A 137,433-nucleotide genomic window follows, 5' to 3' on the forward strand; every position below is an offset into this window, starting at 1 on the left:
TGGTTCACAAAAAACAAACAAACAACGAAATAAAAATCACTTTTTAAGGAATATGAATACAAACTGAGATATCTATTTTTGCAAATGAATCCCTCATCTGAATCACTAAAAACCGGAGATGCAGCAGCTCTTCAGAGATCTCGAACCAGGCTTAGTTAGTAGTGGTTCATTCCCAAACTGCTGGAGGATCAATGACAAACACTGAAGCGGTTCATTAGTCACCCTGAGTTTAGTGTCACTCCAAAGAAACATCTTTAATTACTTCAGCACTGTAAATGTTGTTAAGTCATATCAGACACTTAGCATCAGTTATTTATCACATCACACACACACAGCCATGTGACCATGCAGATGATCACCTTCAAAATGTCATTTCTCCTAACCATCCAGCCGGATCACACACGTCAAACAAGGCTTCAGCTGAACGAGAGGAAAAGAGAAAAATGATCTGAAACATTTAGACATAAATAACAACAGATTAAAGCACAAAAGTATAAAATGTTTATGAAAACAAAACAAAATACTGACATTCATAATGAAGATGATATTTGTATGCTGGCACCATTGTTACAGTTTGATTTTCATCGTGTCATACAGCTGTATAAAATAAATGTTACACAAATCCAGTCAGTGTGTATGAAAGCATTTCTTTGGTATTTAAACACTTGTACTGCACTGTAAACTAGATATTTAACTCATATTACATGCAGCAGATTCAGTAATTCAACATGAAACATTATGCAACTGATAACAAAACACAAACATATTGCATATCCAGCATATCATGCCGTAAACACTTAAAGGCTGAAGTTTTTGCAAATATTTAAAATATTTTATAAAGAAAATCAAAATACTCTAAGGTGCTTAATAAGCATCATTAGACAGATAGTGTCTGAATAGGAAGCGACTGTGTAGCTTCCAGTCTAAGAGGTTTGCAGTTGATCTTCCAACAACATGCTTTCAAATTATGGCAAGAGTGGCAAGCACAGTCAAAAAACATCACAGCATGCTCACCAGCGTCTATTGTCTACAGTAAATCTGAAAAAGAAAAGTATAAATCAATTATTTAAAACACAACTGTCTTGGTAATCTTTTACAGGCAGGCAGGGTATCTCATGTTGCCTTCATGGTTTTTCTGAGAGTCAACAGTAGATGGCAGCAAAGTAGAAGTAAATACTGAGAAAGAAACTGTCCTGACCACAGTATAAAGAGATTCTTTGGTTTTATCGATAGAAAAACCAATACAAACAGTTCTCGAAAGTAAACAGAATGGTCAGAGTAAATAAAGATTATGAGCAAATTGTTGACATGCGTGTAAGACACACAGGCCTGCATATACATATTAAAAAAGACATACGGCAGGAGCACATATGTATAGTCAAAAGAAAACCTGCCTGAAACCTGGTGTTTCGGCGTTAACATGAGATCTTTTTATCTAATGTGACAGTTTATTGCGACGTCCACAAGGCAGTTCTCAAACATAAAGTGCATCAAGTTAGTCAGTCATCACCTGAGTTAAGTTATTTTAACTGCAGGATCCATTTCCCAAGACAGTTGAGTTCTACAGCAATGATTAGTGGACATGTCAGCAGTCTCAAGTCCTTAATGCACAGACTGTGGCCTGTTTTCAAACCTGTTTAACTTATTTTAACCCTACAGTTTACACATCAAACCCACTGCAAACTTATTTGGTGCAGCTTTCATTATTTCATATATTTTTCCCGACACCCCTGTAGTAAATTGCTAAAAGTTGCATGAGCAACCTACAGTGTCTCTTCTTTGGCCGAGTCCAACATCCAACACACTGAGAGCAAATCTACCTACAGTATCATCTTAAAAGGCAAGTAAACATTAAAAGGTGCTTGTGCACGGCTACAAATGATATCAAAGGAATACTTTTGATTATATGACGTGCGTATGACTGAAATACTTACTGATGGTCAGTATATTAGCTACAGTAGATGCTGGTCCACACGCCGCCAGTTTGGAGAAGCACGGAGGCTAAGCAATGTACTACTGTGAACACAGTCAACAGCAAAAGGTAATTTAGCCACTGAAAAAATAAGTGTACACTATATTAAGAATATTTTCACCGCTTTACTTTGCTGTTAGACAGCCTGTACCAGCAGGAAACTGTTGCTATGTAACCCAAATATCACTGTCCCCAAACAAACCAAATTCCATAGGCAAAATCAGTAATTATACCTTGCAGAGCACAGGAGTTCCTGGGCTAACGCTGCCTCCATCTGTTAGTTTATTTATGCTATTGTGTGACTTTGGTGTTTTAAAAGGATTCAGCAAAGTTGCACAATAACACGAACAAACTAAGAGATCGAGGCAGCGGCAGGCCACCAGCTCTTGTGTTCTGTGAGGTGAAATTACTGATTTCACTTACAAAGTTTGGTTGGTTTGGGCAGAGCAATATTGGATTTATATAATGGAGGTTTTCCGTCAGAAAAGGCTGTCTGAAGGTGAAGTAAAGCTGTGAAAATATTCTAAATACAGAGTACACTTAAACTGATATTGATTTTGGCTGATTTTAGGTAGACCATTTTTAAATGGGTAAAATACCTCTACTGTAATACTGTACTGTTAATATACTGACTACAGATAACAACCTCATACAACACCGCTTCAAATAATCTGAACTATCCCTTTAACACGAGAACACTCCAGCTAATGCACTCCTCAGCAACAGATTTAATGACATTTGGAGTCAAATATTAACAGCTGGGGTCTGCTGAGTGTCTATATGAGCCTGTGGCCTATCTGGTCCTGCAGCCACAGCAGTAGCGGCTGTATAGAGCCGGGTCCATCAGGCACAGCCTCTGTGTACATCTGCAGCAGTACCTCTTGTAAAACGAGCAGCAGGGGCACGCTCACGCTCAGTAGCTCATACAGGGACGCATAGTCCTGGGCATTGTCCCTCAAGTGGCCAGCGAGGGCCTGAGCTGTACTACGCACGCGGTTAGACAGATACCAGGGAGCGTTACACACGGCACGAGTCACACTCAGCGGCCAGCTCAGGTGTTTCTTCATGAACGAGCTGAAGGTACCTGCCGAGGTTTCACTCTGCAGGTCTGCTGTGCTGCTGGACTCAGAGTTCTGTCCATCATCAGCACATCGCTCCTGAACTATGGCTCCATAACGATTCTAAGACAGAGGAAGAGACGGACAAAGAGGTTAGATATTTTACTGTAAATATGGCGAGGATAAGATGGAATTTGTTAGAAAGGCAAGGCACTCACTGAGCGAAATGACAAATTCCTCCTGAGGTTTGTCCCATTGTTGCGTTGATCAAAGTGAAGTTTGCAGTACAACTTTCCTGGAAGATTACAGCAAATGTCAGGATAAAGCAGCCAACTGGATGCTCAATATATAGTAAAATGTGGATCCAACACTGTCAACAGCTGACATGTGATGATACGAACCCTCTTCAGAGTCGAAGGCGTGCGCTCCCTGTCGCAGGGCAGAGCTGCAGGTGGAACAGCGAAAGCACTCTCTGTGGAAGTAAAGCCCTTCGGCACAGACTCTCTCCACCATATAAACACGCCTCTCACATGAGTGACACTTGTCACCTGATGGGGGGAAGGCTCTCCGTAATGAGCCGCCCTGGCAAACAGAGTACAGACAAAATGATGATGACGAAAAAACGTGCTCAACAGCAGCACCCTGACTTGTTTGACCTGAATGGAACAGGACGTTAAGTAGTATCATAGATAACAACTGCATGTAATATACTATTTCATGTCAAAATGGCTACGGCATGCAAACTATTTTTACTGTAAGAGAGTCTCTGTGAATATTTAATAAGTTTAATTGACTTTTATCTCTCTACATTTGCTATTTTAAGTTTTAACTCAAGATCGAAAAGCTAGTAAATGGACAATGAGTTAAGATTTTCTTTATCAAATTTTCAGTTGTTATGGTTTGTGTCATTTAGGTGGCTAGAACTGTATTCAGGTATTAGAATTCAACTAAACTAAATTTATTAAACTAAATTTAAAGAATTGGTCAATCATATGCCAAAATGCAGCTCGTATGAATCCACGCTACCAGGATGACCGATGCCAAATTTTTGGAATTGTATCACAGTGTGTGAAAACCCTGAAATATGACTGCTATGTTGTCTGGCTTTGCCTTTCTTATTCTTTATTTTGTGGATTATGATTAGTGCTATATCCTCTCTAGTATGGATATCTCTATTCTATTTCCATTAGTGACATCACCAATTGAATCTCCCACTTTATATGTTAACCTGCCATGTACCAACTCGTTCATAAGCAAGTTAAAAAACAAACATAAAACATATTTTTAAAAAAGATTTTGTTTTTCTAAGGACTGGAAGAATAAACTTTCATGATTAATATTTTCCCATCTTTAAGGATATTATCAAGAATATTATCGAGCAGTTTTTATTTAACAAACATAAATGCACCAACAGCTCTTATGGTTGTGAATTTTGCAACACATTAAAACTCTGTGTTCAGTTAGAGGTGGATATTAAATGCAGGAAGAGTAACAATGTACAAGATCAGAAACACACAGCTGTGTTAATGAATGTTTTCCACTCAGATCAACACTCTTCTTGTCAGCGTTTCATCTTGGGAATATTCTGTGAGACCACTGCAGAGTGGGTGAGCTGTTTGAGACTCTGTGTCTGGGTCATTTTCAGAGAGGGTGACCACTTTCTTTACTTTAAAGCCTACAGACTTCAGACTCCTTTGCAACTGCTCACTAACATGGAGCCAAGAGGAAAACATAGTTAAGGAAAGCAAGTCAGATAATTATATATAATCACAAGGTTATATGGATAAACACACACGGTTCGGTGAGAAAGTTTAGTGTGTCTAAATAGTTTCCCAACTGCTCTTCAGGAATCAGATTTGATCCATGATGTTTGTATACTGTACTGTGTGAGTTTCTCCTTTATATTAAACTGGTGTAGGTCCTGCTATAACATCTGGTTGGTGAGATGGAGCGGGCTGTTTGGGATGGGTGGAGCAGAGAAACCCACAAAGTGCCACCACAAGAACACACACTTCTCCTCTGTGAGGACTGCCGGTAATTAAAAGCACAAGGGGCAAACAGCAGTTAAAAGGAAAGCTCTCATGCAAAGCAGCAGCCATTTTTCACAAATCTGTCTCTTATAATTAAGAAGATACATGACAGCAATGAAAATATTGGGCTGAGATGCTTGTTTTTTAAAGCTGTTTTTTAACATGTTGAGCTTTAACTGCTGGAACAAACATGACGTCATTAACATGAACTCTTTTTGACACTTCATTAGGTACACCGAGATAAAAACACAACAGCCCTACAATAAATCATAACTTCATTAAGTTTATAGTGGTCAGCATTTGTTGATGCTTTTTAGATGTTTCAACTTTAGGTTATGTTTGTGATTTAAATTTCATTTTGTCATACTGACAGGCTTATTTAATATTTAGTCTACCGTAATATGCCTAATGAACTGTAAGGAATCACTGGAAAATAGGAAACATTTACTGCAAAACCATATGTACGGCCCTTTAACTCAATATTAAGGTTAAAACAATCCTATCATCACACAAGAATGTTGGATGATTCTAAAACCCTGGATTACACTGAAAGACTCTGACATTTTGAAAATTCTTTACAGATATTGTATGGTTGGTGAAAGCTTGTGGTTTGCAATTAAACTATGGTTAAGGTTGGGAAAAATTGGAGTTAACAGTAGAAAAAAAAAGGTCTGTGACAGGACATGAACTACTCCCACATGAATGTTGGCCAAGCTACACACTCATCAACCACTGGCTACAGAAAGGACACACTACATCCTGTCTTGGCAATAAACATTAGCACTGGGTGTAAATGTTGACTGCAGAATCATCCAGCATAAAAGTAATGCCTTGAGATACTGAGATACATTAAAAGTAAAGTGACAAACTGTCTTAATCTTAATTTTGAGCCAGTATCTTCTGAAGATGCAGAAACAAGTTATGAACATAAAGTCAGAAATGAGTTAGCATATTTGCACCTCTGGTTATCTTGTCTTGAAGTCAATGGTTTTTTGGTAAGATGTCTGAAACAAGTTTAAGAGATTTTCATGTTTTGTTTTACAAAATAAAATCTGTCAGTAAACAGCACTTGTGAATTTTGAAGCTTTTCCGCATCTTTAAATAGGAGGTTTCTAACAAGCGGCTAATTGAGACTACAGACGTTGTTGGGGACATTAAGTATCATCATGCCGAACACTAGTTACTTACTGGTGGTGACACTGAAATAATGTGACAGCGGTGTAGTTAGCTTATAGTCCAACGTTAGCTTTTTACTTCCTGCGACTGCAGCTTTAAAAATTGTAAATCAAAAAGTGGTGTCATTTCTTAGGATTATCCTGCAGAACAAAGCGTGTAAGCACGCACCTTTTATGGAGCAACATTAGCATTCACTTGTAGTCATGTTTCTGGTCTCCTGGTTAGTATGTCCGATATTCTCTCTTTTAGCTCTGCTTTTGGTCTCATCCAACTCATGAGGGAAATATCTGGCTCTTAAACACTCCACTGTGTTCATCAGTTAGTTGTTAAATGTGTCTGTCTGCGTTTGATGCTGAACAGGTACTGCACAGTTCAGCTGGATGCTAAACGATGACCTGAAACTCACTATAAAGCTCCATAAAGCCTAGGAGTACTGTATTTCTCAGTAGGTCCATCTCAACGAGTGAGCCTTTCACATTGTCTGATTGTTTTTATATTGTCATTTGAAACACTGGTATTATTAAATTATTTTACAGCTGCTTTAAGTCTTACCTTGATAAAAAAGGTCATTGAATTTTTATGACAAAAATTTCAGCATCTATGTATATCTAAGTGTCAAAAAAAAATCCATGTTGTAAAAAATAGTGGATGAGACAGAAAGCTGGCTGCATGAGACAGTTTGTGATCCCAAACATTATGTGTTTCCACATCCACATAAACACACTGTGAGGGGCAGGTGGTGCAAAACACAAGGCCGGGGTGGGGTCACAGATCAAACTTGAGATAGTCACCTTGAATTCAGCTGAGCTGTCTCCTGAGAACAACCCACTAAGGTGAACAGCTTTTTCCTTTATACTCTTTGTCTGAAACTCTCTAGCCTGTTGTGTCTGAGCTTTTTTCTGCAGGATGACACGGAGCACAGGAACAAAGAAAAGCCATCAGTCTCGTCTCCTCAGCACAATGAGACACATTCTCCCACCAACAACATAATTAGGTAGACTAATAACCGTTTAATACGCACTACACAGCTAAATGATGAAAGACCTTTCTGTTCTACTTTCCCAATAAGAGCAGGCTTAGACAGCTAAGTGCGTATTGTCAGGGGGAGAACAATAACATCGCTGTGTGGAATGAAAGCTGCCTTATTACATTAATTTCACACCCCACTTGATGTGGTTACTCATACTGTACTGGAGCAGAAAACTGAGACAGCCACACAGACCTCACAGAGAAATCTGAGACAAGGACATCAGTTCAGCCAAGAAATAACTTTATATATCAGATAGTGAAGTACTTAGTCTTTAAGGCATAAATAAGTCAAAGTCAAATTTCAAAGCACATTAATCAAAAAAATAATCTTGATAATCAATCAGGAATGCTATGCGCAAAGTTTTAGTATCTACAACGCAGATAACACAGGGGTGGACAAAATAATGAAGACTACATGAACTACATAAAGGTCCACCCAGGGAAGAATTCTTGAGAAATAGTTGATTGTTCAGTCTCATTTCCAGTTTGTTAAATACTGACATTCAAGGAATAAGACTCAACAAACAACTATCCTACCACTTTTTCTCTAAGACCACTTGAAATACATTGTGCTTACAGGTTATTATGTAAAACAATGCCAATAATATACTGCCTACCCCACCTTTAAAGGAATAGTTTACTTGTTCACTTTGTTTATCGAGAGTTAGGGGAGTTATAATCAATACCTGTCTCAAGTCTGTATGTTAGCTAAGCATGAAGACTAAAAGCAGGGGGAAACTGCTAGCCTAGTTCTGTCCAGAGAGCTAGATACTTTTTTTTCCCCAGGATGGTGACGGCATAATAAAACCTACTCTGCTCCTAACTGGCTTACGTTGATATTCTAACCCTAACCCTCCTCAAGTCTAAATCTACACAACCCAAACCACCAAAGGCAACAAACACTAGCCAATCAGAGTGAAGTGAGGCAAAATTTTTCCTTACAGTGATAAGACCCTCAGAATTATCGCACCCAGCTGTTTTCAGTCAAAACATAATTGTTACTTGTAACTCTCCCTAAATCTACAATTCACTATTTGTCAATAGATTAAAAAGTGACAGTGTTTTTGGTAAGCTAGAAACCCGAGCTACAGTATCAGTTCCTCCCTGCTTCCAGTCTTTATGCTTAGCTAAGCTAATCACCTCCAGGCACCAGCTCAGTACATAACACACAGATAGGAGAGTGGTATCAATCTTCCAATGTAACTCGCAACAAGAACATTTATTAGCGTAATTCACAAAATATTGAACTACTACTATAATGATAATGATAACACTGTTAGCCTTCACCAAAGGGGGTTTAGAAGAGTTAAAGTGAGTGAAAAAAGATGTCAAATGCATATAATGGTAATTAAAACAACAAGCTTACTTCCGATCTAGAATATTTGAATGTTTCTTTTCCAATTGTGATAACTATTAAAGCAGAGAAAAAAAGAGTATTGCTTTGCACACCAGCTCAACTTTGCAGACATGCAAATATCTGGCATTTTTCAAATCTGGCCGTTCTAAAAAAAAAAAAAAACTGAATATGCCTGGCCTTACATACAGTATATGCCAGTTAGCAGTATTCTATCAGCTATAAAAGAGCTCTGGTAATCAACACTTGGAGAGAGTTGAAAACAACATGAAACAGCTCCAAAAAAGTCAGTTTATTAGTGTTCAAAATGCACTTCCATCTGTCAAAAAACCTGAGAAAAAAAATCTAAAATATTTCCTACTATTCATCCCAATTTTTCTCAGCAAAATACAGTTCTGCCCTAAATGACTTTGAACAACTTTGCAGTGCTGATCAAAATCTGAATAATCTAAATAGCTGCTTTTTTTCAGACGTAAGTCAGTGCCTGCAGCGTGGCCCTGGCTGACTGGCCAATAATCCGCCTGTGTGTTTGTCTCAGCTTGTGCCAGGTCTGAAGGCCTGCCTTTGCCATTTTCGTCAGGCCGGATAATTTAGGGGCTTACTTCACCATCTGACTGCACATTACACAAGCCTAAATGTATGATCAGGGCATAATATATAATCAACATTCACTCCGGGGTTACTTTCTGGGGATCAGAACATGAGACAATCAGAAGGGTTTAAAAAGAGAACAGAGACATAAAGAGGAGAAAGAAGTTACAGGTATGAAGGAGGAGATAGTGATCACCTCAGAGACGTGTTCATCCACCTCCCTGAGGCGCTGGAGCACTCTTGACATGAACTGGATTGCTGAGTGGCAGGACGGAGAAGAAGCAGGGGGGTCTGCAATCTCAGGCTGAGGCTCAGCGTGTGTTTGCTCAACGTGTCTGAGCCTCACTATAGAAAATGGATGCTGGGACTGAGGCTGGAGTTGGGGTTTGGGCAGAATCTTTGGAGGCCGGTGGACTAAGTGTGCTGCCGCTTTTCTGATACTGACTTCAAACTGAAAGGGATCACATACAGCAGTGCACATGTGAGCTGTGGTATCACTTATTTTATCATTCACTTAGAGGCCGTAGATCGTTTAAAGAACCATACAGGTGGTTTTATAAGTTTCAGCCCATTAACTGCGCAAATACATCACAGGGCTGCCAACCATTTTCAAAGCACAGCACAAGTTTTGTGAGCTGTTAGTCATGCCAGAACTATATGAAAATCAGCTTACGACCCATTACAGTGAATACTCTGTCTGCTTTATGTTTTGCCAAAGTTATATAATCATCACATGGTAATGCAGTTGTGAGCAGGAACTGTTTTTAAAACGTTCTTCCTGTACCAGTCTGGCATGTGAGACCTCTGAGTCAACAGCCAACAGCTACATTTAGATGTTAAATTTACATTTTTCTTTTTTTTTTTAACACTATTTGGGTTCTTTTTGTTTGCCCTGTGGGTATGATTTTTCTCATGAATACAATGCTTTAACTGCAGCAACTACAAAGCTCTTTTGTGAGGTTTTGTCTGGTTTATTAAGATTTATAAGTAAACATAATATGTATTAAAGTATATACTGCAGGGGTGTCAAACTCAATTTCTTCCTGGGCCACATCAACATTAATGTTGCCATAAAGTGCGGTTGTAAATGTATGACTACATAAATGTATTTACCTGCTATCATATTAAATGATTGGCTCTGCTTTTTAGTAATAACTTAATAATAATAACTAGCTCTGAAATGCATTGTGGAATATGTAGTTTGTGGATACTTCTGAAAATGCAGCATAGCATTGTATTTAGCAAATTATATTCTTTGCAAGTTCCAATGGACCACAAACAGTTAAGAGACTCTAAAAGCTGTGAATTTGAGTTTGGATTCAGTAACACTTGCATTTAAGTGCAGTTTTTTTTAATTCATGAGGGAATTTTAACAATTATTCAACTGTGGTCAATGAAGCCAATTTACTTTCATGTGATCTTTGTCAAAATTTAATTTGAATGCTTTTGAATTCCACTTCTGTAGAACTTTTAAAATGAAAACTGTATATTGTTTACCAAACATCAAAACAGCATCGACTTAACTCCAATGGCGTAGGTCTGACATGAACTCCACACTGGAGAAAGTTGGAAAACAAATATGCAAAAGACTTGCAGCACAATTTGTATGGTTTACAGGATTAATGTGTGTAACTGTATATCTTTACTTGCATTTGATCTCTTGAGCTTTAAATCTAATTTCATGCTAATTTGATCTGGTTTGTTGTTCTAAATATAATTCCAGTAAGACATGAAGGAATCACATTCAGTCAGTTTGTGGTGTGAAATTGGGGTCTAAATCAGTCAGGACAAAAGAATGTAAAACCACCAGTATGGTCATTTAAACATCCACAATAAACGGAAAACTCCTATTTTAGATAAATGATATAATCTGAACTTTACACATGGGTGGTGTATGTGTTTGAGGTACATACATGTATATATATTTATAGCATGTGCCTTCAAATTTGTATGTTTGAGTATTTTCATGTACTTAACTAAACATATATCTTGGGACAGGACAGAAGTAGCAAACAAAAACTACGTTATGTGAAACTTTACAGACTGTCACTAGATTTAAAAGACTGTCCTGGTGCCTTTAGCCACTGCTTGTGTGTCTTAACTGCCAACTGGCAGCTCCAGACTACCTGTTTCTCAGGAGGAGGTTTCGGTGGGACAGGAGGCCTGCATTTAATGTGCAGCAGACTCTGAGTCAGGTCAAGAGTTTGCAGCGGGGAGGACCTCTCACAGTCTGACTGAGATTTTGCAGAAAGGTTAGGAGGAGTGTTAATAAAAAGGCACAGAAAAAGAAAGAGCTGAAACAGAAAAGGCTGAAAACATTAAATGCTGGAAATAACAGAGGAGAAAAGACTTTGTAGTATTAGCAAAAGAAAAGTTTTGTCTAATTAAAACCACAGACCACTGTCAGAGCTCCATCTCACAACAAGAGAAATTTAAAACATATTTATGATCCATGAAAAAGACGGCAAATAGCCACATCTAACTATATGCAGGCAGGAAAGAGGCATTTGTCAAATAGACAGACAGATACATAGAGTATATTCATACATATAAACATACTTAATTGTAGCCTTAAAGTACTAGAATGAAAGCCATAGCCCTGCTACAATAAAATAAAATCTATGGGCTTATTTTGAACACACTGTTGTGCTTTTACCTGTGGTTTCCGGACAGTGTAGCTAGGTGTGGTTTCAAACTTGGCCAGCAACTGAGTAGAGATTGAGCGCACCTTATTCTCCTTGGGCTCTCGGCTCTCTCGCATCGAGGAGCCATTACTCGACAGATTCGTGGCCTACAAGAGATGGACAACAGACACAATCCTACTTTATTAACATTCAAAAAAAAAGAAGAAAAGTTAAGTTTGAAATTAAAGAGTTTAGCAACACACCTCCTCCAAATAAGTGCAGAATTTCCGCCTCCTTTTGTAAATGGAATCTGTACCATCTAACTTCTTTTCATCCTGGAAGTGCAAAACATGGAATATGACTGAATATCCACAGCTGAACCACAAAGTCTCCTATGCATAATGAATATATTGTGTTTTAACACATATTTAAGAATAACATACTGTACATATATAAAATAAAACCCACATGAACTGAACAAAAAAAAAATAATGGAAGCCACAGACTTTGTCTGTAGTACATGAGATTTAAACATTTCACTGTGGAGTTACCTTTGGAACCCGTTTTCTTGGCAGTGCAAGATTGAGCACATTATTATTACTCCTGACTTCTTTAGATGGATAATCTTCATTGTTTTCATCCACCCCTCTGGAACCTGCAGTAGAACACATGACTGCATTAGAGTTTTCATTGTTTCCACAGTGCACAGCCATAAATCAATGAGAAATGACCATGTATAGTAAATTAGGAAAGTTAGAGTGGTCTGGAAAAAAGAGTTACTGTATTGGTGCAGGAAAATGCTTTCGCTAAAAAAATAAAGCCATTCTCAATCACTCAGCTGCATGTCAGAGGTTGGTTGGTTGGTTGACGTTCGACATGACAACATAGTGTAGGTAAGCATTAAACTGTCCTTCAGTAGAGACAGGCAGCTGTTTTCATGTTGCCAAGAATCTGAGAATGTTGCAGACTACAGCTCTGGTACACATTCTTCTCATGCCACTATACTTGACTCATAGGACCACACATAACTCAATAAATGTATTAACAAGAAACCAAATGACATTCGAAACTTTCTCTGGAATATTTTGTTGTCGTGTTAAGAGGTTGCATAAATATAAATCTGAGGTATCAAATATGTGTTTTAGATGTAGTGTAGTGTGGAGTAATTGTTTTTGCATTGCTTCTGGCACAACTTCACTGACATTATGGCAAAACCTACAAGATTTACTTTCCATCATTGAATCTGCAAATTTACGTAGTTTGGAATCTTACAATAATTCATGCAAATTTAAGAAATGTGCATGAAGGTTTTTAGACATAGCTTTGTTAATTAATGTGAAATGAACAGCTACATTCCACTTGAAAAGATCATGCATACTCTCAGAAATGGATACAACAGCTTTCTGAAGATTTGGCAGCCTCTTTGACTTACATAGACACCTTGCCAATGCCTGTACAGTATTTTATATAAAAATACTACCAGGATTGACACACCAGTAGTAAGCTAGGATTGTTTAAATTGCCTCATTACTTTATGTTGTATTTATATTTTAAAATTAATGTTTCTTTTATTCCTTTTAAATTTTAACTTGACTACTTCCCACTCCTTTTGATTAAGGTCCTCTTGGAAAAGCTGAGTCAAGCAAAACTGAGTCGAACAGAGTCAAGCAGAGTAGAATCGAGACAATATATACAGTAGAATAAAGTAGAATCAAACTGAGGGCTGGGTACCAACAGGGGTCCTTGAGTGAGTTGTAGGAGGTCCCAAGCAAAAGAAGGAATGTAAATTTTTAACTTTAATCACATTTTTTTGAATGTTGGAACATCAATGGAAGCAATATCATTGGTCATTTTGATTGACTGTAATTTATAATGATCCTAGTTTGAAAATTGGTTGACAATGAAGACTTTATTATCTTCAAACCTAAACATAAAAAGGAGGATATTCCTTAAGACAAAATCCTTTCAAATCGGGGGTCTGTGATCTAATGTGCCAATCTACTGTGGGGTTGACAATTGGGGTTGCCCGGAGCAGTCTACCTGAGGGAGGCAGAGGTGTACCACGGAAGAGCTCATAGAACTTGGACAAGTAGGTGATCATCCTGGTCTTATCCAGCTCCTGATCGTCCATCAGCTCCTTCACAGACGCGAATGGCCGGATCCCAAATTCACGCTCACTGATGTCGAAAGCCAGCTGGAGGTTTGCAGCATGGTCCTCTTCATTTAAAGATTCAAAATCTCTGATAGATAAAAGAGAGAAAGCGAAGGATAATAAAAAAAAAGATTCAGGCTACGTATGTCATGGCAAAGCAGCTAGTTACTGCGTCAGCCTATGGTAGGGTTTCAATGTATCCTGACACAGTTTTAGATCATTAACTTCTGTTTGTTTCTATTTACATTACACTCTGAAATACATACATAATGAGATTTCTTTTATTAGACTGTACTGTTTCTAAAATGCATATTTTCATAACAATGTAAACGCCCTGAAAAATGAGACAGGAATGTAACAGAAAGGTTTGTAACAGAGATTCTTAAAAGGATTATTTCCTGACTTTCATGTCTACATGTAGGTGTCAGGTGACTGAGTGTAAGATAATATGCACACTGATACAAAAACAGTTAACATAGGTGCAAAGGAATGACTTTACACAGAAAGTTATCTTACTCAATTATTCTTCTGTAGGAGAAACTGTCAACTAAAATCACAGGGGAAAGTGGTGGCAAATTACTTCTAATGGGTAAAAAAAAAAAACAACCTTGCTCTGACGTCTCCACCCACACTGACGGTTTGCAGACACCACCAGAAATAATGTAAAGAAGAGAGCAGTAACCTAGCAGCAGCACACACAAACTTTGGAGTTATTCTATAAGTACAGAGGCCTAGTCTTTCTTTCTTCTTTTCTCTCTTTTCTACGAACCTGCTCCCCTCGCTGCAGTCTGCTGACATGCATATGGAGGAGGGAAAGGAAAAAATGCCAGTGGTTCCTGGAAACTTACAGGACCACGTGAAATTGTAGTGGCATGTGGCGAGGTATGAAGGCAATAATTAAAGAGTGAGAGGATATAATTAGATTTGTAAATGTACTAATCTACAGTTGCACTGGCTAATCCCATGCTGTGGATGGCAGTCTAATTCTAAAAAGTGGAAACTAAGGTATAGCCTCTGTTTTTAAGGATGATTTTGTCCTATAAGTGGGCACCAAGTCCCACGAGTTGTTTTTTTCCCCAGCTCCAGATACACTGATGGAAAGGGCCATTTTTTCAATTTAATTACTACTCTGTATTTATTTCCGTTGAGTCGATAAACCCACTGACAAAATGTTCTTGGTAAAAATGTGTAAAACGTACTCTGTGCCCTCTGAAAACTCCTCTGTTTGCACCTTATACTACCAATTAGCTTTACGTCTAGAACATCTTTGTATGAAGTCTTCCATACATCTATCAGCACTCTAAAAGGGTCAAGTGTTTTACAAGTTGTGAGGAGGTGGTTGAGAGCACAGCAGAAAATACACATAGATAAAAGAGCTGCTCTCATGCCAAGCATATTTTACACACCCACAAGAAATGGATTTTCTTCACAAGTAGTCGTTAGAAAGAGGGTGTAGAGTTCATTTTTACAAAAATACAGGTTTGTCCTGTGAAAGTAAGTACGCATGAAATACTGAGACAAGATTATGTTAAAGGCATAGTTCAGATTATTTAATGTAGGGTTGTATGAGGCATAGTCAGTGTATTAGGTACAGTAGATGGCAGTTGGCACATCCACAGCAGAGAAGTGTATTAGCACGGAAGCTAAGCAATGTACGACTGTACTGTCTGTGCTGGTACTATTCTCTCCTTCACCTAAGTGGGGGCATGCTGACCACCATGTAGGTAATACACTGATGATAGGTAAGTAACCCATACAAACCTATTTCAAAGAATCTGACCTATCTCTTTAATGACAATGGTTTTAGATGGAGAGATGCAGAGCAGCATGCTGGTACTGCTTTTATCTGATGTGTTTTACGTACATCAGCTGGGGTTTGAACCTGTGGATGAGGGCACACAAGGCAATGCCGCTCTTCCACGAAGACGTCAAGTCTGTGATCATCACATTCCTGTAGCCCTCTGTCTGTTTCTGGCACCAAGTAAGAAGCCTCGTCGGTCTGATCTCTGACTCTACAAAAGAAAGACAGATTTTTTGATAAAACAACGCAATTCTTCAAATGACTAAACATTTATCACTGCCAGGAAGTTTAGCCGGTGGAGGATATGATGTCACACGCATGGACACAACACATGGCATGCCAACAAATAAGGTCACGACAGAAATGCTGGGACTGGGTGCTGAGGTATGTACACATCTTTGTCATCTTTGTCTGGACACGTACTTCCTCAATGCCTTTGGTGAATGACTCAGGTTACTTCAGTCAAACATACAGATCACTTCAGAATGTAAAGCGTCTGTGTTTACTGTCAGTTCCAAGGACATACTGTATATAATCCCTATCTGGACTCTGCAACACTATAATTAATGTTACAAAGGAGGACGAACGTTTAATTTTTGTCTCACATACATCTTATCAGGATACTGTTAAAGTTACGAATTCTTTGAAAAGGAAAGAAAAACTCAAAGTCAAAGTGTTGTCCATAAGAAGATACTTTCAAAGTAACAGGGGAGAGGAAATCCTTATCAATCAATTAGATCACAGCCTTAAATAATCTGAGGAGGAGTCAGCAGCAGGAATGCTTTGAACTACAGATTCACTCATACAAACAACGCACAGGAATCTGCCAGTTCCAGTTAAACTCACCTCGTCTGCTGAGATTGACAGGCCGACGTATGGTAGCAGCACGCTCCAGAGAGCAGGACTTCAGCTCTGCACTGATGTACAAGTGACGCACCTGAAACAGGAAGGAAACAGAAAATGATTACCAAGACGCTCAAGAAGATGTGCATATCTGATAAAAATGGAGCCTGAAGGTAAGAAGCTGACATTGTGAAAGTGAGTTCTCCCTCTTACCTGGTGTGGCCTGACACAAGAGGAGTTGAGGTTGGGGTATCGAGTCCCAGGGTCTATGGTGTACTGTTCAAAGTTCTTGGCAATGTTTTCAGGTGTTGTCTGAGGAAGTAGCCTGTAAATACTCTCCCTATAGAAAAACAAAAAAACATAACGTTAAATACATAATTTGACATTTGACAGACATAATAAAAAACATAATAAACTTGAGTGGGTACCTCTCTGCAAGCACTTCCAGAACTGTCCGACCGTGAGCCCACCTCTTTACCATCCAGGCTGTGTCAAAGGCAGCTAGGAAGCCTCGGGCACAACCCGTCCCCATGGGCCAGAAGGGCTGCACAGAAACAAATAACAAATATATATGTATTATTTTTTGTATTGTTCTGTAGTTTTCTGTATTTCTAAGTTCTTAAGAACTAATTTTTATTTAGGTGGAGGCTTCAAGTAAGCTAACATAATTTTGTGTCAATGTACATGAAGAGACAAAACAACATCAACACTTCATTACTTTAAAGTAACAAAATCACATTGCAAATACTGTGCAGTAAATATTGCTATTTGCTGCTAATATTGGTATAGATTGATTTTGAAACTGCAAAACAAAACATTACAGGTGATCTAAAATGGACATACATTACATAACATACATACAGTAAGACAAGCACTGCATTACAAAAGACTCAGAGGATAAGGCATACATGCAAGATGGGGGAGGATATAGTGGTGTGATTTATGAAGAGAGAGATGGAGAGAGATAGGCAGATTGTGAGTGTAGATTTCCTTTGACTGAAGAAATGCAGGAAAGTACAATTAAAATAAAGATAGATAAATAAAAAGGAAAAAAGGAAAACTGTAAAAATGTGGATAAATAAATGTTGCTTTTAGCAATTATAAAATCAAAACAAAAAATAATGGTATAATTTTCTTGTAGTTATTTTGACAGACTTGTTTTGCTTTAAGTTGAAATATCAAAGTGCTGACAACCAGACTTTATATATTTATAATAATTATCTATGTAACTGCGCAGTTCATATTTCTAAATGAATTGTAAGTCCCTGTGTGACTTAAGACCATCACAATCATCCCAGTGCTGAAAAACTCAACTGTCTCAATAATTGCTGGCAACATGATCATCAAGGATGAGTGTATACACAGAGAGGAGGAGCAGCTCACAGCCCACTGAAGCAGGAACATCAACACTTCTCCTCTCACAGACTCTTCAGCATCTGGCCTGTGCAAACTGAGCCTCCAAGCCATGACTGCCAGATTGTCTAACAGCTTCTTTTCCCAGGGAGCCAGGCTCCTCAACACCCTGCTACCTTCCAGCGCTCACCAGAACCAAAACTCAGTTTAATTTACTTGATACAGTTTGCCCTTCCATACCTCTAAGAGACTGTCGCCAACCAGTGCCACCAGCAGCTGGTGTCCAAATCTCTCCCTGACCAGAGCAGCGTTCTCAGAGGCGTGCATGCTTGTGAAGTCGAACATTGCCACATCTGGCTGCCCGCAGTGGTTCATGGCAAAATCCAGCGTGGGAAGCTGGTAGTTGGTGCCAAAGTCAGCAGCCTCTCGGGCGTAGCACAGAAGAGCTTCCTGGTTGACGTTTTCGCTGCTCAGCAGCATCTGGGTGTCTATGTAATCCTGTTGAACAGAAGCATGACACTCACGAGAAGTTCACATAGAATCAGTCTGAGCTTAGCAGTTCTAAAAAACAAGATACATTTCTTTATGATCTGTTCCCCTAGAGAGTTTCTTTTAGTAATGCTGTACACAGAAGTGAAATAAAAGCTGGACAGTATCTCAAAAAGCGTAAAACAACAATAGCACAGACTGTGAACATCATATGCTGACATGTTTACAACTAGCCTGGTTCTAGACCTCTGAAGTGTTGCCAACATTTCCACAATCTTAGCGATGCAAACAGAATTACTGAGTGAAGCAAAATGGCACTTCACTCTGATTATCAGGCTATTATGTAATCTAACCTAATGCAATTACTGTCTGCCATGCAATAGCAGCATAAAATAGTAACAGAAATTATTCTAATTATTTCAACACCTCTCTGACACAGTTCTAACAAAAACAAGGAAAAGCTCTAAAGAATTTGTATTTGTTGAGGGCATTTGACTACATTAAAATACATTATTCCCTTCATCAACATCAACAGATGATGCTACTGAGGAAATGACATGTATGTCAGTTAGTTTTTACTGTGGAAAAAAAAGTGTCCCTACCATAAAACAACCTGCTTTCGGCCTACTTTTTCACCACTGCCTTCCTCCAAGTTGTAATTAGATCTGCTCCTGCATTATGGATCACAGTGGATCCCTGAATAGTTGACCCACACATGTTCTGCTTACATTAATGACGACTCCCTTGTCCAGCAGGCTCTGTTTCTTGGCAGTCATGACAAAGTAATGCGTGTTGTCCCTGTAGTACACAATGTTCTCCAGGTCAATACCTGCAACAAATGATATGGTTTGAGAATCTATAAATTTAAAAAAGCACCAACGGGGCATCAAATTGTTGCACAGGACATTTGAAGTGATTGACTAAAACCCATCTATGTGTATTAATTACAACCACAGTAAGCACAAAAAAATCCAATATTTCTTTTAGATCATGCCAGCGAACACCACAGTCTGACTGTGCTTCTCTCCCACCTGTCTCCTCTTTGAGGTCGAGAAAGAACTTCTGGTTGAAGATGAACGCCACGCCACTGATCTCCTCTACTTTGGCCTCTGCAGTGGTGTTCCTGTTGATAAAGTTGGCTGTGATGGCGATTGCCAGCTTCCCCCTGAACTCCTTCCTTTTGAAACCTGAGAGAGAAAAAAGACAGATAAAATAACAGAGAAACTGAAGAGATGTTGATCTTTCCAAGAATACCAGGCCTATCGGCTTGTCTGGTAAAACCAAAGGAAACCTAGCACTGAACCATAATTACAAGGCAGTTATTTTCAGTTAAGAGGCAGCTTACCAAGGTGAGCCTTTATATGGCCAAGGGAACAAAAGCCATGGATTGTAAGAAGCACCAGGAATTAAACAGAAGGATCAAAGTTTAAAAGTTCCTTAATTAATCTTCAGAACTGCAAGTGTAGCAGTGAAGGGCCACTTGTAAATCCCTAATACCATACAACAGTGTTTCATTTTATTAACAACAAAGTAAAGATTCTGTTTTATACTTGTGTTCAAGGAATCTGATTTAATTAATCCTATGCTAATACTGAAATGGAAAAATTGTTATTTTCACACCTTTTCATTTCAGATATTTTTAATCACAGGACAGCTACATAGGAAACAATTCAAAGATTCTCTCAATGTTAATTTTCTATATCCCGACCAAAGCTCAAAACTCCAAGCACACATCATCCATTCATCCATTCACACTTTAAAAAAACATCAAGAAGACAACACAATATTAAAACAACTGCACTCGGAGGTAAAGTGGTTTGAGAACATCATCTTGAACTGTGCAGAAGTAGTGGAGAGCATCGATCTTCAGAATGTGTTGTAGATTAGTCCATGTGTTTGGTGCACAAAAACTAAAGGCAGATTTTCCAAACTCAAAATAAACCCACGGGACTTGAAGCATAAGACAGTTGGTAGAAAAAGTCTGGTAGGGGCCTGTGGCCTAGTCCAATATAAATGTTATTTAGGGTGGTGAATATCCAGTTAGTGATTTATCGATGAAACACTGCAAGTGTTTATCACACCTCTGAGCCAGAGGAGATGTACCAACTTTGTTATACAGAATGCAAAAGCGAGTGTCAAAAGGATCTCTAGGGTTTTGGGAGTGGAAGCAACTGCATGACCGTCTCTATACTTTTCCTGTGATTCAAAGAGAAGCTGAGTCTGTTTGAGTCTGAGTTTTTTCTGTGGTTCAGTGATAAGCTTTTCAATATGATGTTTAAATATAAATTATTCACCATGCCAAATACCAGGCTATTTATACTCTGTGGCTCTCAATATTGCTACCATTCAGTGTGGATTGGTGTAGTCTGTTAAAATCAATATCTTCTGCTATAGATAAAAGCATGAAATTTGTTTTACTAGTTTACTAGTACTAGTTTAAGGTTGCATCTTGAAAAGCAGTAAAAGAAAGTTGTAGGTTTTCAACAGCAAGTTGTACAGAGCCAGCAAAACAAAACAGAATAGTGTCAACATTTCACTGGTGGATTTTCAAATTACAAAGTTAATTTATTTGTCACTTGACAACACAGTGCAAATGCATGTTGTAGTACCTTTATGTTACACAATGAAAAAGTATTTTATGGTGGATTGAGGATGATGGGTTGAGGAGTTTTACAGTGTTAGGAAAGAAGCAGCTCTATTGTCTGGTAGTACGGCAGCGGATCCTTCTCTATCTCTTACCAGATGGCAACAGGATGAAGAGGCTGTTAACGGTATGGCATTGTCTTTTGTCTTTTTATCTTTTCAAACCAGCAAGAATCACTAAAAATGTCACTATCTCTACAGATGTAACTACGAGAAAGAAAAGAAAATGGATGTATGAAACAGTGACATTATTTTCTGGGGGGTAAAAGTAAAGCATCTGAACTTGTGTCACCCCTCTTCCACACTGTGACTGTTAAAATTCATGGAGGACCTTTTCCCCTCTACAGATCTCATTGTATTTGACTATGTTTTACCGTAGCTAGGCCACAAAATTAGCTCAAAAGTAGTCTGACTGCAGGGGAAATTTATTTCCCCCAGGCTTGTTCATAATTGAAGAATGAGCTAAACATCTTGTTCTGCTCACAAATTCCCTTTTTAGGAATAAGCATCTGATGTGAATTGGTTGTTAGATGACAGCATTTTTAGGAAAGAGACCGAAACAGTGAGACAGACAGAGAGATGGAGAGAGTCCAACATGCATGCATCAGCTGCCGTACTGAGTTGCGGCTCTGCACTATTTCTGTACGGTGTTTCAGTTTGATCCTTTCCCACTGGGAGAGATCAATGGCTTCATATGAGCCTAAGTTTACAGAAGGTGAGTTTCATTTATAGCATCCCAACAGAAATAATGCAGTACAAGTTATTCAAAGTGAGAGTCCAGAAGCAGTCCTGTTGGATGTCTTGGACTATTCAATAAACAGAGGGTGTGCTGGGTTTTATCAGAGTTAAGTTAACACACTTAAACATGACTTTTTGTTCTCCATGATACTTCAGAGATTTTCACAATAATGCAAAAGTATAAACTTCACAGTAAACTCTGGAAACAAAGTGTTTAGTAAACATGTTACGTATCTGTGACAGACACTCAAAAATGTATTCAGCAGAAAAATACAAGCTGCTGCATGAGCTATTTTCTTACTGCAGAAATGAAGAGATACACGAAGAGATATACATCAAAACAAAAGGAGGCCAGTATATAAATAACATTACAAATACATTCACACTTACTGTACAACTTGAGTGCTGAAATTAAATATTTGCATTTTGCATTTGCCTATGTTTATTAAAAATCACTGGAGAAAACAGAAAATATTAAAGGAGAAATATGTAGGACCCTGGCATTCAAAATGAGTACTGCAGTCCAAATAGTGAGACAAGACAAAAACAGACATTCTGGCCTGTAATAGAAATTTATTACACTTTATGTGTAGTGTTGTAGTTGGAGAAGCCAGTATTTCAACTCAGAATGTTTTCTCTGATGACCTATCCAGGTCATTTTATGATTTAGTACATAAATATATTACATATTTCTCCTTTAACTAATGCAGAATTGTTGAGTATTGTCATGTATTGTTGGAAATTATGCGCATTTTCCCATATGCCAGTGCCAAAGTCGTACAATAATCTGAATCTGAATATTAGCCTATTGTTATCATTTGGGTTATGGATTGTTCCTTCCTTGATCAGAAACAGTAAGTAACTTTATATCGTACTTAGTGGGCAAAGTAAAGTACATCCTTGCCGCATCATCTATGCTATCTATCCTCCCTTCTGTTTGCTGGCTTCTCACCTTCTAGAGTATTCCTGCGTCCGTCAGCCCCGACCACGACATCAAACTCAAAGTTAGCCACAGGGTGATCAGCAGGTCGGATTGCAGCCCTCCACCCAAGCCCTGAGAAATGGAAACAAAGACACAGATAGAGTAAGAGGGGAAACAAAACAGTTCATATAAATTCTGGAAATATTCCCTTTGTGCTGTTTTGTTGCTACAAGCCAGTAAAATAAGGAAAAATGTGGCTTTTCATGTCATGTTTCAAAAAGAATGCTTAATGAGGAGCGAGCAAAAGAAATAAGGTCCATTGAATGTGGCTTGCAAACTTGACTAACAGGCACTGTTTGAAACTTAACATTAACCATTGTAAGTATGCAGTGTGGGTGCTGCAGGAGTGTGAGACCAGCACAGTAACAGCTTGGCAGTCTGTTGTGTAACATCGCCATGTGGAAAATGCATTCCATGATGTCAAGGGCACGGCTAAGTCTGTCACAGCAGAACAGGAGGGATAAGTCTGTGTCTAAATTTAGGCGAGGTTCTTGTTGTTATCAGCGTATTGATATTACAGCTGAAGACGCGACACCTGACAACAGTGCGCAAGTTATTTTCTTCCTGAGAGTTATAGTCCAACGTGGGATGAGAAGGTCATCTACACTGCAGTGTGCATGCTATGAAACATTCATGAGAGACATGCAAGTGAAAAATTCTACATTTCGGAAACTATGTTCATCTACTTGCATTAATGTGATAAGTAGGTGCCATACAGAACAGGCATGTATTCGAGCACTAACAGGGAAGTCAGGCAATATACTTGAACTCTGCTAACCTCATCTAAATATGATGATAAACTAGATCAGTGCCAATGTTTGTCTCCTGTTTATTGGTGGCTGTCAAGGAAATTAAATACTGGAGGATGAGAAGTCACTTGCTGCCTGACCAGCATTGAAGAAGAGTGCCAAACTACAGAGTGGGAGAGTAAATACAGATCTTCAAGGCAGTATCTGTATAATAAACTGGCAGATGTAGTCGAGCTTTACACATTATTAAACTTCTCAGCCTCATCCTACTTCATTTCTCAGTAGAAGTGTTTCCAGCTGCTTCATTCTCCTCTTCTTCCCAAAGCTTGCAGGTCATAAAACAACTGTCAAGTGGGTGAATATAAAAGCACTATTAATCTATTGTTTGACGTGTAACTGAAGGGAATGTGTGGACGGATACCTTCATTTTCCTGATCCTCTGGAGGTTCCAGCAGCTTGACAAACTCCACATTGATGTGAAACTCTACTGCAACAATCAGGGCGACTTTCAGTAGGATCAGCTGCAGCTGCTGAATGCCTATTTAACACAAACACACACACATTAGTGTTAGCGAACAGATGTTAAACACTGCCAAACTTTGTGTTTTGTGTTATGTTGTCTTGACACTGCTGAGAGCGAGGCCTGAATTTCATTACTCTCTCGTACCTTTGTTTTTCCTCTTGTTGTTATATTGGAAAGATTTAAAAGAATCAATGTTCAAGTAATATTTAAAAACAGATTAATTAAATTATATTTAATAAAGGATTATATCATTATTTTTTAATTATGTCCTTTATAGGTTATAAACCTAAGTCATTTTCCGGATATATGTATAAATTTCTTTCTACATCCATTCTTTTTGAAATGGTTTTGGAATCAGTCACTCAGCTCCATTTATAATCCACTGTACAAGACAACTCTACAGAAAAACAGAAGTAGTAAGGTTCACTTATGGGTTAAAGAAAGGAAATACATATTGTTGTACTGTACTGACACATTTTCTCAAAATGTTAAGCTATTTACTGGAAAATTGTAGCATTTAAAGGCATAATATGCAACTTTTTCCCTTTCAATCATCACTTATGGCCCATTAGAAGTGTTGGGTGGTGTCTGTATTTGCAGAGACTCTGCCCACTGCCTGTATTTTCTTATTTTCTCATCATGTTTCTGTGCTCAGGACATTCAGAAATAACCCACAATGTCTGCATATGACAAAATGTTTGTATTTGACTTATCTGAACAATTTGGAAAAATCCTACTGATTATACCTTAAGGAAAAAATGGATAGATGCAAAATTCAAAAGAGACAATACACTGTTAAGCAGCCAAATCCCACAAAACATGAAAAAAACAAAGATAAATGTATGACCAAGACACAATAAAAAGCCATATAATGTGTAATAACAAATGGAATTAAGTAAAAAATAGGATAAGAACTGAGAATAGATCTTATAAATCAAAGGTTTTCAAAATGGGAGACTCCCCTGAGGGGCTCCAAACAGTTTCAGGCAGTGAATGGAAGTAAAAACTATCACATCAGTTATCAAAAGGAGATCACATAGAATAGTCTAAATTTATGTGATTTGCTTTAAGAGATACAGCAGTTTGGGGGAATTTCACTGTTTTCCAAGATTCAGAAACTAATAAATGCCTTAGGACAGATTTTTTTATGTGTTTGGTGTAGTCTGATGTTATGTTAAGCAATACACCAATAATAGGCTATTATGGCTCAAATGCTGAGTGTCTAAGGGATCAAATAACATAATCATAATCCCATAGATATCCAGGAATTGAGCAAAATGCGCAAGTAAATTCATGTAGGTGATGAGGCGCCTTTTTCCAAGCTTTGTCCGAGAGGAGCCCCACAGTCGCAGACTCTGCAAACCCCTGCTATAAATATTTATCTCTACTATATACTTAATATAGACTGTACAATTTAAGCATCCAATAAAACATTGTAGATTTAAGAGGAAGATCTGAGTTCAGACAGACTAATAATATGTGATTCGAGGTCAATGAAAATCAAAAGCTTGCATCATGTTTTGTTACTGTAAAGTCAGATACTCACTGATGTGGTCTATGGCCCCGGCACAGAATTTGCCATAAAACTTTTTGGCCCCAAGGCCCCGCAAGTCATGAATGGTGTATGGCCAAAGGTGCAGCACATTGTTCCTCGAGAAGGAGTCTCTTTTCTCGATGACCACCACTTTGGCACCCAACAAAGCGAGCTCAATGGCTGTCCGCAAGCCACAGGGGCCTCCTCCGATGATGAGACACTAAAATAAGAGAAGATGACAAATCGCTCTCATTATTACCCACGAGGCACAGAGAAATGATATCTATAATCGCAGAAGGCTGAGACTTTTCCCGCAGAGAGGCTGAAATGAATCCTACTTGTTTATTAAAATATAAGGGAGCATTAGCACATCTACATGGATCTTGAAAGAGAGCAGCACTTTACTGCACCACTGTAATATTTAGAGGTTTCTGGAGTGTCCCACTCAAGGACACTTCAGCAGGATAGAGACACTAACTCTGAGGATCATTTTAGTCTTGAGATGCCTTCTCCAGGCACCCTTGTGTGTGTGTGAGGATTGTTAGTAAAACATACGAGTTTTCAAGTGCCTGAAAATGGGTTGTTTTCCATCAATCTAAACCATTATTACAACCTTTACATATCTAAGGTGTTATTCATGCATCAACCTCACCCAAAAAATGCATTAAGTCAGTTCATTGAGGTTACAGCGTCTGTCTGAGAATGTGTGGCTCAAACATGACATCATTCTCTTGAAAGATAGATGAAAGAAGTGACGCATGTGTGCTGGCAAACCGTATCTTCTTTCCTTCTAAACATGTTAAGAGGCACTCTAGAGAATTGCATAGAGAGGAGATGTGACATTGAGTCCAGAACCACCAAACCACTTCTGAGGGATGATCCCGCTGTGCTCAACGAAGTGGACAGTCTCCTGTCTCGATAGCCTCAGCAAATTAGTGCTGAAAATATCCTTTCTTTTACCTCTCCAGGAAAGTCTTCAGTTCATCCGACAACACAAAGAGCTGAATCCACTCTAAACCCCAACTCTAAATCCCACCAGTATGCAGACAGGGGTTTGTCACATATTTGAACAGGAGGACTCACTTCCTGCAGTCCTGTGTGTCCACCAACTCGATGACACAAAGTGAGGATGGGTGGGTATCACCCATCTTTATCAGTTCTGTGTGAGACAATCAGACTGGGTTCTGTTTATAGAGTAACCAGTGCCAGCTGACAAAAAACCCCAAATCATACCCTAAAAGGCTCTCTGCTCCTGCACAAAAAACAAGATGATTGTTGCTTTAGTCATTCCATATTCTCCCTCCGGCTGAACTCTGGGGTGGCTTCACAGGGGGATGTGGGTGATGAGGAACACAATGTGTCATCATGTGTTGCCTGAGGTTATCAGGATGAGGTAATCTCAGGTGTGAAGCACACATGCAGGTGGTTGAACTGCTGCCTGGACAAGTCTGCCTGCTGGCCTAATTTTTTTCTCCTAACAAAGGGTGAACAAGTGTATCGGCTATTTGCACAGCCAGGGACAGAGATGGCAGGACGTTGTTAAATGTGCAGAGGATTAACTCAGTTTGCTCAGATGTACGCTCACCATGTGCAACTTTCTATCTAATCTCATGCAACTGTTTTCATCTGTCTATCAGTCGTTAGCAGTAACAGGCTGTTTGTTCTAGCCTGTTTCCATTCGCTGATATGTTATTCTAGATATGAGGCTTTTCCTGACTGCTTGGTCCACATCTGTTGAGTCAGGACACACACGCTTCCTTTCAGCTTCCCACCTGTGACCTCGCTCTCAGTTCGTCCAGCTCCACCTCTCCCTGGTCACATTTCAGGGTTCAACATTAACCATAGCCCTATTGGCCACAACAAATGACTCTGTGACCGCCAAATATTCCACGTAGGCTGCCGAATGTGGCCACCACATTTTATTCCCATACTGTGAGCCTTCGCCAACACAATGTTACAGTTCCACAAACATTGTGATTCTTCTGTCACTTTAAGTTCAACATGCTACAAAAACAGCAAAAAGTTCTCATCGACAGCTAGCTACCGATATGTCAGGAGTACTTAAATACGGGTTTACTTTGCTCAAACAGCTACTGTGATCCTTACTGAAGAACTAGAAACACAATGGCAGTCTGTGAAAAAACAAAATGGCAATGAAAATTTAGTGAATGAAAGCGAAAAGTGGCTATAATACGACAAATCCAAAGATGTGATGCATTATATGTGCCACCAGTTTTCTCAACTAGCCAAGAAATCTAGTTCGATTTTTACTGGAAAAAATGCTTCCAGGAAACACCACATCACGATTCATGGGGAAAAGTCAAGTGTGACAGTTATGGAAGCCTGTACTAAGCTGCATCAAATTCCCTTTTCTCTATTGCTTTTACATAAGTTTACATTTGGGCCACCAAAAATGTACTTTGGCCACCAAATTTAGGAGTCTGATGGCCCATGGGGCCAGTGCTTAAGAATGTTAGCATCTATTCCTGCATCCTTCACCTGAAATGAACCCTATCTGTCGGAGTATTTGTAAACTCAGCAGACAGTGTGACAGTATCTTTCAATCATATCATCTGTTCAACTAATTGACCAACTGACCTGTTTGGTAAAGTGTTGCAGAGCTTTTCCAGTGAGCCAACATGCACAATAGCAGCACCCTGACTCCGTCTGACTTTAATGAAATACTACTTTAATTAGTATAATTGGTAACACCTATGTTTACCCTACTATTTAGGTTATGGGTTCCAAGTTCGTTTATGTTCTGTAGTTGTTAGAGCATGCGGAGGCTGTTTGGTCTAAACACGGATCCAATGGAGATGAAGTTGTTGTTGATTCACAACTTCATATTATGGATTATAAAAAAAGACCAATTTGCAATTATTTGGTGCACAGTAAAACTTTATGAGGAAGAAACTGACTGTGGTTACATGTCAGTGTCACAGCAGCCAGCTGTGTCAGGCCCATAAAACACAGATGACATCACATCCTTTAAAGATTGCTGCTACAGCGGGAAAATGAAGACGAGGTGCTGAGTGATTTCACATCTGTCACTGTTTAAAGAGCTGAGTCGTCATAAAAACATGACTCGTCACCTTGTGGTTCTCCCATGGAGAGGAGAAATAAGTAATCAAGTAAAAGCAGATTGTGGTTCCTGTCAGTCATTAAAACCGGCTCCATATTGCTCTTAAGCATTTTATTAAATCTCTGGTTTACTACTTTGGTACACAGTTTTATTCTTATTTTACCTTACATTACATTTTATTTACATTTTATTTTAGAACACAAGCCTATGGATTGTCAGAATTACAAAATCTGAGCTAAAACATTTGGCCCAGAAGTTTCACACTTTCATCTTTCCTATTTTGGTGTTGCCTTAAATCAGACAGAAACTGTTAAACTGAGCCAACACTGAAGCATTTAAAAAAACTTTAATAACAACCTGGGTCTGGCTCCAACCTTTGAGGAAGAGCCTATAAAGAGCCGCACACACCCTCGGTATAACTGGGGCCAAATATTCATAGCTGCTGAGTGATGCTGTCTGTTTCTCTGTGCAATAAAAACACTCTTTCAAGCTGAGGACAGCTGATGCCTGGAAGGTGATCACACTCCTCCAGGTTTTCCTACTTTCCCTCATCACCTTTACTGCCAAGCACCCCCCATCTCCTCCACCACAGACCCTAACATGATTCCTTTGTCTCTATTGCAGCCATCTCTTCATATTTCAACTCAATAATGGCTCTCCTATAGCTCTCTTCTTACTCGTGTTTATGGAATTTGTTCTTTGTCTGTAATTTGCTCTCTGAATGTGATTGGCTGTTTTTGTGTTATTTGGCCGCAGGGTGAGTTAGATGAAGCAGTGCATAGCTGTCAGGTTGTTTTTCTTCTGTGTGTTTATGAAATTCTGTGTCATGTTTCATATGATTATGTCCACATCTGTTGCTTGTTGTGTTTAATGTACACTGCTTATGTGTCTTGGCTGCCATTTTATAACATTTTTGTCTCTATGTCTAGATACATTTACACATGATGGACACACTGATGGTTCAGCAGTGCTACATAATGTATTTCTGTACAGCTTTTTCATCTAACACCTGTCTGAGAGACAAAGAGTCAGTGCATAGCATATATATCTCTTTAATTTCCTGTCCTGTGTGTTGGGAGGTGTTGCAGTGAAAGAGTAAGTGTTTCTGGAGTTGATGGGCTGTGTCTTGGCAGGTGGAAGTTATAGTAATAACCAGGACATTGCCTTAGCAATGGTATATCATAGTGTATGTTACCAGTCCAGAGGAGGAACAAAGTACAGACTGTTTCAAAAAAAAGGAAGCACATGATTAAGGCACAAAAACATTTCCTAAATCCTAAAACATTAACTTATGTGTATTTTTAGATATATTACATGTAATGCTATTCATATCCGTAATTTGTTTTCATGGAAAAAAGTACAAATTTGGCTTTCAAAGCTACCCATAAGTAACTAATGAAGTAAATAAGGTCACTGTGAAGAGATGACATGTATTTTGCTGTTTTTTCTTTTTTAAATGGGTTGTGGCTGTGGCTGTTGACTGGGATGGTGGATGATCCTGGAATACACCAACAAATAGGCTTTTTAAAATAAGTATGTTATCACACCAGGGCTCGAAATTAACATTTTACCTCAGTGTCCCATAACTGTCTTTCAGTTATCCCAGATTTAATGACCACTGTTCCACATTGAGCTTCTTTTTACATTTTACATAATAAATTTTGTTTATTAACTCTGTGTCAGTAACCCACATCACTCACTTTGTTCTGCCATGGATGTTTTGATGCTTGTCCCCTGCATTTTTACATTTAGCTGAATACAAGATTGAAATCACCACAGGTGTTTGGAAAAAAACAGTTTTCATTAACCTTTTATCATTGATTGAGTTACTGTGTCTTGTTCAATCAATAAATGCATCACTGCAAACTGCAGTGCAAATGCAACCCTTTTTTTGAATGGTATGCAATGATACCAATCTATGTACATACAGTTTGAATGGATCTCAGAGTCAACAATTTTATTTTAAATACCATGTGTGTAAGCATACATACTGTAGCATGGAGCTTGTGCTGGTGCCAACTCATATTTTTCGACTTTGAACACCTACCAATTAAAATGATATACTGTATATTCCATGATGCATGAATGGAATAATTGAATTTAATGATAGGTTTCTCTTCTGTTCCAGAATCATCCCAGACTGTACCTTTGCGTCCCAGGTGCTTTTTTTTAAGTGTTGTAAAACAAAACAATAACCTAGCTTTGACAAAACAGTGCACATGTAGTCCATTTGTATTGAGATGAATTACCTAACTCATACCTTACTGAAAATGACTGTCATGATAAACTGGAATAAACAATAGCAGTTGGAAAATAGGAAATCCATCTAAAGTTGTGTAGTTTACATTGGAAAAAACGCTGTCATTGACAGAAAAATAACTTCTAGTTCACTGACCCATGATTAGTACATTTTTGTGGCATAAAGTATAGCTGTACAAAACATGTTAATAAATTTACCTTGGTGCCCACACATGCTTGGCCTTTCTTGTACTCCTTATGGGACATCCTCTTGTCTAGCTTACTCCATAGTGCTTTGGCCTTCCAGGTGGTGACCTTCGCCTTCAGACTGCTGTAGAAGGTGCTGCTGTCCGCAGGGTCGAGGTCCAGCTGTCTGCAGAGGACGTTGAAGGCCTGAAGGGTCCCCTTACAGGTCGAGGCCTGGACGAAACTTTCGAACAGCTTCCCCACATTATTGTCCCTCTCCTCCTCTGTCTCTCCCATCTTCCCCCGCTGCAGTAGATGATTTGGTGTACTGAGGCTCCTGCTTACTACAGCACTCTCTGCCAGATGTGGCTACACCCTCAGCTTGGCTCGCACCGTCATGCCCAGTCTGAGGAGGCAAGACACATAAGAGTCTGATGTCATCTCATGGCAGAAAGTCTTTCACAGATGGCTTCAGGCAACTGGTTTTTTGATACTCTATTATTAGCCTGGACATGTTTCGTAATTTCAGTTAATTCAAATGGTTTATAGATCAGAATGTTAAAGTACTTTACATTAAATTGACAACACAACTGTATTTTACCTGCACTATGACTCCAGCTTACATTATCAAGAGTGCACACAGTACTCATCTTCATTAATCACTGAAACACAATTAGCTTACAACCACATTGACAAGATAGCATTCCAAGTAGAGACAAGGCTATGAGATAAATACTAGAGAGTAAAAATAAAATGAGCCAGTCTGTCGTCACACAGCCGTCAAGCATATTTATTGCTTGTGCTTTACTGAAGCATAACCATGTGAGCCTATAAAAGGAGCTGTTTGTGGTTCTACGTTGGAATTATTGGTTCAGCAAACTTTAAAACAACTTCAAGGTTCAGTGATAGTTTTATACAGAACAAAACTGTTCAACTTCAACATGAGGTACCCACCATGAACAAATAATCACAACTATACTGTATTGTTACAAGACATCAGGGCCCATATTACAGAAATTTGCAGATCCTATCTTAACTGTTTGGTAGCCATGGCTGCTCTTATGGCTTTTATAGAATAGATGCTGCATATAGTCAAGTCTGCTATCAGATCACCTCTGACTCATCTGTTTTGACGTTAAGAGCCCATCACTGTTTTTGCTTTGTTGTATGTTTCAGTATTTGTCAATGAGAATAAACAAATAACCCTATTTTGGAAAAAATCTTTAATTCTTACTATTTTATCTTCAGACAAAGAAAGAAAGAAAGTTTCTCTAATACGACCCCAGTTGTATATTTTTTCCTAGAATCATGAATTGTTGGCAATATATTTTTTCTAGCATGAAGTCTTCCATTTTGAAGCACAAACCTTTTTAATAGCTATGAGGGAAAATGGCTCTAATGAATCAACAATACACTTGCTACATTTGCTGCACGATACTAAGATTGTCAAAAGTATCAATACTTCAGTACTTTTCAAGACTGCATGTTTAAAATGTTACGGTATTCATTAATTACAGTATCAGCAATACCAAAGTTCTAAAAAGTTTTCTAAGTACTAATTCAAGACCTCAGTTCATTTCAGTCTTTTCAGTCAGTCGAACTTTGGCGTGCAGCAAAACCAGACAGTGATCACTTTCTTTTTGTAAACCAGCACTGTGCACAGCTTGTGTTTGTGTGTCTAGGACATTTTTTTACTTTTGCTGTGATATCAAAAGCGGTATCGAGTATCCTATTTTTTTTTTACTAGTGTTGTATTGCTGGCAGTTGCACCTTTGGCACTATATAAATACATTTTCTACTATATAAACCATCTTCAACGAGGTAAAAAGTGGTTTCCCTATACTTGCAGCTCAAAAACCACAGTTTGTTTCTGTTAAGCACCTTTCATTCCTGGAGTGCAGAACTGACCATGGATGAGTAGACCGGAAAACTATTTGTCTTGTGGTATTTTGCATTCCAGCGGAAAACCAGACAATGCTTTCAGCAGTAAGAAAAGAGGTCTTTGAAACTAGTTGTAATGCAACCCCACACCAACACTGATTGATTGGCTTGGATTGGGCATGCATACTTAATAGTCCACCCTCTACTCAAGTATGTGCATTCAGTATGCTTACATAGGTGCCTGTGTGTGAAAGGCACTGTTAGTTAAACGCACGCTCCCTGTCAGAATAGAGCTGAACTGACAGAATTAAATACAAAGTAGTTTTCTCTTTCCTCCAATCAACCATCAAGCATTTTGAAATTCATGCCAGAAAATCTGTGCCAAGACTCAACATCAAAGCAAAATGTGGAAATTTTCTGCATTAAGCATGTGAGTGCTCACTTGGGTGGAGACCACAGCTTCTGTGAGTTTTGGGTGAAGTCTGCCTTTGATATTCTAATGTCCCATGGAGCGGGATGGGCAGAGTTACAGAAGAGGTCAGGTTATAGCTGCACAAGACTCAATCACACCCCCACACCAATCCACTATCAGTAGAGTAAGTAAGCCTGTTGTTTCACCTCACTTACAGTTCAGATGTTATTTTAGGTTCTATCTGTAATGTTGACATCTAATCAGCTTTCACTTTCCCACCACATTTTGGCTACTGATTGATTGAGTGAGATCATTTTTTATCCCAGCTACCATGTCCCTGAGACCTGACTGAACTAATGACATCATCTGTGAGCTACAATAACAGACACCCGCCCTGGAGCATCAGGTGGCTATGTGACTGTGCCACGAAACTGTCCATAGCGAGCTTTAGCGAGGGACAATACATCAGTGCATGCAAAAGTTAGACACTGTATCTAGTGACCATTCAGTCTTGGTTCACAACCATGTTTTTTGACTGTGATTTGAATGTGGTGAGATTTTGAATGGTGCTCCTGAAGCACCAGCATTTGCTCTGCTAAAATTAGCATATTAATTTGCACAAGATCCTGTTTGGCTGTGCGTTTGCATCCTGTTTTGATGCTGCTGCTGTTGTTGTTTTACATTTCAGAGAAAGATTTCAGGCAGAGAAAGGAACATCAACCAGCCATTCCAGATACTGTGCAGCTAGGGAAGGGTATCTGTGCTTGATATCTTTTTTTTATTGAGGGCTAGGGTCACTGGATCTGCGAAAAAAAATTGCTAGGATAAACAATTATTTTAAAACATTTCACATGATAATTTTTTAAATAATACAACTTGTCAAAATAAAACTAGTTGCACAAGCAGTGTGGTGAAAAGCTCATGCTATTATTGTGTCTTGTATTAAAATACAAAAAAAAAGACAACAAGACAAAAAATAATGGCTTTCAGACAGGAGCCAGATCCCATCATTCACTGAAATGGCTAGCTCGGCACCCAGCACCCGTGGGCTAAGTCACAGCTAACCAGCTACTGGCAGTTTGTGATTAGTTAACTTACTTTAGCAACAAATAAAGCTATCTTTCCATCAGGAAACTCCACAAACAACCTCGATATGATATGTATTCTCTGTTGATCAGAGGCTGTGTTACCAAGTGACCGGTCATGCTCACTGGGAGATAGCTGAGCCTGGTTTTGTCGCACACTGAAGGCAGCTAACAGCTAACACTTATGGGTAGCTGCTTTAGCAACAAGTACACTATATGTCTATCAGGAAAGCTCTGTAATTAAGCAAACAAGAGTTGAAGCTGAGCAGCCGAAGACTATCAGAGAAGAGACCAATAAATAAACTATGATCCAGTTTCACCCAATTCAGTGAATAAAGTTGTACTTTTGTACTGAGACCCAGCCTTCAGAAACACATATAGCACAATACATGTGTGATCAAAACACTTTAACATCAATTTTCATTTCATGGGAACTTCAAAGGTACCAGCTCTTTGAGCCGATTTGTAATAGGTATCACTATCACTTTATGGGCACTGGTATTGGTATTAATATTGTAATTTTTTAAATGATACCAAGCTCTACTGTGCACTCAGGTGACCCTCAGTCTGCTTTCTACACCTTTGTTGCTTCAAAAGGACCCTGTCTGTCTTGTTGGTAGATTCTGTGGACCCCTGAGGCCACTCATAGCAGACATTCAGCTTCAAACTCAGTGAGCTGACATTCCTTTGCCACGTGGCCAGAAGAGCTCTGAACTGCTCCATCAGCATGAGTCCACGACTCACCTAGCCCTCTAACTGGCTCCACCAGCCAAGTGGTCACAGGACCACCTCCATCATTTTTTAGTGAATTACTGTCTGACTGTGAAGGAGTGACAAGCGATGACTGAGACAGTCATGATATATGATGCAGGTGCTTTAATCTTTCATGCATGGCAGCAGACTGTGATGGGAAAATTGCTTTGTATTCTACCATGTGGTAAGTGGAGTATTTAGGGCCTACATAATGTCTTCTATAAAGCCTCTCTGGAGTTATTTCTTTTGACAATTGAGTTTAAATTAAAATTGTCTGAGGTATAGAGATGTAAATTTTTGCTAAATATGGAAAAACTGGATAGCTACATTACAGAGACAAACTTTAATTTTCATTACTGCTGTTTGTGGCTATCTTTTCACAAGAACAGCTAATAATAATTTGATGTTGACATAATTTTATTCTTAAATTTGGCCAGTTTTCACTAATCTCTCGTGCCTTTGCTGGAAAAGTTCACATATGGACATGTTGACTGTACTTATGCTTTCACATTTCAGTCCAAGTAAAGCAGTAAAAAAGGCAACAATTATTGGAACCATCTGTTGTATGAGTCTGCGAGGGCTAATGAAAAGGTACCACTTACTGTCTTCATGGCCAAGTCAACGCTCAGCACTCAAACTACATTGTCTCAGACAGAGTCCCATGACTTCACCATCTCAGTCTGACAGAATGGAAAGTCACTTTTGGGCAGACTGAACAAACCCACAGAACGGCTGTAAAAATACAACTAATGACAGACGAAGCGGAAAGAATACACACACACACACCATACATCACAGCCGAGCCATATAATGCTAACATACAGTATAAAGCTTAAGAGGATCAGAGTTTAATGGCGAGCACGTTTTAAGTCTCCTCCGGTCTGTTTAGAAAATGATCTTATTGAGTGAAACCGACGGCAGCTAATTGAGAATGTGAGCAGCAAGGATATATTTATTTGTACAGTGAGGAATTTATACAGTGATATCTGTGGTTTGCTATTGCTTACTCAAGCACTTCAATCTCCTGATACTTCATGTATCGTTTTACCATGATTTGTGACATTACTTTACTGTACACTGACACACCGCCTAAAAAGAAAAGTGTCCATAGGATGGATGTGCAATTGAATGTGAATATTAAAGCACTGCTGTGTGTCTGAGAGACATAACAAGCTATGTGTTTCCAGTATGGTAGAGAGGGAATGTTAGGAATGTGAAATATGTACCTGTTACACCTGGATTGAAGAAAGAAAAATCAAAACCTGTATGCTTTTACACACATACATAGCAGCCACATTCCCATTAAACATACACACATTTTCTTAAATGTTTCTTAACACAGTTTCATGTTTATTCAGTAATACTCTACATTTACTGGTTCACTAATCTGGCAATTATCCGTCTATAAAATGTCAAAAATTTGTGAAAATGATCATCCAGTTTCCCAGGGTCCACATTACATCTTTACTTTGGTCCTTTGGTCCTAGTTTTGGACCTTTGAACATCTAAATTAATTTTCAGCCGGGACAAAGCTGTATTTATTATACAGTTCTCATATTGGCAACAAATCTCATACAAAACCAACCATGTGTTACTTTCCAACTTCCCAAGCCTGTCTGTAACACTCTGCCCCAAACCACATCCTTTCTACTGAAGAAAGAAATCTTTAAAAATGGCTCAGGAGCTAAATCATTTCCTAAAACAGCTGGGTACTGTAGTTTTTAGGAAGAGTTACTCAAACAAAAGTAAACAGAGCATTTGTTGGGGACTATTTTTAGCAGCAGAATAATACATATTTGGTGCGTTGTGAGTATTTATAACAGAGGACGGTCACAGTGTATGAGACATTGACTCAAAATAATACACTACAGTGTGGCTGCCTCCTAATAGTTGACCATGCACCTTGCTGTAAAGCCTAGGACAAAAGTATCAAGAGACTGTTGCAACACGGACCTTTTCTGTTGTAACATTGTAGTCTCAGGCACACTGCTGCTAACTGTTAGCTGCTTAGCTCAGTTATCATGCCTCTTAGTTGACTCAACCCAGACTGGGACACAGCCTCTGGGACTGATAAAGGCCAGTTTGAGGACCGGGAATGCAGTACTGAGGTGATTTTAAGCTGTTCCAACTAGGACTCTGACTCTGGGGACAATGAAGACACGCTGGCTTCAGGGACAAGAGAGGCATGACACGGTTGAACTGCGAGTTTGTAGCAAATTAATTTGTTAGTGTGATACTAGATCATCCAATGTGTTTATAAAGCTGCAAGTATTTGTTTTTGTGTAGTTATTTATTCCTGTGTTTTAAACAAGACTTGATTGTTAGACGGTGTGTTGAAATAAGTCTCATTGCTGTTTTTTCCAACACATTTAGAATCAAACTTCTCAAAAATATATATTTAAATAATTCAATTAATATCATAAACATGCAGCAACCACCGCTAGTCGACTAATGGCTTGAACTAATGAGTACTAGTTGACAAGGAAAATCTTAAGTCACCAGGAGCCCAGCTTTGGCCACACAGGCAATACTTTTCATTGGATTAGTTGACGATAAATACCTATAGAGTATTGCCACCCGAAATAATTAATTTAATACATTTAAATGTACAGGTTATGACAATCCAATAGATACTGAAGTAAGAGTCCAACCAGTGACTCAGTATCTTCATTTGTTTCTGCAGAACACATAGCTTCAGGCTATCTGAATACAATAGGAAGCTGACAACACAAGGAAAACATTGGGAGTGCTGGGAAATGCACATACTGTAGTGCAGCCAGCCAGTAACAGTAATTACAGACGGGACTGAAGAAACCCAGGAAGGAACCCTCTGTAGGCCTGATAAGCAGGCAGTGTGCCTCAGAAAACAGTGCACTCATGTGGACTTCAGCCTGTCGACTCTGCCCTTCACCAGGCCCCAGAGCTCCACAGTATTATCTCAGCTCTCTGAAATCTGGCTGCGTGTTCGGACAGCGGTGCCAAAACAAAAGAAGAGCTGTCATGAGCAAGGTAGAGACACTGGCAGTAAGCAATAAATGTCAGTCACATTCAGAGGAGAAAACTGTGGATTTACACAAACAGGAGCAGACTTGTGAAGCTCCTGGGTGCTGTCTGGGGGCCCGTCTGGCCCACGAGGTGTGTTCACCACATGGCTCCTTTAGAGAATGATTTATCTGGACATGCTGAGCACAGAGTCATGCCTGCCCAGCTACTGACACAAACAATTCACTTGAACAATTATTCTGACTCTGACTACATATTCTCATGCGTTGCAATACATTATTCTGCTGGATTTGTTATCATTACAGTGAATAAGTCCAATGCTCAAAAATAAAGAAAAATGTTCTAAACTGACAAAATTGAGTCGCATCACCATCAGACCACAACAGTTAATGAAAATGGATCCTCTTAAACAAAGACAGTTGATTGCTGAGTTTATTCCCAAGTCGTCAAACACTGACGTTGGGAATGACACTCAACAATCAACTATCTTACTGACCTGTGACTGGCCAAAAGCTCCCATCACAGGTAACGCTGGGTATTGAAAACATGTTCTAAATTAAAATGGGTTCAAAAACTACAATGTCAAAGGAATCTTTAAGAAATGTGTATTTATATTTTGCTTATTGGGTCACATTTTACTCGCACTAGTTTGCGCTAGCACTTTAAAATTAAACGGTGTACTACAAAGGATTAATCTGCTAATTATTTTCTCCATTAATCAACTGGTTGTCTGTTTCATTAAAACTCTGACAAAAAAGTGGGAAATGCAATCACAATGATCTACAGTCCAAAGTGACACCTTTACAATGTTTGTTTGTCCAACCAGTAGTACAAACCTCAAAAATATCTAAAATAATTAAAAAAAAAAATCAAGGAGAAGTAGCATATTGGTCCAAATCAAACCAGAATCATTAAAATCCAAATGATACCCAACGCTAATCTCAGGCTAGATTTTCTGTCTGAAAACAGACAGGAGGAGCAGGAATCTAGCTTTCTCTCAGACAACTTGAATGGCATGACGCTCAAAGGTTATTATGGATCTTTTGCCCGGTGACACCAAAAATAAACTGCCAATTCAAGCTTTAAGTGTCAAAAATGAAGTAAATATAAACCACAAGACAAACTGGCTTGCACTGAGGATCAAAGACCAGTCAGTGCCTTTCATTTTATCCACATCACAGCAGGGGAAAGTCAAGGTTTAGGTGGTAGTATTACTGTCGGGCAAATTCTGTAGGCCAACAATCACTAAAGCCAAACTCAAAATAGACAAGTTTCATGTTGCAGAAGAAAACAGCACATGATTTGAAAAGATATCAACAGGTCTAGAACATGTAAACAAGAGGCCCTGCAAACAAGACTACCTCAGAAATGAACAAAAGGTCAACTTAGTAGCAGTTAAGCATCCTGGCTTCACCTGTGTTTAACCGCAGCAGGGCCAGGTAGCAGCACAGACTATGGCCTATCATAAAACAAAATATTAAAAAAGACAGTTAGGACCTACTGCAACACCGGGAGCGGTTTGGTAGTTAAACAGAATCATGGTGATCCACTGAGAAAGACATACGATGCCTTATTTTACATTTCAAAAAGCTCTGGGTGCTAAAACACAGTGCGTGTGCTCCATGAGACGCCCCCCTCCAAACTCTTCCTGTGGTGTGTGTCTGGTTTCCTGTCCAGATCAAAGCTCAGAGGAGCGCTGCCTGCCTCTGTAAAATTCCACCTCTGTGATTCTAAAGCATGACCAAGATATGTTTGAAACCCATTTCACTGCGTTCCTGTCTCCTCCCTGCCAGATGGAAAGTGTTAATGATATCCTGGGGTGACTTTACCACGGCAAAGTCTTTTTGTACCTTCTTCAGTGGGTCCATCTTTAAATGTGCCATGTGATATGTCAACACATATACTGCAATGTAGCAACAGCAGAAATTATGTTGTTTTCTGATGCAGCGGCAAACGTTTTGTTTAATTACAGACTAGCAAGCTACACCTATCACTGAAAGTTCCTCTCCCTTTCTGTGTGCCTGCTGATGCCTGGACACATGTGTCCATTTTTATGCTGTGGAACAAGGAAGGAAACATATTGCAGAGAGGAAGGGGAAAGTTTACGACACCTCCCTAGCAATAATGAGAACAATATTCCATTCACATCCAGTTTATTGGGCTGCATGTAACACATTTACTTTGTTTTCTTCCACAGCACGACGTCCTCACATACCGTTATGATTCTGATTTATTTACTGATTGATTCAGTCATTCACTAGGACATTGATTTATTTGATCTATGTACTTCTCTTAACTACAGTACTTGTTTCTAAAACTTTATAATAAGTATTTAAATAATGTTTCACATGTTTTAGTATTAATTATATCTTTACCTGTATGCAAAAAAAACATAACCTATGACTAATAATAGACAGTAAGACACTGAAGCAATCATTTCAGCTCTGTGTCAATCTGAGCTGTGAAAGGCTGTTGTAACAGCGTTGATGGGTAACGCCAAATGGAGCTCAGACTGCTTTGGTGTATGGCAAGCCTTTTTAACATTTAATCAGAGGGGCAGACAAATAGTGATTTACTTTTCATGACTATCTGTAAAACAATATTAATTTTCACATTTCATACATTTTCATACTCAAAACTAATTTACAGATACCTTTAATTTAATTATTCATATCAGTAATTCCTTTTTCACACGTAAGAATAACAGCTGCAGATATCTACAACTGAATTTCCACATGCAGAAAAAGGGCTGTGCCTAGTGGAAATTACCTATCAACAATTATATTTCCAATTTGTCGGATATAACAAACCATTTTGATTAATTTGGCCTAATTAGCATGTTCATTTTGAATATGTCACCTTTATCATCATATTAATTTCTGATATGTGCACTGCAGATAAGTACATATCTGATATGTGAAAGGCCAGGTTGTTCACATGGCTTTTAGCATCATGATAATGTAGGCCTTCGTTTGGCTGCATGATTGAAGGGACCTATGCAGCTTTCTGTACTGCTATTTTTATCTCCACACACTGTTGTTAAGTTGAACTCCAGTAAAGCTGGTAATTACAAACTAAAAATGAAACACTGGCACAAGAATTCGCAATTGTAAGTGACTGCAGCAGTGTTGACGCCTGTCATGCTCAGAGGGTTTTTTTTTTGCCAACAGTCACAGGACAGTTTGAAAAATGTGGAAGTTCGTATGTAAATGTCAGCTGAACTGGTTCGCTGCAGCAGGTTTGTTTCTCTGGGTTCTCACTGTGTTACAGTGAAGTCAGGGACATTACTTGCATTTGTTCGTTCAGCTCTAATATACAACCTTGTGATTTTGTGATGTTTGTATATTCTCTTAGCTCTAAGGTGACTGTGTTTGTTGAGAGAAGAAAATGATTCACAGTTAAACCTGCGATCACTGAGCATGTTCAAAATATAAGCTTTTCAGTTATTCGGGGAAAAAATAAGACTTGCATTCGCAAGACAACGACTCATCTTATTGATCAATACATGGTTTACCCAGTCTTTCCATATATTTTATATCACAGCACATAAATGACTCAAAAAAGGTTTACTGAGAGTGAAGTTCCAGCAAGAAGAGAATAACATGGTTTTAGTTGAATGTTTATGCATGAAGAGGTTGTGAATCTCCATGAGCATAAATCACACAGACCATCAGCGTCTCAGCCAGAGACCAGATACTATACATATGAATACTGTTTAGATGTTAGCACATTCACTGGCAGAGTCACTCTGTAATAAATTCTGGATCTTACAGTTTGATGGAGAGGGGTACGGCGCTGTGTCTTCAACAGTTGTAAAGTACACAGGAAATGATTGCTCATACAGCAGTGGGAAGGAGAAATACCGTTGTTTGTATGACCCTCCTTAAAAATGTTGCTGAACAAATCATGCATCATCTTGCAAGACAGATGAATCATCCCAGACTGAGGGCTCAGGAGGTATGTTGAAACGTGGAAGAAGAAGAAGAAGAAGAAGAAGAAGAAGAAGGAGCAGATTTGCCCTACTAAAGAAGTTATAAAGCCTCACAAATCAATCATTCAAGTATTTCCTTTATGATAGATATTTTCACCCTCATTGGTCCAAATTTTTAAGCCTAGGTCATCTTTTTGTGTTTCATTGCTGTTTATCAAAGGTTCAGCCGTGTATTTGATCAGTAGCTGCACATTAACCCAACTAAAAAACATTTACAGGCAGTTTCTGTCACTCACTGAAATTCATTCAGTAACCTGACAGTACAGCCTGCCAACACCACACCTTACTTTATTATGCAGTTTGTGTCACTACAACCCCAAAGGCAGGATTGAGGGCTATTTACAGTCTGGAAGCTGTTAAGCAGGTGGAGTCAGTCAGCCTTAAGAAAGGCTGAAAAGAATTAAAAACACTGCACAGAGTTCATTAACTTGTGCTGACAGGACCTCTGTGTGAGGGGTGATTCCAACCTACATTTACCCATTAACTTTCTACTCTTTATACTTGTCTTTGAACTTTTAGAAAATCTCTAAATCTAGGCATGTTTGACAGGCAGGTACACAGACATTCAAGTGGTTTATGGTGTAAATATCAGCAGCAACAAAAATGCAGGTTGCTAAAGTCAAGCGGAGAAAACATTTTTGTTATCAGGGAGCAGAGACAAGCCCAGGTGTCTGACTCCTCTCAGACAAAGTTCGTTCACCGCCTTCACAATAAAACAAGAGATTTAACACGTGTTCACACAGAAACCAGTACACCATGCTTATATCTAACTAATCATGATCTTAATATCAACTTCCTTAGTGATACTAATGTAATAACCAGTGTTGGTTTCTGAGTCAGAGTGAGTTCATTCAGAGATCTGTAGGCTTGATGAAAACCTATTTTTCCATTTCCTGCCCTGTAACTTTTAACATCACCTCGGCTGGTCGTCATACTAGAGTCATTGTTAAACCTGCTACTGGAATACATGAAAACAAAACTTCTGTCAGGTGTCTCAGTCTCACAACCACCCTCTTGTTCAGCAAAGACAAAAAAAACTACAAGGTGTAACTTACTCTTATCACTTCTTGACCCAGTCCAAACACTTCTTCCCTCCAGTGTCTTCGGTCAAACAAGGTCCTGAACTGTTATGTGAGTTGTGTGTCGGTCTTCAGTCAGCCTGACAGGCAGCAGTTACACTCTCTGTCTGTGCAGCTGAGAGTCCAGTGTTTTGGGGGCGGTGCTCTGTAGTCGGACACATCCCTGAACAGCTACTGTGGCTGCTGTTTAATCCAGAGGATCCAGACTTTCTCATGCTAAAGTCAGAGTACACTACTTAAACCGACCACCCACCGTCCGGTTAGTTGCCCCACACGAAGAAGTTACAAATTAGCCTCGCGATAAACTAACTTTTATGACGCTGGATTAAATCTGGGTGGATTAGAAATCTAAAAAACTTTACAGAAATAAAAGCTAAGTAATTAAATGCTTAAACCGTGAGGCGTGGGCATGAGGTTGAACTAAAATTTTGTGAATACATGGATTGCTATAAAATCCGCCAATAATTAAGCAAATACAAAGAGCTAGACTTCGTTCCAATACGATACACTGGCTTTTCAGGTGCAACTAATTCCTTTCGCATGAGACCACCTGGTACCACACGGCCCCAGACCCCAGCTAATCAAGTCATTATACAGTTTACAAAGGGTCAGCAGAAAGGGTAGTCTACCCTGCACAGCACATGGACAAAAGCATTGAACAAACACCGCAAACGTGGGCGCGCACAGCAGAGTCTGCGGTCCGGAAAGAAGCGTTTACCATGAAAGCTAATGGCGCCATCTTGTGGCTATACTCCGGTACTACATGTATATGGTGTCTCGTTTAAAGGATCGGTTCACCCAAATTATGAAAAATAATTTCTCACTTACCTAAAGTAGCCACAGTGTTCGAAAGTAATTAAGAACATTTACTAAAGTGCTGTACTTAAGTACAATTTTGACATACTTATTAGTTTCATGCTACTTAATACTTCTACTCCACTACATTTCAGAGGTAAATATTGTACTTTTTACTCCACTACTTATTTTTACACTTGTGTACTGTTACTATTTACATAGCAAAACATATGATATGCTTATTTCATGTGATGCAGCACTTTATTACTCATCTACACAATAGTATACAAAGCATCTAAATTAAACTTCAACATTAAAATGCTCTTACATGTATTTGTCTGTGATAAAAAACAAAATAATTTAATATTCTATAATAATATAACACTAAGGAAGGTGGCATTCTGTATAGTGACTACTTTTATTTTGATACTTTGTGAATACATATTGCTTTTAATACTTATATACGTTTACCTAACTACACTTTAATATACGATTTTTTATGCGGACTAATTATTGGCCTGAGTTGTTTCAGTGAAAACGTTTGACTATAACGTTATATTACCGAGATATTCTCAATATTTAGCTTAGGCAGTTAGTCACAGTACAGATATGTGACTATAAAACAGATTTTGAACTCTGTCTAAGACTTATAAAGTTAGTGTAACTGATAATGTAGCGTTAGCCTAATTTGTAAATTTGTCTTGACAATTAGGTTGCTTTATGTTAGCTAACATTAGCTACATCAGGACATTTTTAAGTTCAATATTGCAGTCTCACCTTGGACCCTTAACTACTAACGTTACATAAAGAATTGCAGGGTTTGTTCTGTCTCGCCATCATTTTCAAGTTTGACTTTTAATGCCAGTTAGTTCGTAATTAGTCAATCGCCTGTTAAGCGTCATCAATTAGAGGTAGCGTTAACAGAGAGCTCGCGAAGCCAAAGTACTGTTGTTATAGTTACGGACAGTTTACATTACGAAATAATTTATCTAGAGGGGAACCCCAGACCGCGAAAGATCTCGCGAGAATAAGTATTTTAACCTAGGCTATTATCTTTCCCTGCTCTTAACCAGGTGTTTTTACAAATCTACCTAAAACTTAACCACAATGTTGTCACATTATACAACATTATTAGTTTATACAACTTGCACAATTTAGAGTCAACTCGTAGAAATCTCGCGAGAGGTTCGCAAATCTTACGTTCCCTTCTAGTCATGACCGTTCAACGTAGTCGGAAAGGCATAATGATGGAGTTAATTTAATATCTACCAGCCATTTAGCATACAGAGAGTTGTGTTTTATGTTATCTTCTATATCTATGCATGTTGTTCATGCTGAAAACAGCTAATACGTTTTTTTCCAGCTTGTTTTGTTTTTGTTTTTTTTTTGTTTTTTTACCTGTCTGGATGTTACAGTATGAGGTGATGACCCCTCACAGTGACGGAGACGTATCAGCTGTGGTGACGCTGTTTGTTTCTCAGCAGCATCCGCGCCACACCCTCCTCAGAGTGCAGCAGCAGCAGCAGCAGGACCAGCAGGACCATGATGCGAGTCGCTCTGCTAGTTTTGGCTCTCACAGCAGTCTGCCATGGCATCCTCCCTGAGATAGTGGACTCAGGCATCACTCACATCCTGGAGGATAATTCCGACCAGAGGCAAACGGAACTGGACCGTATGTTTGTGGAAGTGGAGCAACTGCCAGAGGATCCGCAGCAAAAGCCTGAGGATGCGTTTCACCAAGTAGGCAGCCAGTTGCACCTCTCACTCAGTCTCCATCCAGCTTTTGACATGACAGAGCATTATTTCACTACTCACTGCTGATTAAGGCATAAATTATTGTGAGAGTCTTTTAAAACACTTGCATCTAAGGACAGAAGTATATAAAGCTTAGAGGCAGTGGCGGCAGTGGAAAGAGCTAGAATATGGGAGTGATTTATTAATGCATCTGTAATCTGTCTCTGATAATCTCTCCTGTCCTTTTAGAAGAACAACGACAGCATCAGTCCTCATCCCAGTAGCCTTCCTCCAAGCCATCATAATGAAACAGATTCTGATAAAGTGATTGACAGTGAATCTGTCCACACTTCAGCAGACCAGGTAGCCTTATAAACAGTACATGAAACTGACATAGTGCCATAGTGCTCGTTTCCCTTTGCTAATGAACTTACCTGATGTCCCACCTTCACACAGGAGACAAACAACATCACCACAGCAGTCGATTTCAGTGACCTGGGGAATAATATTGATCAGGTAAGTTTATTCTGTTTACCTATACTCTTAAATAATAGACATAAATCAAAAAGTGTTTGTGAAATGTACAGTGTACATTCATGTCTTCACTCTGCTCTAATCACTTTTAAATTTGTCTTGTATACAGTGTATACACTGAAGTTGAAAAATGCTGATCTGCAGCTCAAGTGCATTTATCAAAACGATTACTGTGCAAAATTGTTTATAAATAAGTGATGGCGCTTATGCTGCATGTCACAGGAATTCACTTTCAGGATTAAAGCTTCTAACAGAGGGGTTCTTATGCAACAATACAGATTTACAAACATGGTTATTCCTAATAATAAATACATTTCAACTTTCTTATAATGTGATTTATTTGATTCAGAAAGTTAGAACGTTGAGCAGTCGAGGTTGGAAGCCAAAATGCTTAGGAAGATACCTCCTCTTTATGAATAAAACTGTCAGGCTTCAAAGTGTCAAGACTAAGCAGTGATACAGAATTTAATTTTTTGTTTAATTTACATAGGAGTGTATGTTTACAAGTTATGATGCATTACAATGAGATCCAAGCACTGTTTTAAATATTTGCTAATTAGAGACCTTTTCATCAGTAGGGCTGCGTTTGTTGATTATTTCTCGATAAGTTGTTTGGTCTTTAAAATGTTAGAAAATGGTAACAAATGGCGAGTCAAAGAAATCAAAGATGATGTCATAGAGGAGTGAAAAAAGGGTAATATTCATATTCCAGATGCTGGAATCAGAGAATATTGATTTTTCAAATTTTTTTCTTTAAAAAATTGCTCAAACCAATTAATTGATTTAATTTAATAATTGATTAATCGTTGCAGCTCTGCCTTAAAGTGTCTTTTTTATAATATGAGTGGATGTCTGAGGAAGACTTAAAGAAATCTGAAAGCACTAGGTAAGTCATGAGTTAGGCGTACATATTTATACATAATCACAAAGACAGATATGTTCACATTTAAAACTGATTCAAAATCTTGAGAACTCTTGTCATCTTGCTACTTCACTTTCTATACTGGCAGAAGGGAGTCCATCGAATGATGTGCTGTTTGACACTTTGTAGAGAGGCAGGAGAGGTAAATACTGTAGCTGTTTACTTAGTAACTCTGGGACAAGAGTCTGTCCTAGTTACAAGAGATAAAAATAAAACTAGAGGAGGTGCCTCTTTCTTTATAAATATATTGCAGATTTTCTCCCTGCCTAATTAGCTGCAAAAAAGCATATGAAAGCTAAAGGTTCATTTAAGTTTAAGTTTATTTAGTTCTTCGTTTTGCACACTGTGACCTGAATGCGTATTAAATCCGGAGTTTCTCTACTTTTGGGTTTGAATCCCATGTAGGGTCACTTGGTATGCAGATGGGTGGCCAGAGATCTCTAAGACTGATATAATGATCTATTCATCTTTTACAGAATACAATTCTGTATATTTAAGTAGAGCCTAAGGAGGTAACTCATGTTCTTGAAAATGTAAATAATACCATTCTTACTTCACATGATAACTGGACAGCTCTGTGATTGCTGGTTTGGACCAAACCATGGAGTTATAAAAGATTAAGAGACCATGATGTAAGGCTTCCTCTCTCTTATCTTTAGGGGTGTATGACTGATGAGGACTGTGGGAAGGGAAGGTATTGCCTTTATGACATGCACAACTCCAAGTGTCTGCCTTGCAAAGCAATTGATGTGGTGAGTGAACCTTGGTTACTTTTATATGAGCACCTGCACTTTTCAGTTTTCTCTAAAATGCACTATTTCCCAGGCTCTGTCACTTTCAAACGCGTGCACACACTGTCACTTCCGGGCAGCTGGGGTTTTACTTGGACTGCATTGCAGCATGTCCACAAGTGTAATTGGAGTGTGATGTTTGATCCCTCTGTCCTATGAGCTTCACATGAAAGGACAGCATGTGTCAAGGTTAAATAAGAGCTCATCTTATCCCTCAGCTCTGTAGAACAAAAAGAATATTAGTGAGACATATTTATAGTAATATTAATGAGAGCCTTCTCTGTAGAGACTCACCGGTTGGTTTTATTTAAGACTCAGTTATTTCTGCTGATTCTGTAGTGTCATCATTGGTTGGTGTAGCAGGGTTGAAAGCGAGGCAAAGGGATAAACATACTGGCAGTCTGCCACAGAAAGGCACAGTGTACAGGGATAATAAATACACAGAGGACAGGATCTGTGTCTTGTCAAAAGTGCTGCACTGAAAAACTCTGTGTGGGAATAACCAGCCACATCAACAATTCATAGAGGAAGAGGAACTTGTCTCATTGCTATCAGAGACCAGTTGACCCACTGATCTCATTTATATTTAACCAAATAAAAGCATCATCAGCTGTCATGCTTAGAGAATCATTATTGTCATTAATGCTCCACTGAGTTTCAGCTTTGTTGAAGTGAAGGGTCCATTATATGTTTGAATTTTTGTGACTTTTAAAGGGACACTTCACCCCCAAATCAAATCTTCTCCAATACACCAGACCTAAATGGCTCTCAAAGCACCAAAAAATACATTTGAAAAACTCAACTGCGATGTCTCTTTCCAGAAATCATGACCTGGTTTCTCAAGATACTCCACAGTCCTTGTCGTGAGCACTTTCATCTAGGAGCCATTTTCTTTCCACCTAACTACATCCACCAATCATATAATTGTGCTGTCTAGCTCAGCAGTGCAGTACAGTTGAGCAGAGGATGATGCCATTAATGTTTACATCTCAGACTTCAATGGTGGAATAAAGTGTTCAAGCTCTGCCACGACCCCCAACCCTCTATAAAAGCAGACACTTATCAATATTATTATTGTTATTGTCATATTATTATAAATTTAACAGATCTCTCCTAAAACACTAGTTTAAATTGCATTATTATAAATATTATGTCTATGCCACCCTCAGATTCCATACATTACTTGTTTGCTTTGTTTGTTTTAGCTTGTAAGGTTTTTGTTTTTTCTCTTTTTCTCTGTTTGTTTGTCATTGTGTATTTTGTCTGTTTCACCATTGTAAATAAAAAAAGTAAAAGTAAAATAAAATATTATAATGCAAGGTCTGTCTTACTTCCTTTACATTTAAGAGAAGACAGACATCTCTATAAGAAAAAATATAAAGAATATAATAAGATGTATCTTTGATTTTGGAGTGAACTGTCCTTTAGAGTCATCGACGTTGTAAAAAAGAATTTGCATTGGATGAAAGATGTTTGTGTAAATATTTTTAATTGGAGGTTAGGAAAATAAAGCCACTTTTCTGTTCTTTCAGCCGTGTACTAAGGATGTGGAGTGCTGTGGTGAACAGCTGTGTGTGTGGGGTCAGTGCAGTCAGAATGCAACCAAAGGAGAAGCTGGCAGCACTTGTCAGTACCAGACTGACTGCAGCCCAGACCTCTGCTGTGCTTTCCATAAAGGTACGGTACATTCACGGCGCAGTATATGCTGCTCAGTGATTGTCTGCGAGTACGTATGAATGTATCTGTGTGTTTTCTTTGTGTTCAGCCCTGCTGTTCCCTGTCTGCTCGGCCAAGCCCATCGAGCGCGAGCGCTGCTTTGGTGCCTCCAACCATCTAGTAGAGTTGTTGTCCTGGGACATCCAGGACGACGGACCCAGGAAGCACTGCCCCTGTGCAGGAGATCTCCACTGTCAGCACCTGGGGTGAGTGCACTACATTTAATGACACAGAATGTCTTCAAAACCAAACCAGTGTGTAACATTTACAGGGATTTATTGGCAGATATTGTGGATAATCACCTGAAAGTAAGAATCGATGTGTTGAGCCAGAAGGAGCTGGTTATATCCACAGAGGGCACAGGCCGTCTTCCACAGCGTCTGCCATGTTGCACCACCATGTTTCTACAGTAGTCCAGAACAGACAAATTTACAGCAGTTGACAGCTTTCAGCAGTTAAAAATAGCATTGAAATCAGAAATGCTGGATTAATCAAACTAACATTTGCATTATTTATTGACTTCATTATAGTATAATTATTCATGTATTATATTTTTTTTAATTTTACAAAAAAAAAAAGTATCCCAAGGGGTACTAGTACCCTCCTTTGAGAAACACTGTTCAACACATTTGGAAGAAAAGGTGAGGGTGATGGCATTCAGCTGGCTGCAATCTAAAACCTCACCGATGCCACTAAATCCCACACACTGGTCCTTTATATCTTGTATTTCTTGTTGACTGAATGATTCTGTCCAAATAAATGTAAGACATTAAAGCTTTATTTGCATGTTTTTGACAGGCGGGGGTCCATGTGCCTTAAAGGAGAGGACTCAAGTGAAGAGGACCTGACAGACACTCTATATTCAGAGATAGACTATATCATCTAGACTGACTCACATTGCCTTGTAAACACACAAACCAGAGTCTCCTCTGACTCCACAGCTTCGTTGCAAAGAGTTATAGCACTTTCTGTTTGCCAAGCTTAATTTAAAGTGGCAAAAGCATGGAAAATGGATGAAAATATATTTATTTTATAAGCTTTAACTGAGACCTGAGGTTTACGATCCTTTTAGGTTTCTGAAAATGTAGAAATAAGTCACTAACAGACAACAGGAAACACTATATTTGCAAAGTCCTGTGATGTACTAAATGCTGGTTTCTTGACTATTTGCTCTAACTCTAACCCTTATCTAATGCTAAACTTTATCTACACCAACGGTACCACACTGAATACAACTCTAGACACTGATTATCCGTAGACTACACACCTCACGGTTTGAAATTGTGAGACGAAAATAGACAACAGTTAGGTTTGAGCTTCCCAGTTTGCAGTCTCATTGCATTTACTTTGAACAAGAGGAAGAAACCGGATATAATCGTGCTTCATGTACTGCATGACTAATGAAATAGTATCACAGAAACAGGCAATAATTGTATTTGAGCTTCCAAGAATCACTCCTCTCAGCATTACACTAATTCGCCTACAGGACGCCAGCACTACCATGAGATGTTAGCAGAACGTGTGGTTTCTGATAACAAGTCAATAGCCGCGACCAATGACTAAAACAGTTGGTTATACTGTCATCTTGGGAGTTAATGTGCATCCCAATACAAAGTTTAAGTTAAATCCAAAGTTTAAGACTAAATCCAATTCCAGCTGCTTCAATGTCCTTAAGTTGTTATGACAGAGCTTTTTGTTTCCTCTGGACTTTCCCTTCTTGTTGCAGCGAAAATGTTTTTGGCAAACCTTGCTGTATGATCCCGGCAATATCTGCTCAGCTGCCAAGATCCTCACGTTGCTTTGTTCCACAGAGGCACAGTTTGTTTTTGCCAAAGACCGAGACCTCAACACTTTTATGGCTCGGAGATGACATGTTATTACGCTCATGACAAAAGGAAATACTGTCAAACACGCCATGTTGTGGTTTATTCTGTCTATATTGTTTGTATGTATTTTTTCTTTTATATATGCACTTCAAATTGATTGTCAATAACTTCAGCATGTATTGATTAGTCTGAGAGTTGAGTGTTGGCTGTCAGTATAAGGTACACATGAGATGTTGGTAAAAGTTTGTCTCAGGGTCAGTTATAGGACCGTAATTACTGGCTATTGAGACAAATCTAGTTGACATTCTGCTGAGAGTTTAACAGCCAAACGGGGTATCCTGAAATTGTTACTCTTTATACTGTAAGGTTTGGTTCAAGCTTTAATTGTAATAATGCTCTATGTTTTGGTCCACTGAGCTGATGGACGTGCAACACTGGGGAAAAAAAGGATTTCCTAGGTTTAGAAGCATCAATTAGCAAAGTATTAGGTACACCTTCACAACCAAATGTAGTCAGTCAAATAGTCATGTAAAGAATGTGGTCTGAATGGGTTTAGTCTAATTTTATTGCTGAATTTGTACTGGATGGCACCGCTGAATACTTGGAGCTGTTTCTATTATTCTGTCCCAAAATGAACCATTTTAAGCAGCACAAGGATAGGGTTGGTTGCAAAGTTGTGTCTAGAAGGGAATGCCAAACCCATGAAAGATCTCATGAGTGATCATTTTTAACCCCAACCATGATCTTTCCCTAACCTTAACAAAGTGTTTTCTGTTCATAAACCTAAGCAGATTTGAATCACAACTTTGAAAAATAATAATAAGCTGCACAATGAAGAAATGTGTAAGTTTTTGTGACTTTCGGCTTCCCTTCTATGCACAACCTGGTTGAAAACCCACTGGATTGCATTAGACTGTACAGGTGTACCTAATAAACTGGAAACTAAAAATTTAAAGTAAGTAAAAATACCAAATCAGTCCAGTGGCCATTCCCTATGTTTTGCTTGTATTTTTTCCCCCATACCCTACAAATGTCCTCCTTTGATTTTTAAATCATAAAAACATAGCATGTGGACTCCCGTACCAAACATTTTAAGGCCTTGGACACTCACACAGGTGTTGACAATTACCCTGGCTAATAAGTCCTCTGGGCAGGTGAAGCTACAATGGTTACATGATGTCATCAACCAGTATGTACTAATAACAATGATAATGTGCAACTTCTCCCAAAAGACTGACAGCGGAGTGTCAGGGAGATGGCATTTCTAATGGAGGATATTTTAGCATGTCACAGGTGCATTAATGATGAATTCCATTTAGCTGCTTCAGAGTCTTGGCATTGTGCATGCTGCTAACTGAGGAACTTAAATAGGAAAGCGGTGTTGTGCTTTTCCTATGAGTCAAAATAACTGCTATGGAAAAGGCCTATGAAGAAGTTTGAATGTGCCCACGCGTTCCTGAAAAGAGGTCCACTCGGGCAACACGAGTGAAAACACCTGTGCAAATGGAGCATGGTTATTCATTTTTGTGTGTGTGTGTAGTTTATACACCCTCACTGGACCTTGTTTGAATTAAACAAAAACTGTACCAGCATCTATAGCTGTATACCATTTACAGCTGTAATATAACTGTTAATGTTATTGTTAACACTGAATGAAATATTTTCCCATTATTAAATTGACAGACTGCAGCCTTGTCACTAGATTTCAGCTCGCAGCTATAATCATTCGATGTTTTAGTTTCAGCTGTTGTCCGCAGCTGCATCTTGAGCTCATGCTGGACACTTCTGTGGTCCAAAGATTACTTTTAAAGACAAATACACTAGTACCCGACACCTCATGTTACTTCAGGACACTTTTAAAACAGTTATACTGCCTTTATCACTGCATGGTCATGTTAAACCTTAAAACAAAAAATAAATAAATAACGGCCATGTTTTATCAAGCTTTCCACAGAGCTGATTCAACTCTCTGACGAAGGGTTGATACCGAAATGCATCAGAGTTTGTTTTGAGGTCTAACGTGACCATGCTGTGACAATAAAGGCACTTTAACTGTAAAGGAGACTAACTTCTGCATGCGCATGTATCCTTATAAAAGGAGTACCTCAAACAAACTCGAGTCTCACTGGGATTTTAGGTTTTGTTGAGCCAGCTCATGCAAAAAAAAGCCTGGCTAAGTTGAGCTTGCTTTGTAGTACAGCCCACCAGAGGCACTCCTATCCAAATTTTCTGACCTTATGTTGATTGTTTGTGCTCTGTGACTTTCATGTACAACAATATGACCATTTAAACATCCAGGCTGGAAGGTGCAATACTAACATACACTTCCATTGTCAAATATAACCTCTGCACTGTTCTTAAGCACTTAAACCCTGACATGCAGCTTGTACAACTCCTGCCTTTTGAAAAATAAAGTTTTTTTTAACACCAAGCCTCTTAAAGAGTGAATATAATTTCTGAGTTAAATTGAGCTGTTTTAATTTACAGTGACAGAAAACTGCAGTTATGAAAAAAAGCATTTTAATTAATTTCTAAAATCATCTTAAACTATTTTCACACAGGATTTAAATCTCAAAGAAATAAACATCAACAACAACAAAAAAAAGAGATTTTTCTTCAGATATTGGCATTTCTACAGTGAATAGCTGGTGGCAGCATCAGGAGCCCAGAGGGGGGCTGGGGGGATACTGAACTTCAGTCCTCAGACCAGTCGCTGCCCCCCCTCCCCTGCCCCCCCAGAGCAGACAGAGGAGTCCAGCAGGCTCTCTACACCCCTCTGATGCCAGTCTATCAAGCAGCAGCAGGTAGAAGCGCCAAAAAAACAAAAAAAAAAAACAACCTTACACTCTCTGCCAAAAACCCAGAGAGCGCTCCCTCCTCCCAGTACAATACTCCGCACACACACAGAGTCACACACACGCACATACGTGGATGACACTAGAGATGTACACCCAATTCACATGGTGCAAAAAGAAAAAAGACAAAGAAATTCACTTTCTAAATTAAAGGTTAATACAGACAACAGATGTGTGCCTGGCGCCTCACGAGACCTCATCTAATGATTAAGTCTGGAGTGAAATAATAATTTACAACAAACAAAAACAAAACAAGGAGATTCTTAACATAGTCTACTTGGTTTTGTTTTATTGTACTTTTGTATTAAAGGACCCACAGCCTATGTATCACTAGATCTAGTGGAAGTGACGTAGCAGAGGTAAAGCTCCTATAAAGCACGAAGAGCAGCAGTAACGACACATTACTCTGGCATTATAGGAGCGTCAGAGGAGCAGAAACAACCTCCAGTTTACAAATTATTATAGTAATTGTTGCTTTTTTGAATTCATCAAATCTTGTGAATGAATGACGTCTCAACTTGTCAAAGAAGTCACTGAGAGTGAGGTGTGCCTCCCCACAAGAAGCGAGACCGAGGAAGGCTGGACAAGTAGTTCTTGGTTGTGTGTGCTGTTGGTTTTTTTAAAAGGAAGGCGAGCAATGTTAAAGATATAACGATGATTTCTCAAAAGGTGTGAGCATTATGGACTTACAAGATGATCACAGATGAATCAGAATCAACACTGGAAGAGAAACACTCAGTGAAAGAGACTGATGTGAGAGGAGACGGGAGACTTAAATAGACAAGATGGACGCCCTCCAGCCCAGTTTCACAGTCCTATCATCTCTGCATCCATCGCGTTTGATTGATTTGTCTATACAGTATTTGATTCTTTTTTTTCTGTATTGAATAGCTTTCGTACTTCCCTTTAAACTTTACAGTACAATACACTATAGTGCACAATAGGGTTTCTGAGCCAGTCCGGGGGCTCAGGGTGGAGGGTGAGAGCATGTCAGCCTCACCACGCTGCTTGATGTTCAAGTATCTATCGGGCCCGACACTCAGAGTCCCGCAGCCTGGCCGCTCTGCTGCTGCAGCCAGACAATCCAAATAACCTGGAGCGGGGTTCTGTGCCTCAGTCCTGCCCCGGGTCCTTAGCAGGACCTCCGTCCAGGTAGATCTTGAGGGCCTTCTCCTTGCGTGGTGAGTAGCTGACACGGTGTCCGGTCTTGAGCAGACGGCTGCTCTCTTTCTTCATCAGCTCGTTGCGCTCATCCTCTGACAGCTCCATGGGTTCCTCTAAGCTGTGCCTGCACAGACAAAGAAGACAGTAATGTTGATCTCAAGTCACAAATATTTAAAATGTAATACACTAGGAGCTTGTGTCCAAATAGTGTGTCTTTTCTATTGCTCTTTTCTATTGTTCAGCATGCAGCTGCCTGGAGAAGCAGCACAACACCCACAATCTTTTCTCAGAGTACTCATACCTCTTTATGTTGCCACTCTGGGCACTTCTAGGTCAAAATCTCTGAACTTTTCATGCTGGTGTCATGAAACTACATATTCATTACACATAATTTGTCAACTGTGTCTAAGCTAAAAAGGGAGAGAGATGCATGAACACACACACATAGGCAGAAGAGATATTTCTCTACAGATCATCGCACAAGGCAATCCGTTTAAACTTAATTTTTGCAGAAGAAGTACCACCTCGTGTTTCCAAGAACACAAAATAAGCTTCACATTACAAATAATATAAAAATATATATGTGATTATACAACAGCAAAGGAGCAGAATCACTGTTGTGATGCTTTTGTTTTAGGTCACGCCTCTCTTTGATTCTACAATGCCAGCGTGCTCTCTAAATTCACACTGTGGGGCGGCTTTATGCCACCTTTGTGTTTCTTTACACTGAACCAAACAATGCCACTATAGAGACAAGCCTTCCTTACAGCAGTATCGCACGATCTTTGTGTAAAAAGGGATTATGTGTCAGACAGTAACTATCATAAGAGATACAGAAAACCCTTTTTTGTGTGAGCAGATCAACCAGACACCAAATGTTGCTAAGGAGTGTTGTGCTTTTATCACCCTGCGTGTTGTAAGCTTTTTGTTAGCCGTCTAGTAAACCCTCTGTTAACGTGGACGTCAAACCCACGTGCAGCTAGTTTTACTCTCAAGGAACATATGTTTTATCCCAGCACTCTAGCGTCCTGCTGGCAATTAACTGCAGAAAAAAATGTTATGGACATGCAGCCTACGATGCTGTGATACAGTGAGGTGGTCACATCTACTCTACTCTCATCTCCTTCTTTTAACTTATTTAATGAATGAAAATTGGAAAAGCTGCAGTAAAAATATAAAAACTCAATGCCTGTCTTATATACCTGCACATTTGCAGGGTAACCAGGGAATTAGAATCATTCCCAGCACACACACTTAATTACAGTCTCAAGTTTTCAACGTCAACAAAGTGGTGTGCATTTATTATGATAAACGCAAGAAAAAGCAATGCTGCTGCTAAAGTAACTGTGGTTAAGATTCAACATTGCCATTACATCTCTGCATTAACTTAATTTCAAAGAACCTTAACATTTTTTCTTTTGATTTTTAAAAATAAACTATATCATTTGGATGACTAATTGTCCTAACAATTGTGTACACTGAGATCATTTACACAACAACAACATGACTAACAAATTTCTCATACTGGCACATGCTAACCCAAAAAAATTCTACTCAAATAATTAAACTCTAGGAGATATTCACAGTCCGACAAAACTGATGACATATTATAGGCAAAACTGCTTGAACCCAGTCGTGTATGTCTGTCAAATGTTTGGCAAAATTCTGAGAGGACTGGAGGAGAAACATTAGTACTGAATGCGTACTCTAACATTTTGAACTCTTTTACCTGTAAAAGACCACAGCTCCATCATCACAGATGTACAGAGGCCACACGTTAAGAGTCGACACTTTAGGGTTCCAGTCCAAATCCTGATGGATCTCCAACACAGAAATATCACAAGGAAATGTTCCTCTGCCCTGCACAGAACAGACGAAAGGATTCTCAAATGTGGCATCATTTAGAAGTTAGTAGACTAAAGCAAATGAAAAAGATAAATAAGTGTTCTGTGTGAAGTTCTGCATCTCACATACCTTTGCAAACTCCAAGTTCTCAAGAGGAATGTCGCTGATTTCACTGAGCTGCAAACAGAATAATAAAATTAGTCACCAGTCCAATTGGTAACAATTAATAGGGCTTACTTAGACTTAGATTATTTTATGACTCTTTCCAGGTTTAATCTATTTTCTCAACAAAATGTTGATTTATTTTCAAGTAAAATGTAAATATGGTGCTTAGAGTGAAGATAAGACTCTATTACTGCATCAACACTTTTATTATTGAACATAGTTCTATGTTGTTTTTATCTACAGTATTATTTTTCTGTAATGAGTACTGACGGATCAAGAATGGAATTTCCATGATTTATGAAGGGATAAATTGAATGTTTGAGTGTTTTACAAATATAAATGATGTGGCAAACTGAAAGGCTTCAGTAAAAAACATGCAGTAGGACAGACGTACCTTCTCCTTGAGTTCTTCTACACTGCTGCTCTCCAAAATAACTTCCTGGAAGGGCCCCAGCTTCATTGTAGCAGGGCTCCACCTCCGGGTCAGAACAGCCAGCTGCGACATGGACTTCATCTTCTCTGGTTCTGAGAAACAGATTATAACAGACAACAGATTGAGTTGCCCATTGAGTATACTTCATTTCACCTGAAACGTCTTCTGAAAGAAATACTGCCTTGAATTGGGTCTCTGAAAGCAACAGATAATTTCACCTTTTCTTTTTTTTATTATTCACTTTGGAACTCACTTTTATTTATGCCAAAGTGATTTTACTTTTAAGCGTAAACTGCAATTTTAGCAATACAGCTTTTGCATTAATTTAGAAAACTCTTTATTATACAATTCTCATTGTAGCTTATTTGAAAGAGGCCATAAAATGAATGTTACCATTGAGAACTTCCAGAAAAACTTCCCAGTTGGAGGAGATGCTGATGTCTTCTTCATAGACATGGTAGTCTAGGAACACAGTGCCTGGGTTCTTCCATGTCTTTTTCCTGAGACGAACCCTGAAGACACACACAGTTTGGTAAAAACCTAGACTTTTCCATTTTTTAAATTCATAACTATGTACAAAGAATGGATTACCTATTTAAGATTATTGTTGCATGAATTGTTTGAAACACTCTTAACAAAGGTCCAGAGGGAGCTGTGTGCAGCATTTATAAATGTGTTGGAACAAAGTCTCACCTGTCAATGCTGAGGTCAAGCTTGCACTGCTCTTTCAACTGAGGGAGCAGCTCCTCTTTAGACTGTCTGACAGTCATGCCCTTGGCAAACACAGTGTCCACGAGGAACTTGCAGGGCTGAAAGAAAGGGACACATGAATAAATGATTCGTGATTACAATGCTCAGCCACAATCTTGTTGAGCACAGTAACTGAGAAGTCTCTCAGTTCTTACCTCTGCTTCATTCACTAGTAGTTGATACACTTTCACTCTGTATTCACCCTTTTTCAGTGCTCTTCCTAGTCGAATGGTTATCTGTTGAAAGTAATAAAATGAACAAGTTCAAGAACTGGTTCAGTCTGACAGAAATCTAACAAATCAATTGTAAAACAGATGCTGACCTTGTTATCATCAGAGAATGATGAGAGCGTTTCATTAAGCCGAACGCTTTCAAACTCCTGGTTGTTGGCGTACACCCGAAACACCTTGAACTGGGTGGAGGTGACCCCCACATAGGGCTCCAGGTTCTGCTTAAATGCTGCTAATGTTATTCTCTTGTCCACATGAACCACTAAACCTGGAGCAGATCACAAGAAAGAACAATTCAACATTTTTTTCAGATATTTTGTCCTCATCAGGAAGGAAAACAAAAGAAAATTATTTCACTTCAATAATACTGTCAATGCAAATTCAGCAAGGAAATCATTATTGTTCCTGTCTCTGACTTTCAATAAGGGATGCAAGATAATATCAGAACACCACTGGTATAGCCTGGCTATATTTTCAATTCTTTAAAATGAAGTATCAGTCTAAATGCCAGGCCAACAAGATTAATCCTTCAAATGCTTCACATGCAACATACGAGTGTGTCTTTGGTGTGGAGGTTTTCTGATGTGTCTTAAATGGACAGTAAAGTTGCTGTTCGCAGTGATTGCTCAGCATCAGTCATGTGAGGAGCAGACAAACACATTTTTCAACATATCAAATTAGGGTTGTTATGATACCAGTATCAGAAAATGACTCTGATGCAGCCCAAAATGCGGCATCAGGTATCGACAAGTACATGAGTCATACATAATGTATTGGCCCTGAAAACGAGACCCTGCTACTTCCCAACAGCGTCCCCTATGCCAGATTTTATGGTCAGTGGAGGAGTGAAACACCAGATTTACCTCAGCGCCAGATCGTCTTGCAAAGTGCACTTTATTGTAGCAGCTTGTGGTAAGCAGAGGGTGTTTGGAGTCTGTGTCAGGAGGGGGAATAATCTGGTGGACTGTGTATTTTCCAGTCAGACTTTCTCCAGGAAGCCAATGCTGCAAACCTGACTAAGTTACTAACTGACTGACCATCAACAGGCACCATGAGTACCTGGTGTATATCTTGTACATAATTTCCATTACTGAACTGTGAATAGAGAAGCTCTTATTTCAATCTTTGTCAATAATTATTTCCTGAATTGATTTGGTTTTGTGCAGATCCATGGTAAAAGCTGGAGTTAACTTTTTCAGTTGAGGTTCTTTGTGATCGTGAACTGGACTGAACTGTTTTGGGGTTGTATGGAAAACAAAATGGACTCTTTACCAAATGGATTGAACTCTTAGATTTTTTTTTTTTTAAAGACACACTGTTATTGGATCAGGACATAGTATTAGCCAATTCGTAAACTTCAGGTATTGGAATTAGTATGGGAACAGGAAAAACTAATATGGCAAGATCTCTATTACAAATTTAATTGGCCATCTGAAAAAAACATCATCCCTATAATTACAATAAATTTGTCAGCACTAGTTTCCTTACTTTGCCCAGTGAAAGCATTGCATTTTATATCTACATCTGCCAGTGGTTTATCCTAAGAGTAGCCATAATAATATGTTTCACTACAGGAGAGACATGATGCTCCCTGCAACTGGGTGGAAAAAACATGTGTGTATATATATATATATATATATATATATATATATATATATATATATATATATATATATATATATATATATCAGTATATATATCAGTATTTGAATTGGAAACTATTGGTATATTTGAAATTAGCAAAAATCCAATACCATGCATCCCTATTTTAAAAATGTGATGTGAACTAATTTTCCTTACTTAAGTATACTTATTTCTTTGAACTGGAAAATAAATAGAGGGTTCGTACATTTTTGTGTATCCCACGTTGAGTCATCCTGAGAACACGGCTCTGCTTTGAAGTACAGGTACTGAGCCTCTGCCTTGCTCTTCCCGTTGTCGTCATACTCGCTGTCTGTCCCAGAGTCTTCTTCAGCAGTGTCCCACGTCTCTTTTTTGCCTTCATGGGCTTTGGAGCGACGGCTGCTCGTGATGCTGTGTGAGTCCAAGCCGTTGGCCAGCTGTATGGGCCCGCTGTCGGCATTACAAAGTGTGTCACTACTGTGGCTGGAGCTCAGGATGTCGCTGTCCACTGAGCTGGTGCTGCGGTCATTGTTCACCTCAGAGTCTGAGCGCTCCTCACAGGCAAAGTGGTTCTCTGGGTCGGAGGAGGCACCGCTGCTGCCCCCGGCTGCGGCCCTGATCCGGTTCTCCAACTCTCTGTTGTCAGCAGCCACACAGAGTGAAGAGTTTGAGTCGGCTTCCTGGGTCGGAGATTCAATATGTTCAAAGTCGCTGGCATCAGAGCTTTTCTGGCTGTCACTGGTGCTGGAGCCCTGCTGCTGTTGCTGCTGCAGAGACAGATTCTTTAACTTTTCTGTGCTCTCCTCCAGAATCGCCTCTACAGATTTCCTGTTGCCCTTTGACCCCTCAAAGGGCACGTCAGAGTCACCGCCTACTTTTTGGCAAAGAGTTCTGTTGACCAAGGTACCAGGAGACTGCTCAGGCAGTAAGACCAAGAGTCGGATCGTGTTTCCGTGACGATCCAACAGTTTCCACAAGAGTGAGTCAGTGAAAGCAACCTGATGATCTGTTGACTCAGAGCTCTCCACAAAAACCTGATGGAAAAACAAAAAAACCCCAAACAGGTCAAATTCAAACTTAACCGGGGTGTCTACATGTATCAACAAGACAAATGTTACACTTTTTAATGCCCCAGGGTTCTCGCAGATTTCAACTACTTAAATTTAAAAAACTGAATTATGAATATAGTGGTGGTAGTGGTTACTGGTTCTATGTTGGTTTTGGTTTGTAGCTGTTGAAGTGTGATCAAATGTTTCCCTAAAAGGACATTTAAAAGGGTGACTGAATGCAACTTAGAAGTTAATGAAGTAGTAAAAAAATCTAATGAATTTTTAAGACCAGTTTTTTGCCATTTAAGGGGCTGAAATTCAGGTTATTGGATTTTAGACTTTGTAAAGATCTGTAGAATCAATGGCCACCATTTAATTAATTTTTTAAATAAAATTTTGCAATAAAAACCAATCATCAAATATGAAAATATAGGTGTACTATTCAAAGTGCATTCCCATATGGTCAGTTGAATGTTTTAAATTGAATGTTTGATGTATGGAAAAATAATAACTGGTGAAATTAAAGAATATTCATCCAAATAGGTTTATTAGTGTGACAAAATGTCTTATTCCTTCATATTAGTCACTACAAATACTGTCCTACAGCCAAAGTCTGAAATGAAACTATATCAACAACACAGAATGCCAATTTCTATGCCAAAGTCATTTAGACATCTATATTCTTATTTTGGATCTTTGTTTTATCGTTTACACAGGGATTTTAAATAAATAGGTACTTGCCATCATGTCTGACTCATCATGACAGACACTACGATGGTCACCAGCAGACAAAGTTCACAAATGCAAATAGCAAAAATCTTAAAGACTGTAACAGGATAACAGAGGCATTCAAATTCAACTCTTGATTTTGCCAAAGATTAAATGTACAGGCATTTTGTGCCTGGGGTGAATTTTAGGCTGCGCTTACATTATTAAATAAATAAATATTCAATAGTTCCCAAACAAAATGTAATACTACTTAATATCTTAGGGGCTTTTATTAGTGAAAGTGAATTGAAGACTTTTTAAAGACCTGTAGCCAGTGTGTTAATAGTGTGTGAGGTATTCAAATGGATTTTCTGTCAAAGTAAAAAAGTAGGGACCTTGTTGCTCCTGAAGAACCCCTCAGCTTTCAGTGTCTTGTTTGGAACATACAGGAGCCGGAGGTCATTATAGCAGCGCTCCAGGACCACACGCATGGTTTCTGCAGACAGCCCTGTAGCCTGGATGAAACAAATGCACATACGGCCTAAATCTGCGGGACTGATCTCACATTGTCACAGATATTATACACAGTTTCAGTTGAGGAAGTTGAGGATAAAGTGAAGGAACAGAAAAGAGCAGGAAACCTGTGCAATAAGCTGTTTGAATTCAGTGATCGTCTGGTTCAAGTACGCTCGAACACTGATTGGAGAGGCGATGGTCTCGCTCTTCAGATCCACAACATGAACCTTCACCATCACCTCTGCAGAAAATCAGAAACACGCCCACACAGACACAGAACAGTTATTTTGCTTAGTATTGTGACCATCTACACATCTGTATCCACAACTGGTGTACCGTCTGTGTGCTCCTAACCATCAGTTTTTGAAAAGTCATTGCACAGAATTACCTGTGCATCACTATGCAAAACAAGATGATTATCTTCATGACTTTCACACGTCTAACTGAAATGTTTGACTCAAAAGCAGCAGGCTACTGACCTCCAGGTTTGTAAGGCTGAAAGACTTGCTCTGGCCTGCGGGTCTCAAGCAGCAAGTCGAACATATATGAGGACTTGACTCCACCTAGCAGCAGGCCCATCGGTGTGTCCTCCTCACCTTCGTATGAGCGCTCCAGGTACTCGTGGAACTCATCATACTTTACCAAGCGGCAGCAATCCAGAGAGACCACGCCATCCAGCTCCATCAGCTGAGGTAAAAAAGCAAAGAAATGACCACAAATGTAAGTAAAGGTTCAACATTGATGAAGAAGCATCAAGTTTTCAAAGCTCTCTGACTTTTTTGACAATGTTACTTTATTGTGTAGTACGGTGGTTGGACACAATGACTGTCTTTTGAGTCTCGTTTATGGTGCATTTAAAGACCCTCAATTTTTCAAGACTCAAAGGTCAGCTTGCTGCACTGATTAGTTATGTTATTGGACAATCAGATAAAAAACAATCATTAACCCAACAAACCTTGTAGGCCATCTCTGTTGCTTCTCTGAGAGTTTTGTCCTTGTGCACTTCCAGTTTGCTCTCCATCATCATCTTTACAGGATGCATGCAGAAAAGCTTTATCTGAGGGTAAAAAGCAAGCAAAGCAATAATAGTTAAACTGTATTCAAAGAGAGGCAATGCATCAATCAACTGTTCCTCATTCAGAAGCAGAACAAAAGATTCTGGACTGAAACAAAAACTACCTTGCAAGTGTTGCGCTCAATCTCCCTCTGTCGTTTCTCCTGCTCTTCAGACTCTTTCTCCTTCTGAACCAAACTCTTTATGTGCTCTGGGAAGTCTTCTGCAGATAAATACTCTGCAGACAGAACAGACAGGGTACTCAATTACCCAAATTACACCTACAACTGGATACTAATTTTAGGGCAGGTACAGTAAGGGCAACCCTAGTAACAGAACCAGTGAGTAATATAAAACATCTTCCACCATGCCACACTGACAGGATATGATTTCTACTGGTGTGAGACACAGAACAACAGAGGATGACATATTTTGGAGTGACCCATAGCACATTTAAATGAATTGATTTCTTACTTGCATTCCTTGAGGGATCTTTCAATCTATAAATCAGCATATATGCATTTGTAGAGCTGTAGGCAGAAAAAAGATGTACTGTTAATGAAAGTAGTGGAATGTATGGAGATAAAACATTGTTCTGTCAGCCAGGGTGCAAGATTAACTTTTTTTGTCCACCAGCCAAATGGCAATGTTCAATTTTTAGAACTCAATAGACTACCACCATCTTTTGGTTGGTGAGTGAAGAAAATCTACCAGCCACTTGCGTATTTTACTAGTATTTGGCTGGTGCTAAATTTGTGCCATGCTGTCTGCCAAAGAAGAAGCTGCCTATTCTTTCAAAAGGAACATGAAAGCACAATCAACAAAGAACAAACAAGAACCCTCTTTACTTTCCTTTTGAACACAGACAAATAAGCTTTATTTAGTCTTTATTGAATTCCCTAAGCCAATGTACTCCAAGCATGTGATGTGTGTCAACCCAGTTGGAGTGTTAGAGACAGATATGAGAGCCAACTGACCTTGCAAAGGCACTGGAGTAATAGCCTCTGCTCCCTGAGGACCCTCCATACGTCTTCCTGATATCATCTTGGGTGATCTGTCCAATAGGAATGCACAAATGTACTGACAATGATTCAACCGATACTGTTACTGAAAACAATACGTAGACTACTAACAGATGACTAACGCTGATATAGTCTGGTGAGTCATTCTGCCTGATATTCAAGTGCGTTAAGAGGAGGTTACTCAAGGGCCAAGACTGACCTTGCTAACGTGTTGATCATTGAAACTGTACCACTGGCCATCACTGAAAGATTTGATGCAGGCGTAGTAGTGGCCACCCGCAGCGCTTCCAGAATGGACCATGACAGAGAACAGCTCAAAGGTCAGCAAACTCTGAGAACAGACGGATGAAAATATGCCATATTTTCAAAGCTACAAGCATATCAAGTAAGCAACCGTAGAAATGTAAAAAGCATGCACAGAGGGGGGGGGGGGGTAGTTCATCATCATCTTTCAGTTTAATTTAACAAAACCAACAAGAACTGTAAAGTGCTGGATAGGTCATTACCTGAAAGTGCAGTACACAGTGTGAATGACAGACATCTTATGTAACAAGAACAAGGAAGTAAAGCATCGCTTTTCAGCTTTGTCTGCCGGCAGACAGTTGCTCAATAACATTTCCAGCAGCTTCCCCCATCTCTAAAATATTGGCCGACACAGTATGAGGGAAAAACCAACAAACAACAGAGTCACGATGAGCCTCTAGAAGAGTTTCACTGCTGTCTGAAGCATAGCCAGAGCTATCTCCCCAGCTCTGTGCCAGCTTCAGAGAAAGGTCTAGCTGCACACACTACCATACTGGTATATGTGGGAAAAGGCTCTGGCTCATTTGCACGTGTGGACATTAGGGTAGCATGCCATTTTTAATGTATGGGTCGCTAGCTCAGAGGTGGTTGTTGTCATTTCCTGTAGAGACAAGGATTTTGAAAACATTAACATGCAGACCACAGAGGTGTAGGAAAATGCTGCATGCAATAGGTGGCCAGTGGCAGGCTTATACCCAAAGTTCATAACAAATGAGTCCACCTGAAACTCAACTGAAGAAAATGAAAAACTGTCAGTTTTGATTATGGTGGCGCTGTATAACACCGTTCAAAATCTGTTCATTTTGTCAACATCTTGTAAGTCACAACATATGATTTACATTATTTTCATCTGCATCCACTATTTATCTCCACTCATTTATTCAGGGTCTTCCTTGTATTTATCCCATCATTTATTGGTTATATGCAGGGATGTCCTGATACCGGTCTGGGCATATTTTAACAGACTGATATCAGATAGGACAAAGTTGATCAAAATCCAGTGCTTTCTAGAATGAACTCTACTGTGTTTTGTCCAACTCAGCCTCCTTGTGTTGCAGCACGGCTCTCCTAAAAGACAGCCATGCTCTTCACTGTGAGTATTTTGTTCCATAAACAGGTATAAATTAAAGAGTGTGAATATGAACAATTATTTGGTCACTTCGGTGACTGACTCCTGGATTCACTTAACTCCAACCGTGACAAAGCTGTTATCTCTCCTCTTATTAGCATAGAGCAGTGGACAAAACATTCAAGTAGAAGCTTCTCATTTTTAGCTAGCGCTGACAGCCATGGTTAAAATGTCAAATGGTGGCAGCAGGACAGATCAGCTGTTGCTAATTAATGTTAATTCCGTGAGTAACTTGATAATGGGCCAAAATAAAACTTGGCTGTCGTGGGATCTGCAAGCTGCTGTCAGTACTCTGCCAAAGATTGTTTAGTGTTTGTAGAGTGTTTCTGTAGTCCCGACAATCCAACAGAGCGATACATCTCTCAATTGGACCGCCTCACGTCATTTTGAGGAATCTCCTAGTTAAACTTCCATGTATATCATATCAATAATATAAGCTTATCAGCTTTATTTAGGTTGTAATCAGGACGTTCAGTGTTTGGATCAAGTAGCTCATGAAAAAATATTCAGAGGGTTATGACTGTTATTTCAATGTGTCAGATACATATGTAATCAACATACAGGTAAATATAAGCATGGTACTTGGTAACTGCAAATACCCAGTATCAAAGAGCTCAGTTTGGGAGTAGGGCCAAAAAAAAAAACTTGGTCAGGCCATTTAACCGTCTAACAGACAACTACCACGGAGATTAACAGCAATCAACAGCATCTATTAAGTGGGTGGTCAAGATGATTACCTTTGGCTTCAACACCCTCTCTGTGCTGCCGGTGCTGTCCAAGCAGATGCCCTCATCCACACAGTCATCGGTGGAAAAATCGTTGCTCATCTGGTCGCTGTGGCAACTGCCTTCATTCTCTGCTCCACTGTCGGTGCAGCTCTCTGTCTGCGGCGACTTCTAAAGAGGAAACCAATCATAGAGGTGTTTTTAGAAAGAAAAAAAAAAGGGATAGACCATGGTCAACCATAATCTTTAGAATAAAGATATATTACGAGTTGCTCATAACTGCAAGTAGCTTTTGGGGAAGAAATGTGTCACATCACCTATTTTCACAAATACTATTTTTACTTGATAACACATCAATGACAAAAAACAAAAGCCACCAGTATCACATCAGCTGTTGCCTTTCTGACATGAAAGATGTTTGACAGGTTATCAATAAGGTACCCTGAATGTTATTTACTTCTTGAGAGAACACAGAAGGAGATTCAGCATTTCAGATCATCAAAACACCCAATGGATGGCAAATGATTATGACTGTAAATGTTTTCTGAGCATCCTGTTCAAATGTTACAAGATGAAAAAAAAAATCACATGAAAGTGTACGATAACACATTTTTTTCTCTTCCAAACCATAGATTACAGTCATATCAAGTTACTGATTGATGGTTAATACAAAAGAGAAGAAAAATCACGGCTCTGAAGACTGATTTAACCTAAGTCTGATGGAAGCAGGTACTCACTTCATCTTCCACATCAATGAATGGACTCATGTCGAGCTCCTCTGGGAAGGTCATGCGGTCATTCAGCTTGATGCGATGCATAGTGGTGTAGTCAAAATCAAACCGCTTCAGCTGGAGTGTCAGCAGGTAGGGAAAGTGCAGAAATCTCAGACCCTGTGTAGAGAAGCATTTATCAAAGAATCAGGCTGAATAACAGCAGAACTTTGTCTTCACTGAACATGTCTCCCATGTCACATTTTCAGTGCTCTCACCTTCCGGGCATCACATTTCTTTTTGCAGCGTTCACAGAAGTACTGGTTGGGCCCATCCAGAGTTTCTGGTTGGATAAATGCCTGCAGAGCCTCTTCCTGTGGCAGAAGAAAAGTCATTTCAGTTTCATTTAGATGCAGGTTTAAATACTAAATGTTCATAAACTGTATTAAAATGAGAAGCTATGTAAAGTAAGAATATTTTAAGTGTTAGTAGAGTCTTTGCTGCCAAAATGTTAAATGTTTTAAAAGATGATGTGCGGAAAGAAACACACCACACTGCCATAGGCCTGGCTGGCTCCAAAGGGTCTGATCACAAGAGGGATGTCCAGGTACGTGTCAATCCTCCAGCTTTCATAGCCACACTCCAGACAACGGACGTAATCCTTCAGCTTCCCCTGGTATAGCTGGTTGATTAGATCAGCCTGGGGATATGGAGGCATGACAGTCAGGCCCTCTGAGCCAATGTTTCACTTGTGACAATACAGCATTTGTTTGGGCAACAATATTTTCTCTCCCTGATACATTCTTTTACGAGACTTTCCATTTAGCACTTTTCCATGTTTCTTACGCCCTGACTTCCAGTGGTTATTTCTGAATTTCTCGTAAAAACCAAAGGCACCAATGTGCAATTTTTGCTATGAGACACCACCTGCCATCTAAAAAATACATATATAAATTAAAAACTCTTAAAAGAAACTCTTCACTTCTTTCCACTAGTGGGGCAAAACATTTAAAGTTTGAAGCTTGTCTCAAGACAGAAAATGCCATGTTGTTACAAAAATAAAAAAGGATTATCCATTATCGCGTAGCCATTTTAGGACTTAGACAAACACAATACAAAGCAGACCTATGAAAGATGAACTGCAGAATAAGTGTGACAACACAGAGCTGAACCTGGTGAACTGAGTCTATTGTATTGTATACGAACTGCAGCTAACATGCTAAAATGCCTGTCTGACCTGTTGATTCAGATTCTCTTTCTAAGAACTATAACTGACAGCACACACATTTTTGTAACTTTTCTTTAATGGAAACTTAAATTGTATGATCATAATAAAATACTGACTATTCTTTTTTTTCTTTTTTTTTTTAAGTGCCCCACCTTACTGCAAGGCCTTTTCCTCTTCTCTCTCCCTTTCCACCTTGTCCTGCCTTTCTTGTTCCCGCTTGTCTCCTCCCATCTTCTCTCACATTTTCTTGCCATCTCTATGTATGTCCTCTCCTCTATTTCTTCTTTCCCTTACTCACATTTTTATCTTGTTCTATTGTTTTTTTCTCGATCCACACCGCTCCTCTAAATTCCAACAGCATCCTAGCATGTGCTTGTGTGACTGTGACCGGCATTTTTGAATGTGACACTGTAAGGAAACTGAATTTTTGCAGTTTGCATAATCTATTTTGTGTTTGAAGATCCACTCATTACTACAAATGCATGTCCTGCAAGAGATTCAATAAAAACAAAAGGGTTAGTTGTCATATTGACGAGACAAATGTGACACAGAGAGAATTGTCTGTTTGTATAGTTACAAAAACTATCTGCCAGCTACTTTTCATGAGAACAATGTTTTCTGGGTACAACACAAAGAGACTGTCCAAAAATGCATGTTAGTAAAATAATAAGCTAACAACAACATGTTACACCAACATGCTGTGTTAGCAATTAAAAGGATCTAGACTGATTTTCCTACATATGGCCATTTCACTACACTAGTAACAGATGGTGCTACTCAGACTGTGAACAGTGAATAATGTCATCTGAGGCTCAACAGACCAAAACAAAATAAGTAACTTCACAAATTCTTGACCGACAGCAAACCAATGTGGCTAAAAAATGTTTGCATATTCTATTTATTTATTTAGTTATATATTGATTTATTTTAAATTACTTTATATTTAGAGTTGTTATCCTGCCTCTGGTGTCTCCTCTCATATGATAGTGTTTCCTCAGTTCCCATTTTTAATGAGTGCTGATCTAATTTTAGTCTTTACCATTACAAAGTCTTTACTGTGTGTGTGTGTGTGTGTGTGTGTGTGTGTGTGTGTGTGTGTGTGTGTGTGTGTGTGTGTTGCCATTCTGTTTATATGAAAAGTGCTATATCGATTAAGTCCGATTGAATGATTGATTGAGTTGAGAGCTAAATCTTCATGTGTCATCTGGACTTAGATTAAAACAAAAGGTGATTTCATTTAGTCAACACTTCAGCTATTTTTAACTTTAAATTCTCACTTTAACTGTAAATTTCCCAAAAAGTAAACTAGAAAAAAATATAACCCATCTCAGTAGTATGTCGCCTATGTTATTTTTAACAGTGCTCAATCACATGCAATCATTTTGTGCTACCCAGGCGCTCATGTGTACAGACCACATGGCTGTACATACGCACACTGGATTAAGTGTTTGCAGTTTAGAACTCACTCCCGAGATAAGAAACAGCTAACCCTGGGGCTTACAGGCCCATTTCACTTTTCCCACAGTAGCCCTTTTGTTTTCATTGTGGGAGGGTAGGGGTGGCTCAGACTGGCTGCAGTATTTATGTTTGTTGTCAGAAGACTAGAAAAACTTCTTGCTTTCTCCTACCTGCTCTGTCTGCTTCCACTTCTGCTCCAGGGCATCAAACATGACCCTGCACAGCTCCTGGACGTCATGCTGCTGCCAAGCTAAAAACAAAAAACACAAAAAGTGTAATTAAGTGCACAGATGCAAGAGGCACATGGTGTCTTCTTTTCGCAAATACGCAGACAAGCCATGTGAGTTGAACCCAGGAGAGTACAAATGCTCACCCTCACTACTGTCCCAGCCAAAGCTCCGCGTCACATCAGTGGTCTCAATTGCCCGTTTCTTACTGGTCTGCAGCAGAACGAACAGCCTCTGCAGCTGGTAGGGGATACTGGTGACTGGATCTTCTTCAGACTCCTCAAACTCCCAACTGAATTTGGACAGAAGTTAGAAAAGAATTTTAAAAGTTGTACTTCACAAGTAAAACTCCACAGACTTCAACAAGCGTGATCCCTTACTTGTAGAGCGCGTTTCTGAACTCCGGGGTCATGAACAGTGTCTGTAGAAGACTGTTCAAATAGCAGGTCATAGCTTGGTTGACCAAGCCCACGTAACCTACAGCGATAGGAAGTTAAGAGGTCAGTTGAGGTTGTATAAAAGGAGTGATGTCACATATTAAACAGGAGCCAAAAGCTCACCTGTCTCAGATTTGTTGAGAATGGAGGAGTAGGAGTAAGACAGACTGCTGTAGTCGCCGCTGCAGCCTGCTGTGCCGTCTCTCGGTAGAGGCCCAATAAACCGCTCCTGGGAACTGTCATCCATTCCACTGCTATCTGCTGTTCCTGACTCATCCTGCTCACATAAAAACACAAAGAGGAATCACTGAATAAGTACCTTTAGTTTACAGCCAAAAACAATCTCACTTTGTAATTTTTATATTATTGAAGAAATATGGAACTAATTTTGTTTATCTTGTATCACTCACCGATGCAATCTGTGGCTGCTCTCCATCTTTGTCCGTAAGCTGGAGGAAATTCCTCTTACCCCCAGGCTCAAATCCAGAGTCTGAGAGGGACATCTCACTGCTGTGGTCCAGTGGTGCCTAGAGGGATGATATGAACAGAAACATAACATCAACAATCTCTGGGAAAAGCATAAAAACATCAGCTTCAAAACAAGGAGTTTTCTACAGGCTGCAAACTGGGTGAACTCACAAGAAGACTCAGATTCCCACTGAACTCATTTTCAGCAAATTCTCTGTATTGACGCATACGAGGAAAATAGCTTGAAGCCAACATGTGAACAATGATACGTAGCCGAAGACTTTCTGTCTTTCTCCTGGGCAAGCTGAGGACAAGCAGCCAAGTGCTGCAGTGGAAACATACAGTAGCTTAATCCACTGACCTACTCAGTGAGATAACAACAGACACAGCACCTGGGCTTTGGACTGGGTCAGCAGCAGGATTAGCCTGTGCTCATTTAAGAAAAGGGAGTAGTATGAATACAAGCACAGACAAGAGAGAACAAACTCATAGTCAACATTGAGTGTGGATGTTAAAAATGAATTCATTCTATAGTTCTCTGTACTAAAAAAAGTTAAAGTGATCACTCTTAGCAACCCCATTCTTACACACTTTGTTTTCTTTGTAGCAGAAGACAATGGTATGACAAAGTCCATTTTTGAACACTGATAGCATGAAAAAAAGAAAAACCAGTTGGCACTGCCTGACTTTCAAACATATCTCTGCTGCTATCAGCTTCACTGACGTCACGATATGGTGACACCGTCCTTCCATTGTATAAGTGGTGGCAGCTGTGTGTGCTAACATACACATCTTATAAGGAGCAGACAAGGGAATGACAACTGCGGTGCAACTGTAAACAGCTTTTATTATGAATGCCACTAGAGTTCACCTGAAATACTTGAACTCAATTTCACCAAATCAAAACAATACCTTAAAGCTGCATTGATTCTATTATTTTAGCTGATTGGAGGCAGCAAAAAAAGACAAAAACACGGCAGCACTGACATACTATCACCTTCTAGAATTGTTATTCAACACATGAGCAAAAAAGTACCTATGTACACAGCCAGCAATTGCTTAGAATTGCATTTCCCGTTATCTGACAAATGACAAGTAAGTCCAACATGCTCTCTTTTTCTGTCGAGGGATATACCAGGCTCCTTAGGTTCTAAATATCTACTACATTTACCAGTTAGTCTCCAACTTTGTTCATCTGCTGTTTGGTGTTGGACAGGCAGCATGAAAGGTGCTTATAAGGAATCCCCTCTAAACTTCAATGATTCAAATAATCTGTCACGAGGACAGGTTGACTTGAGCAGAATAACAGAATAGTCAGAGTGCAATGTTGGGTTGGGTGACTGGATGAATATATTGCCTACTGACGATGGTCTGAATCCATCACGAGCTGTTTTTTTTTTTTTCTGGCTGTTTTTGGGATGATATTTGTCATTTTATTTTGCTACTTTAATGGTCTGCAGAGTAACACCCGCTGCTCCACGACATGCTCTCATCCAGTGGTGCAGTATACCACTCAGCCCGAGCATGAGTGCACTGAGCTGGCTGAGGGGTGAAAGATAAACAGCCTACTGAGCCAGACCCTTTGCACTTTTTTTCATGCAGTGAATTGAGGATTTAATGCTACCAAACCTGAGTCGGTGATTGTTAGATGAGTGGACAGACTATCAGCGATGGTTTAGGTGAGTTTCACACGTTTCATGTCGCATTTGAATGAAGTGCGATTTACGCAGAGTTAACAAGCCAATTAAGTTCTTCTTATTTCGTAAAAAGAGAGACATTTGAATTCACAGGGTGAACAGTCACTCTGCTCTTGCTCTGTTTTAAAAGGAAAATGGGTATGATAATATTTATTTTCTTTCTCTAACTAGAAATTAATAAGTCTCCTTACCATGTCCGGTGTATTTCCCCAGGCAAGGTCAAAAGTGCCGTTCACATATCCCGCTTTGTGAGCAACATCTTCATAAAGTTTGGAGAGAGTGGTGGAAGCAGGCAGGTTGAGAGTGAGCCGCTCATTGACCGTTTTTGCACTGGTGGTGTCCTGAATTATACACAGCACTCTGGGCTCCTCAGCTGCATTTTGGATCTGCAAATCAAGAAGAACGGGAAAAAAACGTCAGCATGATGTACTGACTACATTTTCATTCTGTATTGTGTGTTATGAGCTCCATGCACTGGTGGAAACTTAAATGTTAGAATAAATGGTTAGGACATATGTTAGATTGTGCATCAAGTGTTATTATCAGAAACACGGCAGTATACAAAAGGAAAATCCGACCTCATGTCAGGCCAATGATATAACCTTCGTGGAGGTGCATTCCTGGAAAATATACAGCTGGATAGCAAATTGTAATATGTTTTTGGTACTAACTGTGATGTGTCCATATCATACAGAAAATATTAAAACCTGGAAGAGATTATTCTTTTGAAACTATGTATTCATTGGATCAACAAACGGTTACGTATGGGTTAAAGAAAAAGAAACTAGAAGAACTAAAAAAAAAAAATGTATTCAGTTTAAGAATTATCAAATGCAGAAAAGGCTAGAACCATGTAAAACTACTACAATGTAACGGTTTACTTATGGCATATCGTCTTATTACCTGGACACATGACCAAGCAGTAATAATTTTTGCTGTATTTTTATGCCAATCACAAAAAACAAATGATATTAACAATAAAACAAACTGTGTTTGTGACATGGAGGAGCTCATCTCTAACACTGACAGCCAAACAGAAGCAGCGCGCATTTTCTTTTCTGTAACAGTGGTTTGTCAAGGATTAATAGGGGACAAATTTCAAACAGGCTGTACAATACATGATTGACAGTTCACTGACACATCAGCAAGAAACCATCCTACACATGACTGGACAAGCCCTCTTACTGGGCAATCACTGATTTTTGGCTACAAAAACAGAAAATATGGACAGATTGTCAAATTTCTCCCAAACTGTCCACAATATGTTGCACAAAAAAAAAATTTAAATCAGGCCATGCAATTGCTAACGCATGCTTCATTTTACGTATTTTCCCAGACAAGCAGGAGTTTCAAGACGCAGCAAGTCACTTCCTCATCTGAACACTCCCCATTGCTTATCTTTGTATCAGTCTGGTATGTACAGTACCTGCTCACACTAAAAGAATTTGTAACCTGCTAAAAATTTTATATCAAAAACAAAAATAGCAAAAAGTGGCAGAAAATCTCACTAGACAAGCACTAATGTACTGAGCATGCAAAGGTGATGCCAGACAAGCTTTTTAGCTACAGGTATTGTTGATTAATTGATAAAATTGTATTTAGTGTACTTTTAATTTCGTCATATATTGGCTGATTTGAGTAATAGTTTTGTTAAGAATATACTGTAGAATTACACTTTTGCTTAAAACGTTAAACACTGATGCATTTGAGAAGTCTGGCTTATTTTACAGGTGAGATTTTGTGTTTAGACAAATATGTCATTCCTCAACATAAAACTCTCCATTTGGTGCCACTGTCAAAAGTATTGTACTAGTAAACTGATGTGTATCGAAGAGTCAAATGATGCCCAACCTTAAATGTGATTATATTTTTTAGAAATTAGCATAGGACACAACTTCCAGTATGTAATTTAACCGGTCATTATTCCATTACATATTAACTATGTTGGAAAAGGCTGTTGTTTGTTAAGCAGACTCTGCAGCCTGCTTGTATGTCCAGTATGACAGTCATCACGATGCCGCCTCATGCATCTATTTAACACCATGCTTTAGCACTCTCTCCCACACCACACACACAAGGCATGGCTACCTGAGAAATCCTCTTCATCTCATCAAAAATACTCTGTCTGCAACTCCAAAACACACCCTAATAATACATGGAGATACCTGGGGTGAAGAACAACTTAAACACAACAGGGGATATAATTTGTAAAACATTATTGTGTAACTACTCTTTAAAAAAAAAACCTTTAGGCTAAATGTAGCTGACTTGCAGACCTACACCTACCAATGTTTGGCTGGCAAAGCAACCTTTTGGCTGGTGAAAGGGTGTTAATAACAGGAAAATATATTCAAGTTATTCATATTTTTGCTACCTCTTTGTGAGGTTTGTGATCTTGGTAAAATGTGACTGACAGGTCCTATAAAGAAGCTGCAGCTCACAACACACAAGTGTATTATGAGATTAAAGGTTATTTTTACCGTGGATATAATCACAAGGTGCTGACATGAAGCCACAGCTACTGCAAAGCACAGGCATATTTCTTTACAGCTGTAACTGTTTCTAAATAACACATTTCACAGCATTATAGTCAGTCATTATTTTTGTCAGTTTCCATGAACATCTATTAAAACACTGTAATGCAGCTACAACCACACATGGCACACACTTTAACACTGAAAACAGAGCAGAGATGAGGTAATGAAATCAATAACAGCCAGAATACTGATATAAATACAATTTATTGTAGCTGGCAAATCTGACAGCTAACCAGCCACAAATTTGGAAGGACTACTGTAACCAACGGATTTGGAAGGCAGTGTCAGTGGCTGGTAGATCTATGGGGTCACTAGCTGTTAATAGCAACAGAAAAAACAGATGAGGCCATGACCATTAACATCGATTATCACTAGAAATATCTACTGCTAAATCTCTTGTATTTTTTTTTTTAAATCATGGCTCAAGAAAAAAAAATAGCTACTATAAAATGCTGACTTTAGCAGACACCATGGGCTGCCTGGCAGTGAGAGTAGAACTATGGAAATTATTCTAGTTTCACTTGAAGAAAGATGTCTTGACAAAGTCAGACATCAAGCAGGGTAAGCAATGCTCTGTGCCAGCTTTCTGCTATCAGGCTTAATAACAAAGACCTCAAAACTTTTAAAGGAAAACACTGGGGAACTCCAGCGGGAGAAACAAAAATAATTGTGGGGGTAAAGGTCATATGTTCACAGCCTGTTTGTTTTTGGCTTGTTCTGACTTGTTCTAGGCACACAATACAAAATGCAACACCTTGGAAAGTATTAAACGTAATAACAACATGTGGCCCTCCAAAGAGAAAGCAGCATAGAGGGAAGTCAATTTTCTTGTGGAACAAACCTCCTGAAAAATAGATGATTAACCATGGCCACCAGAAGATTGTGCTGTGAAACAACAGGCTACTTAGTTGTACAAACACAATAGTATCATTTAAAATTTCACAGGATTTGATGTTGCAGTACTCTGTCATTGTGCATGGGAAACATTCTGACAGACACAATGTGTCAAAATATAGCTTTTTGGAAATCAGACTGCTATCCAATCTTCCCAACATGCATGAAGTGACTGATTGTAAATAGGGTCTAAGTATGTACATACAATAAGGTGAGAAGAGGTGTCACAATTCTCCAAATTCCCAATTCAATTTGACTCTCATTTTTATGGTTATGATTTGATTTCAACGGCTATGCCACTGTTAGACTATCAAATCTTGATTTGTAAAGACACCCTGACAACTGTCGTTTACATTTTCAATTTATTCTTTAAAAGACTGACTATATGGTAATCTAGAGTGATATAATGGCCAGTAAGCTACATAGTGTGTCGTCTTTGTGTTGCTTTTTTTCTCTGGGCACGTGCTGGCCAGCAGCTGCCACAAGCAAGTAGGGGGTAGTGAGAAAAAAAGTATTGGGAGAATTGTTGAGATTTTGCCTTTCAATTTAATTACTGAAACTGAAAACTCATTTTGATCAATTTTCAATATGATATTGAAATTTTGACACACCTCATGTTGACACTTAGGACAAAGGGTTTTGTTATGATTAATCTAAATATTAGAACCATAACAAACACAGCCATTCAGTAGCCAACCATCTTAAATGTTACATGGTTGCATGTGAGATTGTGGTAATGTGACTGTGGTTATCAACTGGGTGCGTCTCCTCACAAATGTTTCATTTAATTGAGCCCATGGCATCAACAGAAAGATCTGAGTGCTTTCTGGTAACCCAGAATACCACATCACTGCTGCTATCCACTTTGAACACCAAACACCAGCTTAAGTTACCAACACTACCCTACCTACACTTGAGCTCGTGTCTTGATCCAAACATTGGTCAATAATTTGTAACATTGCCATTGATTTCAGCACATAAGTACTGGAAGAGATATTTCACTTAGGTTTTATGTTCCTATTCTACCAGCAGGTCCCCAGACCTGATGTTTACCTTAATGGTCAGCTGTTTTTTATTATTTTGTCGGGGAAAAACAATTAACCACAGCTAGAACAAGGGGTTTCACATCTTATTTCAAACAACAATAAGACAATAAGAGACTTTCTAAGTTACTGTTTTGGCAGTAAAATGTACTTGCATATGTTTAATAATTAATAATACTTCTACCTAACAAAAGATACATCAATCTGCATTGATATATCACATCTTTAAGATTCACCTTCATTTTGAAATACCCATGGCATGTCTGTCATAAATGTCTGGAAGAGTTCAGTCATATAATTGCCAAATCATAATTTAGTTATTTTCTTTCTTTGTGATTTCATAAAAAAAATAACTTTTTGAGGCCCCTGAACTGAATCAAATAAATTCATATTGTGGCAGACTTTGTGATATTGGCAAATATGGTGTTGTTGTCCAAATAATCGATATAATATAGTATCATGACAAAAAAACTGTAATTTACACCCATAACAATGATCAGGATGACAGCTCTTAAGATTGGCAATTACATTTGTAGTGTTTACAGAATGTAATTTGGCTTCTGCCACAGAGGAATCATTGCAAGTAGCAACTCTGCTATCCATTTCAGGCACTCCAAAAAACTTCCACACCACAGAAATAGTCGCATCCCATGCACATAATAAAAAGGTCATATCAGCAAAATTGTTCATTTCGGGGTAAAATCAATATTTCTTTTTAAAGCCTCCATTAGTTGATGAAGATGACATGCCAATATTTTAGTGCATCCCTGATCTAATGCAGAGCAGGTAACTAATATATGTAATTCCACCAACCAGTCATTATCTTAAGCTTTTGGCCAGTCAAATGTGATTTTAAAATGCTGCTGCCAAAGTGAAAGTAAATAATACAATTTCTTCTTCACAAGTTCAAGTCATCCTTCTGGTTACAATAGAGGCTTGTCATATAGGGTTTTATTAATTCATTGATAAATTCTGTAGCTAAAGGCTATGCTACAAAATAAACTGATTAAATGTATGCAGTGCTGCATCCAATTTTCCCACCAGCTCTACTATCCAACGAGTGACGTCCTGCTTGATGTATGACTGCAGCTGACGTCAGTGCACCCGACAGGCTAAAAACACCCAGAATTAAATATTAGGACTTAAAATAAAACTTGAAATTACCGTATAGATATATAGGATTAGAAGAGAACATGAACATGACTAATATGCCAATAGTACCCTCGAGGATGTTTAGGGTAAAATCACACTAATAACCTGAGGCAACATGTCAGCAAGCAAAATAACATTTTAACTCGGGGTGGAAAACATGACAACCACAGTACCATTGTACATTAACAGATTATTGTTTCAGATATGACATTGCCCAGTAACGGTAGCTAACAAGCAAACGCCAAATAATTTATCATCGTAACAAATGAGCTATTCAAGGAGAGAGGGCAAACATTTTAAATATTGACCAACATTAATGCCAACGTTGTGTTACACACATCTGCATCTGCAAGAGTAACGTTAGCTAGCCAAATCCGCTAACATTAGCGTTAGCTTGCGAATTTGACTGGCTAACGTTAACGTTTACTGTAAAGCTACAAGTACCATTCAAAACAAGGTGCACACGGGATCACGAATGAATCAAAGTATGCACATTTATAAAACTAGCATTAGAGCTAAATGTTGCCTCAGCGCTGTCATTGATGTAATATAACTATTGGCATTTGGTTTAGCAACTTCAAAAACATCTAGAGTTGTTGTCATTAATTGACTTACAGGGCTAACGACATTAGCTAGCCCAAATTTTGGGAGCTAACGTTTATGTTACTTGCAAGTTAGCTATCTAATGTTGACAAACATCGCCTTCGTTTTTCGTCCGTAACACTTGAAAGTTTTAAGGAACAAAAAGCCAAATTCTAAGTCTAGATAACTTAATGATGATTATGCTAAAGCTTTAGCTACCCACATAAACTCACTTTGTCTAAGATACAGTGAAACTAGCCGCTAACTGATGTTAGCTAAAACGTTAGTGAGCTAGCCATGTCATGATAGGCCGTCCAAGTCATGTTTAGCTAACTGTTAGCAGCAGAGAGTTAGCCTCTGAATTATAAACCAAGATCGCAAACTCCCAAAGTGGTCCAAAAGTTTTGTCATTATTAATGAGCACGGTCTGCAAGGTTGACAGCTAATGGTCAGAGGTTGATTCTCCGACCTGGGCTGGGTCCGTGATAACCTCACCTCTTTGGGTACGAACTGGTTCTCCTCGCTAGGCACCATTTCCATTTGTGCGACAGTTTAGACAAGCATTTATCCGGACAAGGATGTCAGCGAAAAAACTTTGCAGCGGTAAACACAAACATTGTTTGTGTCCTGTTTGTTGTAAGTTTGGATGCTTGGATAACTAAGTTAAACTTGACAAAACTTGTAGGCTTATCAAAGTGATCGCAACACTTTCGGTTGCACTAGCCAAGCACAAAGTGTCCTGCTATAAATGGAGAAAAATGGCCGGTGTTTTACTCCGCGAGACTTCACTCAGGAGCTCTGGCGTCACATTCCATCCAGACAAGCGTGCGTGATGTGTGCGGACACGATGACGTCGGTGTGTGTGTGTCTGCATTTTTAAAAGGACAGCGAGGAAAAAAACACAAAAACACGGCGTTGCTGGTTTAACCTGTGTGAGGAGTGATGTAGGTCAGTTAGGCAATGCTTTCAATTTGATCACCTCAATTATGACAGATTAAACTGAGTGAAGCGCACCGCATGGTTTCATAATGAACATTAACTGTTCCCGTTGAACTGAACAGAAACATTAGAAATACTTCACAAACCCACAACCTTGCTCATAATTTCTATTTATAAAATGTGAATTATGCACAGGGTCGTACTGGTCATTTGCACCACCGGGCCAGTCTTTGCACATATGCACTGCAGACTAGGAAAGTGCGCTCAGTAGAGTGCAGATGTCCACCAGGCAAAGCAAAAATATTTGGATGTAAGCCTTTTGTAATCACCAACTTTTTTTCAGAAACAGTAACAGATTGCAATTTTATTTATTTTGTAATATTATATGTTAAATTGAAGTAGTTCCTCTGTGTTTCAAAGATATTCCTTCCTATGTTCACAAGAATGGGACAGACATTAGGTCACTTTTGACCACCAACATCTAATCAGCTTGTTCTCGAGTCCAAACCGCTCTTTGTGCCAAGTTTGAAGACATTGCCCTAAGGTGCTCTTGAGATAGGATGTCCCAAAACATAATGCTTCAGGCCAGGGCTGTCGCCAGCAAGGAACCATAATAAAGTATTCTCAAGACTTCTATATCACAGAGGTCCTTCAGCATACAGCCATGAATGTGTACCAAAAAAACACCCATACCTAAGAGTGGACTACTAACCAAGCCAAGTGGAGAACCCCTCCCCTCAAATAAACTCAATAGATTCACTGTTGAGAATATTAATTCTTGATTAATCAACATGTCACTTGTTTATGAAGTCTCCCATGAGCAATGGCTGACAATGAGTGGCTGTTAAGATTGTTAAAATTAGGGTACTACTTTTTATATTATTGTACATTTTGTACAACTTAATACTGCAGTGTAGCGGCATCACTTAAGAGCAAACAGTTAGAAACACGTATTTCACATTGTCACCTCACAGCAAGAAGGGTCACAGTTTGATAACTCTCTCTCTCTGCATGTTTGCATGTTCTTTCAATGTTTGTTCAGGTTTATTTTTGGTGATCCGGATTTCCTTCCCCATTCCAGGAACAAGTCAGGTGGATTGACTCTAGACCAGGGATACTCCGCTTGCTTTGCCTGGGGCCACTTTTGCAAAATAACAGGAGTTGACAATTAATACACAAACATAAATAATATTTATCAGATAAAAAAATAAACTTAAACTTGTCTTTCTTTTAATGAATTGTTTTCAAGTTAATTGACATTAATTTAATTTATTAACTAAATTAACTTAATGCAAGGTTTGGCACAAGGCATATATCACATATTAATCTGATATTTTTCTGCATTAACAGCTGCAATTGCATTTTAGTTGTAAATGCTTTAGTAAAATTTGTTTTTGCAACATTAAACCGTGCAGGAACATCTACCATCATGCAATTACTGAAGTATTGGAATGATTTCTAAACATAAACCATAAACATAAACCGCTCCTGCCAGGGACAGGATGAATAGCATATTTAAGCTATTTTAGTGTGTGTAGGCTGATATGCAGCTTCCCAAGCGACAGCCAAGGGACATTACTGAACATTTTGCTAATGTATAAACAAACAAACAAAAAAATCTCAGTGAGAATCAATTTATTTTCATTTTTAAGTAGAAAATGATTGGAAGGCCACCAGCACCTTATTGGGGCCAGATTTGTACACAGCCAATAACACGTCATATTTCCATCATGAATTAGGGATTTGACAGCACATTTTTGCACAATTTTAATTGATGACCATAAAATTGTAAACAACCCCATGTGTCCTTCAGGGAATGACATATTCACAGATGTACTTCTTGAGGCTGCGACACACCTCATCATACCACTTTCCCTGTGCAACTACTGAGAGAGCAACGCAGCTCTCCCTCTTCGTTCCTGTGGGCTGCTTCTTGGAGCGGTCCCAGTTGAAGTAGCTGACTGGCAGACTGTTGACATCAACATACTGGCCCTCTTTCACTATGTCTGCCACACCGATCCAGAAGTCCTTGGATCCCGGAGCACTCCTCTTTGCATAGTCTCTCAGTTCATTGTTTTCCATCAGGTCCCGGGGCGTTGCAAGAGTTCCCCCCTGTGCAATACAGTCTTCATTTGCTTCATGGTAATGTTTGGGCTCCTCAATTGTGAGATAACACTTCTTGTGAGCTTTGATGCCACGGAGACAAACTGAAAACACAAAGCACTTCCTTCATGAGTTAATGGAATTGTAAATATTGGATTATACAACAGTTAGTTCCGACCAAGTAATTTGATTGGATGATACACATTCCTTGAGTGCTGATACAGAGTACAACATCACTGGGACCTTTAACTACATGTATTATTATTATTATTATTATTATTATTATTATTATTATTATTATTATTATTATTATTATTATTATTATTATTACTACTACTTTAATTGCAATACTAATACTTTATTTTTTGAATCCCCCTTTTTCTTCAACAATTTGTAACTATTCATTTAGCCATATTTGTTAACTAACCTTAGTCACATTAGCCAAGAAAGAAATACATTTGTAGTATTTTTATGATTAATTGTTGTAAGTCTTATAAAATTCTATAAAACAGAGAAGCAAAAAGAAGAAACAAATTGAAAGACACACACAATTTAAAAATAATAATTTTCCTTGATACAGTTGAGTTATTGCACAAATGATTGACATTAAAATAACTTATTCATATAAGAATTACAATTTGTGCAATAACTCAACTGTGCAACATTGTTATTTACATCATTATATATTGTAGCATGTTGGACAAATATAAATCTTACACATGTTTTTTGTCATTTCCTATTTCTCCCTCAATATGTTCCAATTATATATTGTAGAATAAGGCACATATTATTTATACATATCTTATATGAACAGATTTTTGTTATACTATTTCTATATTATTTTTGTTATATACTGAGGTAGGATGTAAATATATTTCACATTTTTACATATATACTTGGCTATTTTCTTATAATTCTCTATTCTTATATATTTTTCTATTCTTGAATAGGACCATCTGCAATGTGACTAATTTCCATCCAGGGATCAATAAAGTATTTCTGATTCTCATTCTGCAATTCATCCTTGTGCTTGGTTTTTTGGATACTATGAGCATTGCTGCCCTCTGTTGGTGATTCAACACACTTAGAGGTTCAAAATGTGGTTACCAATTATCTCTCAGCGATGTTCACACTCTTGCTCACTTGCCTCAATCAAAAACTAACACTGGGTGAACAAATAACCTAAAATAACCTAAAGTAACAATCACTGTCCCACAATTTATTTCTTATTTATTTATATTTTTAAACAAATATAATGAACTGACTGCCTTTATCTACTCCTCACTCTTTAACCTTCCTTTATCTAGTGAGGGCAGTACCTGTCTGCAGTGCTTGCATCTCTTTCAGTGAATTCACCTCTTGCCATAACCTCTCCAACTGGGACTTCACATCATCATCTTCTGCAGCTGCATTTTGACAAAGAGGCAAGAAAAAAACACAGGTCAGATGATCACCTTTAGAGAACATACTATTCACGAAATGTGTGCAGTGTGCATATTTTACCTCCAGACTGGCGAGCTGACACGGCCTTCCTGGTGCGAGATGGACGACTGGAGCTGAGGTGGAGCAGAGAGAAGCACAGAACGATGAAGACAGGGAGGGCCAGACGTGCCATGTCTGATGCCAGGGGATCCTACAGGACGGGACACAGTGGCACACCTTGTACTGCTGTGAAAGGAACCAAAATCACTGCAGGCAGCTCAATATATACTAGACCCAGTGTGTGCCTTTCTGGGTTCTCTGCCTGCATTGGCTCCAGCTCTGTTTGTTTTTGTCCAAACATCAGGAGGAGGTGAGAGAGGTATAAGGGTGGAGTGGCAAATAATGACTTCCTTGTGTCTGGCTTTTGATAAATATTTACTCGGGACAAGGCGCGCTAAGCAGTATTCCCTTTCATTTCATAAACAAACTGGAAATTCATTGACTGCCTTACTGTTACAGAGTGTTCTTCATCACATCCAACGCTCCATCTCAGTTTTGGACAAGTGAAAAATAATGTTACGCCTTTGTGTCAACTCAGAAAAAAGTGCCAACATGTGTTGAACTGTCAAATGATACCACGCAATAGCAAATACACTATAAAAAGTGTTTTTCAGTAGTAATTGAAGTGATGTTTTGAATGAGTCCCATTCAGATTTCTGCTGCTTTTATTTACAACTGTGAGTGGTTAAAAACAAGCATTCGAGTAAATGTTGCTGCCGCTTATTCACTAAAAACTCACACAGGAATTTAGCTGAGTCAACTAATCTTTTGTCATTAAATCAAAATAAATATCCAAATTTTATTTATTGAGGTTAATTAACATGTCAAGTATTTATTTTCAGAACCCCTCAGAACTTATATCCTGAAGTCTTTTGGCTCAAAATAATGACTTGAATTAATGTACTGTACAGAGTTCAATCAACTCATTAAATCAAGTTTCTAAAGAAACATGATCAGCATAGACTTCCCAGCATGCCCTGCTCTTCTGAGAACCTTATTTGTCATAGTCTGAAGAAAACATAATTGAAAGAAACTTGCTTTTTGTCTCTGATACACTTTAAGATGAGTCATGCTGCTTATTTTCATGAATGAAAACACTGCAGACAGTGATGAAGGTCAGGATGAATTCAGTCCACTGGAGCAGATTCACATATTGAACAAAGTAACCTGAACAGCAGCTGCTGCAGCTCAAAGTTCTCTGTGTGAATTGAAAAAAACTAATGTTTCGAACTGAGAAAATGTAAAAGGAAATCAAATTTGTTCGTCCATCAGTGCAACTGAGTCATCTTTGGTTCAACTTAATATCTAAACTTAATTAACATAAAGTTTATTTGACAAGAAAAGCGTATTTGTTTTGAATCATAACAAAATCACCTCAACATGTCTTTTTATATTCAGTCACTGTAACATTTTTTTTAATTAAAACAAACAGTTTAGTTTTTACAGTGTAGATATCCTTTCAGTGTTTCAATCACACAGACTTCTAGTTGTGTAATCTTTAAAAATAAAGCTGCTATTAGACCAGAGGAAGTCCAGCTCCCAGCTCAGGTTATTTTTAGAGTGAGATGTTGTCTAAAGATGGAGGGGGGGAGCTAAATAAGAAAAAGACATTTGGCATATGGGCTCAGTAAAGCAACACAACTCTAGAAACTACTCTAGTATGTTCTCCCATTTTACAGTCTTCAAACTGTACATTTCTTAGCACTAACTTTCATTAAGGTTGTAGTAAATAAAATATTTACCCCCTAAGGTAAACATTCCCTGGAATAATTTATTATAACCAAACATGGTTGTTCATGAAAATCTACATCTATACACCTTCTACTACAACATGATCTTCTAAATGTGCTAATTTCCTGCAAGTTATGGAAACTGTTAAAATAAAAAGACAAGAGAATAAAATATTTCTTTTGTATTTACTACATACAGTACATGTTAAAAGATGTGAAATGGCATGCAAACATCTATTTAATTTAGGCCAGTGGTTCTCACACTTTTGAGAGATGCATTATTCATTTATTTAAGATGTTTTAGGCTTTACTCTGTTTTACAACGTGTGAAAAATCTGAACCAAACAACTGAAACCTGAACTTTACTGGGGTGGTGATTTACTCTTACTCTGATTTAAAAACTAAACTAAACCACTAAAACTTTCTTAAAGTTCCTAATTTGATTTGTTTTTAAGTTATGTGAGGAAAAGTTATGTACAGAAAATACTGCTACTACACAAAACAATAAAATAAATAGTTTTTTAAATATACCATAATTCCAAAGAATAAATCTGAAAACTTTTCACCGAACTCTTGTTAGAGTGCCACAGATCTCTAGACCATTATTTGAAAATACTTATCACTGCTCATTAAATCTATTTTTTTCTTACATTTGTGCACATGATAAACATGGACTCTTAGATCAACTTCCACCACAGAATCTAATGTGATGTGGAAAGAACGGCCTCCAACAAGGGTGTGAATCTCATGTGAAATTAATTCAAACACTGAACAAAGACAAAAACACAATCACTAAATACTTTGCAGATAAATTTATTCAAGTAAACAGAGCTGTACTCACAGAAAGTACACAACAAAAAAGTGACACAAATATACGACCACAGGTAAACCATAGTTTATAAGGAATCTTGTGAGCACACTACAATGCTAAACACTTCTTTAGACATGTTTTTTTCTTTTTTTTTCTTTTACAAGGCAATGTGAATGCACACACTCAGGAACATGCTCTCTTTCACTCTCTCGCTCTCTCTCTCTCACACACACACACAAACACAAAAACACGCAAACATACCTGACATTAAAGGCATCAAAATTGAGTGTCTACACATCATTATCCTCATCAGTTTCTAAATCTAATACCTTTAGTAGCCTCTTCGCATTCAACTCCAAAACATGCAGTGTTACTCCTGTTAGTTTTACTGTTACTAAGTTGATACAGTTTGAAATTCTTAAAATGGCAGGATTACAAAACAGTGACTTGTTTTATTGTTTTAATAGTTGAGAAAATACTTTTGGATATATACTCTGGTTTCACCTTAATAATTCAAGTGAAGTAGTAAATAATTCAGATGACTCGCCGAAATAAAATAAGCATGAGAAAGAGTGAAAAACTTTGTTTGTACTTTGATAAATGAAAAACGAAAAACCAATCAGTCATCTGTTGTAGGTGAGTGTGAGTGCCAAAAATATTTGTTCCCTGCCAACTGCTCTTCTCCTGCATTTCATTAACAAGTTGCAGATGTGCAGTACAGCAGAGGGCATCACACTTAAAATAAGTGACACATAGTGTTGCTTATACCTAAATCACCCTTCTTTTATACACCAGCTCATTGTAAAAATAATTTACACGTTGGAGTCTTACGGCACTTTTGTTTGAGAGGCACCAGCGAGTAAACAACTTTGGTCAGACAAGCTAAGCAGAGACTCCTCAAACCTTCAAATGCAGTCTGACAACTTCATGATCCTCCACTAAGAAAATCATCTGGAATTTACTGATTTATCTGCATATATTCAGCAAGATTTTGACACAGATATTAATTTGAAACTGTTCTGTTTAATGCCAGTGTTTACAAATCATACCTGCCCATAATTGTATCACCATTTATTATGTATTTTGGTCAAAGTTCTGAATATACTCTCAAGTGGGAAAATAAGTCAGAGCTCTGGTGGCAGCATAGATTCACCTTTTATGATCAGGCAAGGAAGAGTCTAAGTTTAAGCATCCGTTTTATATTCCAGTTAAAGGGACACTTCACCGCAAAATCAGCATGTGTTTTTCCTTTTACCTGCCGTGCTATTTATCCATCCAGTTAGTTTTGGTCTGAGTTACAGAATTTTGGAAATATCAGCCATAGAGATGTCTGCCATCTCTAAAATATAATGGAGCTAGCACTAAATGGCAACTACCTCTAGAGTTGCATGAAGACCGACCAACCAACAAAATTATCTGCTTCTGTACCTGCATTCAGATAGAAGACCAGAAGTGGGTATGCTTTATAGCGGAAGTCACATAAAACTGAGCAAATGCTTTATTTTTTCACCACTGGCAATAAAATTGTGCTTTCAAAGCATCAAAATGATTTCATACTGGCATACAATGAATTATGAAATATATTTCCACATCCTCATACTGTATTTTTCACGTCTCTCTCATTTTATATTTATAGGTATCATCCTACTGCAGCCAATCATAACACATAAGAGTTTCAAAAAGGAACCAATACCATATTGGTTAAGATCACACAGTTAATGGTTCAGATGTGTTAAGGTGGCTCAGAAATATGATTGTTATTGTCATTTTTAATTGTCATGTCAAACACATGCAGGCCTGATTTGCAGGCAGACTCCTGAGGGCATTATTCAGCTCAGGGGTCATTACTTGCGTAGACCTGATCTAACTGGATAAATAGCACTACAGGTAAAATGGAAAAACTTCTTGATTTAAAGTGTGAACTGTCCTTTTAAAAATACTTTTTTTTGTTGGTTTGTTCGATGCAAACTTCACACAAAGAAAGCAGTTCAAGTATCAAACACTAAGTAGCTCAAAGGCACTGGTGATCCCATAATATTACACAGTTGGCACCTAGGAATAAAATATCATGCACCTATCTACACATGTTGGCTTATACATTACTACTGTAACAGGAGGAAATGATTCACTCGCTTAGTTGGTAGCATCAAAACACTTTCTCAAATTTTCTCAAATGTATATCAATTGTTTGCTCTCATTTTACAACTGTCATCTCTGGGGACAGACATGATGTGACACTTCTGTGCTAAATCTGGTTTTAAGAGTGCGAGTCAGCAGGTTTAAATGCTTACTCAGTCTTTAATTCATTAATTTAATTAAGTAATTCATTAAACTGCTGGCAGATATAACTAACTGTTAAATGGACACAAACCTATTCACATATTTGGCTAGCGTTACAACACTTCATAATACAGTAAAGAAAATAATACTACTATTTTGAGAATGGCACTTGCATGTGTTGCCTGGGTGACAAACATGTTGTTAGTCTTCGTTTAGCCTCAAAAATTTGCTTGACCCATCAGCATCAGACCCATCACAAAGGCAGGTAACAGACAAGAGGCACAAACATATTCTGTACATACATACATTCATGCATACATGCATACAGCACATGCATACTGCACAATACTGTGTGGTTGTGTTCCTCTGTGGCGAGTGCGTGTGTGTAGCTTCTCCAGTCTCTAGCTGCGTAGCAGTGGGGTTTGTTGGGTTTAATGGATGAAAGGCATTCGCTCCTTGCTGTCATTGTCTCCCTCGGGCTCCTCTTCTTCCTCCCCTGCTTCGCTGGTCTCTGTGCTGTCGCTGGCCATCTAGTGGTAAAACATTACTCGGATATCATTAAGTGTAGACTGAGGTGAACGTAAACATGAGCTGACATCAAGTGGTACAGTGAACGTGTCCTCTGCTAATGGGCAGCAGTTTAAATGGTCCGTGCTTTTAATATGAGCACTTCTACACATCTGACAGTTTTTTTTAGGTTTGATGTTGAGATCACCATGGAAACAACTGCTACAAAACAGGAGGAATTCCTGCTCATTGCCTCCTTATGACCCTGTCTGGACCTGAAAATATGCGGTAGGCATCAGAAATGTCAAAATGAACTATATAAAAAAAAAAAAATACCACCCTATTAGTCAGCCAGCAAATAAATAAATATCTACAGAGGATGTGGATCCTTTCCCATGGCGGCTGCCATGTTGCACCACCTTGTTTCTACAGTAGCCCAGAACGGACAAACCAAACACTAGCTCTAGAAACAGCCTTTCACAAGTCTCATGGCCACCAGAGTTTATCTTACATGTTTCAAAATGGAAGGTGAGATGACGTGTTTATCACCTGCAAGCTCACTAGATGCCACTAAATACTACACACTGGTCCTTGAAAAAGATATTTTCTCGCTCTATATGGACTATGCAGATGCATAGGGCCCCTAAAGTCACCAGGGGGCCCCCAAGTAGTGTAATGCAAGTCTAGAGATCAGTGGGGAAGCTCTGGGAACATCATTTATGTGAGCACACCTTGTGAGACTGCTATTTGTTCTAGTAAAATACGATTAGTTAAGTTAAGCTGGAAATTTGTATTATGGATGTATTTGTTTTCAAATATTCTTAGAGAGAAGAGGTGCTGGGTGTGTTGGATATATGCATTTCAACAACAACTGGCGGACTGTGCTCTTCCCCTCCATATATTTTTCATAATAGGGTTAATTTGAAAACTTTGCTGACTTTTTTCACGTTTTATGTGGGCTGGACATAGCATGAATAATTATGTTAGAAAAAAAATTGTTCCTAATATTAAAATAACTTTAAGGAAAATGCGGCATCTGTCTCATTTATGCACATATGGCAGATGTAAATCCTGTAAGCTTTCAAGAGTTTCTTGATGTAGGGGAGCCCCAGTGTTGCCTATTTATTGGCATTTTCTGTAGGTGAAATTGCAAGGAGTCAACTTGTAATGTTAAATTTGAATTTGAGACAAAAAAATATTAAAAGAGGTTTTCACAGTCCCAGCCTCTTTTCCTTTTAAAGTGCAGCAGATTGATGCATTTAAAATTTTTAATGCATGCACCAGACCACTGTAGAGAATGTGGGATTCCCCCACCATAGTTTCACAAAATAGAGGCTCCAAAACAACATTTTGCATAGGGCCCCAAAAAGCTGGAAACAGCCCGGCATCATCCTCTTACATTTGCAGAGTGAACTCTACACTGGCTAAATATTTTCTTTAATCTTCAGTAGCCTAACTCTGAACTTTTGCAAAACTGATTCTATTTTGTGCAACCTTTACTCTGCCAGTTTATTGCCATCTTCCTCCTCTTTCCTCATCATGTGCCCTAAATCATCATTTGGCCTCATGCAAAAAAACACTCATATGAACAGATAAAGGAGAATTTTCTTGGATCTCAAATTTTCTCTTAGGTACAAACATAGTCTCCATGATGGAGGCTTCCCCTTGATCCCCTCCTACAATTGTAGTCATCAATTGCAGCGCTGTGGTGAGACTTTTCTGCTCATATCAAACTATTTCTTCTTCATTTTAGTGACAGTAAGGGCCTCAGGTGACACAGCATTAATAGCACTTATTATTTTTCCCATTACCTGATATTAGCTGCAGAGGCTGTGAAACTTTTAGACTTTCATTTATGGATATCTGAAAGTTTCCTGAAGTTATGAGCTTTTGCTAAATCTGACATGGCACACTTGTACGAGCCCGCTGTAGTAGATAAGAACAGGAAAAATGCTCTTGAGTAGTGAGCTTCCAGATTGCAATCAACTTGACTAACCCTCCTCTTCCAAGATTGTAGGAGACGCTACAGTGACCAAAAAGACGAAAAGCCGTATTTTGAGCCAGTGTCTGGTTTGTTCATTCTGGGCTACATATGGCAGTGCAATATAATGGACTCCATGAGGACTTGTGCCCTCTGTAGATATAAACAGCTCATTCTAAGGTAAAGAAAACACATTGCTTCCTATTTCCAGGTGATTATACACTAATGAAAACATACTTATGAATATTATATTCTATTTCTGGTATATTCTGCCAATAAATCCCTGTAGATCTTGAACACTAAACCTTTAAGATCATTCCTTATCAAGAAATGGGGCCCAATGACCCAACTACTGAACAGCCCTGTCTATTGATGTATGTATGTTTTTTGATAACTTAAACTGAGAATCAACAAACATAAACTGTTGTTTTTACCAAAGGGGTGGGAGTCTTCTCAACATCCAGAATGAGTTTTCCTATGTTGCCTCTGTCATGAATTCTCTGCATGGCCTCTTTTACCTGAGAACAAAACAACAATTAACTTACTTTCAACAAGCTGAACTGTTAAACACGAAAAGGTACAACTGTGATACTTCATCTCAATATTGACTCTTATTTCTAAAATCTGAAAACAGTATGGCTGTTTCTAGTAATTAAAGTAAAGAAGAAACACAAATAAAAACTATTAAAAGTAGTTGGTTTATTCATACAAACAAAATTTAGGCAAGTGACAGTTTAAAATAAATTTGCTTCTTTCCTCTCTGTGGTTAGCGTAGTTAATTTAAACCAAACAATTGTTATAAAACAGTATTATTGTGGTTGTACATCTAAAACATCTCAGCTTCCTGTGAACTCGAGTTACATTTTTAATGTCTAAAACAAGATTTGAGCTGTAATCTTTCTATAGTAAGAACGTAAGAAACGATAAAACCTCTCCAACAGGAAGCCTGCTGTAACCCTGAAAAGACACGTCAAAGCACCTGCTGAAAAAAATGTCTTTTGTTAACTGAATCCTCACAAAGACACTTCTGTAACGATTTCCTGGTCAGAACCACTTTTTCAGAACAGCTTTAATCTAAACTTAGTCTGTGAAAAAAGCTAATGGCCTTACTGCTGGCTGAATGATGCTGACTCACCCTGCTGGGTTACATTTGACATCACACTGCCAGTAGTAATGATGCAGGGTGGGTAATATTAATCACATAAGTGCGCTGCTTCATTTACCTATAATTGCAGGAACAATATAAGCTATAATTTGCAACAGAGAGTTGATTAACCAGCTTCACACTAGAAATGCACAGTGGGCTCTAATGACAAATGATGTGAGTAATAAATGTTTCAGCAGAAGACATTATATATTCTTCTCATACAATTTGAAAGTGCATCACATGCTGAAAAAACAAATTATTTTAGTATTAATTTTCTTGGAAAAGCTTACACCAACATACTCCTCAGGTCTGAAAAGACATAATAACCACTCTTTATTTTTGTTTCATTCATGCAAGCATCGATGAAGTACGAAATAACTTTATTTAAACTTTGGTAAGTTGATTTATTGAATACTTAAATGTAACATAAGACACAAACTTCTATCAACTTTGTTCTAACAGTGTTGGACTTAATTATCTTCTGCCCACTTCTTCTCTACTCCCACCATCTAATTACCTCACTGCCTTTTTGAAATATATTTAGGCAGTGATGCTTTTCATTGTCTATGACAGCAGAAATATAAATTCAGAATAACCTAAATGGAATATAACATACTAAATCAAAACTTATTTTTATCTTACAAACTAAAGTAAGTATAAACTGTGGACAGTATTGCAGACTGGCTCATTGTCAGCAGAACTCAGAACCCAAAAATCATTTTATATTATGCAACAGTACATAGACTGCTCATATTTACCAACACGGCAAACCTTCAATTATGAAGTGATGACAACTTTTAAGTGGAAGAGTTTTTGTATTTTTGTATAGCGTTCATAGGGGAAACTAATACTTAACCTTATGGCTATGACTAATGATTAATCGTTGATTATTTTCTCAGTTTAATCGAGCCAATATCATGTTTTGTTCATAACCCAAAGATATTCAGTTAACTGTCATGGACGACTGAAGAAACCAGAAAGCATTTGCATTGAAGAAGCTGAAATTTGAGAATTGTGACTTTTTGTCTTGAAAAATAATTCAAACAGTTATCCAAATAGTTGGCAATTAGTAATTTTATAGCTGACAACAACTAATCGATTAATCAATGAATCATTGCAGCTCTGCTAAACTTTTTAAACTGGACAATCTATGGCTGACTATTATCTGTTGCCTGGGTTCAGACCATCAAATCCGCCCGCTCCACCGTCTTTACTGAGGGAAAATGGATTTTTTTCAGGCTATATTGTCTATATTCTTCTAGTTGGCAAGAGGACAATAAAAGTAAAGTTTGTTTTGAGCTATCAGATTTAAACTATTTTGAGTGCACTGCAATTGTTTCATTACTGTGATTCTGGTTTTAGGTCCAACGACATACCTCACAGGTCAAAGCAGTAAACAATGAAACATCAATGCTGCTCATTAAAACCCGTCTGAATCAACTGCGTAGAGAACAATCGACACATCACAAAAGATTACTCGGGATGCCATATTTTGCTTTCTCATTACAGTCTACACAAAGACACATCTGAATGTGCCTCTTTGTCTGGAAACCATTGTGTCACAAGCATTCATTTGTTAAAAGAAACAGCGCAAATCAAGCCAAGAGCAAAAATAGGTCAGAAACTCGTTCAGCACTTTGATGCTAGGTAGCAAGTTTACAGAGGAGAAGGGATAACGGGCCTTCCTTGATACTCTCGATCAATCACTGTCATGTACTACATGTAGGATCACTTCTGTTTTTTGGTATCCAAAATAGCATTTACCTTGGGAGTAAGTATAACTCCCTGTGGTCAAACAACCTCCTTTTATTCTGTTTCAGTCTCGCAGACTCTCCAACTTTTTCTTTGCAGAAAAAAAAGGTTGCCATGGTCAACATGAAAACCTACGCCCTCTGAATTCTCCCTGCAGGCATATCAAAAATGAGGCAGGCTGTGCCCCTGACACTACATCCCACGCCATCCTCCCCTCTAATGAGATTCTTCATGGGCAATAGCTCCAGTGAATGGCCTGAGCAATCTGCCAAAGTTTAATGACAACAGTATGTGGGGAGTTTCCCATGAGAAATGAAAATCTGAAGATAGCAAAATATTCCCACTGTGACTGCAGACATAAAGTTCAGAGCAACTTAATTCAGCTGTAATACCTTTTATCCGAATTCTTTCTGAATTTTTTGGGTGTGATAAACATTTCACTTGTAAAGACAGAACATGTGTTGGCTGCATTCTGGTATTTCTGATGGGAGCAATAGGGCCAAATCACTCTCAGATTAAACTTTATGCTGAGGAAATGGTTGTAGCTTAAGTTGTAATGGTACCATTAGTCATATGTTGCTACTGGAAATGGAGATAAAACCACAGTCAGTAGCTTTTACCCTGTTACAACTACAGTTATGGGTCATAAAAGTTATGGACTAATATTGCCTGCTATCACCATAGTCTCAGTGACGTCACCTACAGGTTTCTGAAGAGCCATTGTGAGGCTCACAATGTGGTGGCTCCGGCTGTGGCCATCTGCGCAGCGCCTGCATCCACCAATCTCCCAGCTAATCCCAAAATGGGCAAAGAGGTGGAGTGTGGGCGGAGCTGAGGCAGCAAAATGAAGTGGTTAGCCACCCGTGACATCACCCATCTGTCACTCAAAGTGGCAATGCACTTATTTATACATTATTTTACGTTTTAATATGAATTAAACGGGTGAGTTATATGAAAATTCTCCTCCCTTCTGGGTGTCAAGAACGGGGAAATTAGCTATACAGATCAAAACCGTTCTTTGTACCAGACTGTAAACATGTTTATTTCTGCTGTACAGTTGGGACTTTTAGTATGAGGGTCAATGGTCTATTTTTGTCATCTGTGCTTTTTCTGCTAAACCAATAATCACAATAGTTTGTGATTAATTTAATAGTCAATTAATAATTGATTAATCGACCAACAAAGACAGGGCTGTTTGTTGATTTTGTAAAAAGCAGCTGCCCAAGTTACTTTACAAAGACAACAAACTGAGGACTGATCTGCTTGTTTGCAGCAGAGGAACCAGAAACATGCAGAATAATGTCAGTTATACAACCATGTCTGTGCCTACTCAAGACACATAGAGCAGTTATATGACACCACAAGAGAAAATATGAATATGATACTGAAAGGTAACACATTGTCTGATCGGGGATGGATGGACATCGCTGGCCACACATACTTACAGCATGTGACAGTCACAGTCATACGGGTTATGTTCAAAATAATTTGAAAAACTGCATGTTAGTTCAAATTTATTTGAACTTTGAAAATGTGACAGCCCACACAGTTCTTAGTCAGAAATGTTCTTATCAAGCAAATAAGTGAAAACACCAGTGTAGGTGGACCAAAGGTATGTGGTGGCATTAAAATCATCAAGAGGAACTTTTTTTTACTGTGTCTATCTATCATCTGACCAAAGGAGGAATATCCTCAAAGATGCTAACATAGCCAACGAGACATAAGAGAATACATGTGGTACAGGTTTAGATGTTCCTACTATCTTCTGATGCTCTGTCTAATGTAGACCCAGCACCTGGGATGTGAAAAGCTAAGGGCCCACAAAAGGGTCCTGTAAAAATACAAACATTAAGAGTGAAAAACGAGGAAATCAAGAGGCTAATTGGAAAACTTTTAAAGATAACATCTTTGTCCACTTGTCTGAGACAGTCTAGCCAGGACTTTCTCATTAGCTGTGGTCTCAGAGTTACACCAACTAATGAGACGCTCTTTCAGACGGACCACAACTACCAAAGTGTTTGAACACCCTTTATCGTCTCATGAAGGCAAACTTTCCAGTTCTGGGGCTTCATTTAATGATGTCCACCTGAACACTAATATCACGTAAATGTGATGCTGTAATGGGATATCTTTCAAATGAAGAGTTAAGGAGGACTGTCTGAACCCCAAATCAAACACCTGACCCACAAACAGTGGATTATAACATACTAACGGCTATAAAACATTCATCAGCTGTGTCCTCTGCGGGCTCGAGACATAAGGAAGCACATATTGCACTACTACTTGTTGATGTCTATGTGAAAAGTGGCTATTGTTGGCAAGGAAGCGATGTGACTAAAAACACTTTCTGTAGTTGGCAGTGTTTGGATAATAATCTACTGAGACCAGAATACACACGGGACATTAGAGAAAATGCCTCAGAGATTTCATACAAATAATACACACAGCAGCAGCAAGACAATGTTTAACTCCCTTTTCAATTCAGTATAGTCTCAACGGCGATCGCTCGGCCGATCCAAAGCTGATAATGTACATATCATGATTAGAGTAGGTGTGAATCTACTGTGCAAAGATTCCCCAGAAATGTAATAGTGGAAAACAGTTGAAGAGTTTATAGGAATCAGGAGTGAAGTGATTGGCGTATGGGGTTTGTGTGGGCATGATAATAATTGTGGAACAGGAAGATGCAACCTACCCACCATCTGTGGAAGAATGTCCAACAACAGCTGACAATGTCCCACAGAATGCAGCAGTGACAAACAACAGCTTCTATGCTGTCCAGGACGTTTGCAGAAAATCATCTCTCTATCATCTCGTTGCCACTGTGATCAGGAGGAAACCCGCCCCCCCAACTGGACCTCCAACCCCCATGAAAGAAATGAAATATTTAATTTATGTTATTTACCTAACTTACGTGCACTCGTTTTATTTCAGCTCAGTGTGAGAGCCTTTACTGTGTTTTGCTGTCATTTAGATTAGCGCTAGTTTCTCCTCTCCTCTGCTCTCTGTGTTTCACCGAGAGTGGAGCAGAGGAGGGACGTGGAGTAAAGAAAATATGGCTGTGTAACTCATTACATTACTCTAAGTGCAATAAAAGCTTCCCAACGACAACAGTTTATTTATGTAATCCGCCTAAAGCCAAAGATGGACAGATGTCGAACACAAAAGTCTGAAATTCAAGCCAAAATATCTGTGTTTTCTTTTTAACGCACCCAACCTGAATTTGGCAACAGTGGAGAGGATGCCAACAGCTCAGCTGCAGGGTTTTATTACAGTTTTCATGAAATGCGTTTCTGATGCCAAAATACAATTCTTTCAACATTTGGACTGGATCTTTTTACATTTACTTTCATGCATATCAAACAGGAAACGTGCTCCAAACAGCATGTCCGAAGTCAAAGAGGAGAAAGAAATCTATGATAAAAATGAATGTATATTATTTTGTTTGTAAAAAAAAAATGTTCTGAGTGGATCACTGGGAAATTAAACAAAAAATGGGAAGACTCCTTCAGCTGTTTGCTTGTTCAGGTCCAAACAACCTCCCTGTCACCCCACTGCCCATCCACCTCCCAAAAGCAGTCAGCCTAAGGGAAACACTGTGATCAGTTCATTTTTAATTTGACCATAATTAAGCTCACCATATTCCAGCCTCTGATCATCCCTGGCTCTTACCTCCTCCAGCGCCCATAGGGAGTCCACCACCGGCTTGATTTTCTTCTGGTCATAGAGACACAAGAGTTTGTCCATCACTGATTTCACAACACTACATTTCCCGTGTTTGAAGAGGAGGTTGAGGAGTGAGAATCCTGCTATGACTTTGTTCTCCTCATATAGTTTAATAGGGTTCACCTTCTCCACCTGCCACCACTGGAAAAAAACAAACACACAGAGCGACACGTTCATGCCAAGTGACTCATTTGTATGTGTGTTTCATTTGTCATGAAATGTTGATTGGACGGTATAACAGGGTACTGTTTCCTTCAAATGTTGATGACGAACTGCATCTCTGACTCACGGATTTTGCAAAGCTGAAGAAACTCTTTGTTTCCCCAGTTACCATGTTTGATGCGCCTGAAAAAACAAAAAGAAAAGGATTGCTGTATACCATGCAAAAGGCTGGACAGAAGTGACTGGTCAGTAATAAGTGGCCACAAAGCATGAAGGATGAAGGGTGAGGTGGAGGAAAACCAGTTTTCAGCACCTTTAGACCCTCAGATCTGTCCATGCATGTCTTTGCACATATTATAACTAAAACTAATGAATTAATCTCCCTCTAAGGCTGCTACCAGATGGAAACCAAAGTAATTAACAGAGATCAGATAAGAATTTGACTGTGGAGGACAATACATCTCATTTGCAGGCTATGGAGTATGTTTTATTCAAGTGAGACTCATTATTTCCTCACTCATCTTTAACAGTTCAGCATTATGGAAATTACACTAATTCACTTTCATGTTGAGAGTAAGACGAGGAGCTCGATACCACTCTAATGACTGTTTATTAAAAATGAAGTTACATCCAGAAGACGTTTAGCTTGGCTGAGTATAAAGACACAGACACAGGGGGAGCAGTTGGCGAGCTCTGTCCAAAGATAACAAAATGCTTAGAAGCACCTTATATTAGAGTTGGGTGGTTTGACGAATATATTGGCTATTGACTGAGTCTAGTTTTGGTTGTTTTTTTGGATGATTTTTGTCATTTTATTTTGCCAATTTAATGGTCTGCCTCACAAGTGGCTGACTCTCATTCAGCAGCACAGTTCACACACACTGAGCCGGAGAGCGATAACAAACTGAAGAGCCAGAATGTTTTCACATCTAACTCAGTGAACTGAGGGTTTCTTTGGTCCAAACCAGGGTTGGTGAAAGTTGAAACAGCAAAAAAACCAAGATGTTTTTAGTGAGTTATATTTTGTTTTTCTGTCAAGTTTGATTGAAGTGTATTTTATCATTTATATAATAGTTTATACAGTTTATAGTTAACAGGACAAGCACCAAAGGTGCGAACCAAATCAACAAAAATTTGACCAACATTAGCACTTTGAAAGCACGAAATGGAAAGACAATGGACACACTGACACACAGCAAAAGCGTTAGGTATTGGTCCTACCATAGAGGATGTAGGTTCCCAAAGGCTTCAGCAGAGTCAGGCCTTTCCCTGTGTTCTCCCCACACAGACAGTCCAACACAACGTCTACCCCTTCTGGAGAAATCCTGAAACATCAAGAGCAAAGTAAAGGCTAAGTCCACTGAAAAAAAGGATTCAGATAAAGTAATATACACACAAAAGTATAGCCTGAACATTAGAGCTGCTACTGTTTTTTATTATTATTATTTAGCTGCAGGTAACTCAGTTTCAGTTAATCATTGGTCCATCAAATATTAAAAGAAGTTCAATCAGCCAAACACCGTTTTCCAGAGTTGATGTCTTCGTGTGTTTTGTTTTGTCAAACTGACATCCCAAAACACAAAGATATTCAGTTTACAATGAAATGAAGATCCAACCAGAGAATGGTTAAAGTTTTGTTTTATAACTGGCTCAAATGAATAACTGATTATCAAAATAGTAGAGAATTTCCTTTGCATTATATGATAATAAAATGGATTGAGTGGATGAAATTGTAAAAGTGGGCTTAATCAAAACAGTCCGTCCAACACCACAGAGGAGACAGATGGCCTAGAAAGAATTAATGTACATGACTTAATTTGAAATAGAAATAAATGGATCACTGGGAGATAAAATAAATACATACAACAGTAAAATAAAGATGCCGGTCCATCATTGCAAAATGTGTTACAGACTGTTTGTTAGACAAAAGAAGCGATCTGATGACATCTCATTGGGCTTTAGGAAACTGTGACTGTTTTTTCTTTTTTTTTTTTTTTTATTTGGTCAAATGATTAATCCTGAAAATAATCGGCAGATTTATCAATAATGAAAATTAGTTGCAGTCCTAAAATAGCAGCAGATTAATTTTCTTATCCACTAATCAGTTAATGTACAAACTGTTCCCGCCCTACTGAACATGTGAGTTCATCTACAAACTTCTTTTTTTTTGTTTGTATAAAGTTCAGAGGCCAATGTCATACATTTACAATGACAGCCATATCACTGATCTGTGGCCTTCTTTATGACTGTGAGCACATAATATAAAAAATACAAAACTTTGTGTGTTTACATGCGTCCATATATTCAGTCTGTGATTCACACTCTGGAGCAGCTTCAGGTTTGTCCAATTATGGATTCATGAGATATGAACATTGATTCTCTGGAGTATTACTCTGAGGAAAAAGTTGCAGTATACAACCCACATATTTTTTTTTTTTACTCTGCCTACAGTTTTCTTATAAAGAACTTATTGATATTCTGCAAAGCCCACATTAAACATCCTTTATATCATGTTACAAAAAGGATTAATGTTCTTGTCGCACACAGAATCCATCCGACAAAAAAAAAACTTTGCCATAATGAGACTCATTAGAGGCACACATATGAAGGAATGAAAGGCATGTTATTATCAAGGCGACCCATAATTCCTTACTTTCTGCCTTCTGGGCCTGGACACCTGCTTGGCTAAACTGCTTGGTGGTCTTGTGATTCCCACCACGGTTTTTGCCTTTTGTAAAAAGACTAATTTAATTGTACTTTGCTCTTGATCCTGGGAAGAATGTGTGGGCCAGAGAGATGAAAGGCAGATTAATCCACAACCACTCTTGATATGTAGGCAGAAAGCATGAAACAATCAGTACTGGTGAAAATATATTTGAATCCCTGTGTATTATAATCTAAAAAATACAGTCACACAGGGTGTTTCATACATGTATGGTGCATGTATCCTGGTTACATGACTTACATTATTGCTAAAGCTGTTTGAATCAGAGTAGGCAGAAAGGAGAGAAGCTTCACAACATCTTCAAAAACAAGATTTAAACTTCCCAGCATAATTGCAACAAATATGTGTCTAATTACATCACATTACGGGCAGGTTTTTGCGACAGTGTGTTTCCTTTGTAGTGTGAATGGGCTAACAGCATGCTGTGTAGTGATTGAGATGCGCAGGGAACCAATGCTCAGACCTAATTGGCTTAGTTGTTCCACATTGCCAGTGCAGACCTCCGCCCTACACAGTGCTGCTGGTCTCTGAGATGAGCTGCGCGTTGCCATGGGGACCATGACCATACAAGACCAAATAAGGCAACAGGTAACATCTGCATCCTCACACAGCCCGCTCAGCACAGCGAGGTCCACGTTATCACATTAGCTCACATGTATCACACGCTACAGCCAAGGTCAGTTTGAACATTAACAAGTTAATGTTGCACAAAAATAAACTCTTCAAGCTCAAGCCAACCACAATAGAGACAAACTGTCCGAGCTTACTTTTTGATTTCTTGCATGTAGTCAATGTTTCTGTCAAAGAGGTGAGTCACCGAGTCTCTGATGGCTGCATGTTTGAAACATGAGGCGATCCCGAACACTGTCACATTAGGCACAGTGGAGCACAGCTGAGCCACAGCTTGACCCTGAAAATAACAAAACAATTTGCAACAATTTATCAGCGCCTGAGAACACAAAACAGAGGCAACAGTGCAATTAAATTATATAGAATTCCTATTTGCGTAATGCTTTGGTTCAAGTGGTTCACTTTAGTTGTAAGACAGCTCTTCTGCAGGTTTCAAGACTATTTTTAAAGACCTTTTTATGACCATATGAATGCAACTTTACACACTGTCCATACACACTGGCAAAATAGTGCAAAGGACTGGAGGAAAATCAAATTAAACTCTGGAGGTGACATGTAGTGACACCTTCCTTTGAATTTTTAGAATTCATTTCATAGTAACAGGTAACCTGTACTTTCATTGATGTTAAGCATCGCCTTTCTTTACTTGAATAAGTGATGTTTTGTTCAGTTTTTAGTTTTTAAAATGTGAACATTTGCTAATTTTTGTCTTCTTTTATTATGAACAAATACAAAAACTTAATCAGTTAATTGATTATTAATTAATCATTAAATCAATTGGCAACAATTTTGATAATCAATGAATCAGTTTGAGCATTTTTTAAGAAAAAAAAGTCAAATTCTCTGATTTAAGCTATGTAAATGTGATTTTTTTCTGGTTTCTTTACTCTTGTTGGTTAAACAAGACATTTTTAAAGACGTCATCTTTGGCTTTGAGAAACACTGATCGACATTTCTCATCATTTTCTGACATTGTACGAAACAAACAACTAACTGTTTGATCAAAAAAATAGTGGACAGATTAATTGCCAATGAAAATAATCATGAATAACATAATAATAATAATAATAACTTTTACCATAATAACCTTTCAGCATATCGTAAATACAGTGGTCTATGAGAAAACTAGATTTCTGCACCCTCTCTTAGCTGTTTTGAGGCTGTAGGAAACCTGACCTGTGACAGTAGACCAATCACAAGTCATCTCAGAGACTGTGCCAGTGACAGACTGGAGCTTCTGAAGGAAGAAACACTGCAGTCACACTGATTTTCCTCCGATGCCAATTCCTTAACTGGAAGAGCTCAGAGTTTCTGTTTATTTTTGGGATTAAATTTGATCTTCGCTCTTCCCTCTCAACCAGTCTGCAACAGCAACCCATGAAGGAGCTGATCGCGCTCGACTGTTTACTGTATGCTAATTAGTCTCTCTCTATTCATGCTGACTGCTGACTGGAGGAGAAATGCATTTTAAAGTGACTGTGAACATACAGAAAGAGTGAGCGCACACACACAGCTGGTGCTTTATTTTCTGCGTTTGCCTTAGTAAACTGAAGCTTGTCTGACAGGAGAGGCTTCGGACAGAGAGCATCCTACCAAAAACACTGGTATCTTACATCCTGAACACTATGAGACTCAATAATCAACTGTTTTTCTATGCCTTTCAGAGGAAACTATGGCCTAAAATTCAGATTTTAGATTTTTTAAGGACCTGTGGAAACCCTCTGTTTTGTGCTTCTTTGAAATATTAAGCATTTCTTTAAGAAATTCCCAAACTCAAATTACTCAAAAGGATGTTCAAGAAGTTTTGGTAAGAAATAATTTAAAGTCTAATCTATATTTTTGCACTTTTGCACTGTGACATAAACAACAGTAAACACATCACTTACAGTGAGACTCAGATGAAATGGCAGAACTCGTTTTGTGGCTGTGCAATAGTCAAACAAGAAACAGACTTACTACACCGCCTCCTGCTGAGTGAACCAACACTGACATCCCCTCTCGCAGATTGGCCACCTCAAAGAGCATCATATAGGCAGCGACAAAGTTCAGCAGGAATGCAGCTGCCTCAGCAAAAGTCATTTCATCTGGCATCTTGTAGACAAACTCCACTGGTGTGCAAACAACTTCTGCCCAGGCATTGTAATTCACAAAAGCCATTACTCTGTCGCCTATCTGAAAGACATGTGTTAGAGTAGCTGGATGAAAAGCAAGCAGATGCTGATGTGAACTAAGCATGTGGGACTGTGGAGGGCGTTATTAGCAGATTTTTTGATTGACTGAAATGGTTATCTCATTATTAGACTTACAGCACCTGTCTCTAGATTCGGTTACTGACATACACAACATTAAATGCTTCTTTAAAGGGATAGTTTGGATAATTTGAAGTGAGGTGTGAGTGTATTACCTACAGTAGATCACAATTGGTGTTTGGGGAAGCAGAAAGGAGCACCAGCACAGACGTTTATCGGTGTACTGCTATGGATGGGGTCAGCAACAAAATGTCTGCCTAAAAAAATCAATATCAATTTAAGTGAACTATATTTAGAATAGTTTCACTGCTTCACTTTGCCATCGGACAGCCTTTTCTAATTGTAACCCATGGTTACGATGAGCTAAATATCAATCTCTTCCAACCAATTAAACTCCATAGTCATTCTACCTCCCCATGATCAAGATCATGCTTGTCTACTGCTGCCTCAGTCTGGTACTTTGTTTTTGTTATTGTGTGACTTTGGTGTTTTAAAGGGATCATTTGGATTCACATTATTAACACAACAACAAAAGCAAACTAACAGATCAGGGCGGCAGTAGACCAGGAACTCATGTAAAATTATTGATTTTGTCAGTGGAGTTTGATTAGCCTGGAGAGAGAGATATTTGGCTTGTTATAATGACAGTTTCCTGTCACAAAATAAAACAAAAAATTTATGTGGACCTTTCTTAAGTTGCTAAAATTCCTTTTGCTGCTGACTCCACAGCAGTTCACTGTTTAGCTTCCATGCTGGTGCCCCTCTCTGCTTCTCCAAACTGGGGGCTGTTGACCACCATCTCTTGTGGGTAATACACTAACTATCAATAAGTACCTCATACAACCCCACTTAAATAATCTTAATCATTCCTTAAATTTCACTTACCTCAAATCCTGCTGTGTTTTCACCTACTGACTCTATTATACCAGAGCATTCAAACCCAGGGACGAGGGGAGGTTTTGGAGGATTATCAATAGTCCCCTGACGTACCATCAGATCCAGGAAATTCAAACCACTGCAACAAAAAATAAATAGGATGGTACCACTTTACAATAAATGTACCCTTATAAAGGATTTATAAAGGATTTATAAATGCAGAATTATGTTTTATGTGTTATTAGGTTGCAAACACTTTATGAATCATTAATAAACAATTACAAACAGGCTATAACAAAATTGTCATGCATTCATATCGGCTCACTATTTGGCAAGATCCAGATCCTTATTGTAAAATATACAACGGTGCGTGCTGAAAATGTCAAGGTGAACACATTTGCCAACACCTTATTGTATGAATCTGGTAATTTGACAAATGAAATCCATTAACCATTAAGATAAGCTGAGGGTGGTTAAATTCTAGTAATGTATTAATAAATACATGATGAAGCTGACAGGTGTTAAGTGCTGGCTAATGGAGAAGACAAAGTTGGCTAAGTCACTAGTTCTCAAACTTTTAAGCCCTAAACTGACAAAAATTAGACCGCAGACCCTCATTTTGTCCCAGGGTCCCTCCTTTCTTTTATTTTATTTTTAACTTGACCTTTTTTCCATTTTAATTAATTTGTCTGTATATGTAGGACTGTGTATTGCTGGGAAAAAATCACAGTTCTTCTGTTTATGTACAGTTTTCTTTTGTTTTTATTTCACTTGCTTTGGTGATGTAAAAATCTGTATCCCATAATGGTAAAGTCATTTCTGCCATTGTGTTTCTTATGGATGAAATTACACAGAAAAAAACACATTCTCCTTGTTGCTGGGGACTCCCTGGATCCCCCTCAGGGATGCCAGGGGCTCCCCGGACCCCACTTTGAGAACCACTGAGCTAAATGTGAACTCACTATTTGGCAAGCGACAGGTCACTGTTGCCCTTCTTATCTAATGTGTTGGAAAACCTTATTAATGATTATAAAGTGTTTACAACCTTGTTAATAACCTAATTATAAACTATTTATCAATCATTTATAAAGGTTGTCTTATTGTACAGTGGCAGCAATGAGATGCTACTGTTTGTTTATATTAAATTCTTGTTATTCAGTATTTGAAATGATATCAGGCATCTGAACTGTCTCTAAACACTCACAGGTATTCAATCGATAATAGAAATATTTAGGACTGCCCTGTGCTATTTATTTCATTATTATCAGCAATGAGTCACTGGCTGTACCACTGTGAAAAGAAGGCCATGTTGAATAATATTTTCCTAACTCTGAGTTTGCAAACACTTGGCATTTGTTCAGCTGTAATCTTCTGCAATAACAGGCCTAAACAATACTTTGTAAATGCAGCAATTATCAAATAGAAATTGTAATTGAAAATGACTCAATCTGCCTGAGAGATGCTGGATAGTCTGGCAACAGTTTGCTCTTCATTTTGCTTGGTGTGAATGTGCTCCAATCAACCTGCTGCACTAAAAAAGACCTGTGGCTTCATGACTGCGAACATTTCCAGTAAGCCCTGTTGTTCAGCGTTCATACTTGTCAGAAACACTGTGTGGCGTGGGAATGCAACGGGGAGGCCAGATTACAACACAATCAAATCAAAAAAAAAAAATATCTCTGACAATGTTCATATTTACCACGCTTTGACGCGGATCTTCACTTCACCCTCCTGGAGCTCGGGCATTGCCTTCTTGGTCACCCTGAGTTTGCTCAGACCTCCAAAACCTGCCAGAATCACCGCTCGCATTTCTTTGGCATCTCCAGTCGACTCCACGTTTTCTGTTTCCTTGCCCACGTTTCTGTCTATCATGAACTCGGTTTCCTCCGTCATATCTGCTCCTTCTTTAGCCATGTCGGAGACCTGCTGCTCTGCCGCTCCTCTCTCCTCCGCTGCTCCTCCTCGGGGCTCAGAGTGATGTGGTGTGCAGCCTGTGCAGACAGCCGCTGTGTGGATGATGGTTATCCATTGTGGAGCCTCAAATCCATCTCATCGGCTACAGTTTTATTCAATCGTGCGGAGTTCAAGGCCTGACTAAGTCCCCCCCCCCCCCCCCCCCCCAATCTAAATCACAGAGATACTGGTTAATTCAACTAAAGTTTGCCATTTCAACAATCTGGAACATAATTCAGGCTTGTGCATTGCTTTAGCCTGCAGCAGGTTAAACTATGAAGTGCACCACCTGCTGGTGAAGAGTGAAAACCTTCAAAGTCTGATAATGCAACTCATCCATGATGCATTTAAAATCCTTCAACAAGTGTGGTGCCTTCAGGTCCACGTGGAAATAAAAGTGAAGCATCGTACTCCTTATTTTGAATGATATCTGTACTGTACATATATATAAATATATACATACTCGGGAAGTAAAGGCCCTATATAACTGGAGTATGTAATCTGGATAATTATAAATAACAGAAAACATTTAGAGCTGCAATGATTAATCTATTAATCATCTATTAGATTAATTTGTACCTCTTTTGATAATACAGTAATTGTTTTGAGTCATTTTTAAATTAGAAAAATCTCTGATTTCAACTTCTTAAATGTGAATATTTTCTGTTTTCTTTACTCCTCTCTGACGGTAATTTTTGAGTTGTGGACAAAACAAGACATGTGAGGATGTCATTTTGGACTGGATCAACATTTTCACCATTTTCTGACATTTCATTGACTACACAACTAATTAATTAATTAAGAAAATAATCGACTGATTAATCAATTATGAAAATAATTGTTAGTTGCAGTCCTCCTACAGACCAAATAACTAATTGATTAAGGGAGAAAATGGTCAACAGATTAATAGATGAAAATAATTGTTACAGGAAAGATTTGAAATTATTAACTGTCCGTGATTTCTAACAGCTGCACATTTATATTTACAGTATTAACATTTAATACAGGTTGTATAATGAATCAAGTAAGAATCATGTGAAGGGAAAGGAGCTGCTTTTTATTGCAACTTGCATGATCAGTGAATAGGTACCATGAATACTAGGTCCAAGTGCAATCCAGTGGTTAGCAATCAAAATTAAGGTCAACTTTCATGGGACTTTAACATAAATTGTGTTACTGACATTGCAAAATCATGCTACACAAAATGATTTTTTGGTTTGTAGCAAGTCTTCACTATTCACGGTGGTTGTATTTATTACTTCCTCAACTGCTTATCATGACACCAGCATCATTATCAACCCTGAGAAGACCCCACATTCAGAGGAAACGATGACTTGACATTTAACTAGCTTTTCACCAAGTCATTTTGTGCGTATGGCAGCCTTCACCAGTTTTATACATCATCTCAGAGAAGATGCCTCACTTCTTAAAAAAAGATATCTTAGTATAATCTCAAATTTCCTTCACACTTAGAAAGTGTAACTGTCAGGGACAATGTATCTCTGCATTTCTGTGACTGGCACATTAACAATTATCATAGAATTTATTTTTTACACAATATTTTCTTTAAAACTGTACATTCATAACAGATAGGATGAACAAAGCAAAAGGTTGTGTGTCAACCATGGAGAGACTTGCTCTAATGTTTAGGAACGTCAGTGAATATTCGTAGGCCATGCATTCCTTGAATCTCGTCCTTGAGTGCCTGTGGAGAAAAACAAAACAAAACACACTAATGAGTAAAATTCAACTTTCACAAGTATAAACACATCTACAAGTGTAAACACTGAAGTTAAGAGGATAATCTTGCAGTCTGTGTACGATATGGACCACAGCACATGTCTGCAAGCTAAGTATACTATATGTTTTAGTGCAATTAATAAATCCAAATTTCAACTGTACATTATGACACATAGCTTAGTACTAATCATTATTTTATACTGCCACAGGTAATATGTCTGACTGATTGTTATATGACTTACCTTGTTGACTAGCTGGTGTTGCTGAATGGTCCTTTTTCCTTCAAACTCACTGGACTCTATATGGATCTCATACATGGCCCCACAACCACCTAAACACAGCACAGGATCACACAAACAACACAGTCATTTCCCAAATGTATGCTGTCACCATCAGGTTTCTACACAGCCTTATTTTAACAGATCTAAATAATAACAGGGTGTCTATATCATGGATGCATTAAATGTAGGAATGATTTCCTACCAGTTTATTAAGAAAATAGTTCCTGCATTAATTGAAGTTTTTGGTGCTTTGAATACCACATGCCACGTGTCATTCACGTCCATTAGGACAACAAACACCACGCGTTGTGTAAAATACTAATTTTCTGTGTAAATGCAATATTTAACGCCAGATATGAGTTTTAAGATGTGCAATTAAGTTTTAATCTGTCAACAAGCATAATTTTGTGGCTGATAATAATAATAAAGGTTATGTGTGACCTATCAAACGAACAATTACAAAGTGCTTTACAAGCCAGATGAAACTCGCACCAAATATGTCTAGATGGATGAACAGCACTAGAGGTAAAAGGAATAATATGCATTGTTGATCTTAGAGTGAACTGGATGTCAAGGGAGCATCTACTCCATCTAAATTTAAGTTTTGCTAGACTTCACTGAAGTTCCTGCATTCAGAACGGATGTTGCGTCATCCTAAATAACTAAATAACAATCACCATAGCTTCACTAAATAACGTGTCAATCACCATTGCTTCACGCAGCTAGCTAGCTCTCTTGGTCGATCTGAGTTTACCTGATATATCCACCACTTTGAGCGACGAGGCTAGCGGAAACTTCTCCTTCAGTATCTTTGCGATGCGGACTTCTCCGTCTGTTTGTGTGGACAACCATCTTTGCACATGTCCAGAAACAACAACCTGAGGAGGCACAAACGAGCATCAACTTTAGCAAACAGCTGTCAGTTAGCTTCACAGATGAAGCTGCAGCGCAAGGACCGATAATAAAATGTATTTACTTGATTACTGCTGAGAACCCGGAGGGCAGAGAGCACAGTGCTGCTCAAGCTTCGTCTACAAGCCAACATAGTGAAGATGTGTCGTCAGTTTAATCATGAGACGTTTATTAAATCCACACCGGTTACTCAACAAGTTGTGTCCGATGCATGTCCTTAACGGCTGCGTCTCAGCAATATGACGTCAGGCATCCGGGTACGTAAGGGTCGCTTCTTTTTTGTCTTTAACGGTCGAACAAAAAATGTCAACGAAACGAAAATCTTAACAAAAATATTTTTTAAAAATTCAGAAAATTCAAAATAAATAACAAATAAATAACATATGTATAATAACTACCAAGAAGAAAAACTGTAATGATTAAGGGGTTATTTATTGAAATAAAATAATAATACTATTCTAATCACAGAAAGGTCTGTGTTTTTCATGTTTCATATACAATCATTTGACCCCTAAAAACGAGAGTTACGTTTGCTTAAAAAAAAATCCATTTTGATACGAGCACTAAGTGCAATAGTGACCTGCTCACTTTATCCTACTTGTTGGTTGTACCCAAAAAAAAAAACAATAATTTGAGACAAAATAGTAATTTTAAAATTATGTTTGCTAATTAACAGTGATTTTATTGTTCATCCAGACTGTGCCCATAGCGACAGTCTGTTCTTCATAACAACGGTCTTCAATACAGAAATAACAGACCTTAGAACGCTGTAATTGATCAATAAGAATCAAGTATTTAGCAAAGCCATGTCATAAATGAAAGTAAAAAGGTGTTAATTCTAATAGGTGTTACAGTGAATAAACCTTTTTCACAGCAGCCATTTTGACATGAAATTGTAGGGTAAACACAAATGTTACCAACGATGCTAATTAAAGTTCTGTTTTCTGGTTCTGGTTTCTTTCTATCACTTTATACCTTCCAGTGACTTCAGGAATTCTGGTGATATTCACTCCATAATTACAAATAGCCTGTCTTTTGGTTTTCATGCCACAGATACCCAGTTTCACCTCTAAAAATTCTACATAAATATCACATGATTTCGTACTTCTGAGCTCACTCTGACACTTCTGCATGAACCAATCTTTCCTCCTGTTACATGTCAAAATATCTTCTGTGAAAAAGGCCTGCACTGGAGCCCTGGAGCTGACATACCAAAATGAAATGCAGTCATTGATATGTTATTAGTAACACCTGTGCTAAAAACATTTAACAAATTATTTTATAATGTTTAGTTAGGGATTTAAGCCCATGTAAATGTAAAGGCTACAACCTTTTAACCTTTGTGTTTTTTAGCTCAACCTTCCCCTATCAGTCTGAACAACAGCAGGCCTGTGGGACAGTGGAAGCCATTTTCTCCTTTTAGAGATCAGATTGACATTTTCGTGGTCGGAACAGACCTGAATGAGAAGCTTATCTCACTCTGCAGGTTGTAGACCCCTACATAATAGAGGCGGAGGAGCAATTAGCGGCTGTTGACAGTGGGCTCTTGTGTCTTTTCATCACAGGCCTAAGCTTTGTTTGTGCACAAGAATTATGGGCACAACACAAAGCTGGACAGACATGGAGGAAGCCATCCTAATGTTTGAAACAAATCTATAGAGCTGTCTAGTGTCAGAGTCACTGACGTCACTGCCCTTTAAAGACCTGATGTTCCCTGAGACTCTGAACAGTGTACAGGTGCAGACATGGAAAGCATCACTTGTCCCACGCTAACTTTGGTGGTTCTTTTCCTCAGCGGGGCGTGTTATGCCGAGGAGGAGACAGAGGCTCTCTCCTGCCCAGAGCACCAGGAGGGTTTTGACGGCTCTTGCTACGAGTTTGTTTCTCTGCAGCGGTCCTTCCTCAGTGCCCAGGGGTGGTGTGAGCGAGGTGGGGGACACCTTGCCTTCATCCTGAATGATGAAACACAGCAGTTCCTTCAGAGGCACCTGGAGCCGGGGAAGGACTGGTGGCTTGGTCTGGCCCCTGCAGCTCCGAACCTCACACTTGATTCTGCAGCCACTGAGGGTGAGAGGACACGTGGACAAGGGACAGTAGTAACTGCATTATTTCTAATGGATTTATATATAGACTTTTGTGATGTTGTCTCTTTTGTTGCTTCTATTGTTTAATTTTTATTTATTTATTTACTTAGTTTTGTTGCTTTTTGCTTGTCTTCTTTTTATTTCATTGCTCTTCTTGTTTTATAATTTATTTATTCACATTGTGTCTTGTTTTGACTTTATCTTACTGACTTTATATTAATTTTATCTTGATTTTGTTGGCCTTGCTATTTGGCTTCTGTTGATATATTGCGTTCTGACTCCCTGTTTTTTTTTTTTTTTTTTTAAAGCATTTTAGTGCTATAGAAATAAAGTTCTTCTTATTATTAGTGAGTTTACATGTATTTGAGTGCTAGGATGTAGTCCAGCTAGAATAGAAATTCATAAAAGCCTGCAGAATTCTCTGAAACCTACCATTTTGGTAACTAAATCCTTTTTTGATATATCGGTAATGAATGATTATATCTAATAATTGAGTGAAAAATGTCAGAAATGGAAATGATCACCACAGCTGGTATCTCGTCAGGCAGGTTTCTTGTCCATTGTGTAGATCTTCAAAGTGTTTGTTTACCCACATTGTTAGAAGACCAGCACATTTGGATATCTCCCTCAAGCAGCAGGTGTATTTCTCATTCATTTGAACGTCTCAATGGGTTTGCTGTCACATGGCCTGATTTACAAATGTGTCTTTATTTCCCCTTCACAGAGAATGACGCTTAATCATTCAGCCGCCCTGTGACCAGCTCAGTCTGTTGCTTTGTTATTTTATGATCCCCGAAATTGCATCTTAACAAGAACCCTATAAGAAGAAAAGATCTTAACATCTGTAGCGTTAATCTCTTCTGCAGCATTTTGCTTGAGTAACACAATTCAAAGAAGTCTGATCAAGTTAAATGGTGTGATTTTGTTGTCCTTTCCCAGGTTCCCTTGCGTGGCTGGATGGCTCAGATGTCAGCTACAGTAACTGGGTGAACGTGCCTGATGGACAAGCAGCTTGTGGACACATCATGAGACATTCAGGCTTCCAGTGGGAAGCCACAGTGAACTGTAGCCAGGAGCTCAACTTCATTTGCCAGTTTGGTATGCACTAAATAAAATAACATATAGCATTCAATGTATGTTGTGTTTGCTCTTCTTATATAATTCTTCTTTTTTTCACTCCTCAGATTCTGGGAGATCTATCGCATGTGATGGCCAAAATGCAACACTGCAATGTGGTTCTGGTCAAGTTATAGAGATAGATGACAGCTTCTATGGTCGAAAAACAATTCACTACTGCAGATCCAAACTTACAGCCCCGCCCACATCCTCCCAAGAAGAGTGTAGCTGGATAGATGTGATGGATTCTGTGACAGGTACTATGAATTTTATATTTGTGTGTGTGTTTTTTTTTTCTTGAACATGACATGTCAAATTGTTGTAAGGAGTGTTTCTCCTTATTTTCACTGTAATACACCAATTTAAAGAGCTACCGGAGCCTCTCATCAGAGGGTTGTAGCAACACCAGCAAGATTATTACAATTTTTTAGGGTGAATGTTGAACATTGTCATTTACTTGACTTGTGTGTCATTCCAGATCATTGCCATGGACTGCAGGCTTGCCAGGCTTCGGTGAATCTGAGCTCTTTTGGTGAACCGTGTCCTGTGCTGGGAAGTTACCTTTCTATAGAGTACCACTGCAAATATGGTCAGATTTGTCCTTTTACTCCCACTATTGATCAGATTTACCTCTATTAAAAATAATACTGTAGATCAGCTTTATTGTCATGTGCATTAGAAATACAATGAAATCCTTGTGCTTGCCTCTCTCTGCCTTGAACACATCAACACACAATACATACTTATACTACTGGTTCCCAGCCTGGGGGTCCTAATCCCCACCAGGGGTCGCCAAAGCTTCCTGGGGGGGTTGTGACGCCTTTTTGATTTTAAGGGGTGTCAGAAACATTTTTTTAGAAGTAGATCTATTGACCTTTATCTCAGCATTTCATTTATTTCTGTGAATGAGACTAAATGAAATGGTTATTTTTCAAGTTCAGATTATTCTTTAATATATAAACAGAAAAAAAAACACTTAACATACTACATTAAGCATGTATGATAATTTAAAAATACATTAGATGGACAGAGAATTGTGTAAAAAGTTCCTAAAAATATCAGGTAAACTCACACAAACTTCCTGTGTATTTAATGAGAGAAAAGGGATTCCAAGGAAAAAGGTGAGGAACCACTAGACTACACAAAGAGTCCATACATTAAATACAGAACACAATACTGTAATGCAGTAATGTTATGGAGAGTATTATGGAGAGGAGTGGCTCATTTATTGGCTTACAGAGTTTATCTAAACAGTGTATGTGTAGTCCACAGTTTGTTTTGTGTTAGCTAAAGCTGCGTTTGATGTCGTCACCTTCAGACTATGTAGTGTATGTCTTATGTTCCTCTTTTTGTGGCTCAGCCAATTTTCTTGCCCTTCAACTTTCACCTATTTTACCAGCAGAACTATGCAACCTGTCAAGCTAAACTTGCAAGTTCACTTTCAAGTCAATAAAAATGATCGCATCACTGGGTGTAATTAGTATAGAAACTTAAGATGAACTATTGCCAATACTGTTAACTATACTTCATTGTATTCATTGTAACGTGGTGCATTAAGTTTCAATTGACGGTGTGATTTCCTCTCAGGACTCCAACTTCTAATGAGCAAGCTGGCAGCCGTCTTTGATAACGTCACCATCACTGTGAAGTGGCTCCTGCATCCTTTTCAGGGAAACCTCACATGCACACTGAACACTGGAGATGGACACACTATCGATCCATACAGCCCAGCTGAGTGAGTCGATAGATAGATAGATAGATAGATAGATAGATAGATAGATAGATAGATAGATAGATAGATAGATAGATAGATAGATAGATAGATAGATAGAGAGGTGATTCTTAATTATTCATTAGCTTTATTATTTAACTGTATTTTACCTGTCTCATAGGATGGAGAGTATTGTGATGCACAGATTCACCCGTCCCGGTGTTTTCATGGTTGGAGTGGAGTGCACCACCAGTGACTGGCATGTCACAGCTCAGAAAGCCCTCACCATTCAGGAGCCTGTTGGCGAGTTTGGTAACATTACTTGCTATGGTGGAAATATGTCAGCAGGTAGCACTAAATGCAACATGCACCATAGTAGGCCTGTTCAGATCCAGGTTGTGGTGGAGTCAGGTAAGTCAGTGTCACTGTGGGGGGCAAATGCTTCGAATAAACCACTTAAAAAATACAGGTTAGTGTCATTACGTTTTCTTTTGTTAATAGGCACGAATGTTTCCTACGCAATTCAACACAAAGACAGTTTGGTTGCAAACTTGTCCGTGGACAGAGGGGTCACGCCCCACAACCTTACACTGAGTGCAGCTGTGGTGGAGAATCTTGGACATGGCTGCCACAACCTGACTCTGACCGCCTCTAACAGGGTCACAGCCCACACAGTGTCCACTGGTCTGGAGCTGTGTCTGCTGCAGCCTGTCGAGGGCCTTCAGGCCTCAGTCATAACAGAGGGAGACGAATGTCCAGACTCTAGTGATCTCGTCATTGGTGTTTCGCTGGAGCGAGGAGCTCCTGTGGAGCTGCTCTTCACTCTGACTGGAGCCAGGGACACTCTCTCCGAGACCAGAAAAATGCTCAATGGGAGCTTACAAATGTTTACATTCTCCAGCCCGCTTGAAGGTACTTACACTTTAACTTGTACTGTCATTAAATGAATCACCCATTGTATATAAAATATGTGTTCAATTCTTTTTAATACAACCTGTTTTGTAAAGGACTGTTGAAGGTGCAGGTACGAGCCATGAATGACTTTGCTGCCTCTGAAGGGGACGTGGACTTAGAGAAGATACTTCAAGCTTGCCAAAATTACTCTGATGGTTCCCTAGATGAATATGGAAACACAGTACGTAGGAGAATAACATCAAAAATGATGACCTGTGCACAAATTTATTTAATCTATTGTTAAGTTATAAGTTATATGCACAGGTGTTGCTTGTTTCTGCTTGAGCACAATGACCTTGTTTTTATTTACAGACAGGTAACATGAGTGTTGATGACTTGAAAATAATTGCTACACCAAACACCTTGGCTGACTACACGCAGACTGTTACACTGAGCGTAAATGGAACTGAATCATTTCCCCGCAAAGGACTCACCTTTAAATGGAAATGTAGTAAGTAGAACAATTACTGTAATTCACCACTTTAAATGTTTTTAGATGATAATTAAAGTAATGACACGGGATGAACACTATTAGATGAACACAGACAATCCAAAACAAAAACCTGTGAAGAACAGTGAAGCTTTATACAGCATGTTTCAAAACAAATTATGAAGGATATTATTCTAACAGCACAGAGGTTTCTGATCATTTGTCAAGCTCAGTTTGGTCACTGGCTGTCTGGATACTGCAGTATTTTCCACACAGTTTGGTTTTATTTCCCCATTTCACCACCAATTATGTAAGATGACAGCAGCAATACAAGTGAACATTACCAGTCTCCAACTTTCGCTTTCATTTTACCAGAACTGGTGTCAGGCTCTCAGTTTCATTTCAGTGTGGATCACCATTACATCTTTAATCAACATATTTTGCTTTGCCAGACCAATTTGAAACTACCAATTAGTCTGGAACCTCCCAGTTCATTTTCGAGGGGTGTTATCTCCAAATGCCTCTGGATGCAATTGGATAGATCTACAACCACTCAGAGTAATGAAATGTGTGGCATAGCCCAGATAAAGCAGACTACAGTGTGAAGAGATGAGCTGTAAGAGTGTGGCATCAATATGCCTATACTTTTGGGTCTAAATGATTAATAGATACAAAAGGTTTTGGAATTGGTCCAGTAGATTGTGACACCTGGCTGTCGTAAAACAGACCGCAAAGGCTGTAATGTAATCATCGGGGGCAGTTGCACCCATCACAGCACATTGCAGTGAGTGCTTGTGTTTGCAGCTGAGAGGCTCAGATTGTTATTCTAAGTTTCTGACAACATTAGGATCCATACAGAGACAGAATCTTTTGTTAAAGAGCGTGATCCTTTTCGTTTCACCAGAGACAACTGTCATATCACTCTCTTCAAAGTCCCCGTACTCGACTGACAACAACAGTCATTTTACCTCACAGATCATCATAAAACACACTTCATTCAAACAGGCCAGACAGAAAACTCACAAAAACCCGTCCTCCCTCTTGCAGCCACCTTGGTTGTTTGGCAGACCAGATCCAGGTCGGCTGGAAACGGAGCGGCCGGCTGGTCAGATTCATCTGCCAGTGAATAAAAATATAAAACATGAGTTCAGAGATTTCCAGGCTACATATTTTGATCACAATGATCAGAAAGTGTCTTCTGTTTTCCATAAGTATACTCCAGCTATTCTGGATTGTTATCCACATTTCTGAAGCCAGGTTATTGTTTACATGTTAACATCAAACACAGAACCTCCAAAACTCACCTCACTGTGTCAAACAGGTGTTTCAGTTTGAATGTTTTTGGGGTTGTGAGTGATGGCGTTCTGTTGTGTTTTTGTTTTTTGGTCCATGCCCTGCACATATCTGTCTCTGTAATCTCTATTTTAAATTTCTGCCTCTGATTCTGTCCTTACAGAAGGAAACTGCAAATGCAGAAACAGCACAAAGGGTGAAACTCATCTTATTGAAAAAGATTGCCTTCCGGATCCCTCTGATATTTTTAAGTACACTTTAAAAGTGATGAGAGCAGCCTGGTTTAGGAAATGGATAAAACTGGGTTCAGCTTCAAAGTGCATCAGATTTGCTCCAAAAAAATTCACAGACATTACGATCAGGTAAAAATCCACACATCGTCAAAGATCCAGAGAATAATTATTCTGCAGGTTGTTGGCAGGGGCTGACATGCAATATTTGTTGTAGAGCTGCATATATTTAAAGTTGCACCATGTCATAGTTGTACATTTACTTTTATTCTTGCAGTTGTGAAGATTGTGCTTTGATAAATGTGAACGATGACGTAAAGCTGAGACTGAACTGTGTAAGGACTTGCCCACAAGTACTTTGGTATATTGAGGACCCCAAACCTTTGACAGTAAGTCTGTAATAGCATTTAAATTGATAGGATGGATTGTTGTGTCAAACAATTATTAACTGTTGATCTTTTCCCAGGATGACCTTGAGAAATGTTACTCCCTAGCAGGAAGGAGGCCACCTATTGAGAAGCAGGATGGCAACACTGAATATGTTGTACATAGTCAACATCTAAAAGTTTCAAGGCATACATTGCAAAACATCAGTGTGATCGCCTACGGTGCGTTTACATCTTTTAGTCCCATAGATTAATTGTTTGCATAAATTGGGGTTTGACCCCCTTTTGCCTTTTTTACAGGCAAGACAGAGCCAGGTTTTGCCAAGTTCACTTTGCCAATACCAGGTCCTGAGCCAACTGAACCAGATGCAACTGACGCACCTACAGACCCCATCCCTCCCTCATGTAGCATCTTTCCACCATCAGGAACGGTTCTTGATGGTTTTGACATTACCTGTGAGCCAAGCTCTTTCTGCTCCACAGGATGTGTTTATTGCTTCAAAACAGACACAGGTGAGAGTAATAATTTTGTTAAATAAGAATATGTGTTTTCAGGGTGCTTACAGGTGGTGGAAATCCTTGGAAACACTTTTAATGTTTTAATGTAGTGCTGCTTGAAATTGTAAATGAATTTCTTTTATGATAAAACGATCTCTGACTGAATAGTTTTGTTTGTTTTTTTAACATAAAGAAATAAAATCAGTCAGAGGGAGCCTAACTGTTAAGTCCCTCTGATGGAAAAGTGAATGACAACAGACAACATGCCAGAAGGCTGCTTTTTCAATGAGCGTTGGCTTCAAAACAAAACAAAACAAAACAAAAAAAAAAAAAGATTTATTGAAACTGAAGTGATTTGTCTAGTAATTATTTGACTGATTACTTTATGTTGGCTCAGCCGGGTTATATGGGACGCCGCGTCTACTCACAGACAGGTGCCCCATTTTGAAACATGAAACTTTGAAGTGTTTGCCTTTAAGTTGTCACTCCTCTCTGTAGACTGTTATTACAAAACATAATTTTGGTTGTTTATAGCATAATAACATCTGATTTAAAGTGATGGAGACATGAAATGAGGTCTAATCATTTGAATATATACAGTATATATATTAAGTGTGTATCAATATGTCATTTTCCACTGTTGTAAGATGCTGTAAAAGCTTGAAAATGCTGATAGGTGCTTGAATGTGACTTTGGAAAAGTTATAGGTGCATGTTTGGAATTGACAGATACTCAGTTTGACACTATAAGTCTATTTTCACATTTATCTGCTGAAGGGAAAACAAATGAGTACCTGCCCTTTTAACAACCCATATGCAAGTAAATAATCAAGTTTTACTAAACTGTCTCTTTTATCTTCAAGGCAAACATCTCCGCTGCAGTAATGCAGCTGAGGTGAAATCTGTCTTCCTGCCTCTCGGAGATAAGAACAAGAATTACAGTTTGTCTGTTGTGGTGACTGTGAGAAATAAAGACGAGAAAGTCACCACGACTGTCTCCACTCAGGTTTGTGAGAGAAATTCAAATTGGAAAAACAGGTTGGTCAGGTCAAGAAAATGTCTATGAGTAATTTACTGTGACTGTTTATGTTCCTCAAGGTACGGAAAAGCAGCTCCAGCTCCTCTGTGGAGGCTCTCACTTCTGCAGTGGAGGACACTATGAGTCAGTTAGAGCAGCAGGGTCTGCTCTCTGGTGAGGCTCTCGGGCAAATGTTCACTTCAGTTTCTGACATGCTGAACGCAGAGACCAGCCAGGATCAGAAGGATGAAAGGAGAAAGGTAACGGGATGTTATTTGTGGTGCTTACAGCTTGTATTGTGGGTTGAGCGGAGAGCAGTGTTGTGTTAATCTGGGCTTCCTTCTCTTTCAGCTCAGAGAGCAAATGCTGACCAAAATGACCGTAGTTCTGCTGGACTCACCCAGCAACACAACTCAGGAAGTGCAAGTGACAGCCAGAGCTGTGGCTGGACTCACCCAGCGCCAAGACGAGCTCAGTCCGGCAGCTCAAGTACAGTACAGTAGATCAGTGCAGCTATATGACAGATATTTCAAATTATAATTTACATTTGACGAAATGTTCGCTTCACTTGTTTTAAAATGTCCACTGTCAGAAAATGCAGTATAGACAGCCCTTTGTAAATAGGCAATAAGCAGTAATTGCAGCCTAATACAAAATGCTCCATCAATAAATAATACAAGAGTTAATTATTTTCTAAAATCACAAAACAACAATGAATAAGAAAAGATGTGCATCTCAACTTTTTGAGCACTGGACTAGACTGGAGCTTATGTCCTCCTCAGGATTCAGGACTTTTTTTTTTTTTGTATATTTATCTCTTTTTATTTAATGAAAGAAACATGATATAACTCACCAGAGGACAAACAAACCAAAATGCACCCTAATCAACCCTAAACATCCCAATAGAGACAAATTCCCCACGTCATCACAACAAATCTGAATAAGAAATGAAGTGGCTTAAGTTAGTAGTAGCTTAAAGCAGATTAAATTAAATATAATTCCATTATTACATGGAAAAGAGGAAGAAAAAATGAATGTATTCCACATTTCTTTTAGTGTCTTGCAGCTTCAATAAATGTATCCTTCCATATAAATATATCTTTCCAGAGTAAAGTATTGTGTAATACATTTAAAACATTTTAAAATTATTAATATTCAAGGAATCCTCACCAGCAGCTTTTAAAATCATTACTCATCCCTTGAACCTCCCTCTAAATGCCAGAAACAGCACGACATGTCATCCTGTAACTGACATAATGATAATTTGGCATTTTCACAATTTATCTTTTGGTTCCATTTTTTAAAAGGGCATTTAATTTCTGAATATGATTTATCAATAAATGTAATATGCAGCAATATGCAGACCAGGCTGTTTAACTGCATTTTCAACTCTTTAACTCTGCTTTTTTCAGTCAATAAATTGTGTTGCTCTAGTATAATAGCCTACATGTTCATCAGCTCTTTTGATCGACTGATCAACTTTATTCTGTTCTGTTGCTTTATTTATTTCCTCTCCAGGAAGAGGCAGGATCATTGTTGGTAGACCTCAGCTCCTCCCTCCACACTGTCAGCATTAATCAAGATGGCAGAGATGATGGAGAAGTTGTGCAAGCAGCTACACCAATAGTTGAAGCAGCCAGTAATATTTTAAATGTTTCATCAAATGTAAGGACAAAAGTATCATTCTCTAAATATCTGTTTTTCCTCAATCCTCTACGGACTTTTCTAAACAATATATGATATGTTTTCTTCAGAGAAAAGTCTCAGATTTTCTTCTCACTGGGATAAACAATGTTCAAAGTGCTTTGCTGAATAATAGAAAGCTGAATGGAGATCCTGCCATCATTGATTCTGGTCAGATCAGTGTGTATGTCAACAGGTAAGAGACAACTGATGCTGGCTCAAACATGTACTTAAAAATCAGCCACAGTTTGCTGACATTCTGAAAATATTTGTCATTCTGCCTCCTGCAGAATGTCTCCAGAAAAGATACAAATGCAGAACATAAATGTCCAGAAGAACAGCTCCACCAGATTTTCCTTCCCCAAACTTCCTGCTCATGTTGCCTCTCCAGAGGAGCCAGTGGATGTCAGAGTAAGTTTGTGTACATAATAAACATTTACAATCAATTTAAAGATGCTGAGGTTTTCCCTATTCTCGAACATCCATAATGCCCGAACCAGTTTAAAAAAGGCAAACTGGTTCATTCTTAGATGATGAAGTTACTATTTCGATCAATTACAAATCTGAATTCATACATTTAAAGGGTTAGTTCAGATTATTTAAGTGGGGTTTGTCCATAGTCAGTGCATTACCTACAGTTTGGAGAAGCAGCAGGAGAATTGTTGTAAGAAACTAAGCAATGTACTTCTGTTGACAGGGCAGCAAAACGCATTTTAGCCACCTAAAAAAGGTCCACTTAAAAATATCAACATCGTCCTTTTCTGACAGGAAACTGCTGTTACTTAAACCAAATCTCCTCTCTCCAAAGTAGCCAGACTTCATTAGCAAAAACAGTAATTTTACCTTGCAGAAGATAGGAGTTGCCGTTCTACTGCTGCTAACCCGTTAAATCACAGAGGTCACACAATAAATAAATTAGGTACCTGTGTTCGTTTTTGCCAAAGGAGTCTGGTTACTTAGGAGGGATTGATATTTGACTTATATATCAGTTTCCAGTGGGAAAAGGCTGTCTGATGGCAAAGTAAATCAGAGTAAATATTATAAATATAGCGTACACTTCTTTCTGCCCTCCAAACTGGGGGTGTGTCGCTGACTATGGATAAGTAACGTATCCAACCACACTTCAAAAAATCTGAACTATCCCTTTAATGTTTGCACTCTGGTCAATTCATGTAATTCTGAGAAGGCTAAACAGAATGTGGAAGAGAGAAACATTGAATTTCAGAACTTTATTAAAATCTGACATAATCTAAAAATCTGGAAACAACAGAAAAGACTGAATGAAGTAATCTGAGTCTCATTTTTGCACAATTTTTCTTTTGTTATATACCCGTTTCCTTCTAGATGATGAGTTTTGAGACAAATCCATATTCTTGGAAGGAGGACAACATCACAGGTACTGTAGGATCCGTCTCTCTCACCAGAATGGACGGCAGCGTCATCCCAGTAGAGAACTTACCTGATGAGATAGAGGTAATATTTGTTTTAAGAGTTACTTTACTTTGGATAGAATTGGTCGACTGCACAGAATAATGTGTTTTCGTGCCTTTCAGATTCTCCTGCCGAGGCTTGACGTTGGGCAGGAGAACAGCACAGTCCTGGACCTTGCCAATTTCAGCACATTAATAATTGATGTTCCCTCGCCGGATGTAACACTGGTGCTGAAAATGGAGCCGTCTGAAGAAATTTCCTTCATGCTATTCCTGGGATATAAAGATTATCCAAATGATGACAAGTACGTGGCCAAGACTCAGATCCCTCTAGAGAATTCCACAGAAGGTAAATTTAAAACTACCAGAATTACCTTTTATTACTTTATACAGGATACGGCTAAAAGTCACATTTAAACTACACAGTAGAGAGATAGTGTGGTGTATTGATTGTCCATTGCTAATGCATCTTCTTTCAAATGTCATCTTGTTTATTGATGAAATTAGGCTGCATTATGTTTGCCACAAATGCCATAAACTTTTCCCACAGGAACAATCAACACATAAAGTAGTGAGTGGAAACAACACAGTTATGTTTCCATCGTTGACAGACACATTAAAGGTGCAGTAAGTGATTCTGGAGAAAGACAGTTGATTGTTTAATCTCGTTCCCCGGTCATTAAATTTTTAGTTTTGGAAATTCGACTCAACAGTCAACTATCTTAGATCTTCTAAAGCCTGAAAACAGAGCCAAGAGGAGGGGCATAGTTTTGAATTACATTATAGTTAAAGGAATAGTTCAGATCATTTGAAGTGGGATTGTATGTGTTATTTATTAGCTAGTAGATGGTGGTCAGCATACAAGCATGGAAACTATACAGTGAACTGCTGTGAACAGGGTAAGAAGCAAAAAGTATTTTCGCCACTTAAAACAGGTCTATCTAAAAAAATCAAAGTCTGTTTAAGCGTTCACTGTATTTCCACCACTTTACTTTGCCATCAGGCAATCTTTTCTGAGAGGAAACCACTGTTACACAAGACAAATAATGCTCTCTCCAAACAAACAAAACTCCATGAGTGAAATCAGTAATTTTACCCTGCAGGACACAGGAGTTTCTGGTTTACCACGGCCTCAATTGGTTATTTTTTTTGTGTTATTGTGTGACTTCGGCGACTCCAAACTAACCTTTCAAAAACTGAAGTCACATAATAACACAAACTAACTAACAGAAAGAGGCAGTGTTGGACCAGCAGCTCCCATGTCCTGCAAAATAAAAAGACTCGCCTTTGGAGTTTGGTCAGTTTGGAGAGAGCAATTTTTGATGTAAATAATGGTGGTCAGTTAAACTGTTGTTGTTTTGTTGTTGTTTTTTTACATTGTCCCCATCCACAGCATTACTTTACTGAGCTTCTGTGCTGATTCTGCTTCTCCAAACTGGGGGTGTGCTGACTGCCATCTATCGTATGTGATGCACTGACTATGAATAAATACCTCATACAACACATCAAATAATGAAAACTACCCCTTTGAAGGTTATTATGGAACTTTTGCCCAATGACACCAAAAATAAACTTCCTACCTGAGTTTTAACTATGAGTAATTGCAGATACCATCCCTGCAGAAACCAGTGTTTAGCTCTAACCTGCCATATTCAATGATTAGGGAATGTGTGTTTCTGTATATGAACACATCTGTCATTTTAACACAGCAGAGAAATATACCTGGGTGCTGAGTCCCAAAGACAGAACTGCAGATGTTGGAGTGCACTACCTTGTTATGAAGCCCATTGTAGAGCCAGGCGTCAAATCCATCAATGCCACCGTCACTGTTACTTCCATCGCCGCTCAGTGCAAATACTGGAATGAAACTGGGTCTACTTGGAGTGAAGACGGCTGCAGGGTGAGTGAAAAAAACAAAAAACATCCACAGTGGCTGCATCAATCCATGTTTGAAAAGTAGTCTGTACTTTCAACCCCTGTAGTTTGATGTTGACATTTAGGTCAGTAAACAGTAGACAACTGAACACTTCATTTCAGTTTATTTATATATGCATGAATATTTATTTTACTTTCTTAAAATAAGTTTCTTAAAATTCTGCTTTGAATTTATTTATATTTTTTCTGTCATGCTTTTCCTCCTGTAAATGTAAAATAATAAAATGTTTTGATCACAAAAAGGAAAAGTGATCTAATAGAAATTTTACCAGCTAGTTAATTTCTTTCTTTTTTTCTTCTACAGGTCGGTCCGCTCACCACTCCTTTGGTCACTCAGTGCCTCTGTAACCACTTGACCTTCTTTGGCAGCTCTTTCTTTGTCATGCCGAACTTGGTGGACGTGTCACGCACCGCAGAACTTTTTGCTACGTTCACTAACAATCCCGTGGTGGTGTGTTTCGTGGGGGCCATCTTTGCTGCTTATCTCCTGGCGGTGGTGTGGGCACGCAGGAAAGACATCCAGGACTCAGCCAAGGTAATTCTCTTTCACCCATAATATATTTTTTAACCCCCTTTAGACAAGTCTCACACAATACACACAATATGAAATCCTCCAAGTATCAGTTCCACAGCAGAACATCACATTAGAAACTCTGCATCTGAGATGTTGTAATGATGAATCCAACCATGGTTCAAATTTTATAAACTCATGGTTTTGTGCCTTAAACCTTTTTCTACAAAACAATGAGTGACTAGAACCATCAGTTCAATTAAAGAAAAATAAAGTACAATATTTCCTCAGAAAAATATTGAGTAAATACTCATGTAAAGTATAAGTACCTATCAAGTTACAATGTGCTTCATATAAGGCGGCAAATTAAATCGTTCATCATCAATCATTCAAATCATTAGAGTTTACATTGAAGCATACATATAAAAATAATATCAGTTCTCTACTTTAAAAGAATTTATTTTTAAAAATTCCAAAAAATAAAGAGACAATTCAAACAAAATAAAAACTCAGGTAAAATAAGCTCTCTAATTAAAGTGTGTCATGAGAAGACATTTGAAACATTTGATTTAGCTCTAAACATATTTTTCATTGAATTTATGTCCTTCTATGTTTATTTATTTGTTCAGTATCGATTATTTTAGTTAATTGTCAAATATAATCAGTTTATTTATTGCTTTATAAAGATCTACAAGACTTTCTGGGTACTCCACAGATTTACTTACCAGTACTACAGTACATACATACTGTAGCTGTGAGGTCCTCTGGTATTCAAGTCTGAAAATCTTCCATCACAGGTTCTTGATTTTGAATTAATATTATACAAAAAGGCAATATATGTATATATGAGTGAATAGTCGAGTAAAGTATCAGTACTTGTATGAAACACCTGCTCTGACGTACTACAAAATGTCCAAACATTAAAATAGTAAAGTATTAAAAGACTGGTTATTTTTGTTATATTTATTCTAAATATGTTTTTATTTGAGAGAACATTGGTATTTGATTTATACATGGTCTGTGATTTAAATGCATTTCATTGCTTCTTTTATCTCATTTGATGCTCTCATTCACTGTAGGTCAAGATAACAGTGCTTGAGGACAACGACCCGTTGGCTGAATATCGTTATATGCTGACATTTAGCACAGGACATCGGCACGGTGCAGCCACCTCCTCTCAGGTCAGTAATGCCTGGTAAAGCTTAAAGAGATTCACAGAAACAAATCCTGTCTGCTGCTCTGGTCATCTCTGCCCACCTTGTTTGTTTTAGGTGACGATAACTCTGCTGGGAACAGAGGGAGAAAGTGAGCCCCACCACCTGACAGACCCCGAGAAGCCGGTGTTTGAGCGGGGCGGGGTGGACATGTTTCTGCTCACCACACATTTTTCTCTCGGAGATCTGCAGAGCATCAGACTGTGGCACGACAGCTCTGGAGCACACCCTGCGTGGTACGAGCCAGAGGGCCAGACTGACGATTAAATCAAAGTTAGAATGAGTTTGTGCTGCTGTAGATTATTATTGATGTTATGCACAGGTACATCAACAAAGTGATGGTGCAGGATCTGGAGAGTGGTCAGAAGTGGCACTTCCTGTGTAACTCCTGGCTGGCTGTTGATGTGGGAGAGTGCACTCTGGACAAGGTCTTCCCCGTCGCCACAGAGATGGATTTGAAGAGGTTTAGGTAAGACCAGCTAGGATCTAATAAAAACATGTTACTGCAGAATTTAACTTGATTCTGTCTCATTGTTGATTTATTATTTTTCCTGACATTTTCTAGTAACCTGTTCTTCATGAAGACAGCCAAGGATTTCCGTGACGGCCACATCTGGTTCTCTGTCATTAGTCGGCCCCCATGCAGCACCTTCACACGTGTGCAGCGAGTGTCCTGCTGTTTCTCCCTGCTGCTGTGCACCATGCTGACCAGCATCATGTTTTGGGGAATCCCTACTGACCCCTCTGAGCAGACCATGGACCTGGGTAAGTAACAAAATACTAACACTCACACTCAGTAGAATACTTTTAAGTTGTTGTTCAAAGCCCCACAAGATCCTATTCTAATTCTCTTCATGCATACATAATTAAGATTATTCTTGGCTGTCTGCACTGGCAAGAAAAAAGATTTCTACTTCTAGTTTCTGCATCAAACTTTTCCATGACAATGACCTGAGGCAGGTAAAGTATGATTGGGACGGCAGTGCTGAGGGTTTAATGGATAGATGAGAATCTGTAGAGGTGCATTCTTGTATTCAACATAATTGAATCCACTGAAGAATAATAATAAAACAATAATGACAACAAACCTTATTTGTATAGCAAAGTGCTTTACAACAAAGAAAAATTACATGCACCAAGTGCTTCACATAAAAAAAGACATAGAAGTAACATAAAACCTGGGAAAGAATGTCATAATTAATGTAAATAATAATAAAATTAAAATCAAAATAGGGTTCATATAGTGCATATCACAGCTGGTTGAATACTGAAATGAAGATCAGTTTTTAGTTTTCTTTCAAAAATATAAAATTGTAAATAATAATCTAGTGAGGTGGCTTCCCTGAAGGAGAACTGAAAGGACCTGTCCTTTAATCACATCCATTTAAACTCCATTTACTTTGCAGGTCATATTGAGTTCACCTGGCAGCAAGTTATGATCGGAGTTCAGAGTTCAATCATCATGTTTCCCATCAACCTCCTCATTGTGAGCATCTTCAGAAACACTCGTCCTCGCGAGAAGCCCACCAAACCAGATGTGTCCAAACATGGGAAGACTGGCCGAGTTTCTCCCTCGCAGACGTCTTCCCCTCAGAAAGAGCTGAAGGACATCACACCAGACACTGTGATCAAGGTGAGGAAGCAGATATCCTCATTAGTGTTTTGGCGGTAATACTAACTCCTCTCTTCTACATGTCTTAAGTTCTCCATGTGGTTTCTCTGTTAGGACATAAAGAGAATTGCTCAGTCGCTCTCAAAGGCCATGAAGAGTCCGTTGCCTGACCTGCAGCTGCGGCCTGGACAGCAGGCCGACATCAACACTCTGCTGTCTCTGGTGGAGGACATCATCAGACAGCAGAACCGAGCGGCCGGAGACTTTTACACTGATGACTCCAAGAGGGATCGTTCCATGATCCTCAGCTTACGAGCAGTTAATTTACAAGGTAAACAGCAGCAAAGCCTTTACAACACTCTTGATATCATATGTTTCTGATTTTTATTGGCTGGTTCATTTGGAGGACCAGACCAAGGTTAATATAGTTTAAAAAAAACTGAACTAAGATCTCAAAATAGATGTGAAAAAAATGTAGTTGAAAATAAAAACATTAGAAAAAAGGAAAACTAACTGAAACAATATTGTGGACAAAGAAAACTTACTTAAATTAGAAGGAGTAAGCCTTAGTTTTTAAATTGATTATGGCCTAACTCTGCTAAAAATAAAAAATTAAAAAATAAATTATTTAGATGGAAAATATAATTTGTAAAGTAAAGTAGAGGCATGTTGAGTACCTATGTGTGCCCTGAATGATTTAACTTCTTTGTTGAAATACTGCCACGTGCATTTGACATCCTAACTGACAAGGACTGATTTTTGCATGGACAGAAGACAGTGTGTGGGGGAGTCCAGAGAAGACCTCAGATGAAGTTCAGAAGAAGAGCAACAACAGCAGGTATCTTTACAAGCAGCTGTGTCATGTTGAGAAGGAGCTGGGTCTGTTGGGACCTTCTCGTTTTCCAAACCCGGAGAGCTTTAACCGAGCCATGCAGCAGGTTCAGGGAATGAAGGGTCTCCTGGAGTACCACCTCCCCTCGTCCGGCCTGGACGGGGACCAGCTGGACAGCAGCCCCAGTCCAGAGGAGAGCATCAACGGAGACTCTGCCAAGAAGAGCCGTCAAGGAGGGCTGCCGTGGTGGTTTGTGTTTATTGGCTGGATTCTGGTGATTGCAACCAGCGGTGTGTCGGGATACTTCACCATGATGTACGGGCTGACCTACGGGAAAGACCGCTCTATAAGCTGGCTCATCTCCATGGTGGTCTCCTTCTTTGAGAGTCTTTTTATCACACAACCTCTGAAGGTGAGCGACATTACAGCTAATGGTTACAATATACAGGGATAAAATGGATAATACTGCAAATGTTTTGTTTTGAAAGTAATTCATTAAGTGATATTAGGGTGTTTCCAATGTCCAGCCTTATTCTGTGTTTAATAACACTTTCTTTGAAGACCACATCTTTAGTGTGTACAGTATTGTATAGTGTGTTAAAGCGGGCATGAACTCTTTCAACAGTCATAAAACATTAAAGGTGTGTCTTATAATGAATTATAAGTTCAAGTGTCTTATGGATGTTCTTAGCTAGTTATAAACTATAGGGTCTGACTGATGGGGCTTATAGCACATGATGAAATTATCAACAGTCAACTGTAATAAGGACTCATAGTGTACTATAGAAGTCCATATAGTATCACAAGTTATCATTGTATGCGTGAAGTTAAGTGAAGTACATATTAATACATCGATAATAATTCATGCCTCATTGTAACATTTCATTTTAAACCATTATATGTTTATGGGCATAGCCATAAAGCATTATGAATGCACTGCATGTATAATACACTACAGAAGTGTTACCAATGTTACTATACTGATATATATTTATGATGTACTGACTAAAATCAATCACTGTTACATTACTTCTACTACTTCTTGTCACATCTCACAACATATTTTCCACAACAAGGCCCAACAGAGCCAATTAAATGATTTCAGTGTTTATTTAAATTAAGTTATTTTAAAAAAAAAGTGCTTCAAACAAGGCAGCAAATTTAATGACCAAATTCTAAAATCATTACATTTTACACTGAAACATGTAAAAACATCTGTGATCTAAAGGTCTAAAAAAAATAATTTTAAAAAATTAATAAAAAAGCCATTCAAGTAAAAAAAAAAACTCAAGTAAAACAAGCTCTCTATAATAAAAGTGTGTCTTAAGAGGACTTTCAAATTAATGAATAAATGACTTAAATCCCACATAGTTTCAGCTATAAACATATTTCTCATTTTTAAATATCATCTGTTTATTGATGTGCTTATTCATTTGTAAAGTCTTACTTATTAATTGTAGTGACTCCAGAAAACAAAAGAGTCGCTGAGAGAGGTCGGGCCTGGCTGCTTGTCTCATGCACTAACAGAAAAAAATCACAGATCTTACTTTCTAACTTTTTATTCATGAAAAAAGGATGAACTAATTATAACTTGCACAAACTCATAATCAAAGCTGTCACAGTGATCCAAAAAAGTAGCGGACAACAAATAATATGGCGACGCAGCTCACCCTCTTTCTAACTAGGCACAAAGGTGAACAGGTGCTCATATGAACTAAAAATATCTCTGCCCACATCCACGTGACCCACTATCTCCCTCATAACCACAATAACACAATAAAAGCTAATATTGTAAACGCTAACAAATTATACCAAAATATAAACCAGCATACACTGTAATATTAATACAAAAATATTTCTCTGTGAGTTCAGTCATGGCTCCTACATTACTTCCATTTTCTATATTTGTCAGTTACAGTATCAACTAATATCAACTGTATTTCTTTATAAACATCTGCCAGCCTTTCCAGATGTGCTTCTCAGTACTATAGTACATACATACTGTATTAATAATGGATCTGTGAGGTTCTCTGATGTTTAAGTCTGAAAATCTTCCATCACAGGTTCTTGGGTTTGCTGCTTTCTTTGCGCTCGTTCTGAAGAAAGTTGACCAGGAGGAGTACGGAGAGCCTCAGATAGATGACAGTTTGAGAAACACAGGTATGTTTTTTTTTCCAGTTTTCTATGTTGTTGAATCATTTAGTGTGAAAATAACAAAACGTATCAGTTCAGTATTCCTCTCTCAGATGATCCAGATGCAGTGCGTGCAGCCAGAAGAGACAGCACATGCAGTTTCTATCAGCCACCTCCTCCCACTGATATCGAGAGAATGAGGAACAACATGATTAAAGAGCAGAAAGTCTTCGCCCTCATCAGGGAGATTCTCGGTAGGAAAACCACTTTCATGCGTAACAACACACTGGGCAAAGCATTACAGTTTGAGATGCTGATCATAGATATTTGTTTGTGATGCAGCGTACATGGGATTTATGTGGGTGTTGCTCCTGGTGGCGTACGGTCAGAGGGACCCCAACGCTTACTTTCTAACCCAACACATCCGACAGAGCTTCAGCAGAGACGTCTCAGACAGTATGAGCATTCAGGACGTGTTCAACTGGGCAAACTCAACTCTGCTGAGCAACCTGTTTGGAGAGCACCCAGGTCAGTCAACATATTGTGAAGTTATTAACTGTCACACATGACTGTTTTGCTTGAATTTCCTTTAACATTTGCAAATCCTGGAATGTAAATCACACACATTGAGCTTTCATCATTTCATCATTTTTATTTGAGAGATCATTTGACAAATAAATAAGTAGCTAAAATCAGCTTATTGTTAATAGTGGCCTGATGGTTTTCTCTAACTAAATTAGCAGCGACACAACTACAACTTGGATCTGACAACAAAATATTAAAAGTTGTAATGATGATGATGATGATGATGATGATGATGATGATGATACATTAAAGGAGTATTGCACATTTTAATGTTGGACTACAAATGAGAATTTACTGATATCACTCCTATGTTTCTTTTTGCACTTAGAACAATATTACAATTAATTATTATTTAACTTCGCAATGCCTCAAATTGAATTCTCACTTGTACATTTTCAGTGTCAAAAGGCCCTGTGTGATTTGAAACATGAGTTAGTTTTGGCCAAAACTATAGTTTATTTGGACTGTCAGTGTCAATAAGAGGGCTTGAAAATCTGTCACAGGATTCATCACAGATGGAAACTCCAAGTTGGTGGGTAACGCTCGTCTTCGTCAGGTGAGGGTGCAGAAAAACTCCTGCCTCGTGGCTCCCTCCATGCAACAACCTCAGCGGGACTGTCATGCTCCGTATTCATGGGAGCTGGAGGACATGGGCTCCTACGGTCCAGGCTGGAGTCGCTTTGAGGGCGATAATACCACTCTGAACCTTCCCAGCCCGTGGATGTACCAGTCCCAGAGAAAACTGAGGACCCTCCCCATCTGGGGCAGCGTGAAGCTCTACAGAGGAGGAGGGTTTGTGGTGGATCTGGGGCCAGATTTACAAAACTCCACCAGGTAAGCATTATAATACATTAAGGACCCAATGAAATTAAACAATAAGTCTACTAATTGATTGGTTGACTGAACTGGAAGAAGCTGAACTAGAACAAAGCTACCCCTGAGAGAAATCCAGATTTCTTAACTTTAATAACTTAGAAAAAGTAGTTCAAGCTACTTTATATATATATATAAAAAAAGGATCAATGTACATGTGAAATGAGGCTCTCTGCTAGATGCCACTAAATCCTACACACTGGTCCTTGAAGGTATAACATAATTGTGTTTAAATGTACGACAGTTGTAAATCGTATCATTTAACCATGTTTTTTTCTCTCTTTGTAGATCTCTTCAGTACCTTTACGACAACACTTGGCTTGATGTGTACACCCAAGCGGTCTTTGTGGAGTTCACTGTGTACAACGCCAACGTCAACCTCTTCTGCATCGTCACACTCATGCTGGAGACCACAGCTATCGGTAAGAAGTCCATGTTCAGCTACTGTGTGCGTGAGAGCTGCGCGGAAACCTTTTATAAGAATCGTGTTATCTGTCACGTTGTGTTTCCTCCCAGGAGCTTTCCAGTTCCACAGTGAGCTTCAGAGCGTGCGTCTTTACCAGTCGACTGGTGGCCTTCACATCTTTGTCATGGCCTCTGAAGCCATCTACTTCCTGTTCATCATCTATTACATGTTTGTCCAGGTATTAATTCATTATACCTTGAATTTACAACCATTACTTGTATTGATAGATAGATAGAACGAGGTTGTTCACACAGACTTCTCTCCTCCTGACAGGGAAAGCTGATGAAACAGCAGAGATGGGCTTATTTCAAGAGTAAGTGGAACCTGCTGGAGCTGGCGATTATCATTCTCAGCTGGAGTGCACTGTCTGTCTTCATCAAGAGGACTTTACTTGGAATGAGGGACATGGAGTACTACCAGAACCACAAAGACCAGTAAGCAAAAATAAAAACACAACATATACAAGTGGGCTTTATTGACTTGGGAAACATAAGTTTACACTGAATTGAATTGAACTGAACTGAATAAAACTTTGTAAACTAACTTTCTTTGAATAATAAAATAAAACTGAATTAAAAAACAAAGCATCCCAGAGATAACCGAGTTAGCAGTGAACCTATACAAATGCTCTTGATGAGCACATTAATAAATAAAATATGTCTGAAAAGGAGTAGGAAAAAGCAATGCTTATATCGCCAAAGCAAGTGTGAAATAATATAAAACTGGCATGATAATAAAATAAAAACAAAATGAAAGAGAGTTTATGAAGACATTTAGTTAATACATACAGATAAATAAACAGATAAGAGTTACTTATGTACAGATGAGTAACTAAAGAGAAAAGAGAAAAGAGCAGACTTGAGATTCAAAAATAAATACTGATACAGTGAGATACAACAATTTTAGTAATTGACTAATCATTGTAAGAAATTTTATCAAATAAAACTGTCAAACATTTGTAGGTTTCATTTGTACTGTATTTCCATTCATACAAATACAGTGAGATACTATCTTAATATTGTTATTAGCATTATTGTGTCACTTTTGTTGGTATCTTTATTATGTATTGGCTGTCTCATCTCTTTATAAAGTGTCCTTGGGTGACTTGAAAGGTGCCTATAAATAAAATGTATTATATTATTATAATTGTTGTATTAAAAACAAGTTTTTCTCATTTATTGTGCATTTGGCTTATTTAATTTCTATTTCTTAATCTGCAAAACACAGTGGGAAATCAATGCATCTGACATTTCAAACTAACCTTTGGAAATTAATGTTTACACAGAGAATCTATTAACTGAACTAAGTTACAAGTCACTTAACAGGAAAACATCAACAGATCAACAATCATTTCATCACTCTGTCGAAAAGCTTTTTTAAATAGATTGTTAAATAAAGGCTCTGTCCTCTCATGCTCTGCCTCCAGGTACGCGAGTTTCCATGAGACGGCCAAGGCTGACGCAGTGCTTGGGTATCTTATTGCCTTCCTGGTGCTGCTGGCTACAATCAAACTGTGGCACCTGCTGAGACTGAACCCAAAACTGCACATGATCACAGCCACGCTGCAGAGGGCCTGGACTGATATTTCAGGCTTCCTGGTGGTCATGACCATCATGTTCTTGGCCTACTCCATTGCTGTGAGCACTTTCCCACACTTAGTATCAACATGCTGTACTTTTTTGAAATAGAACTAATTCAAAGGAAAAGGATAGTGGGGTTATATCAGACACCTATCGACAGTCAGTGTATTACCTGCAGTAAATGGCAGTCAGCATACCCCCAGTTTGGAGAAGCAGAGTGAAGCATTTGCACAGGAGCAGAAAATTGTAGTTAGACAGCCTTTTCCAACAGGAAATAACATTATATAAGCCAAACATTGCTCTCTCACAATCAACCAGCCTCCATTGGGGAAAAAACATCATTTTACCTTGCAAAACATGGTAGTTGCTGGTCTACCACTGCCACGATCAGTCAGTTTGTTTGTATTATTGTGTGCTTTCAGTGACTCTGAACTAACCATCTAAAAGTCACACACAAGACAAACAAACTAACTGAGCATGCCAGTGGTAGAGCAGCAACTCCTGTGTTCTGTGAGGTAAAATTGCTGATTTTGCCAGTGGAGTCTGGTTGGTTTGAAGAGAACCATATTTGGCTTACACAATGGTGGTTTCCTGCAAGAAAAGGCTGCTTTATGGCAAAGTAAGTAAGTAAGTTTTGGTGGCTAAACACATGTTGTTGCTGACCCTGTTCACAGCAGTACATTACTTAGCTTCCTACAGTGGTGCTCCTGCTGTTTCTCCAAACTGAGGGAAATGCTGACCGCTTCAAATAATTCAAACTACACCTTTAACATAGAGATGAACTTTCTACTTCTCAGTCTAACCTGATGTATGGGTGGAAGCTGTACTCCTATCGGACTCTTCTGGATGCTGCACACACCATGATCAGCCTGCAGCTTGGTATTTTTAACTATGAAGAGGTTGGTATGCGTCTATTATAACCGTAGCTCAGCAAGTTAAAACAGCTGATCCTTCTTCAGTGTGTGTCTTCCTCCTGATCCCTCAGGTTCTGAAATACAATCCAGTGCTTGGCGCTTTCCTCATTGGGTCCTGCATTGTGTTCATGACCTTTGTGGTCCTGAACCTCTTCATCTCCGTCATTCTGGTGGCATTCAGTCAGGAGCAGATACATCACAAGGTAACTCACCCACGCTGAGTATGAAATGAGTGAAATCTTACCATTATAGGAACAGCCTCTCGTGATTTGATACTCTGTGGCTTATTCCTGTCACTCGCTGTTCTTGCAGCCGTCAGAAGAGGATGAGATCGTGGACCTGATGCTGATGAAACTCTGCAGTTTGTTTGGACTCAAATGTAAAAAACAAGGTGGCGACTGCCCAGCTGAGAGGCCAGTTGTTTCATCTGCTTCAAATAATGGACTCTCTACTATTTCTTCTGGAATTCGTGAGGGCTGAAATGTTCCCACGGAAAGCTTTGCTTCAGGTTTTTGCTTGCCATAGCTTTCTTAATTTATTCAAAACAACTTGCTTGGCTGTCGTCTCTTGCTGCCTTGTGACTGAATATTTAGCTCTTGCAAGCCTATAAATTATTAGCATTTCTCTCTACTGCTGCAGATCTGTCACTATTGTAGGAGAAGCTGAAACAAGCATAAACTGAGAATAATGTTATACACTGATGCACTGTATTAAGGCTGCTGTTTATTTTGTTAAGCAAATAAATTTGTGTTTCCATGACTGAATCTTGCACAGAATGCTTTTATTCCAATGAAATGAATTGATACCAGTAAAACATTGTATTTGCATCAATTTGACTAATCTGATTCTTAAAAAAGTTTAGTAAAGCAGTTTAGTAATAATGATCTTTGCAGTGAGAAATGATGAATCTTTTGGGACAACATGTGTAAGGTTGCTGCATTAAATAGAACTGATTATCTAAAAAGTGCAGATCGTAAGGTGTATGATGCTACTACCTCTGGATGTTATCAGATTCAACAAGGTATCATTTTACTGTATGTGTATAGTCAAAATAAATAGTAATCTGTAATAAGATCTGGAGATCTGTGTGAACCACAAACATTAGTAAGCAGTTTATATCTATTACCAGGTGCCTTTAATGTCATTTCAACATGTTGCTACTGCAATTCATCCATGGCTCTAATGGACACTGAAATGAAATGGAGCTAAATGTTTAGATTTAATCATCGGTCTGACTTATTCTCATCACATATGTCACATTATCAATATCCTCATTAAATTACTGCCAGATATAGTCTGTTTCTAGGCATGCAGATAGTTTGATGTTCTGTGGCTTTGGGCTGTCTACTACTGAGAAATCAGTTTCATTAAACTCAACTGCACTGAGAAGATTATAATATGGAAGTACATGACCTGCAGCAAAAAGAGATATTGATTAGTGAATGTAAAGGTTGAATGACAACAAATGCCAGCTGCTACCTCTGAATGGGGGGAGCTGAGACAAGGCAAAGTGGTAAGTGATTCCTAGATACTGGAATACACTGCTTGGTGAGGTGTTGTTGGCCTATTGTAACTCAGCAAGTCAAGGATGAGCCTTAACCTTTTACATTTAATTAAGGAACGGTAGTGTGTTGCAGATTCTTTCTCTGAACTGAAATAATAGTCAAGTGAAACATATTTTTATTGGTTAATTTTATGATGCATATGGTTAATGGAGATAGATGATTGTAAATCCTGCTCAAAATTCATCACACATCTCGTAATCATATTTTTTTTCTTTATTGAACACAATCTGTAAATAAATGAGCATCTTTCAGCAGCCAGACACATTGTGAATTATTGTCCAAACAATTTCACTCTAGTTGAAAATTTTTAAAATCATATGATTTCTAGGAGAATTTGGTGACGATTTCTCAGTTTTCCTACACCACCTAAAGCTAAAGGAGTATATGTTTAAAAAAAAAAAAAAAAAAAAAAAAAGAGATCTATCCCTGTAATGATTTTTTAAAACTCAGGTTCAATGTTGATTTTTAATGAGAATGCTTTTTTTGTAAAACAGAAACAGAAACAGAAACACATGAACATCTGATGTCCTCTTGTATCTATTTTGTTTTGGATTTCCACAATTTAGTATTTTATAATATATATATATTTTTACAAACCTTAACAGAAAATTGTTTTTTTTTCTACAAGAATTTGATAAAACTTTGGACCCCTGACAGAGAATTAAATAGATTTATCTTATTTTATTTTATGCACTCTATTCTTTGGTTTTCTTACTTTCTTT

The 137,433-nt window shown here is 38.6% G+C and overlaps 7 protein-coding genes across 13 annotated transcripts; 2 read left to right on the forward strand and 5 right to left on the reverse strand.

Moving 5' to 3' along the window:
* Nucleotides 1-214: 214 nt before the first annotated feature.
* On the reverse strand, nucleotides 215-43,603 carry mical2a (microtubule associated monooxygenase, calponin and LIM domain containing 2a). Of its 5 annotated transcripts, XM_084717151.1 has the most exons (23): nucleotides 43,328-43,603; nucleotides 31,181-31,553; nucleotides 25,654-25,861; nucleotides 24,006-24,122; nucleotides 22,806-22,907; nucleotides 19,504-19,659; nucleotides 19,201-19,301; nucleotides 18,224-18,481; nucleotides 17,059-17,174; nucleotides 16,844-16,970; nucleotides 16,634-16,724; nucleotides 15,851-15,998; nucleotides 13,875-14,074; nucleotides 12,386-12,489; nucleotides 12,098-12,169; nucleotides 11,867-12,001; nucleotides 11,337-11,444; nucleotides 9,407-9,661; nucleotides 7,028-7,135; nucleotides 3,432-3,612; nucleotides 3,249-3,325; nucleotides 3,057-3,153; nucleotides 215-420 (listed from the first exon to the last, which is right to left on the reverse strand). In XM_084717151.1, the coding sequence occupies exons 2-23, from the start codon at nucleotides 31,442-31,444 to the stop codon at nucleotides 362-364; spliced, it is 3,084 nt and encodes a 1,027-aa protein (XP_084573277.1). In that variant the 5' UTR covers nucleotides 31,445-31,553; nucleotides 43,328-43,603; the 3' UTR covers nucleotides 215-361. The 5 variants fall into 5 exon arrangements, with proteins under 5 accessions (XP_084573277.1, XP_084573257.1, XP_084573267.1 ...); XM_084717131.1 differs by having other exon boundaries at nucleotides 215-3,153; nucleotides 43,328-43,601; XM_084717141.1 differs by lacking the exon at nucleotides 7,028-7,135 and having other exon boundaries at nucleotides 215-3,153; nucleotides 43,328-43,601.
* A 1,934-nt stretch (nucleotides 43,604-45,537) lies between these two features.
* On the forward strand, nucleotides 45,538-52,084 carry dkk3a (dickkopf WNT signaling pathway inhibitor 3a). The gene is made up of 7 exons (XM_084717181.1): nucleotides 45,538-45,886; nucleotides 46,130-46,243; nucleotides 46,337-46,396; nucleotides 47,996-48,088; nucleotides 49,660-49,804; nucleotides 49,893-50,049; nucleotides 50,642-52,084. Exons 1-7 carry the CDS (start codon nucleotides 45,689-45,691, stop codon nucleotides 50,727-50,729), a joined length of 855 nt encoding a protein of 284 aa, XP_084573307.1. The 5' UTR covers nucleotides 45,538-45,688; the 3' UTR covers nucleotides 50,730-52,084.
* Nucleotides 52,085-54,172: 2,088 nt separating this feature from the next.
* Nucleotides 54,173-80,460, reverse strand: usp47 (ubiquitin specific peptidase 47). Of its 2 annotated transcripts, XM_084717193.1 has the most exons (29): nucleotides 80,169-80,460; nucleotides 75,554-75,610; nucleotides 73,657-73,851; nucleotides 71,711-71,827; nucleotides 71,424-71,577; nucleotides 71,244-71,340; nucleotides 71,010-71,155; nucleotides 70,807-70,886; nucleotides 68,501-68,650; nucleotides 68,229-68,324; nucleotides 67,978-68,130; nucleotides 67,253-67,411; nucleotides 65,283-65,414; nucleotides 65,039-65,115; nucleotides 64,536-64,591; nucleotides 64,187-64,299; nucleotides 63,963-64,064; nucleotides 63,487-63,694; nucleotides 63,133-63,248; nucleotides 62,887-63,006; nucleotides 60,961-61,768; nucleotides 59,204-59,379; nucleotides 59,037-59,117; nucleotides 58,825-58,940; nucleotides 58,525-58,643; nucleotides 58,093-58,223; nucleotides 57,663-57,710; nucleotides 57,418-57,548; nucleotides 54,173-55,812 (listed from the first exon to the last, which is right to left on the reverse strand). In XM_084717193.1, the coding sequence occupies exons 1-29, from the start codon at nucleotides 80,211-80,213 to the stop codon at nucleotides 55,638-55,640; spliced, it is 4,158 nt and encodes a 1,385-aa protein (XP_084573319.1). In that variant the 5' UTR covers nucleotides 80,214-80,460; the 3' UTR covers nucleotides 54,173-55,637. The 2 variants fall into 2 exon arrangements, with proteins under 2 accessions (XP_084573319.1, XP_084573328.1); XM_084717202.1 differs by lacking the exon at nucleotides 75,554-75,610.
* Nucleotides 80,461-82,232: 1,772 nt separating this feature from the next.
* On the reverse strand, nucleotides 82,233-84,406 carry clec3a (C-type lectin domain family 3, member A). Its single transcript, XM_084724251.1, has 3 exons — nucleotides 84,219-84,406; nucleotides 84,035-84,121; nucleotides 82,233-82,819 (listed from the first exon to the last, which is right to left on the reverse strand). The coding sequence occupies exons 1-3, from the start codon at nucleotides 84,328-84,330 to the stop codon at nucleotides 82,422-82,424; spliced, it is 597 nt and encodes a 198-aa protein (XP_084580377.1). The 5' UTR covers nucleotides 84,331-84,406; the 3' UTR covers nucleotides 82,233-82,421.
* Nucleotides 84,407-89,279: 4,873 nt separating this feature from the next.
* On the reverse strand, nucleotides 89,280-106,867 carry vat1l (vesicle amine transport 1-like). Its single transcript, XM_084717217.1, has 9 exons — nucleotides 106,473-106,867; nucleotides 104,783-104,912; nucleotides 103,605-103,820; nucleotides 101,786-101,928; nucleotides 99,515-99,618; nucleotides 98,421-98,476; nucleotides 98,078-98,272; nucleotides 91,941-92,024; nucleotides 89,280-89,548 (listed from the first exon to the last, which is right to left on the reverse strand). The coding sequence occupies exons 1-9, from the start codon at nucleotides 106,685-106,687 to the stop codon at nucleotides 89,450-89,452; spliced, it is 1,242 nt and encodes a 413-aa protein (XP_084573343.1). The 5' UTR covers nucleotides 106,688-106,867; the 3' UTR covers nucleotides 89,280-89,449.
* Nucleotides 106,868-107,762: 895 nt separating this feature from the next.
* bola3 (bolA family member 3) lies at nucleotides 107,763-109,902 on the reverse strand. The gene is made up of 4 exons (XM_084717252.1): nucleotides 109,724-109,902; nucleotides 109,502-109,625; nucleotides 108,709-108,797; nucleotides 107,763-108,431 (listed from the first exon to the last, which is right to left on the reverse strand). Exons 1-4 carry the CDS (start codon nucleotides 109,790-109,792, stop codon nucleotides 108,366-108,368), a joined length of 348 nt encoding a protein of 115 aa, XP_084573378.1. The 5' UTR covers nucleotides 109,793-109,902; the 3' UTR covers nucleotides 107,763-108,365.
* A 1,487-nt stretch (nucleotides 109,903-111,389) lies between these two features.
* On the forward strand, nucleotides 111,390-135,905 carry LOC146332910 (polycystin-1-like protein 2). 2 transcript variants are annotated; one of them, XM_084717238.1, is made up of 40 exons: nucleotides 111,390-111,726; nucleotides 112,683-112,841; nucleotides 112,928-113,116; nucleotides 113,338-113,448; nucleotides 114,447-114,594; nucleotides 114,752-115,482; nucleotides 115,578-115,705; nucleotides 115,837-115,975; nucleotides 117,411-117,609; nucleotides 117,755-117,866; nucleotides 117,944-118,085; nucleotides 118,164-118,376; nucleotides 119,224-119,366; nucleotides 119,459-119,638; nucleotides 119,730-119,867; nucleotides 120,897-121,043; nucleotides 121,133-121,257; nucleotides 121,352-121,472; nucleotides 122,406-122,534; nucleotides 122,615-122,840; nucleotides 124,201-124,391; nucleotides 124,731-124,961; nucleotides 126,017-126,118; nucleotides 126,209-126,387; nucleotides 126,474-126,620; nucleotides 126,717-126,916; nucleotides 127,558-127,784; nucleotides 127,878-128,094; nucleotides 128,535-129,007; nucleotides 130,659-130,755; nucleotides 130,842-130,982; nucleotides 131,071-131,256; nucleotides 131,817-132,147; nucleotides 132,475-132,608; nucleotides 132,703-132,830; nucleotides 132,926-133,086; nucleotides 134,079-134,289; nucleotides 135,030-135,131; nucleotides 135,218-135,349; nucleotides 135,459-135,905. In XM_084717238.1, exons 1-40 carry the CDS (start codon nucleotides 111,405-111,407, stop codon nucleotides 135,624-135,626), a joined length of 7,560 nt encoding a protein of 2,519 aa, XP_084573364.1. In that variant the 5' UTR covers nucleotides 111,390-111,404; the 3' UTR covers nucleotides 135,627-135,905. The 2 variants fall into 2 exon arrangements, with proteins under 2 accessions (XP_084573364.1, XP_084573355.1); XM_084717229.1 differs by lacking the exons at nucleotides 111,390-111,726; nucleotides 112,683-112,841; nucleotides 112,928-113,116; nucleotides 113,338-113,448; nucleotides 114,447-114,594 and having other exon boundaries at nucleotides 114,747-115,482; nucleotides 124,204-124,391.
* The last annotated feature ends 1,528 nt before the right edge of the window (nucleotides 135,906-137,433 follow it).

The sequence above is a fragment of the Lutjanus erythropterus genome, chromosome 1, assembly GCF_056507025.1.
Source record: "Lutjanus erythropterus isolate fLutEry1 chromosome 1, fLutEry1.hap2, whole genome shotgun sequence".
Lineage (NCBI taxonomy): Eukaryota > Metazoa > Chordata > Actinopteri > Lutjaniformes > Lutjanidae > Lutjanus > Lutjanus erythropterus.

Bases quoted from the DNA above. Each gene is read 5' to 3' on its own strand.
- mical2a (XM_084717131.1), bottom strand. From the start codon at position 31,444: ATGGGAGAGACAGAGGAGGAGAGGGACAATAATGTGGGGAAGCTGTTC. The intron at 24,123-25,653 runs GTGAGTATCTGA...TGTGTTAAATAG, and splicing joins CGGGGCCATAGACCACATCA to GCATTCAGCAGCTGCAGCTG. The intron at 14,075-15,850 runs GTACGTAAAACA...TTTATCTATCAG, and splicing joins AGGTTCAAACCCCAGCTGAT to AGATTTTGAATCTTTAAATG.
- dkk3a (XM_084717181.1), top strand. From the start codon at position 45,689: ATGATGCGAGTCGCTCTGCTAGTTTTGGCTCTCACAGCAGTCTGCCAT. The intron at 46,397-47,995 runs GTAAGTTTATTC...TCTTATCTTTAG, and splicing joins TGGGGAATAATATTGATCAG to GGGTGTATGACTGATGAGGA. The intron at 49,805-49,892 runs GTACGGTACATT...CTTTGTGTTCAG, and splicing joins CTGCTGTGCTTTCCATAAAG to CCCTGCTGTTCCCTGTCTGC.
- usp47 (XM_084717193.1), bottom strand. From the start codon at position 80,213: ATGGAAATGGTGCCTAGCGAGGAGAACCAGTTCGTACCCAAAGAG. The intron at 71,578-71,710 runs GTGAGTGATACA...TTATGTGAGCAG, and splicing joins AGCAGCCACAGATTGCATCG to GATGAGTCAGGAACAGCAGA. The intron at 63,249-63,486 runs GTCAGTAGCCTG...GATTTTCTGCAG, and splicing joins TCAGCCTTACAAACCTGGAG to AGGTGATGGTGAAGGTTCAT.
- clec3a (XM_084724251.1), bottom strand. From the start codon at position 84,330: ATGGCACGTCTGGCCCTCCCTGTCTTCATCGTTCTGTGCTTCTCTCTG. The intron at 84,122-84,218 runs GTAAAATATGCA...GTCAAAATGCAG, and splicing joins GTCAGCTCGCCAGTCTGGAG to CTGCAGAAGATGATGATGTG. The intron at 82,820-84,034 runs GTACTGCCCTCA...TTGTGTTTTCAG, and splicing joins GATGCAAGCACTGCAGACAG to TTTGTCTCCGTGGCATCAAA.
- vat1l (XM_084717217.1), bottom strand. From the start codon at position 106,687: ATGGCTAAAGAAGGAGCAGATATGACGGAGGAAACCGAGTTCATGATA. The intron at 101,929-103,604 runs GTAAGTCTGTTT...TGTTATTTTCAG, and splicing joins ACTCAGCAGGAGGCGGTGTA to GGTCAAGCTGTGGCTCAGCT. The intron at 99,619-101,785 runs GTAAGCTCGGAC...TTGATGTTTCAG, and splicing joins TACATGCAAGAAATCAAAAA to GATTTCTCCAGAAGGGGTAG.
- bola3 (XM_084717252.1), bottom strand. From the start codon at position 109,792: ATGTTGGCTTGTAGACGAAGCTTGAGCAGCACTGTGCTCTCTGCCCTC. The intron at 109,626-109,723 runs GTAAATACATTT...GTGCCTCCTCAG, and splicing joins GGGTTCTCAGCAGTAATCAA to GTTGTTGTTTCTGGACATGT. The intron at 108,798-109,501 runs GTAAACTCAGAT...TGCTGTGTTTAG, and splicing joins CAAAGTGGTGGATATATCAG to GTGGTTGTGGGGCCATGTAT.
- LOC146332910 (XM_084717238.1), top strand. From the start codon at position 111,405: ATGGAAAGCATCACTTGTCCCACGCTAACTTTGGTGGTTCTTTTCCTC. The intron at 115,706-115,836 runs GTACGTAGGAGA...TTTTATTTACAG, and splicing joins TAGATGAATATGGAAACACA to ACAGGTAACATGAGTGTTGA. The intron at 117,867-117,943 runs GTAAGTCTGTAA...ATCTTTTCCCAG, and splicing joins AGGACCCCAAACCTTTGACA to GATGACCTTGAGAAATGTTA.